The 141,908-nt window shown below is 38.3% G+C and overlaps 14 protein-coding genes, 1 non-coding gene and 3 pseudogenes across 19 annotated transcripts; 7 read left to right on the top strand and 11 right to left on the bottom strand.

Moving 5' to 3' along the window:
- The first annotated feature begins 10,843 nt into the window (after positions 1-10,843).
- On the top strand, positions 10,844-10,985 carry LOC121742779 (annotated as a pseudogene).
- Positions 10,986-12,204: 1,219 nt separating this feature from the next.
- Positions 12,205-15,802, top strand: LOC121742016 (3-oxoacyl-[acyl-carrier-protein] synthase I, chloroplastic-like). The gene is made up of 7 exons (XM_042135026.1): positions 12,205-12,740; positions 13,191-13,622; positions 14,391-14,564; positions 14,918-15,031; positions 15,138-15,239; positions 15,369-15,435; positions 15,545-15,802. The coding sequence occupies exons 1-7, from the start codon at positions 12,303-12,305 to the stop codon at positions 15,610-15,612; spliced, it is 1,395 nt and encodes a 464-aa protein (XP_041990960.1). The 5' UTR covers positions 12,205-12,302; the 3' UTR covers positions 15,613-15,802.
- Positions 15,803-22,014: 6,212 nt separating this feature from the next.
- LOC121811086 (high mobility group B protein 14-like) lies at positions 22,015-24,253 on the top strand. Of its 2 annotated transcripts, XM_042211878.1 has the most exons (7): positions 22,015-22,152; positions 22,251-22,370; positions 23,017-23,074; positions 23,172-23,216; positions 23,599-23,679; positions 23,796-23,873; positions 24,112-24,253. In XM_042211878.1, exons 1-6 carry the CDS (start codon positions 22,100-22,102, stop codon positions 23,856-23,858), a joined length of 420 nt encoding a protein of 139 aa, XP_042067812.1. In that variant the 5' UTR covers positions 22,015-22,099; the 3' UTR covers positions 23,859-23,873; positions 24,112-24,253. The 2 variants fall into 2 exon arrangements, with proteins under 2 accessions (XP_042067812.1, XP_042067811.1); XM_042211877.1 differs by having other exon boundaries at positions 23,796-24,253.
- A 2,727-nt stretch (positions 24,254-26,980) lies between these two features.
- LOC121740792 (agamous-like MADS-box protein AGL29) lies at positions 26,981-28,999 on the bottom strand. Its single transcript, XM_042133423.1, has 3 exons — positions 28,733-28,999; positions 28,517-28,661; positions 26,981-27,701 (listed from the first exon to the last, which is right to left on the bottom strand). The coding sequence occupies exons 2-3, from the start codon at positions 28,520-28,522 to the stop codon at positions 27,096-27,098; spliced, it is 612 nt and encodes a 203-aa protein (XP_041989357.1). The 5' UTR covers positions 28,523-28,661; positions 28,733-28,999; the 3' UTR covers positions 26,981-27,095.
- A 19,401-nt stretch (positions 29,000-48,400) lies between these two features.
- LOC121811695 (chlorophyll a-b binding protein of LHCII type 1-like) lies at positions 48,401-49,337 on the bottom strand. The gene has a single exon (XM_042212601.1). It carries the CDS (start codon positions 49,277-49,279, stop codon positions 48,482-48,484), a length of 798 nt encoding a protein of 265 aa, XP_042068535.1. The 5' UTR covers positions 49,280-49,337; the 3' UTR covers positions 48,401-48,481.
- Positions 49,338-56,511: 7,174 nt separating this feature from the next.
- LOC121742218 (chlorophyll a-b binding protein of LHCII type 1-like) lies at positions 56,512-57,490 on the top strand. Its single transcript, XM_042135299.1, has one exon. The coding sequence runs from the start codon at positions 56,584-56,586 to the stop codon at positions 57,379-57,381; it is 798 nt and encodes a 265-aa protein (XP_041991233.1). The 5' UTR covers positions 56,512-56,583; the 3' UTR covers positions 57,382-57,490.
- Positions 57,491-57,957: 467 nt separating this feature from the next.
- On the bottom strand, positions 57,958-64,488 carry LOC121741357 (annotated as a pseudogene).
- Positions 64,489-64,548: 60 nt separating this feature from the next.
- LOC121741358 (UDP-N-acetylglucosamine transferase subunit ALG14-like) lies at positions 64,549-68,320 on the top strand. Of its 4 annotated transcripts, none has more exons than XM_042134083.1 (7): positions 64,549-64,689; positions 64,851-65,055; positions 65,171-65,310; positions 65,837-65,983; positions 66,065-66,124; positions 66,217-66,420; positions 66,685-66,951. In XM_042134083.1, the coding sequence occupies exons 2-6, from the start codon at positions 64,875-64,877 to the stop codon at positions 66,391-66,393; spliced, it is 705 nt and encodes a 234-aa protein (XP_041990017.1). In that variant the 5' UTR covers positions 64,549-64,689; positions 64,851-64,874; the 3' UTR covers positions 66,394-66,420; positions 66,685-66,951. The 4 variants fall into 4 exon arrangements, with proteins under 4 accessions (XP_041990017.1, XP_041990018.1, XP_041990020.1 ...); XM_042134084.1 differs by lacking the exon at positions 66,685-66,951 and adding an exon at positions 67,099-68,320 and having other exon boundaries at positions 64,551-64,689; positions 64,832-65,055; XM_042134086.1 differs by lacking the exon at positions 66,685-66,951 and adding an exon at positions 67,046-68,320 and having other exon boundaries at positions 64,551-64,689; positions 64,832-65,055.
- On the bottom strand, positions 67,068-68,183 carry LOC121810783 (annotated as a pseudogene).
- A 657-nt stretch (positions 68,321-68,977) lies between the features above and the next one.
- TRNAE-CUC lies at positions 68,978-69,050 on the bottom strand. The gene has a single exon. It is a non-coding gene; the product is annotated as a tRNA-Glu (tRNA).
- A 1,516-nt stretch (positions 69,051-70,566) lies between these two features.
- LOC121742331 (probable purine permease 10) lies at positions 70,567-72,054 on the bottom strand. Its single transcript, XM_042135444.1, has 2 exons — positions 71,871-72,054; positions 70,567-71,775 (listed from the first exon to the last, which is right to left on the bottom strand). The coding sequence occupies exons 1-2, from the start codon at positions 71,896-71,898 to the stop codon at positions 70,637-70,639; spliced, it is 1,167 nt and encodes a 388-aa protein (XP_041991378.1). The 5' UTR covers positions 71,899-72,054; the 3' UTR covers positions 70,567-70,636.
- A 3,236-nt stretch (positions 72,055-75,290) lies between these two features.
- Positions 75,291-76,913, top strand: LOC121810782 (putative nuclease HARBI1). The gene is made up of 4 exons (XM_042211512.1): positions 75,291-75,454; positions 75,538-75,763; positions 75,852-76,262; positions 76,678-76,913. Exons 1-4 carry the CDS (start codon positions 75,320-75,322, stop codon positions 76,911-76,913), a joined length of 1,008 nt encoding a protein of 335 aa, XP_042067446.1. The 5' UTR covers positions 75,291-75,319.
- Positions 76,914-76,975: 62 nt separating this feature from the next.
- Positions 76,976-77,723, top strand: LOC121810781. The gene is made up of 2 exons (XM_042211511.1): positions 76,976-77,059; positions 77,142-77,723. Exons 1-2 carry the CDS (start codon positions 76,976-76,978, stop codon positions 77,721-77,723), a joined length of 666 nt encoding a protein of 221 aa, XP_042067445.1.
- Positions 77,724-79,095: 1,372 nt separating this feature from the next.
- On the bottom strand, positions 79,096-85,209 carry LOC121741933 (protein REDUCED WALL ACETYLATION 3-like). Its single transcript, XM_042134903.1, has 16 exons — positions 84,908-85,209; positions 84,420-84,511; positions 84,155-84,292; positions 84,006-84,062; positions 83,861-83,933; positions 83,077-83,235; positions 82,622-82,771; positions 82,263-82,518; positions 82,019-82,134; positions 81,853-81,939; positions 81,647-81,735; positions 81,427-81,489; positions 81,271-81,327; positions 79,769-79,865; positions 79,530-79,684; positions 79,096-79,346 (listed from the first exon to the last, which is right to left on the bottom strand). Exons 1-16 carry the CDS (start codon positions 84,941-84,943, stop codon positions 79,334-79,336), a joined length of 1,638 nt encoding a protein of 545 aa, XP_041990837.1. The 5' UTR covers positions 84,944-85,209; the 3' UTR covers positions 79,096-79,333.
- A 4,699-nt stretch (positions 85,210-89,908) lies between these two features.
- On the bottom strand, positions 89,909-91,872 carry LOC121811158 (WRKY transcription factor 28-like). Its single transcript, XM_042211957.1, has 3 exons — positions 91,374-91,872; positions 91,156-91,299; positions 89,909-90,499 (listed from the first exon to the last, which is right to left on the bottom strand). Exons 1-3 carry the CDS (start codon positions 91,787-91,789, stop codon positions 90,127-90,129), a joined length of 933 nt encoding a protein of 310 aa, XP_042067891.1. The 5' UTR covers positions 91,790-91,872; the 3' UTR covers positions 89,909-90,126.
- A 20,158-nt stretch (positions 91,873-112,030) lies between these two features.
- LOC121811134 (two-pore potassium channel 3-like) lies at positions 112,031-115,001 on the bottom strand. Its single transcript, XM_042211932.1, has 2 exons — positions 113,619-115,001; positions 112,031-112,637 (listed from the first exon to the last, which is right to left on the bottom strand). Exons 1-2 carry the CDS (start codon positions 114,767-114,769, stop codon positions 112,490-112,492), a joined length of 1,299 nt encoding a protein of 432 aa, XP_042067866.1. The 5' UTR covers positions 114,770-115,001; the 3' UTR covers positions 112,031-112,489.
- Positions 115,002-118,772: 3,771 nt separating this feature from the next.
- On the bottom strand, positions 118,773-121,181 carry LOC121810780 (protein FAR-RED IMPAIRED RESPONSE 1-like). Its single transcript, XM_042211510.1, has 2 exons — positions 118,980-121,181; positions 118,773-118,802 (listed from the first exon to the last, which is right to left on the bottom strand). The coding sequence occupies exons 1-2, from the start codon at positions 121,179-121,181 to the stop codon at positions 118,773-118,775; spliced, it is 2,232 nt and encodes a 743-aa protein (XP_042067444.1).
- A 4,707-nt stretch (positions 121,182-125,888) lies between these two features.
- On the bottom strand, positions 125,889-133,499 carry LOC121741548 (myosin-10-like). The gene is made up of 8 exons (XM_042134375.1): positions 133,264-133,499; positions 133,029-133,164; positions 130,773-132,925; positions 128,677-130,019; positions 128,074-128,204; positions 127,186-127,970; positions 126,879-126,991; positions 125,889-126,559 (listed from the first exon to the last, which is right to left on the bottom strand). The coding sequence occupies exons 1-8, from the start codon at positions 133,318-133,320 to the stop codon at positions 126,208-126,210; spliced, it is 5,070 nt and encodes a 1,689-aa protein (XP_041990309.1). The 5' UTR covers positions 133,321-133,499; the 3' UTR covers positions 125,889-126,207.
- Positions 133,500-141,908: the final 8,409 nt, after the last annotated feature.

Genomic DNA, 141,908 nt, shown 5'->3' with positions numbered 1-141,908 from the left:
CAGTACGATGATCGAGTTCTTTGTGGTAAAAGCTCGGTCCCCGTACAACATCATCTTGGGAAGAGACTGGCTCAACGCAGTTCGGGCCGTTTGCTCTACTTATCACCTCACCATCAAGATTCCCACTAAAGGGGGATAGCGGTCATCCGAGGTGATCAAAAGAGAGCAAAAGAGTGTCTGCAGATTGCGCTTAAAAGTGCCGAGCAATCAGATCGGCATCATCAAGCATAGCAATCACAGCAGCCGGAGTCAGAGGCAAGCGAAATGACCGAAGTCACACCAGAGTCGAACTCAATGACCGTTCAGTTATACGAAGATGATCCATCCAGAACGGTCAAGATCGGTTTCGCGGGAACGCCCCTACTCCGGGAAAAGACCATCCAGCTCCTCAAGGAGTACAAAGATGTCTTTGCATGGTCTCCGTTGGACATGACCGGAGTGCCCCCTGAGGTAATCACTCATCGGTTAAATATTGATCCTTCAGTCCGGCCTATAAAACAGAAGCAAAGACTCTTTGCGGCAGAAAGAAATCAAGTCATCCATGACGAAGTCCGCCAATTACTGAAAGCGGATGTATTATTCGAGGTGAAATATCCTTCTTGGGTGGCCAATCCTGTGATGATCAAGAAAAAAGAAGGAGGATGGCGGATGTGCATAGATTTTACCGATCTAAACAAGCACTGTCCTAAAGATTGCTATCCCCTTCCGAACATAGATAAAAAAGTAGAAGCTTTGATCGGCTTCGAAATTTTCTGTTTTCTTGATTTATACAAAGGCTACCACCAAGTTTTAATGGATGAGAATGATGCTTCAAAAACGGCTTTCATTACTGACTTCGGCATCTTTGCTTATAAAAAGATGCCATTCGGTTTAAAGAATGCCGGAGCCACATATCAAAGGATGGTAGATAAGCTTTTTCGGCATTTGATCGGAAAAGAGGTTGAAGTGTATGTTGACGACATAGTCGTCAAAAGCAGAAGCACTTCGGAGTACGAAGACAACCTCAAATCCACCCTCGACGTGCTCAAAAAAGCCAACCTCAAACTCAATCCCCAAAAATGTACCTTTTTGGTAGATTCGGGAAAGTTTCTGGGTTGTTGGGTTTCAAAGGACGGACTCAAGGCAAATCCCTCAAAAGTTCAAGTTGTTCAGAACATGGCGATGCCGAAGTCCATACATGATGTGCAAAGACTAACTGGATGTCTAGCCGCACTGAATAGATTCCTTTCCCAAGCAGCCGAAAAGCAACTACCGTTCTTCAAAGTATTGAAAAAGGCACCAAAGTTTGAGTGGGGAGCCGAGCAGAAAAAGGCTTTTGACGAGCTCAAAAGTTATTTAGCCAAGCTTCCAATTCTCTCTGCTCCAACAGATGCCGAAGTGATATTCTTATACTTAGCGGCATCAGATCAAACCATTAGCGCGGTGCTTGTACGAGAAGAAGGCCTAAAGCAGCTTCCCATCTACTTTACAAGCCGAGCATTAAGAGGTCCAGAAACAAGGTATCAACCTCTGGAAAAAATTGCTCTGGCATTAGTAAATGCAACAAGGAGACTGCGGCCATACTTCTATGCTCACAAGGTATGCGTCTTAACCGATCTGCCACTTCGGCAAGTTTTGACCAAGCCAGAAGCATCAGCAGAATCGCCAAATGGGGCCATAGAGTTGGGAGAACACTCAATAGGAATATCTACCTCGGAAAGACCATCAAGGGACAAGCCTTGGCAGATTTTCTTGCAGAGGCAAAGTTCGATCAAGCAATCCCTGTTATTGCCGAACAGAAAAATCCTGCCAATGACGAACTAAACACAGCCCCAGAATCCGAAAGTAGAACCGCCGGACTGCTGGAGTGGATTCGTAGATGGAAGCTTCGAATAAGACGGGAAGTGGAGCTGGTATTCTACTTATCGCTCCCGACGGACACGAGGTAACTTATTCACTTCGGTTCTTATTCCCAACTACTAATAACGAAGCCGAATACGAAGCCCTCCTTGCCGGGACTTCACTTAGCGCAAAGTCTATTTGTCAAATCTCTCAAAATCCATTGTGATTCACAAGTCATAGTGAATCACATGCTGGGTACAAGTGAAGCCCGAGATGAGAGGATGAAAAAAATACTTGGACAAAGCGCAAAGCATTAGCCGAAGTTTCTCTTATTTTCGGATAATCCGCATTCCCAGAGCGGAAAACAGCCGAGCAGATACTTTAAGTAAGTTGGCCTCATATCCGAGCTCAAAGGTGGAGGAATTACTACACCGAAGCATTGATGAAGCTGAGGTACATTCAGTAACCAGCTCGCCGAACTGGATTGACGCCGATCTTACAGTATCTAGATCAAGGACAACTGCCCGAGGATAAGAGAGAAGCTCGGAAAATCACATGCCGAAGCACTTCGATATGAACTTCATGAAGGAGTCCTATACAGAAAGTCCTACCTTCAACCGTTATTGCGATGTGTAGGACCAGAAGAGACGGACTACATCCTTAGAGAAGTTCATGAAGGATCTTGCGGTTAGCCACATCGGAGCTAGAGCTTTAGCTAAAAAAGTTCTGAGATGGGGATATTATTGGCCAACTTTGGTACAAGAAGCAGTGCAGCTCGTCAAGACATGTACGAAGTGCCAAATTCATGCAAATATCCCAAGGATGCCGCAGACCGATCTATGTGCTATGCAAAGCCCTTGGCCTTTTATGCAATGGGGCATAGACATAGTAGGACCACTACCACAAGCTCCTCGGCAAATGAAATTCCTTATCGTTGCCGTGGATTACTTCACGAAGTGGGTGGAGGCTGAACCATTAGCTACGATAACGAGCTCGAAGGCATTGGATTTCGTCTGGAAGAACATAGTGTGCCGATTTGGCATACCCCATATCCTCATTTCGGATAATGGGACTCAGTTCACCGACAAGACATTCAAGAATTGGTGTCAAGAGCTGAATATTCAACAGCGGTTCACTTCGGTCTCCCACCCACAAGCAAACGGACAAACGGAGGTAACAAACCGTATCTTGGTGAAAGGGTTAAAAGCTCGGTTAGAACAAGCCAAAGGACAATGGGTAGAAAATCTCCCTCAAGTCCTATGGTCCTACCGAACTACACCCAAAACCTCCAACAGTGAAACTCCGTACAGTCTGGTGTACGGCACTGAAGCCGTGATTCCGATTGAGATCGGCGTACCCAGTCCCCGAACTCTAAATTTCTCCTCAGAAATGAATGATGACGGACTAAGAGCCGAACTAGATCTGGCCGAAGAAAGAAGAGAATTGGCCTGCATAAAAGCAGCCAAGTACAAGGAGCAAGTAGCCCGGTATTATAACCAAAGGGTGAAAAAGCTGCAATTTCAAGTGGGAGATCTCGTCTTGAGAAACAATGAAGTAAGCCGAGCAGAAAAGCTGGGCAAACTCGAACCCACATGGGAAGGTCCATATCGGGTATCAGAAGTCCTCGGCAAAGGGTCTTACAAATTGACTCACATGTCAGGAGAACAAGTACCCCGAACATGGTACATTTCCAACCTCAAGAAGTTCCATTTGTAAGAGACAGTCCGGTCAGTCAGTTTGTGTCTAGTTCGGTCATAGGGGTATGTGCTTTCTTTGTTTTTTTTACTTGTTTTTCATGTTTGTCTATGTGCGTTTTGTTTGTCTATGTGCGTTTCGTCTGTCTATGTGCGTGTCGTCTCTTACAAATGTTACTGAGGTATCTTGTTCTTCAAAGGCTGATCCCCTTTTAGAACATATATAAGCCAACGATTGTGAGTCCAAGCTTCTAAGGAAGATACAAGACCACAATTCAGCTTAAGAAACAAGCAGTTCGTCTGAAACGAACTGCAACAAAGGGAAAGTCCGATCCACGCGATAAAACTCGCCGAATTAGGACAAGGGAAAGTCCGATCCACGCGATAAAACTCGCCGAATTAGGACAAGGGAAAGTCCGATCCACGCGATAAAACTCGCCAAATTAGGACACAAGCTTAGTCCGGTCAAAGAAATTTACTTCATAAGACCAAAGACGAGTCCGGTCAAAGAAGTTTATTTCATAAGACCGAGGACCAAGTTCGGTCAAAGAAGCTTACTTCATAAGACCGAGGACGAGTCCGGTCAAAGAAGTTTACTTCATAAGACCGAGGACGAGCACGATGAAATTTTTTCGCTGAGCTGTAAATACGCAGTGATAGAAGCGAAATGAAGATTTCATTTATTAAATCTTGTTCGGCATACAACTCCGCTGCCCTACGAGAAGGCGTTACGCTATTACAAAAGACTATTCTACTGTCCCTGGTTGCTAAAGTTGAGCCATCTATTCACAAAATCCTCGTGAAGCCGAGTTCGGGCGTTCTCGGCAGCTGAAGAATAAGCAGGTCGACGAGATGCTCTAATCGACCTACCGCCTCTTCCCTGAGCCCGGGAAGCTCTAGCACCTCGGCGGCGAAGGGTCTCTTCACGAAGCATTTGTTGATCTTGCTCACTCATAATCACAGCTCCTCTACGAACTTCAGTCCGTCCTTGTCTTGACGTTTCCGGTTGCTCCTGAGTCCGTTCTCGTCTTGACGTTTCCGGCTGTTCCTGAGTTCGTTGCTGACTTGGAGTAGGGTTTTGAGCAAGTGAATCAGGGGTTTGAGCTGGAGTGCGACCATCTGTTGGCGGGAAATGCCTAAGGAATCTCTCGATTGAGGGACGCCGGGAAAGAATGATGTCGTACCGAGAAGCCCAGCGCCGCAATGATTTCACAACTTGTTGGCAAGCCGAGCTCTCCAGCGCATTGTTCCTCCGGAGTACGTGATATTCCTCCCACAGTTCGTCAACTCGTTCCTGAACTTCAGAGATGGTCATTCCCCCGCGCCTGCAGATGAAATCCTCATACGCAGTCCTCTCAGCGACGGCAGTGTTCAGCTCGGCCTCCAGATCTTTCTTTTCGGACTCTAAGTCCTTATTGTCGGCCTCCAGCTTCACTAAACAAGCCAAGAGTTCGTCATTCTTCATCTGGTCAGCTATGGCTTTTTTCTCAGCTTCGTCTAAAGCGGAAGAGTACAGCCGCTTCCATTGAAGTACCTCCAGCTCCTTAAGAGTTAAGAATACAAAGCAGCCTATGTCAGTTCGGCATTTCAGTTTACTGAGCAGGTAGTAAACCACAACAGGAGTAAAAGAGAATACGAAAAGCTATACGAAGACACAAGTGCAGAAAGAAGAATTTTTTCATTCATAAGAAAAAAATTTTACACGAGGGCTTCAAGGCCATTTTACAACAAGGAAGAAACTAAACTAAGAGAAGGGAGACGAAATCATACTCCGCCAGCTTCGTCTCCGGCTCCTCGGTGAGGTTCAGCTTCCTTCTCCTTGTCTGCCTCAGCTTCAGCCTCGGCCTCCTTGCTCCCCCCAGCCTGCTCGGTGCCCCCATCACCGATCAGCAGCACCTCTTGCTCGGCCTGCCTGTCTCCAGTCTGCTGATCAAGCTGCTCGGTTTCACCCTCTCCGTGGAAAATTGGAGCGGGTGAAACTGGCCCTAAGGAGGCAAAGATAGCCTCCATATTCTCATCCCGGTCAGCTCGGCAACTACGAACTCGGTCAGCAGAAAGCAGGGACCGAGGACGAAGCAAGCTCCTCAAGGAGCGGCAGACTCTGGAGACGAGCTGCTATCTCTCGGCCGTACAGCGGCAGGACGACTTCGGGCCCCTGCTCGGCATTATCGGTCATCAGTTTCAGCAGATCACCGACAAAGGCCGAAAATTGATTGCTCAGAAAGAGTTTCTCCGCGAAAGCACGGAGAACCTCCCCTTGGGCAACCACGGCGGCAGCATCCCTCCGTTTCGTCTGCTCTCGCTGGATGACGAGCTGGTTTTTGGCAAACTGGGCTTCATCCTGGGCCGAGATCCTAGCAGCTCTGGCCTTCTCAAAGTCTGCCTTAGCCTGTTCGGCCTGGTGACGAGCAGCCGCCAACTTCCTCTGCATCTCAGCATAATCGTTGGACGCTTTGGAGAGTTCAACGGCGACGAGCTTGGAGAGCATATCGTTCCTCTGAAAATGGAAAAAGGAAAAAGTCAACCGAGGGGCCACAAAAAATACAGGAAAAAAAGCAAGGCCAGAAAATCAAGAAGAGAATTCACCTCGGCGAAGTCCGTGGGCCATAAAAACGGCTCACAGATATGTTCCGAAGGAGGCGCCAAGACCACATCTTTCTCTGGCGCTCTTGGGGGTTTCTGGGTCTTCCCCTTCCTCTTTGCCGAAGTGGACTCCGGCTCTTTTGGATCCGAAGAAGAGGTCTTCTGCCTCTTCGGATTCTTCTCGGCATCAGACGCCGAGCTGCTGGTTTTCGGCCTCTCCGGTTCCTTAGATTCGGAGGATTTGCGACCGAACTTGTTTAGCAAGTTCACTGCCAAAAAGCAAGAAAACAAGGTTAGTTTTCGTCGTCAAGGCAGTAATGCATAAAAAAGAAATCCTCACCCTCAGCCTCTTCGTCCGAAGACGAGGAGTCGAACAAGAAGTCGCCCTTGACGAGCTCAGACTCCGAGTACTGCTTCCTAATCATGGGAATCTTATTGAGCTCGGCCTCGAGCTCGTCCAACGGTTCTACCCGAGGATGAGGAATAACGGACTTCGGCCCTCTCCAGGAAAAGTCCGAAGCCGAAGTCCTATTATAAAAAAGAAGCGATTTTGCCATTTCGGCCATTTGGTTTTACAAAAGGCTCTAAAGGGCTGTAAAGGGATCAAATAAAACCAAGATCCCTTCCTCTTAAACTGGAAGAAATTAAGGATTGCCCTCAGAGACAGATCCTTGTCTAGCCTACGCAGTTCGGCAGCAAAGGCCGATAAGTGCCTCCAAGAGTTCGGAGTCACCTGACCTAAAGGGAGTTGAAAAAAATCTAGCAGCTCTACAAAGGCAGGGGGAAGAGGGAAACGAAGCCCGCATTCCAAGCCGGCTTCATAACGGTGGCGTAACCCTCCGGCGGCGAGTCAGCCCTATGAAGGTCGTCGGGAATCGCAACCTTCCCCCCAGGAAAAAAATATTTTTCGTGTAGGGATATCACAGCATCCTTACTCAAGATGCTGTGAAAATACTCTACGGTCTTCTCCCCGGATTCTTTCCGGCTAGAAGACCCCTTACCCCCCTTTCCTACCGCTACCTGACTCAGAAGAAGAAGAAGAAGACATGGTTCTTACTCTTTGAAAGTCTGAAGAAATTCTGAAGAAATTCTTGAAAGTAGAAGGAAATTTTTGCGCAAAAGAGAGAGAAGGCAGAAGAAGCAATAGCAAAAGTATTCAAATGATGAAGAAAGGACGTATTTATCAGATTCGGAGAAGATTTCAAAATCATCGCACCGTTTCGAATCCCACCTTTTCAGGATTCAACGGCCGGATTTTACTGTCGCATTTAATGCAGTCACGCGCAAGGCACGTCCCCTGATGTCAGCCTCCCCCATACCTTTATCCAGAATGCCGAAGTGACTCGCTTCGCCGAAGTGATTCCCTTCGCTTTTCGGGGGGGGTAGTGATGGGGTACGTACTAAACAAGCCCAATAGCAGTGACGGCCCATCAGCCCAAAGCCCAAGGAAGAGTATCAGTTCGGCATTACCAAAGAGTTCGGCCCCAGCCTACAGCTCGGTAAAAGCCGACCAATCAGTTCGGCATTACCAAAGAGTTCGGCCCCAGCCTACAACTCGGTAAAAGCCGACCAATCAAGCTCTACTCTCAGATCGGCAAAAGCTGCTCGGTCATAGTTCAGAAGTTCGGTCTCAGTATTCGACCGAACTGGGAGATAGTGGACTCATGCAGAACCTCCACGACCTCCACTACACGATCTATTTAGTGGTGTCAACTCATGCAGGATCTCATGCAGGATAGCGGACCAAACAAAGAGATAGTGGACCCATGCAGGATCTCATGACCTCCACGACATCCACTACCTAGTTAGTGGTGATGCAAGCCACGACCTAGTTAGTGGTGATGCAAGCCACGATCTTAGTTCAATGTATAAATAGAACTTAGATCAGATAGAAAAGAGGCTCTAGACACAAAATATCATATAGCAAGTCTGTATTTGTAAGCTGAAAACCAGATCAAGCAATACAATCTTGCCCTCCTTTCTTCCCGTGGACGTAGATTTACCTCAGTAAATCGAACCACGTAATCCCTTGTATCGTGATCTATATTTTTCACCCGCATTTGTTACCATCAAAAATTCGCCCAACCATCAATATACATAAATAATGTATTATAGAAGTTCATGTTAAGTATTAGACGCCATCATTGAATTTAAGCAATTGTCTGTTTAATGATACAATATGTATTTCGAACATTTATTAATATTTTCGTTAACAAAAATTGCGCGCTTTATTTGTCAAAGAATAACACTATCCATCCCCAAAATAATGTTACATTTTGACATTTATCTGTTAGTGTATCAAAATCTTATTGCTTAAAACAATAAACAAAGTAAGGTAAAATCAATACTGTTACATAACACAAAAATACCTGATAAACTGTTTTGTTCACCTTTTTCCAAAAAGAAAAAGATTTTATTCTCATTTGCAGTTTGAGTTGAAAATTTAAAGCAAACATCTAACAAATCACAAATGGCGCCTCCGGCCATGCAATCCTAAAACCTAATCTTCTCCCACACATTTCTCCTCCTCCTCTTCCTCCTCCTCCTCCGCCGTCTCCACCTTCTCCCTCCCCCTCACACTAAACGACATTGAATCACAAATTCAGCCACCCATGCGGCCTCCACACCTGCACCGTCAAGCACTGGATCGGGTTGTCAACGGGCTCCGCGGCGTCTCCACCCTTGAGGGCATCACACAGCAACACTCTGGCACTCCCCACGGGCTTCTCGAGCCCCAGATGGGAGTCCGCGTATATGTCGACGTTCACCGCCGCCATCACATCCCTCTCCGGCAGCCCCTTGTGGAACCTGACCTTCCGCCGCCCTGCTCGTCCACCCGCGTCCTCGCCACGTGGACGCCCCTCTCCACGTAGACCTCCGCGAACGCCCTCATCTTCCTTATGTGCTTCACGTTCTTCAGATCCTCGGCAGAGTAGATTAGCACCTCAATCTCCCTCAGCTCCTCCTCCTGCGCCGCCGCTCTTCCCCGCATGATGGCTCGCCAATAATTTTGTTTAATGTAATTATGTTTTCTTCTTTGATTATATATTGGCAATGATTCTTTTGAGAAGTGACGATCTGTACAAATTTAATGGAGATCGGTTACACTATGACAAAAACTAAGGGAAATTGCAGTTTCTCAATTCCTTATATGAAATACTAAAAAAAATAAATGAAATATTTATTGATAGATGAATGAAAATGACAAAATAAGACGATTATTGATAAACATAGGGAGTAGTATTTTGTCCATTTTTTTAATTAAAATATGTATCCCACTGTCAAAGCTATTTATGAGGGGCATAGATAATTTGTTTATAAACATTGGTGAAATGAGAAATGTACTTCTATTATATCATTGATGGGAAAGTATAGTACATTCGAGTCAGAATTTGATGTAAATCTAACATTCTCTTGTCACTAATTAGTTTTTCAGTTAGTCTGTGTGTTATGTTTACTCCCCTCTGTACCATAAAAATATTTGCACTTTTCATTTTCGTCTGTATCATAAAAATATGTGCATTCCATGTAGGTACTACTATCCACTAACATTATTTTAACTATCATTCTCCTTCTCTCTCTTACTTTACCGTACCATTCTCCTCATCTCTCTTATTTTACCAATTTTGTCTTAATTTCCGTATCATACCCATTGCCCATATTTTTATGGGACGGAGGGAGTATTTTTTTAGTAGTATTATTTTTGTTAATAAATCTCATTCAATTAATTCATTCAATTCAGATTTTATTATAAAATTAATACTCCATAAATGTAAGAGTACTCACATTTTACTATTATTTTTTTTTCCATTCACTTTTCTTTATATTTTTTAAAATTTGAGTCGAATTAACTCGTGACAATTAATGGCGAAGGGAGGAAATAGTGAACGAGCATAATTGTAGTTTATTCTAGAAAATGAATGTATATTGTTGAAGACTCATATTGAATGCCACGTATAGAGGTTATAATCGATAAAACAAACATAAAATTAAACAAAGAATTCACCTTATAATCTGGGTGCTACTCACATGGGCATCATTATGGTCTGTGGCAATTTTCAATTTAAATAAAACCAACTCATCATAGCAAATTTCTCAAATTAAACCATAGTTTATGCACTTGATCAAGAACAGGCTAAAAATACCTCTGTAAAGCGTATGGCAATGGCTAATTTTTAATATAGTCGACCAACTCCACTACCTCAACATACAGGCTGGTGCTCAAACATAGTGATGCAATTAATTATAATTTCTCACCTCAAAACATGCTATAAATTCCCCACTCCATCACACACATAATCTAACACACACATTGATAAGAAACACACACATTCTTGAATTTTGTGTTGATAAAAATGGAGGGAAGAAAAATGGTTGTTGTGTTGACTGTCTGCATCATGGCTTTTATGGGCTGCGCAAGTTATGTCGGAGCGCAAATGGAAGATTTCGGAGCCCCGGCTCCGGCTCCGGCAGCGCAGAGTGCCGCTGTGGCTCTTTGTGTTCCGGCCGCCGTGGGTGCTGTTGCTTCTCTGGCTGCCGCTGCTTTCTTTTAACTTTTACTACCTTAGTTTAGTTTTTCGGCTAACATTGATTTTATGGAAATGTTTTATTTTGTCTTAAGATATATATGTATGTGACTAATGTGTGAGATGCTAATGGAGTAATTTATTTACCACATCGAATATAAGAAGAAACTGAGCATTAAAATAGGCATATAAAATGTGTAATGAGATAAGTTTGAAATTATCTTTGCGCTTGGGGCAATGACGCAGCTAGTGAGGTTCTAACCGAGGCGCGTCTATTGCTGGTTGAAAACTATTTCCAAACCCCCTCTTCGGCCTGAGCTTGACTTGGGTTGTCGAGAATTTCTGGAAGGGTTCCCTATTTTGGGTAATTCCCTACAAATCTAGTATTTAATTTTTTATACATGTAGTATAATAACTTGTTTATTTTGTCAAATCAATGATTTTCATAATCGGGCATCTCATGTTCACAATGATATGGGTTTCTATGAATTTTGTTTTACCCAAGTAAATAGTAGTATTAGCTTGTGTCTCGTCTCATTGTATTATGCGGGGAGCATGCTATGTTAATTGAATAGTTAGTACAATAACTACTATTGATAACTTCTTTATAAAGTCGCATGTCCTTAAAGTTGTATGAATTAACACCTTTTGTTCCAATGTATAATATCATAATAAGATTAGTATCAAGTTTTCGAACTCTTAAAAACAATTTCTCGATTATTTTGTTAACATTGTTTATTTTTTATTCTTGATGAAATCTATAAAAATGTTCTATTTCATCTCAAGAATAATGACTATTTTGTGTGAAGCAAATAGTAGACATTCGTTACATTCCCACATGAAACACACGAAGAAATCTAGCAAATAGATAGGCATATAAAATATGATGGTGTGATGTAATGGAAATTATCTTCGCGCGGGAGGCAATAACACATCTGGTGAGGTTCTAAACGGGGTGCGTCCAGCAATAACACATCTGGTGAGGTTCTAAACGAGGTGCACGGTTGAAAACTATTTCCAAACCCCTCTTCACCCCAAGCTTAACTTGGGCCATTGCAAAAATATCTGAAAAGGCTCCCTTCTTAGGTAAAGCCCTGCAAATCTAAGTACTACTATTATTTAAAATTTTTTCACTATGCATTTTCATAAAGATATGAGCTTGTACAAATTTTGACTATACATTTTCTAAAAGTTGCATGTGTTTAAAGTTGTATGAACTACTAACACGTTCCAATCTAAGATATCGCAATGTAATTAATTTATCAGGTCTCCAAAATCTGAAAACCAATTTCTCTATTACTTCATATCACATTGATTTTTGATGAAATTTGGGGAATGTTTTCTTTTGTCATATACTCCGTAAGATTTATTAATAAGGTATGTGAAACAAATTGTAGATTTTCGCACATGGACAACTTGACAAAACCAAGTAATGAAATGAGCATATTTCTGGAAGGGCTTCTCTTTAAATTTTACAATTTTGAAATTATAACAATAAATTCCCAAGTTTGTGAAAAGAAAATAAAAAATCACTATTTACAGACGATTAATCCTTCTATTAAAAGAAAAAAGATTGAAGCCAGCCGTCAATATCATAGCTAACAAATCCAACTGCTTCACACTGCTCTCCACACCATCTCATTGATTCCATCGACGCCCAAATCCGCGCCCCTCCGCCATGCAAGCCCTCCAATCCACCTCCCTCCGCCCTTCCCCCCTCGAATCCCTCCGCCTCTCGAGGCCCAGCAACAATGCCAGAGCCCCAGCTAAGAGGCGCCCTTTCGCAATTTCCGCATCCGCCACGGCGCCCAAGCGCGAGACGGACCCCAAGAAGCGCGTGGTCATCACCGGAATGGGGCTCATCTCCGTGTTCGGGAACGACGTCGACGCCTACTACGAGAAGCTGTTGGCCGGTGAGAGCGGCATCACTCTGATTGACCGCTTCGACGCCTCCAAATTCCCCACGCGCTTCGGCGGCCAGATTAGGGGGTTCAAAGCCGATGGATATATTGACGGCAAAAACGATCGGAGATTGGACGATTGTTTGAGGTACTGCATTGTTGCGGGGAAGAAGGCGCTCGAGAGCGCGGATCTCGGCGGCGAGAAGCTTGATAAGGTATTCATGATTTTCGCTGCTCAATTCGGTTTTATTTTGGAGTTTTCTGCTTTTAATTAGGTGTTTTCTGGTTGAATTTTGCTCAGTTATGTTTCGAGCTATTGTTGATTTCTCCATGAGTGGTTGGTTGGCTGGTTGAATGAATGCATGCTGATCAATAAAGATTATAGTTTGGTTTTGCTTTTTAACATCGGTGGTTCTGATAGAATTGTGTGAATTCTCATCTGAAAAAGATTTCTTACCTTCTTAATCGAATCTTTTCCTTCTTGTTCACTGTGTTACACAAACTAGCCTATACTCCAGTTTTATTTTGCTTCCCTATGGAATTTGAGATGGGAAGCTTGAAATTTGATGTTTAGTATTTCATCTTATCATGTGGAAATTATTAGTGTTCTTTTCCCATTAAAGTCACATGATCTGAAAAAATTGTTGTTTTTGTTCTAACTGCAGATTGACAAGGTTCGAGCTGGTGTTCTAGTTGGGACAGGAATGGGAGGTCTTAGTGTATTTTCTGACGGTGTTCAGGCTCTAATTGAGAAGGGTCACAGGAAGATTACTCCTTTTTTCATACCTTATGCCATAACGAACATGGGATCTGCATTGCTAGCAATTGATCTTGGCTTGATGGGGCCAAACTATTCAATTTCAACTGCTTGTGCTACTTCAAATTATTGCTTTTATGCAGCTGCGAATCACATTCGTAGAGGTGAAGCAGATTTGATGGTAGTGGGTGGGACTGAAGCTGCCATTATACCAATTGGACTGGGAGGTTTTGTTGCTTGTAGAGCTCTATCTCAAAGAAATGATGACCCAAAAACTGCTTCTAGGCCTTGGGACCAAGATCGAGATGGCTTTGTGATGGGTGAAGGTGCTGGAGTCTTGGTAAGTTAGCTTCTCAATATGCGTGTGTGTGTGTGTGTGCGCGTGTGAATGAGTTGGAATCATTTACTTACTGTGTGGTGAAGTAGTTGATATTTTGTAGGAGGACTTTAACTCATATGCTGTGATGTGTTCATTGGAACATGTAACTTGCCTTGATCTTATTAAACAACTTCATGTAGGAAGTGATTGGGAATATTTGGGTGTCTTTTTCTCCTCTTGTGTAGAGTGCACTGCATATATATATATGTATTTGTGTACACATTCATATTGGGTTGGTGATATAGCTATTGGGTTGAGTTGGAATAGGACTGGTTGTGTCTGTGTATGAAATCAACTGGTTGTGTTTAGGAGTTATGAGTCATATGAGAGCTACAGGTGTTGCCCCACACATTCAAATACACATAAAATTAATACATGAGTGCCTCATGGAGCACAAAGATCAAGCCTGTATAAGGAGAAGGGACATGGTTTAGTTGAAACACAAACAATGATTTTTTTTTGCCAAAAGTAAAGAAAGGCAGTTAAGAGACTCTAGAACTACTTTTTCTTCAGTTTTTCCCATTCATTTCTTCTTTTCATTACTTTTTAAGTATTGGAAGAATTTCATCATTGTATATTAGTCTCTCAGTATCAATAGATTAATCTTAATCTTCCTGTAAAAGTTTGTGGTAGATGCTGTATGTGTAAACGAGGTTGATGCTGAGCATACTACCAATCTATCTGAATGTCAATTGCTTGACCTTATATTTTTGTCAATTTTTTCGACAGGTTATGGAAAGTTTGGAACATGCAATGAAACGAGATGCGCCAATAATTGCAGAGTATTTGGGTGGTGCTGTAACTTGTGATGCTTATCACATGACTGATCCCAGGGCTGATGGGCTTGGTGTCTCTTCATGCATCCTGGATGCCCTTCAAGATGCTGGTGTTTCTCCTGAGGAGGTGTGCTTTCATCCCAAACAAATCATTTGTGTTTTATGTTTATCTTTCCTGTTTACTCTCATCAGCATATTAATAGTACAGGGAATTTTCCAAGTGTGTGAACTCCACTTTGTTTTATTTTGTTGTTATTTCGTAAGAGTAGACTGTCTAATTTTTTATTAATTACCAACCTTTTCCTCTGTTCCTGAATCTGGAAACTGATACTGCACCCCTCAGAAATTGACTGTCAAATCTGATATTCTGGAAAAGAATTGTTGATGTTAATAGATATCACTGGAGAAAGGTGCAACTCAATATTGGTATACAATTCATTCTTGGGTCATCTAAAATGTTATTGCCTTGAATTCTTTCAGGTTAACTATATAAACGCCCATGCAACCTCCACCATTGTTGGTGATTTAGCAGAGATAAATGCTATTAAGAAGGTATTCAAGGATACTTCAGAAATTAAAATCAACGCAACCAAGGTAAGCCCCCGACTTTAAGCTCTGTATTTTTATTCTATGCTCGTGTTCTTTTCTCGAGCATGTGGCATGGTAATGGCAGACTTCTCACTTTTTCATGTTGTTCCAGTCAATGATAGGGCACTGCCTAGGTGCTGCTGGTGGTTTGGAAGCCATTGCAACAGTGAAAGCCATCACAACAGGCTGGCTTCACCCTTCGATAAATCAATTTGTAAGTCCCCCATGCCAATGCGATTAATATGGGGTTATTTCATATACAGCCACCCTCTTTTATAGATATTTATAACTCCATCTCTCCTCATCAACATTAACAAACAACCGTCTATAATTACTGATACAGAATCCTGAGCCTTCTGTTGAGTTTGACACTGTTGCAAACGAGAAGAAGCAACACGAAGTCAATGTTGGTAAGACGCTTCCCAGCTCTAATTCCCTACGTACATCACTGTTATCTCTCTCGTGTAGAGACATTGCAGACCCGGTCTTTAATTTGTTTGTGATCGTTATCATATGCAGCGATTTCAAATTCATTTGGATTTGGTGGACACAACTCTGTTGTAGCATTTTCTGCATTCAAGCCCTGAGACTGTCTGAAATCTACCATACATATGGGTGATTCGGTAATCTAAAGGAGGGATTTTTGCATTCTTTGGTGTGAGTTTAGCTTTTAGTTCGAGTTCGAGGACTATTGTAATTTATCTATCTGTCTCTCTGCGGCTGTTTTAGATGTTAAAGCGCAACAGTTATCGTTATGAATATAGATACTTTTAAGCATTTTATGCCATCTTATGACATTTCATTATGTTCAAAATACCACTTCCTCCATCCACCAAAAATAGTTCAATTAAGAATTTAGAATTAAACACTCTCATTTTAATTTGACACATTCAATTCATACGAAATATTTCATTATTGTTTCATATAAATATAAAAAACATTCAAAAAGTTTCATTTGTATGTTATTTTAATACATTTTGTCATGAGGAGTGTTATATTGCTAACTCAATATTTGATTACTAACTACAACTAAATAATAACCATTAGATTTTCAAATTAAGGGCCTGGATCATTAGTCTCGGAATGTCAATACGATCAATAAAAAACGTCAAGAAGGGTATTAAGGTCAATTTACAACAAATTAGTTGTAACTAACTTTTGAAAAATATCCCATAACTTTAAAACGCATATAACTTTCTCGATCTAAATTATTTTTTCACACAACATTATATCAAATTAAAGATAATTTCATAAGGATTCTAACGAGATCTCACTTGCATATGTTCCGATGTCAAAATTTGAAAAAGATTTTGAAAATTTTCAATTTTTTTTACAACAACAAATGTCAACATGATATATAAAATATGTCAATATAATACATGTAGAATGTTAATATAAGCAATGTGTTAACATTCTCAAAACATTGTGTTGATATTTTCGAAACACTATATTGACATTTTCATCCAAACCCCTAATTTGGTAGTTTTTTTTTTATCTTTTTCGATTTAATTAATACAAATGAAAATTACACGTGGCAAATTGTAGACCACAAATTTTCTAAAATCCTATGGTCTTAAATTAGTGATAGTTAGCAATTAAAGAGTAAATGCCAAAATTGGTCCTGAACATATAGTCATTTTACGTTTTTGGTCCTAAACATTATCTTTTGGATTTTTTGGTCCTGCACATATGGAAATTTGATCATTTTGGTCCTCCGTCAATATTTCCGTTAAAAACTAACGGTCAACGGATTTAATCACGATTTTGACCAAATTAAACTTTTAATTCAGATTTTTTACTCCCTAATTAATTCCCTAATTATTTTTACATTTCAATTTCATCTTCTTTCTTTCCACTTATCATCATCGCCGACTACACTCCCTACTACACTCCCTACTACACTCCATCGCCGGTTACTCTCCATCGCCGACTACACTCCCTACTCACAGGCACACCGGCCGCCGCCTCTCCTCTCTCTCGATTTCAACACTACTCCAGCCCTTGAGGAGTTCGTCGTCGTCGCCGTTGACAGCCGCCGCCACCGCTATGATTTCCGCGACCACCGCGCTTCCTCAAACGCCGTCCCGGTTTCCGACCAGCATCGCCTCCGTCTCGCCAACGAAATCGAAGTCGCCCTCCTATGCTGTCTCAATCAGCTCGCTCCGTGTGGGAGTCCAAGATGGCAGTTTGAAAGCATGAGTTGGATGCTAAAATGTATGCGTGCATTGCTGTGTGTAAAGTTCGAAATTGGAAGGCATTATACCTCGGTGAATTGAACTTGGTGGTGCTAGAATTTGGGGGAACAGCTATGGTGATTTCTGTCAAAAGAAATTGTTGTTGTTTGATTTCGACAAGTAGTATGAAATTGAGATATGAATTGATGAAAGGATTACCACGTTTGGACTGGAATTAAATGAGGAATTTGGCAGTTCTTCAACCTTCCAACAACCTCAAACCTCGATCCTGATCTCTTCGTCGACGGTGTCCGGGTCGTCCACCCCGATCTCTTCGTCGGATCTAGAATGGCGGTTCACGAAATTGACGGAATTCATATAACTAGGGTTTGAGGGGAAGAGGAAGGAAGAAGATGAAAGATGAGAGGAAGGAAGAAGATGAAATTGAAGTGTAAAAATAATTAGGGAGTAAAAAATCAGAATTAAAAGTTTAATTTGGTCAAAATCGGGCGTTGACTGTTAGTTTTTAACGGAAATGTTGACGGAGGACCAAAATGATCAAATTTCCATATGTGCAGGACCAAAAAATCCAAAAAATAATGTTTATGACCAAAAACATAAAATGACTATATGTTCAGGACCAATTTTGGCATTTACTCGCAATTAAATGATGAGTTAGCAATTGATCACTCCTCTTTTGTCACGTGTATAGACATCAGAAAATTTTCCTATCTAATGCATAAAACGTGAAACAATGATAAAAATTTTTGTATCGAAGTGAAATTAAGATGAGATTTTTTGTACCAAACATTTTATATTTTAGATTGGCAAAAAAGTTGACGTGTAAATATAGTTGACAAAATGTATTAAAATGAGATGATACTTTTTAAACTATTACTAGTTTCAACCCACGTGCGATGCACGACGAAATATTTTTTTATCATACGATTTTAAATTGTTAATTGAATAACATAAGATCAAGTTTTGATTCCGAAAACAAATTGGTAGTATTGCAAGTTTTAAAATTGGACGATAGCTTTTCAAACCTCAAAACGGTTTTAAAATTGTATTTTGAAGTATAAATGCGCCGACGCAGAATAATTTTGTCACAAAATTGTGTGTAATCTTTTTTGTATTCTGTATCCATTTAAATTAGTATTATACTTTATCATAGTCGAGCTTCATTATATTTCAATATAGTGACCCTAATACGCTAAAAACTCAAACCTTAAAACTTAAATCCTAAACCCTTAACGTTAAAATATACTCATCATGACCAACAAATGAGCCAAATATAAATAAAATCCTCCCTCCGTCCCAGTTCAATTTTACTTTGTTAATCACTTTAAAACAAACTTTAATAATAGAAAAAAAATAAAAAGAATACCATAACTTCATGTTAAACAATATGAAGAGTAATGGAAAATATGGAGGGAGTGAAAAACGTGATGAAAAAAAATATGTAAGTGGATAAATTACCAAATGTCATATATTTATAGTCCAAAAAATAGAAGATAACTCCTCAAAACTTTTTTCACTTTCTTCACCAATTATTAAAAAATTTAAAACCTTTTAATTTCTCAAAAATTAAAAACTAACTAAACTATGTATTCCCATATGATAATATCTATTTTTTCAAACCAACAGGTTGTGGATTTATATCTTGGTGCAGAATTGTTACTTTTGAAACTTTCTCAAGGCAAAAGTATACCTGCAAAAAACCCTAATTATTTGAAAGCGCCCAAAACTCGGCTTTTATATGTATTGAAACCTTTTATGTGCATTTAACTCATAATTAAGAATAACCAATTTGAAACTGATACACACACAATAACGAATTAGAAACTGATACATTTAATTTTGTGAAAATATGAATTAACCTTTTTGCATTTAAAATTGAAAAATGAATCATTTAGATTCTCTATATATATTACTCCATTTTTCAAGAAAAACTGTTGTTTTTAGTTTAAGTTTTAATATGACCCGCTTAGTAAAAACAAATGAAGGAAGTTAGGATTCAACTAAAATATAGATACGTGAAAAATAATACTGTACATTAATTTTGGAAAATGGAAAAATGACTCGGACCGTGAGACTAAAAAATAAAGGAAATTTACATCACACAACAAAAAAACCTAAAGAATGTATAATTATCACTTCTCCTAATGAGATTTAAGATATTGTTTATCAAAAGCTAACATAATTTAAGATTGCACTATGAAACACTTCCTAGTCGAGCTTCATTTCATTGCAATATAGTGACCCTATACACTAAAAACCTAAACCTTGAAACTTAAATCTTAAACCCTTAACTTTAAAATATATTCATCACGACCAACAAATGAGCCAAACATCAATAAAATTCTCCCTCCGTCTCAGTTTAATTTTACTTTATTGATCACTTATTATATTTTGGGGGGTAAAAATAATTTAATAAATTTGTGAAGAAACTAAATACTATTAATGAATCAAATACATTAAGTTAATAAATCATTAAATGAGTTAACTATTGGATAAATCCAATAACTTTAAACAAATAAATAATTAAATTAATCAATTAAAATAATTAAAATAATCAATTAAAATAAAATAAACTAAACAATTGAAACTAATGTACGATGGCTTATTTATCATAGAAAAATTAGTTTAGTAAAAGAAAATGTACGATGACTTATTTATCTTCTTTCTCCCCTGCGCAAAGAGTTCTTCGCGTTTGTTCAAAGTTAAATATTTCTTATCTTTCCCTTTTCTCTAAAGCCGAAATTTGATAACAATATGGCGACGAACGGACGGCTGGCCTAGTACTTCTCGAAAGCCATCTCGTGGATTTATCTCGTTGAAGCACATCAATTAGGAAGAGTCTTTGCGAACTGTCGGATGATTGGCCGTGCAAGTAAATGGATGACAGACTTTTTAGTTGAAACCTTATAAAAGTGGACAAAGATTTGTTTTGCAAATTCATTCAGACCAGCTTCACGAAAAGCTTCTGAACTTCAAGCAAGACTATTACTTGGTTCGGGTGTGCCTCCACTTGGATTATGGTATTGGTACTCATATGTCATATATTTATAGTTCAACCAAAATGTCATGACCATCATTAGAACCTCTTCATTTCCTCTGTTTTATAACCTTTTGACTTTCTCTAATAAATCATTCATTGCATTGCTTAACCGTAATTTAATGTGATGTAACGTGATTAATTGTAATAATTCACAGTTAATCTCTACTGTGAGTATCTTATTTAAAATGGCATTTCCATAAATACCCCCAAAACTATGCACAGACTAAGATATTTTCCAAAGATGAATCATCCACAATGAGCTATAATAGGGAAAATATTGTGCGTACACATAAATATAATAGTATACTCCACATATTGAATTTTAAAATAACCCGATTGTAGCTACATTCCGTAATATAATAGTATACTCCATATATTGAATTTTAAAATAACACGATTGTAGCTAAATTCCGTAATATAATAGTATACTCCATACATTGAATTTTAAATTAACACGATTGTAGCTAATTCCGCATACATATGCACAAGCAATCCTTACAAGTATTACACATGCCGAGGCCTAGAATCTTAATAACGATATACATATACAGATACAAACTCGTCATCACGTGATCTTCCTTACATATTATTTCTACCTCATATTACTCTCACCTTGTTTCCAAGGGCTCTCTCCACCATCAACCAGTTACCAGTCCATCCATCGTCGGCGGCTCTCCCTCATCTCACTTTCTTCGCAGGCATGGCCACGCCCTGAACACATCTCACGGATCCCAATAATGTACCGCCACTGTTTTCTCCAAAAAAGAAGTTCTAACTTGTTAGAAGAAACACTATCTGAAAATAATGGAGGATAACATACCTCTAAAATAAATATATATAGGTGAATAGACTGATGAATGCATGATCGAAACATTGGCCTTGTCTATGTATGTCGAAGCACATAAGCCAAAAACTTGAAAAAAAAATCACTATTTTTGTGTAAAAGGGAATTTGTACATTATTTTCGATTTAGTGAGTGAGTGAGTGAGTGAGTTCACGTCAATTGCTATTTATAGAGTTTTGTTGAAATGAGTAATTAATTTGGCTTACAAAACCGTTTCATTTCCAAATCTTTTTCACTTCTATTTTTTAAGTTATCTTGAATTTTAAAAAAAAATATTTAGTTTTCACCTCATGAGTTTTCCATTGTGTAGAATTTTGAAATTCAAATAAAGTAATTTTGATATAGTTACGATCCACGATGCGAACGTGTATGAAAGGTTTTGTGAGATAATTAGATGCCATTAATAATCTTTTAAATAATTTAGTAGCCCAACGTTTTGAGTGCTTTTAGAATTCAAGAATTATACTCCTTGTGAGAGTAACGGCAGCATAGCCTTTAAAGTATGATGATGATAATCACTCACATATTGCATATATCAACCACATTTTTATTTAAATACCTTTGCACGTCCACATTTATATTACATTAATAGTTATTACATTCATCACAAATATATAAAGATGTGTATTAGCAATTAGCTTTAGTTTTCTAAAACTTTTTCTCTTCCATACTCCCTTCAATTATCATAAAATCGATAAAAGAAACTGTTCAATTTATAATATTATTAAATTATTTATAATGACATTTTTGTTAATATCTCCCTTAAATATCAATATTGCGTTTTTTTTAAACTGCCGGCTAATCTAATAGTAATGTCATTAAAGCTAAATAATAACAAATAAAACTTGCTTCCAAAAATTTAAATTCCCAAAATGCCCCCAAAACTCAACTTTTATACATGTATAGATTACTACTATTAAGCACCATTACTCCACAAATTCCCTGATCTGTCGCTGCAAAACCCTCCACCGCAATCAAGCGGCGTCGCCGCCGAGATGGTCAAAATCAAAACTAGAAGTTCTTCAACTTCCTCAGCTTCGGCTTCTAGGTAAAACGAGTTACAGATAGTTTTAGTTTTTCACTCATATTTTCAGTTTCCACTGTCCGCCCTAAATGTTCTGATACAACTTTTTTCTTCCCCCAAAGGAAAATTGGTTTGGCAGGAGATACCAAGAAGATTGCAAGGAAGAAGACGGCGCGAAAAAAGGTATCAAAAATTGACGCCATGAAGCCCAAGAAACCTCCCACGGCTTTCTTCTATTTCATGTACGCCTTTCCTTTGAATATGATTGTCAGTTTCATGTACAATTTTTTTCATTGGAAATTATGTATGTTTCAATTTTGTTTGATAGAAATGGCTCATGGAATGAATTGATAGTGCGTTTGGTTTCTACCTCAATATATGATTCATAGTGTGTTTACCTTTATTTTGAAGTATTTTAGAGTGCAATAAGTAGGTTATACTATTTGAAATGCTTTGGAGCAGAGAAGGTGTGGTATTCTTGAATGTCTGTTTTTTTATATGGCGAATGAATCATAAACACTTGAAAGATTATGATTTTTTTTCAATATTAGTTTCTCAAGTTGAATTCAGTTCAAGTTCCATGTGCAGAAAAAAGTTGTTACTTTTGTCGATGTGTTATATTTGGTTGGTCTTGCTTGCTTAGGTTAATGGTAAACTTGGTTGATGCACGAGGGTGCTAAACTTTTATCGTTGCATCTGCTTAATGGAGTATATGATACAACTTGTTATGGTTGAATAGTTTTTCAGAGATTTTAAGCAAAACACACTTTATTTTCTCCTTTTAGTACAAAAATGGGTGTGTCCAAATTTACTAATTCTTGAGATGATACTGGAAACTTGTAGTGATACACATTAACACCTCTCCTACATGAACTTTTAATGTTCCAGGGAGGATTTTCGTAAGGAATACCGAGACGCTAATCCTGATATCAAGTCAATGCGCGATGTATGTACTGAAGGGACCTGATAATCTTGTAGATCGATCATTTGTTGTTCTTTTTGTTTCTGGATTAGTTTCAGTCATGGTTACTCTGATTTTGCAGATTGGGAAAGCATGTGGGGAGAAGTGGAAAACAATGACATATGAGGTTTATGCTCTAACTTTTACTGAATCATGGATTCATGCTGATAACTAGTTACTAATTTTGTGATTTGAGGATAATTATGCTCTCTTGAAATTTTATTCTATAGACAAATTGGAAAATATATAAGAGAAATAGGCACTTTTCCTTCAACTTTATTTAGATGAGGCAGTGGATCTCATTTTGGTGCAAAATCAGAATATGGGTGACGCCTACATGATTCATTTCCTCTTTCGTGTCTTGTCATGTCCTCATCCTATAACTTGGTTGCTATAAGCATAATTTGAAGGTGTTCACTTAAGATGAAAGTTTGAGCATTCACTTGAAGTGAATAAGGTGGGTGAAGCACTGTTGCCATTTCTGATGCTTTATGGTTTCTGATCTGTAGGAAAAGGTAAAGTACTATGATATTGCCACTGAAAAACGAGCAGAGTTTGATATAGCTATGACAAACTTCACTAAGAAAAAGGTAAAACATAGACATTTCCACGTTCGTTGCCTGTCCTATATTCCTCCATGATAGAGGGACTAAAAAAAAAGGTAATTATTGGTAGACATATTCTTAACATGATAAACAATTTGCAGGAAAGTGGGGAATTTGATGAAGACGATTCGCAACTTGATGACGACTCAGATTTTGATGGATGAAACTGTTACGATAGGGTACGACTCTCAACTGTCGATGCCACTTCTCTGAACTCTGAATTATGTATCCGTATCTGTATAATGTCTTGTGCAGTAAACTCAAGTAGTTTTAGGGATATCACAGTCTCGAGTATTTAATTAAATTTAATTGGTCTTCTTACCCTAAATGTACAAGTGTGATCACGACTGCAGAAGTGTTCGAAACCTTGCTGTCTCTTGTTAAATCTTCTCCTTTTCATGATTTGCACTTTTGCAGTGATTCAAGTGCTGGGAGTTGCCTTTTTGTAAATTGATGGTTTGAAGTTTGAACTGTATCTTAAGCATCAATTAAGATTACACACAAACACACTTTGTATTTTGTATATTTTGGGTTAATGAAATCAAGAATTAGTGCTTCAGTACATCCTTTTAGGTATAGATGATTAATGCACCAAAATTGTTACTGTTACACTATTGAAAATATAGATGATTAATGTGACAGTATACAAAAGTAACAAAACTCCAAGCTATGTATAAACTTTAGACTAAAGTCCCAAAATGATCCTTAACATATGTCGTTTTATTGATTTTGGTCCAAAACATTATCTTTTGAATTATTCGGTCCCTCACATTTGAAATCGGACCATATTTAGTCCAAAATTGACGGAATAGTTAAAATGTGACAGTCAACGGAATTTAAATCAATTTTGATCGGATTAAGAGTTATAACTATGTTTTATTAAGGGCTAATATCTAATTAACTAATTAACCTAAAACTTAAAAATGTAAAATAATTTAAAATATAAAACTTGAAAACAAAAAATCCGGCACCAAATTTTCTGCATCGGATTCACTGCTTGTTTGTGAAAGAGAGAAACCTTCACAGCCGCTTCCGCTAGTGGTGACGTTCAATTGCATCGAGGAGGAATGCCTAGGCGGCGTCGCGGATCGAATCGGTTCGCTCTCGTTCCTCCCACGCACTGCGCAGGCAGGATTTTCTGCCTCAGATCGTCCTACCAAGCTGTCGACTCGGCGCTGGCTTAGGGTGTGGATGTCAGCCAAGCTGAGGAGGTGGGGCTGCTAAGGCGTACGCATCTGCTCTCCAGGCAAGCGCTACCGACGTTCGGATGGCTCGGCTCGGTGCAAGTGCTCTGCCGTGGAATGCGGCGGTGTTGCGAATTTTATTGACAAATCCGGCGAGAAATCATTCCTCTAATCCAATATCTTCTGCCATAAACTCACTCAACGCACATTACATTGACTATTTCCATTTGTCTTTAGTGGAGTTTTATTCTCTCCGTCCTTCAACAGGTGGGTTTTGTGTTTTGTGGAAGGTTGGTGGTGTTTGGAAGACTTACGGCGAAGACTCTTGGAGTAGTTGCAGGTCAAGCGTAGCAGTCGGCGGAGCTCCACCAAATTTTTGGAGGTTGAGTTCAAGTTCATCGGAGACTTGGTTGGGTACACCTTCAAAACAGGGTTTATTATTTTCAAAAATATTAAAAATTCTAATCCTAATCTTTAATCCGGTCAAAATAGCTTAAATAAACGTTGACTGTTAGATTTGAACAGAACAATTCAAAAAGGACTAATTATGGTCTGTTTTCAAATGTCTAGCACCGAATAATTCAAAAGATAATATTTTGGACCAAAATCACAAAATCGTCATATGTTAAGGATCATTTTGGGACTTTAGTCTAAACTTTATCCGTTCATTTTTCAAAGAATTTGAGTGCTACTATAATTTCTTGAAATCCGGCCAGATAAAAGGGGTAATGGTAATGAGTGAGAAAAGCCATGTGAGCGTGGAAATGGATAGGGAGAGACAAGTACAAATTTAGAAACACAGCTGCTGATAGCGGTAACTGATGATGCAGATTGAACCTAGTAATAATCTGTCTCTTGTCAATTTTGAACCAATCAGCATTCAGCAGATAGATTCTAATGATTTTACATAAGATGCTCTTGCTGCAAGCTTCTACTGCTATTCCCGCCGTCCATATTCTCCACACAAATTTTAAGAAATATACTCCCTCCCATTAAAAATGACTAATTCATTTTTAATTTATTCTAACCAAGATGACCAATTACTAAAAATGGAAATATCTTTTATCTCTACTTTATCTCTCTCTTAATTACTTTTTCCACTTAACACACAAAATAAAACTGTATAAAATCTCATGTCGCCCCAAGGAAGAAGTCATCTTTCTTGGGACGGAAGGAGTAATAAAAAGTGAGTTGAAAAAGTTAGTGACATGTGAGTCCTACTTTTATGGAGTATTAGATTTATAATAAAATGTAAATGAGAATGAGTAAATTGAATGTGTGGTCCACTATAAAAAAAATAGTATGTGAGAAATTTTTAGAGAGGGACGAAAATGGAAATAAGTGATAAATTTTTGGAGACGAATGGAGTAGTATTTTATGATATGCACGTGGTCATAATGAGAGAATTGCCTGGAGAATTTATGATATCTTGCCACAATTATGCTTACTGCCTTAGTGTTTGGATTATTCAATATTCTTCTTATGTATGGATTCTTATTCGACAGTGTGCATTTGTTTATTTAATAAGTACTATTTGTGAACATTAAATTTAATAATAATAATAATAATGCATATATACAATTATGGGATAATAGGCAATCTAAATAATGAATTCATTTTAAATTCTAATAATTCTCATAAAGTCTGAAAATAAAATACTGTATTAAATATTATATTTGTCAATTCTAGCACTTCTCACCAAATATTGTTTCATTTCATTTTTTTTCTTTTCTTATTTTAATGAAACAATATTGTTTTGAGGATTGTCGTACATCATTCTATACATATGTGACATTGAGAAAAACAGAAATTTCATGATTTAAAATTTCATTTTCAAAATTTATAGATTGACTGAACTTTGTGATTTAAATGAATATTTATTAACCAAATTCCATAAACCATTAAAAAAGAGTAAAATGAGCAAATTATCATAATTATATTCTCAACTTTTATAATGAAACACTTATTACTTATTAGGGCACAAGGGAAAAAATCTAAATATAGCAGTTACTTAAAATCACAACTCAAAAGCTTATAAATATCATAAATCTTTGGAAATCACCGGAAAAGAAAAAGGAGCATCTGCTAAATTAAAAAAGTACTGAAATCATAAAACAGGGGATTATGCAATAATGAAAAACCACAAAGTAACCCTCACAAAATCAACCTTTAATAGTTCAATTTCATACTACTAACCAACAGCCAATGATAAAAATATCAGAGTTTCAGCCAATCAGATGGAATCATAGAAGCACCTCGACTTTTTGCAACTTCTGCTAGATTGAGCACTGGCACTGGCAGCATTGGTGGAACATCGGCTACGCCATAGGCATTGGCAAGACGACGCATCTCGTCTCTCATCTTCACCAACTTCTCTCTCAGTTGACGCAGTTGTTCAAAATCAAGCCCATCCAACTCCTCATCCGAGGTATGAAATGACGAGCTTTCCAAGGCCTCTTCGATCTCTTTTCCTCTCTTTTTCTTCGTCTCCAGTTCTTTGCTCTTTCCATCAAACTGCTCCTTGATCTCCTGCAGCATGGCGGTGCGATACCTTGAGGAGCTAGAAGACTCTGGCGCTGTTGCTGTTGGATTTGTGTTAAAGAAACGACCAATGATGGATTCCACATCAGGGTGGCCGAATGAATAGGCCCTACCACCAAGAGAGAAAATTATGAGGGCGATCTGAGTCCCACATAGAACAGAAAGCTCTGTCGCTTTCTTGAACAGCCCGGCTCTTCTTTTGGAGAACGTCACAGTTCTGGCATTTTCATCCTCTATCAACTTCATTTCGATCTTTCTTCGCCCCTGTGACTTCTTCTTTCCCTGCGGAGGAGCCATGAATGAAAACGAAAGAAAGAGAGTTAGCAAAAGTTGTGGTATTGTACGAGTCCGGAAACCTTGGTTTAATAGGAGTTTAGCGCATTAAATATAGGGTCAAATTGCAACCGCATTCCTCGTTGGATTACTATAACATGATTAAAATGTTTAGGAAATCGGGTAACAATGAATGCGGTGACTTTTTACAAATTAGTACAGCACAAAAAAATTCCGGTCTGTGGTAATAACAAGTGGCCTATCTCTTTGGCTAATTACCAATGGGGGTTGCCCTCTAAGGAATAACATCATCAAATCAGATAAGAACAATATTTGAGGTTTTTTAGAACCAGGAAAAACAGTTACACTCTCAGAAAACCTATATAGGGAGGAATGCCTATGTCTCTAAATTGTGGAATGAAATTAAATTTCTTTAGCTAAGAAAATGATGTTTCTTATTATGGTACCAAAGTGCACTACAGTTATTGTTCACTGTTAGCTACTAGTTCTATATTTACCAAAAACATGAAAATTTTTCTAGCTGGTTTAATTGGATTACTCTAAATCAATTCAACCTAGTCCATTTTATATTCGCCACATACCAAAATCTAATTTCTTTTACTATGAATTGCAAAATCTAGCTCTTCAGGTTGGTAGAATATAAGGTAACCAATAATTGACAACTAAGCTAGCAGCAGCCAATAATTTGATATAATGGTATATGTGATGTAAGTGTATACCAAAAATACAAAAATTCCTTGCCCTAAAGGGAGGTGTAATATAGTATCTTGAAAAGATAACTCAGTGCCTCAGTGGCGACTAACCTGCATCAGAATCCCCAAAAATCACAACTTTTGGGTATTCTACAAAGTAGAAACCATAGTAGCTAAAAAGATGTGATCCATCACCATACAGTCCTCTCATTGGCCTCTTAGGCATTTCGTCGAACATCTTCAGGGTACTCTAACCCTACGAGATCAAAACATAAAAAATCACTAAGATTAGGACGAATTTCACGATTGACATTAGACAGCGTCTACCTTCAATTTCAAATGCAGAGGCATCCGCAAAGTTTGTTTCCTGCGACGATCGTGAATTGTCGTCGTCGCCAATCCGGCGAAAAATAAATCAATTGAAGTTTATGTTAAAATAAAAAAAAATAATGCTCCATGGACTAAATAAGTCCAATGCTTTTGGAGTTAAATTAAATATTTAAAATAACATAAACGATAATAACTTGGACTAAATAAGACTAATGCTCGTGAAAATGCTCTAAAAGTATGTAACATAAAATTTTTAAAATAATCCACAATGAATAAGAAAATTAAGTCATGATTCATTCATATTTCAATATAAAAAAATACGTTATTAGTTAAGATTTTCGTCCAAATTTATCGGAGGAGGGTTAGAATAGCCTTATTTAATAGTAGTAGTCGTAATTATTTTGTTGTTAGAAAAGTGATTTGTGACAATACACTATGCTATCAAAGTATCAAACATACCGTTTCCATTGTTCATTAGGATTTGAAATGTGTTTGCATTGCTTGTGATCTTTTCAATTTAATAAAAGTTTATGAAATTAGCCAAAGTTGAGCTGCCTTATTCATTACTTTTCACCTAAGTCGTTCACCATATCAAAATTACCTACTTTAATTATACTTTACTTTTCACCAAATTTGGTAAAGTTTGTTTATTATCACCATATAGCTAAAACCCTAAAATACATAACATCGGTGATTTAATGAAGACGCCTATATAACTTTTCTAGTATTTTTTAGAAAGCAAAATGTAGTCACTTGTATTTGCATTTTTCTAGCAAATTAATCTCCCACCATTAATATTAATACTCCTATGTATCTCCTTCGGTTATTAAATAAGTCGACGCTCTCCTAATACACTAAACCAAATTGGACATTTAGACAAATTCAATTAGAAATACTAATTTCGTTGACCGAAAACACTAGCTAGATTAAAGAACCACAATATATTTTTGTAATTATTGAAGGCTCTTTCTCTGTCTTGGGTGGTAAGGCATCGACAATTAGTCAATAAATATAGAATTAGAAAAAATGATTATTCAACTTTCAGCCACAACGGAATTATTACAACGGAATGTTTTGTATGTACGGTACAAATTTCATTGCTAAAGTTTTTAGTCAATAATTTCAATGAAGAGATTAATGTTTATGGAATTAGTATGATTTACTATTATTCAATATTTAGAATTGGCAAATCAAATTTATGACTTTCCAAAGTTGGAATGAGAGTACAAAATTAGAATGATTGCTAAAATAATGAATTTTAGATCAATTCTGATTTGTCCAATGACTTGAATTTTGAATGACAATACACAAAGTTTTGTTATTACTACTACATCCTTCTTTTAAAAATAGAAAGTATATGTCCCTAAAATTAAAAACTTTCTACTGTGGGAAAAAAATTTCTAATGAGTTGAGACTCATTTTTCATTAACAATACTATTGCAATAACTTTTACTTTTTATTTTTCTCTTACTTTACCAATTATACATTAAACCCGTGACGTTTCAAAAAAAATTATTTTTAAAGGACGAATGTTTTATTATTATTATTATTATTATTATTATTATTATTATTTTCAAAAATAGAAATTTGTCGTTTATTTGGGACAAAATAAAAAAATGTGGCTTAAGCGGATAAGAGAGAAGTATAATTTACTACTATGATTCAACATTTAGAATTGACAAATCAAATTTATGACTCTCTAAATTAAATGATACACAATTAGAATGTTTGCTAAAATAATGAATTTTTAGGTCAATTCTGACTTGTCACATGGCTTTTAATTTTGAATGACAGTACATAAACTTATTATTATTATTATTATTATTATTATTATTATTATTATTATTATTATTATTATTATTATTATTATTATTATTATTATTATTACTACTACTACTACTACTGTTCTTATTATAAATTTAGTCTATGGATAATTGGGTTCAAACGTACTGATATTTGGACAATTTTATTAGCACCGTTAATCCTTGATATCATATTCCCTCCGTCCCATAAAAATATGAACATTTGCAAAGGCACAAGAATTAATGCACAATTGATAAAGTAAGAAAGATGAGGAGAATGATAGTTAAAGTAGTGTTAATGAATAGTGAGATCAACATTATTGTTAGTGTTTAATGAGTTGTAATGGCGAGTCATAATTTTATAATAAGTTGTAAATAAATTGGTACACTATATGGGTAATGAGTTGGGAAAAACTTTCCATAAATTGAAATGCTCATATTTTTATAGGACAGAAAGAAATAGAAAATGCATATATTTTTATAGGACGGATGAAGTATATATTATAATCAAGTAGGAAGGTTTGTGTGCACTATTCCTTGATACTTTTATCCTTTTAGCTATTATTATAATCAAGTAGGAAGGTTTGTGTGCACTATTCCTTAATACTTTTATCCTTTTAGCTATTTTTTGAGCAGATGGGCAAAATTATATGTTGACTACATATCCACTAGAGTGAACTACATAAATGATACATGATCTTTCACTTTCACACATAAATGGTATCTGATCTTTATTTTATATCGTTTTTGGTACCATAAATCACATTTTTGGTACCTGATGCAATTTTTACCCCAAAATACCCTCTAAACAAATTCAGTTTTCCATTTATGTCATAAAGGATATTTTGGGCATTGACAAAACTAGTACCAAAAGTGATATTATAATATCTTCTCTCATTCTCCTCACTCTTTATACTATTATTATTAATTAATATTAATATTATTATTTTGATATTATAAATTAATTTATTTTTTAATATCATTTATATATACTTAATCATAATTATAGTTATAATTATATTTAATTATTATAATAATATTATTGTTATAATAGTAAAAACTAGTAGTAATCAATAAAAAAATAATTATTATTTTATATTAAACTAATAACTAATCAATATAGTCTTAATCAAAATTTAAAATTGTGAATTGTATTCATAATGATAAAGAGTTGAATATTTTTAGTTAGGTGTTTCAACCCTAAAATGAGAATATATAATTTAATTAAAAATATTTAATTAATTTAATTATGTATTTTTTATTGATTTATATTATGAATACAATTAGATGTATGTATAAAACACTAAAAAGAAAGAAGAAAAAGACGAGAAAAGAAAAAAAGAGGAAACATAAACTAAGGAGAAAAAAGAAAGGAAGATAAAATACTAAAAAGAAAGAAGAATAAACTAAAGAAGAAAAAAAGAAGGGTTATTTGCATGTAAATACACGAACTTTCAACATTTTCTGTTTTTCCCCCTAAACTTTATTTTTTGAATATAAATGCATGAACTTTAAATTTTTCTGATTTTTCCCCTAAATTAAAAATCAAAGCTGATGTGGGATATTAAAACTTACATAGCAATTGAAACTATATTATTTTTATTTTACTAATTGAAAAAAATGAAATTAAAATTTCATATCACCACATGATTCACATCCTCTCTCCCATTCTTGTCTCCTGATCTTCTCTCATCTTTTCTTGCCATCTTTCTTCCCAAACATTTACCATATCCAAATCCTTCATTTACTCAAATGGATTTAAAATGAAAACCAAAATAAGAATAAAAAGCTACTCCAGATGCTCTTTGCATAATTCATCTGTTTTCTCCATCGGTTTCCACAATGGCACCGAGAGTCCGAGACCCTTAATATTTTCTTCAACTCCAGCCTTTCTTGCTTCTCAAAGCCTCACAAACAAGCTTGGAAATTGTGATAGAAATATTGTTTCTTTTCAACTGGAATTGCTATAAAATCATTTTCATTTATTGAAATTTGAAATGAAATTCGGGAAGAACGAAGTGAGAGAGATAAATGAGATGGCACAATGATGATATGGAAGTTTAATTTCAACTTTTTTAATTAATAGAATAAAAATAATATAGTTGTAATATGCCACATAAGTTTTAATATGCCACATCAGCTTTGATTTTTAATTTAGAGGAAAAATCAGAAAAGTTTAAAGTTCATGCATTTGTATTCAAAAAATAAAGTTTAAGGGAAAAAATAGAAAATGTTGAAAGTTCGTGTATTTTACAAGCAAATAACCCAAAAAGAAATAAGAAAGGAAGAAAAAAAATCACATATTTGGTTCTATTTAATTTAAATTTCCAAAAATATCCTCCATAACAAAAAAATCGCATGTTTGGTACCTAGGGTTATTTTTGTCATGGGTACCAAAAACGATATAAAATAAAGATCAGGTATCATTTACGTGCGAATGTGAAATATCAGGTACCATTTATGTAGTTCACTCTATCCCACTAATACCATTTGGTATTTGAAACGATATTAAATACCTTACATGGTACCTTCTTTGTAATTTTGGTTTTAATCTTCATTTTCACTTTTTTTTATTATTATTCTCAAAATATAAGTTTGAAATTAATCCATTTAAGCAAATTCAATTATTGATAAATAGAATTTAAAAAGATGACTAATAAATAAGTGAATCGACAACTAATTAATTCATGCTCTTGTATTTTTGATGTATAGATTTTAATTGAGTTAATAAATACTTTTATATATTCACTATTAATAGGATATTATTGTTAATAATATAATTATTTTTTAGATATTTTATTGATATATTGAAGTTCAAGACATTTTTGGTACAAATTAAATAGTGTAAGATTTAGTCCGATAATCACTAGTATATTTAAAATATTAGATTTATAGGTATATAAAATAATAATACAATCATAATACCACTATTGATATTTTATGATAATTAAATTTAATTTGATTTCAAATTCATATTTATAGAATAAAAAATAAGAAGGAAAAAAAATAAGAAAAAAGAAGAAACAAAAAAGAAACAAAAGTAAAATGAAAATGGACTACAATATAAATCACAAATAAGGTACCGATGAAGTATTTAATATCATTTCAGGTACCCTTTCAGTAATATAATCAATGAAATATTTTACACTCAATGCAAAAATACCTAAAAGGGTAAAAATATCCACAAATTGTGCAAAGGTTCAGGAACCGTTGGTTACTATTCGAAACCGCCAGTTCCGATTCCGAAAAATCTTGAATTGGAACCAAACCTTGAGCGTATATCACGGATACGGTTATGGTTTAAAAATCGTTGGTTCTCATTTCGGTACCGAACCACCGGTTTTCTAATGATTTTTCGCGGTTTCAGTTCGGTTTCACGATTTTCCGGCGGTTTTTGGCAGTCCCGGTTCGAAACGGGCAGTTCCATCATGGTTTCGGTTCCAGAGTTTTTGAACCTGAACCGATCCGCGGTTCAAAATGACACAGTTCCAGTTCCAGTTCCATTTGAATTTTGCGGTTCCAATTTGGAACCGTAACAACCAATTCCGATTTCACAATTAACTACCGGTTCACTAAACCTTGAGCGTCTCTAGATTCTACCCTTTTATCCAGGGACTAATGGTGCTAATAAAATTATCTAGTAACCAAAAATGTTAGAACCCAATTGTCCAAATTATTATTATTATTATTATTATTATTATTATTATTATTATTATTATTATTATTATTATTATTATTATTATTATTATTATTATTATTATTATTATTATTATTATTATTATTTTCCTTGCGAAACCAATTTCACACACAAACACACATCTATTCATCTCAAATCCTCTCTATATCCACTCCAATTTCCATCTTAAATCAACTCAAACTAATGGATCCTTTTGAGCAAATGCGTCAAATAATGGAACAATCACTTGAAGAAGATCGACGCCGAGAGGCGGAGGAAGCCATGCCGCCCCCACGACGCTCCCGGACTTACATCCATCGCAACCGGGAGGAAGCCGCCGCAAGGTTAGTACGCGACTACTTCTGCGATAACCCGATTTGGGGAGAAACCTACTTCCGTCGCCGTTTCCGCATGAGTAAACCGCTATTTCTCCACATCGCGAATACTTTGGCGGCCCGGGAAGAGTTCTTCCGAGAAGGGTTCGACGCGGTCGGTCGTCCCAGCCACACGACGCTGCAGAAATGTACTGCAGCAATCCGTCAGCTTGCGACTGGACAAATGGCCGACATGTTCGACGAATACCTCCACATCGGAGACACCACTGGGCGCATGTGCTTGCTCAAATTCTGCAAAGGCGTCCGGGCAGCCTTTACCGATGAATTTCTTCGGAGAGCAAGCACGACCGATTGTCAGTTCCTCCTCGACCTGCACGAACAAGTGCACGGATTCCCCGGGATGCTTGGCAGTGTCGATTGCATGCACTGACAATGGAAGAATTGCCCGGTGGCTTGGAGGGGGTCCTACACGAGCGGCCACACAGGCACCCACCCAACCGTTGTACTCGAGGCCGTTGCCGACTACCGGCTTTGGATCTGGCACGCGTACTTCGGGGTCCCTGGGTCGAACAACGACGTAAACGTGCTCCACCAGTCCGACCTCTTTACCGAAGTTTTGGATGGTAAAGCGTCGGCCATCAACTTCGTCGCCAACAACCGACTGTATAAAATGGGGTACTACCTCGCCGACGGCATCTACCCGAGTGGCCGACCTTCGTGAAGACGTGCAGCAGGCCTGCGAACCCAAAGCAAGCTCTTTTTGCGCAGAAGCAGGAGGCTGCTCGTAAGGATGTGGAGAGGGCGTTCGGGGTTCTCCGGGCGCGCTTCAACATCATCAAAGCCCCGGCTCGTTCGTGGTTCATGGAGAGCATGGTCGACATCATGTATACGTGCATAATCTTGCACAACATGATTGTCCAAGACGAAGGACCCGAGGCGGGAAATTGGTTCGACCCCGAATCCTCCGGAAGCTCAACCGCAAGTAGTCCGCCGCGAAGTGGAGCGCATCCATCAATACAAGAACGGTTGTCTATTCGGGCAAGGACACGCGACTTTAGCGCCCACGCCCAACTCCAAGAGAATCTAATTGAGCACATTTGGGAAAACTTTGGCGGAGAAAATTAAATTATGTCATTTTTATTTTTTTAGGATTTTAATTATGTCTTTTATCTATTTTTTTGAATTTTAATGTTGTTTTAATTTTAATGAAGTTTGTTTTTTTAATTGAATTTGTTGAAAAAAAAAATATAAAACTGAAATTGAATGAATAGTAATTTAAGGGACGGAGCGTTGCAGGTTCCGTCCCTTAGTTAAGGAATGAAGGGATAAAGTACAGTGGGGCTCTCAAATAGTAGTTTAAGGGACGGTGGGGGGACAGCTTAATGGATGCTCTTATCTTCACATCTTGCACATTAAAACTTTTCAAATTACACTAAAACTAACATTTAATATTCTAATATTAACATATGCTATGTTCAAGTCTTTTTCCAGTATTAAAGTAATATTTAGTTACAAAAAATAATGTGAAACCTTACAATAAATTTATAATTACATATCTAAATAAAATTAGATGAGATTTAGTGTCTAATGAATTTGATATGCAATCTTTTTAGAAAAATCTCAATCATGTCTCTTAATTGAAATTAATGTTTTTACTACCCTTTATTTTTCCCAATCTCCTCACATTTTTGTGTCTTAAAAGAAATATTTACTTTTTTTCTTTATTGAAAATTAATAATTTACTCAAATTTATTTGGAATGTTGAATCATATTCCAATTTTAATTTAGTTGGACAAAAAATGCCTTCTCTCTCACGTACAGTACAGTAATCCTGCAACCATAACAAATGAACTAGGGCATTCGTGCTTGCATGTCCTCATTTCTACACGTAGTGATCAATCAATATTAATTCAGTGCTATAATTAGGGATTGTTCGATTTGTAAGATTATATTTCGAGATTTTTATATTTAGTTTGTGAGATTAAATCTCACGACTTAATTGTAGATGATAGTCAATCTCTCTAACTAAAATAATCTATCATAGATGTATTATCTCATGATACTTGAAAATAATCTCATAATTTAATCGTAAATGGATTATTTGATGATAATTAAAAATTATCTCATAATAATTTAATAGTAGTTGAATTAATTAAAAATAATTTCAACTTCTACTCCTACTATAACATTACTTTAAAAAATTACTAGTTAAAACAAATGACAATGATACGTAGTTGAGACTTGAAATTGAATATATTCGCCAGAAATATCTTTTTAGAGAAAGACAAATATATTAATCCCTGAAATTACAAAAATAAAAAAGAAAACCAAAAGTATTTCTCATGACAGCGGTGTTTGATATTGATCGAAAAGTGCACGACAAGTTTTTTAGATTTATCTCACTCTCACGAACACAAGTAGAATTTAGAAAATGAAAAATCAATCAGCTAATTTATAGCTGTATTAGAGAATCAAGATCATACATCCACAATCAGAAGTTTCACAACGGAGATTGAATTTCAGCAGAAATCTTACTATATGTTGGAAGAATATATCAGCTGATGTTAGCCATCATACACATATCATATCTATAGGGAGAAGAGAAGAGAAAGAGGAAAACGAAAAGAAAAAAAAACACAGAATCATCAGCAATAATCATCATCAACATCATGATGAAACTCATTTTTTTGAACAGAACGCAGCAAATACTTGAGTCAGTTAACAGTACTGAAAATTCATCTCCAACACCATGTGCGTGTGCGTCGATTTGATTTGATTTGATTTGATTTGATTACCAGCGAGAAGAAGAAAATAGTACTACGAAATTGAAATCAGAAATGGCATCCGCAGCAGAGGAAGAAGAAACAGAGCGCGGAGACCAAACACACTGCTTCGAAGGCGGAAACGACTTTGAAAAGGACATCATCTATAAACCAGAGGTGCAAATTGAACCTCTTCTTCCACCTCAATCCCGCGGAGGTCTTCAACTTCCACCGCCACGCACTGCCGCTCCCGCTCGCCTTCTTGAAGAAAATCGAGAAACTCGAAGTAGAACTCGCCTTTTTCTCCATGGCTCCGCCGATCTGAGTGAACGGAAGGGACACTGGGGACAGGTTGATGGCCGGAGTTTTGGTTGTTTTTAATTTGGTTTTGAAGGATTCTTTCTGAGAAGTGAGAATTTATACAGAAAATAGAATAACGGGCGTTAGTGGGGGCTATATTAGGAATTTCATCGTGGTTTATGTGGGGAGTGGGCCCCGAGGTAACCGTTCCGCGTTTGAGAAGAAAAAAGAATTCTACTGTGACCAAGCTGTTTTCGCTTCTTCCAATCCAACATGTTCTTTTTACTCCCTCCGTCGTACTATAGTATGAGTCACATTTGATTTAAACACATGTTTTAAGAAACGTAAAGAATAACTGGTTAGAAAAGTTAGTGAAATATGAGGTTTATTTTTTTTATATTGATCTTATAATAGAATATGAGTGAAATGAGTTAATAGAATATGAGATTTACTTACTATTTTTTATAAAAGTAAAATGTGACTCTTATTATGGAACATATCAAAATGATAAAATATGGCTCTTATTGTGGGTGTGAGACGGACACATTAATCCGCATCCTTTCGTTTTGGAGTTTGATTGTGTTTTTAATGCAGAAATACACAATACAAAGAAAAACAGATTTTTCAGTAATTAAATTTGTTATTCTCCTGGTCTTATAAAAGAAATATAGAGATTGTGACAGGGATACTTTACTTAACACGAACCCAAATAAAACAATGTGAATTTAGAGTGTGTGGGTTTTTTTGCAATTGATAATATCGTACTGCCTTTCCATAAATATCTTCAATGAAATGGGTCCAATTTCAATAACCACTAACTCGATTTATTTTAAATTTACGTACGATTGTAACTTGGTGTACATTTAGAAATACTAATAATAAGACCATACATGTAGTCTCTACCTCTAAGCTGATTTCATTCGAGAATTCCAGAATAAAAATTAATAATCACACTTTTTCTTCTTTTTAAATTATGAAATGTATGCTGAGCAGAATCTTACTTCTGTCGTGAAAGAAAAGCACTTTTGAAATATTCAATGGAAATTGAGTAAAAGTGCCAAATAAATGATGAAAAAGATTACGAATATTTTTGAACCGATATTCCTTCAAAGCTGGAGCACCTCGATGCTTCTTTTTTCGTTATATTTTCCGTTTTATTGCTGGCCATACGAATTATTCCGGTAAGCTTATTTAATTTTAATACGGAGTACTATTTTTTTTATTGCCATACTTCTTATATTTTCAATGGTATGCTATATTTTTAGTTAAGTCAATTTTTTTTGAGACCATGTATAGAAAATTAAGAGTACAAGAAGCACATCTTTCCTATCTAAAAACTACCCTAAGACCAGCACTAACCATACACCAAAACCGATTTATGGTGTAAAAATCATCTCCAATCATACATTAAACTCAAACCCATTTTTGGTGTTTACTATGAATTTACACCAAATATGGAGTACAACACCAAATTTGGTGTTACTGCAAAAATTTATGAGATATTGCAAACCAGACCATTATTATTTAATTATGTGAATTAAAACATGAGAAAGAAATTACAATAACAAATGAGATGTTTGATTTCAAAAGTATTTGACTTGATATGATGCAATAAGAAATAAAATGCTCCGTTGGACTTGTGCTAGTTGATTAGTTGGAGGAACAAACAAAAATCTCATGAGTCTCGGATTTTTTTCAATTTTATATGTATATTGTGGTATGTTTTTCTACAATGGTGATATTTTAAATATGTTTTAATTTACATATATTAATTTTATCATATAATGCGAAGCGTATATTAATTTTCAAGTTAGCTTATTTTTTAATATAAAGTACATTTAAGTATATAATAAGAAAATTTATTAAATTACTTAATTTAATTTAAATTATTGATATAATGTTGTGGTATTAATGTGCAATTTAAATAAGCATGTAGGTTAATTGAAAAGGTATAAAAAGTAAATGAACATGGAATATTCTTTTGGATTTGAGATTGGTGTAAATGATTGGAGTAAAAGTACTTTTGGTGTTAACATATACCCAAAAATGGATTTGAGTTTGGTATAAATTATTGGAGATGACCTAACTCCCATCTGTCACCAATATTTAAAGGTTTTTTTTTATCTTTTTAATTTCAGTCCTTGGATCTTTTACAACATACTCCTTCCGTTCCATGTTAATTGAGTCATTTTTTTATTTTGAAAAGTTCCAACATAATTGAGTTATTTCTAATTTTGGCAAAAAGTAAACCTTTCACTTACTTTGTTCTCTCTTCATCTCTCTTACTTTATTCACCATCCACTTAACACACTATTATTAAACTTCGTACCGAAAAGAAATGACTCTATTAACAAGGAACGGAAGAATACTATTTATTAATTTTTTAAAAATTATTGGGCCCTAAGAAGAAGTGTTGGGCTCGAAATCAATAATGAAGAAAATGATCCAATGGATTGAGTTGGGCTTACACCATGGCATATGAAATTAACGGGCCCATCTATTGCATATGATGGATTTTGAAATGGATTAGCGAAATGCAATTAATCATTTGGTTAATAAAATGCAACTAATCAATCTTCGGTTAATAGTAACATAAGTCGGATTCTATTCTACATATTTGTACGGTATAACTTATTTATAATATACTCCTATAATTTATTACTAGTAATTGTGCCACGAAAATAATTTACATATATAATTAAATTAATAGGATTGCAGGTTTGGCATATACCACAAGGGGAAAAATTGTGTGGTTTGATCTTCCAATTTTCCTTATGTGACCTCAAAAATTGGTCTACATCCATACTAGCTAGCATTGAGCCGCGGCCAACTGTTTTTTTTTTCTTTTTTTTTTCTAGAAGTAAGTATCATTTCTGTCCATAAAATATTGTCCAAATTTGACTCGACATGGATTTTAAGAAATTTAGAGAAAAATGAGTTGAAAATGTTAATGGAATGAGAGTCTCACATTTATATATTAGTTTTATAATAGAATGTGAGTGTAAAGAGTTAGTGTAATGTAGGTTCATTTACCAAAAATAGAAAAAAATAAAGTGGCTAACTTTTCACGGACAAACCAATATAGCAAAAGTGGACAACATTTCACGGACGGATGGAATAATTTTTTATGTAATTTTCTTTCTCAATTAATATGATTGATTTATTTTTCAATTTCAAATTTACATACACTTTAAAATGAGCAAAATATTTCGTATTCTTAATTGTTTAATAAGTAAAAAACAAATTTTACAAACTATAGTAAGTGACATTCCAATTCTATGAAGCCACGGATTGCACAGGCATCAATTTCTAAAAATGTTCCCATTTTGGATTTAAGGGTTCATATTTAATTTGCACGTGCAATATAAATACAGTACTAAAAAAACACATTTTGTTGATTTTTAAATTAATTTTAATCAAGTCAATTTCAATGACTTACCTTATTACTATTAGAGCATCCCCATCCGTGCTCTTACGGGTCCAGAGCACGGATGTGGGTCCGGAGCCACTTTTATTACTTTTTTACTCCCTACTCTTAGGTAAAAGCACAACACCTACATCCGTACTATTACGCAAGGACAAGCTCAAGGGTCTCACCATTCTATTATTCAATTTAAATAAAACATTTGCACAAAATTAAAATGCATTAAAAATACCCGGAATAATATTACAAATTAAAAAAAATTAAAAATTACATAATTAAAATTCTAAAAATTAAAAATTACATAATTAAAATCCTAAAAATAAAAATTTCATAATTAAACACCTAAAAAATAAAAATTACATAATTAAACTCCTAAAAAATAAAAATTACATAATTAAAGGCTAAAATACCCCCGTAGAAGACTATTCATCCAGCTCTACCCCCAATGTTCTTTGTAGACCCCGTATCATTGCCACATGCGATCGAAGTTGCTCGGGGGGTCATATTTGACCTATCAGCCAAATTGAGTTGGGCCAAAACCCCCGCAACGAGTTGGTAGGGGGTTGAGGTGGCACAAAGGGAGCGGGAGCGGGGGCGGATGGAGTCGCGGCGCGACGGCGGTTGGCCGTCGACTTCTTCCTTCCTTGCGGTCGGCATTGAGAACTACTCGGGCCGGTGTCGGGGCTACCCAAGTTAGCTCTGGCGAACTGGGTGGACACCTCATCGTAGCCGGCGTCGGATAGGGATACCGACCTCGACCGTTTGCCGGAGGAGCTAGAGGAGGATGCTACGCCTCCCCTATACTTCGCATGCCCACCCACCTCCTGCCAAATATTGAGGTACTTGAACGGTTTGTAGTGTTGGGATCGGTAGGTCGCCAACGCGGCACTGATGATGTCGATCTCGCTTCGGCCGCTCCCCGCCGACCGCTCTTCCTGGATGTAATACCCCTGGAACTTTTGGATTTCTTCGTTTGCTCTGTATATGGCATTGCGCACCATACTCTCGTTGCGCTCGATTGTTCCAGCCGGCCGGTTTTCATTGTACCGGTTACAGATGTGCCACCAAAAATGATCTCCGGATTGGTTCGTGTCAATCTCCGGATCTTCGGAGATAGACAAAAACGCTTTGAATAATTGTTCTATTTCCCCCGGAGTGTACGGGGTGCGGACACCACGAGTAGGAAGAGTAGGAGTTTGAGAGCCGCCGCTCCCTCCCGCTCTAGGTACGGGTGGTTCAGGTGCCCACCCGTATTGCACATTGGGGGCATCTTGGTCGTCGACCGGGTATAGAGATGCCCACCGGTTCCGGTTCCGAACCGGAACCGTGTCAATTTTTTCAAATCGGAACCGTCGCATTTGGAACCGCGGTCCGGTTCCGGTTCAAGATTTTTCGAACCGGAACCGTCACCGAACCGCCGGTTCAGGACGGTTCGGAACCGCCGGTTAACCGGCGGTTTCACGGTTCTGGTGAGATAACCGAGGCGGCAGCGGGGGCAGCTTTTTCAGCCGGTTTTGTCGGCCAAAACCGGTGGTTTTTGGACCGAAAACCGGTGGTTAACCGCGAAAACCGGTGGTTAATCGAGAAATCGTCGGTTTTCGGTTCCGGTGCGGAACACGAGGCAGACGGTTTGTTGACCAACCGGTGGTTTTGGCGGTGAAACCAGCGGTTCCGCCGGTTTCACCGCCATAACCGCCGGTTTTCCGAAATTCAAATTTTTTTAAATTTTGATTTTGAATTCAAATTCATCCATTATCCCCCCATTTCATGTTTTTTTATTTACGTTCCGACGACACATGTAAATTATACTCCCTCCGTCCCGCACTACTCGCACTTATTTCCTTTTTGGGTGTCCCAAGTTACTTGCACTCTTTCCATTTTTAGTAAAAAATTTCACCTACAGCCGTCATTTTTGACTTTCCTATACACTCATTTCTTAATCTCCGAGCCGAAAAGGAAATGAGCGAGTAGCCCGGGACGGAGGGAGTATTACATTGTTGTATGTTGTATACTTGTATATGTCATTTTGTAGGAATAAGGTTGGGTTTCTGAATTGAAATGGCAACTTTTTCATTTGAATTAACCAGGAATTTTCATCCATTGTTGTTTTGGTAATATGTTAAATCGTTAATTCTTTTCACCTAATTCATGATTTTGATGTCCATACCATGTTTGGAATTTCTATCAATGGGTGAAACATTGAAATACTAGGACCTTGATCATGGCTGGATTTGTCAAACCATTGTTATCTATACTGTGTTATTGGTGAAGATTGTATGTCTAAAATCTGTAGTTTAGCGGTGTGTTAATGGCATGATACCTGCTAAAACTTGCTTGAAGAACATTTGCATAGCTGTCAAACATTTACACAGCGAGTGCTGCCGCATCCTGTCTTTTAGTGGCATGTTTTGGGCGTAATATCTTACCAAATAGCCCGAGGAATATTTAGATAGCTATCATTGTCAAGGGACCTTCAGGATTTCCTCGTGGGTGCTTAGTTGCTCGTAAAGCATTAGTACCAACTACCAACGCAACAGATGCAATCACGCAATGTTAGCCACCCTTGCAATGTGGTGTTTGTGGTTGAGTGCCAGCTTCACTACTAAACTTGTCATCTGTGTCATCTGTTTTGGTCCTACCTTTTGTTACACTTTTTGAGGACGACGGTTGTACCTGGAGCGCATCGCCGAGCGCTACAATGCTGCGAAGCCGCCGAGCGCGTACAAGCGCCAACGGGAGCAGCTCCGCAAGCACTGAGACCAGGTGAAGAGGCAAATCAACCGGTTCTCGTCGGAGTACGAGAAGTGCGCGAGGGCGCAGGGGAGCGGCGAGAGCTTGTGCGACGTGCGCGCTGTTGTCGTACCAGTCCCTGTACGATGAATTCAAGCACGAGGCCATCTGGGCGCTCTTGAGGGACAAGCAGAAGTTCCAAGGCGGGATTCTGCACACCGGGGCGACAAAGAGGACGAAGACCACCGAAGCTGGTGGTTACACGAGCAGCGAAAGCGGAACTCGTCCGGTGGACCTCAACCGGACGTACGAGGACATTGAAAGTTCCGGCACACCGATGTCCTCCCTGCGTCCCATAGGCGTCTAGGCTGCGAAGGCCAAGGGGAAGGCGGCGGCGACATCATCCTCGACCGCCGCCGCGCCATCGCCGATCCCGGCCCCGAGCGCGACGGCCGCCACGTATGAGTCGTTGGCAGCAGCCTCGATGGCGAAGACGTTGTTGCAGACGCACAAGACCCTCAAGAAGTGTACGGACCCCGCCGAAGCAGAAATTCTCTGGGGGGTTGATCGATGAGTTGCGCCGGAAGTTGGGAATTGCGTAGATTAGCCAACTTGAATCGTGTAACTTTGTGTAATTATTAATGCAATATTCGCCGGTTTTTGGTTACTCGTTGTGTTTTTAAATTAGTTTGCATTATATATTTGAAAACATTTAAATTAATTACCAGAACAATATTAAAACATATAGGGCGCGCTTTAAGGCGCACCATTACAGGTGGGAGGGTAGGAGGATAAAACTGCTGAGGTGGCGGGCCTTAGGGAGTCCCATTGTTGATGCTCTTATTATTTTTCTCACTAGTGTTTTCATTTTTGTAAAGGGAGTTTTAATTCCGAAATAAATTGGCATAATTTTCTTTTTCCATGTATCCATAATTAATATTTTTGCTTTTTTACTATAGTATTTTTTATAATAAACCTTATTCATTAACTTATTTCTTAATATTTTATTATTACTATAATTCATAAAATAGAACCAGCATTTCACTAACATTTCATAAAATGGAACCCTAATGGGGCGGACGATAGGCCGCCCGATGCCTCGGGCGCGCCATCGTCCGCCACTATGGGTGTGCGGACGATGCCCGATGCATCGTCCGCGCCCTATAGATCGTCCGCGGATGATACGCGGACGATAGGGCATCGTCCGCCCACTGTGGACTACGCGGACGGTGCAACGCGTTTCTATTATTTTTTTAATTCGATTTTTTTTATATAAATACCCCCTACCCCACATTCTTTTTTAACATTTTCATTCACTTTTCCACCCTCAAATTACACTATAAAATGGATTCCGGTGAATACTCAAGTCCGAATAGTCCGATGTTTGGGGGTGGTGCACGTTGGCCGGGTACAGACCCTGACGAATATCGGCCATTCGAATCCAACACGCAGTTCGATCCCGAATTCAGTACGGATTCGTACTGTCTGTCCGAATTAACAAAACAATAGTGAAACCTATAGGGAGGCCTTTAGGGCGCCTCACTGCAGGTGGAATTGTAGGAGAATAAAATGATGATGTGGCGGTGCATAGGGCGCGCTATAGGGCATCCAGTTGGGAACCCCATTGCTAATGCCCTTATAACATCATGCGCTGAGTTAATTCGCGGAATGGATCACCTAAAACAAACCCTAAAAGAAATATTAAAACACATGATTTTCCACTATATTTTAGGTGATCCCTTCCGATTCATTTGTAGTACCGATTAAACACGAGGGAGTAGCATTTTTTAGATAATAGTGACAACTGTGGTAGGAATGTAGGATTGATATACGATTGAAAGATAATTATTTCAATTTTGAGATATTAACTAGTCATTCAATTTGGAAGAGTTAGTTGGATCTTCTAATATTAGAGCATCCATATCCGTGCTCTTGCCAACAAGCACGGATGTGAACCCGGACCCACTTTTACTTCCTGCTCTTAGGCAAGAGCACAACACTCACATCCGTGATCTTCCGCAAGGACAAGCTCAAAGGTTCCACCATTCTATTATTCAATTTAAATAAAAACATTTTTACAAAATTAAAATGCATTAAAAATACCCGAATAATATTACAAATTACAAAAAAAACTAAAAATTACATAATTAAAATACTAAAAATTAAAAAATAAATAATTAAAATCCTAAAAATTAAAAATCACATAATTAAACACCTAAAAAATAAAAATTACATAATTAAACTCCTAAAAAATAAAAATTACATAATTAAAGGCTAAAATTAGCCCCGTGGATGACTATTCATCCGGCTCTACCCCCAATGTTCTTTGGAGACCCCGTATCATTGCCATATGCGATCGAAGTTGCTCGGGGGTCATAGTTGACCTATCGGCCAAATTGAGTTGGGCTAAAATCCCCCACAACGAGTTGGTGGGGGGGTTGAGGTGGCACATAGGGAGCGGGGGCGGATGGAATCGCGGCGCGACGGTGGTTGGCCGCCGCCTTCTTCCTTCCTTGCGGCCGACGTTGGGAATTGCTCTGGCCAGCGTCGGGGCTACCCAAATTAGCTCTGGCAAGTTGGCTAGCCACATCCTCGGAGCCGGCGTCGGATAGGGATACCGACCTCGACCGTTTGGAGGAGGAGTTAGAGGAGGATGATACGCCTCCCTTATACTTCGGATGCGCCCGCGTCTCCTGCCAAATGTTGAGGTACTTGAACGGCTTGTAGTTCATGGATTGGTAGGTCGCCAAGGCGGAACTGATGATGTCAAGCTCTCTCCGGCCGCTCCTCGCCGACCGCTCTTCCTGGAGGTAATACCTTGGAACTTTTGGATTTCTTCATTGCCTCTGTATATGGCATTGCGCACCATACTCTCGTTGCGCCTAGCCGGCCGGTTTTGATTGTACCGGCGTCAGATGCGCCACCAATAATGGTCACCGGATTGGTTCGTGCCAACCTCCGGATCTTTGAAAATTGACAAGTACGCTTTGAATAATTGCTCCATCTCCCCCGGAGTGTACAAGGTGCGGACACCACGAGTAGGAAGATGAGAAGTTTGAGAATGGCCGCTCCCTCTCGCTCTAGGTACGGGTGGTTCGGGTGTCCACCCGTATTGCCCTTTGGGGGCATCTTGGTCGTCGATCGGGTAAGGCCGGTAGCCACTCAGAACTTGCGAACCTTGGGTTTGAGGAGGGGCCGAATATTTCGTTTCCGGACTAGGAAATGGTTGTGAACCGAACCAATCGGGGTTACAACCGTGGGAGCCGGAGAGGTGATCGCCGGAGCCGGACATTTTTTTGTTGTGAGTAAAAGAAAGATTGAGAATTGTAAGAATAGAAATGAGAGAATTTAGATGAGAATTGTGTAGTGTTGTGTGAATTTTTTGGTGTGGAAGTGGGGGTATTTATAGATGAAAATGTGTATTTTTGGGGAAAAAATTAAAAAATAAATTCAAAGTGGGTAGAAAACGGATATAATTTTTTGGGAAGTGGGAAAATATTATTTTTTTATTTAATAGGATTTTTTAATTAAAATCTAATTTTTTATAAAAAAAAACAAATTGCCAACGGCATTGCCGTTGGCCAATCACAGGCTGACACGTAGGCTGCTCGCTGGCACGGACGTGTTCGATGCATCGAGCAGCGCCGTGGCAGCTGCAAGAGCGCAGCGACGAGCAGAGGTTGCCGCGCCGCTGGCACGGACGGACGGACGACGAATTTCAACCGCTGTGGATGCTCTTAGTAAGTTGATTGTTTCGCTCTGATATCTTTTTTTAAAAAAAAATTGTTTGATTTTTTTCTCAATTCAAAATAGAGTATGTATTTGTGGGTTTCTTAGATGAAATGGAATAGAGATCTTAAATGGAATAAAAAGGGAATAGAATGGAGATGAGAATGAAATTACAATTCCATTCCGTTCTTGTGTTTGGTAAACACAAGGAATATAAAGAAAATGGAATTGTTATTCCTTGATTGATTTCTTTCTTATGCTTGGTAGCTATGAGAATGGAATGAAATACTCCTTCCGTTTTTTAAAAATAGGGACATTTGAAGTATCTGATCGAGGAGCAATACAATCTGGCTTTATGCACGGCTGCCTTCGCCATGGATGCCACTCTCTCCATTCCCAACTCTCTCTCTCTCTACTCTGAAGTATCTGACCAATGAAAATGAATGTAAAAATTGCACTGATGAATAATGACCGTCTGCCATTGTGCTTGCCAGAACTGTGTTAGCTAGCTTAGCCATCATACTGTGCTTGTTCAAAACAATTCAACAAATTTGCTTATCTAATAATATATTATCTCTATCATATTAAAAATAAAACATTTTCATTTTTAAATTATTCCATTAAAAATAAAACATTTTCTAAATTAGAAATAACTAGCTCAAATCCCACCCTTAAACCCCAAACTATTGGTGTTGTAGTAAAAAAGTTTATGCATTCATTCTAATTTTAATTTTTAATTAAAAGATTTAATTTTCCACTTGCAATTATACCGATTTTAAAAGTTTTCACAATTTCTTTCAATTTGCTCTATCTAATAATTATCATTACTTCGTCTCATGTATTTCCCATATAATCCAGATCATTCTTCAAAACCAAACTCCATTGTCAAAATCAACACACATCACAATTCACACAAACACATGAAATGTTCATTAATTAATCAGCCCAACACATTTACATCATAAACTCATCACTAATATTCTTCTCCTCACTTTCCGGGAACAAAGTTGGTGGCAAAGGCCCAGGCATTGTTGTTAACCGGGTCAGCAAGGTGGTCAGCAAGGTTCTCCAAGGGGCCCTTTCCGGTGACGATCGCCTGAACAAAGAATCCGAACATGGAAAACATGGCGAGCCTCCCGTTCTTGAGCTCCTTCACCTTAAGCTCGGCGAAGGCCTCAGGGTCATCAGCCAAGCCCAAGGGGTCAAAGCTCCCACCAGGGTAGATGGGGTCAGTGACCTCACCGAGGGGCCCACCGGCAATGCGGTAGCCCTCAACGGCTCCCATGAGGACCACTTGGGAAGCCCAGATGGCCAAGATGCTCTGAGCATGGACCAAGCTGGGGTTTCCCAAGTAGTCCAGGCCGCCCTCGCTGAAGATCTGAGCGCCGGCCTTGAACCACACGGCTTCCCCGAACTTGACGCCGTTGCGGGAGAGGAGCTCGGGGAAGACGCAGCCGAGGGCGCCGAGCATGGCCCACCTCGAGTGGATCACCTCCAGCTCTCTGTTCTTGGCGAAGGTCTCTGGGTCGGCGGAGAGCCCTGCGGTGTCCCAGCCGTAGTCGCTGGGGAACTCGCCGGTGAGGTAGCTGGGGGCCTCGCCGGAGAAGGGGCCCAGGTACTTGACGCGGTCGGGGCCGTACCAGGGGCTGCCGGAGGAGACGGACTTGGAGGTGGCTTTGCGCATGGAGACGCGGCCGCCGTTGCTGGCGGAGAGCTGGGGGGTGGTGGTCTTGACCGCCTGACCGGCGAAGGATGGGGAGGAGAGAGCCATTGTGGAGGCGGCCATTGCTGTGACTGTGTGTGTTTTTTTTAACTTGAAGAGGTGGTGAGTGATGAAGTGGAAGGGGGAAATGTGTGTGTTTTTATAAGGTATTTGGAGTTGGGGGGTCCTTATCTTTGAGTATCATTTTATGTGTTCTTATTGGTTGGTGATATTTAAGGGTAGATAATAGCATTAATTTTATGTATTGATATTTGGTAGATATGAGGATGGAAGTGTCTCAACTCTCGTGCAATGGTGTGATATTGCTTAGGTTTTGAGCCTATAAGGTGTTGCCAAGTGTGCGGATGGATATTGCAGTACAACAAACTTGATTTATTAGCCATATCAATCAACAACTATAGGCCATAGGAGCAACTTCATGCATGAAGCATTGGACAAAATATGACTTGAAAGCATATAGCTCTTCTTATTCGCATCAAGTAGTCTAATTAAACAAATATAATGATCTTGTAATTAACTAGTAAATCTACGTAAGTGGAGTAGTTGAATTTTGCAATAAGAGAGGGGAACTATTGCTATTGTTATATATTGATTCATCAAAAATAGACCATGACAACAAAAATTGTTAAGAGTACGAGGGGATCGAGTGTGTGTTTGTGTGTGTATTGGAGGAGAGGGGATTGAGAATTGAAAGAAAATCTTATTCAATTAAATTGAGAGAAACGAACTACAACAATCTATCTAACTGTACTAACTAAACTTCAACAAACTATTTATACAATTTCAATCCCAACGATCATAAGCAATCAACGGTTGAGATTAAAACATCTCTGGATCAGAGATTGATCCAACGGTCCCTGAAGCTCATCATATGAAATGATCCCTCGATATTCCTTTCATTCATTTATGCAGCTAATCCATCAATACTCTCACAAACTCCACCTTGATGGTTCAGCTGCCAACCAACTCATCTCTATGAAGTTTCACCAAACTCATGCACAACTCAAGTTTTGCCTTTGGTATAGGCTTTGTTAGCATGTCTGCCGGATTCTCAGCAGTATCAACTCTGAAGACTTTTATCTCACCTTCTTCTATTTTTTTCCTTAATGAAGTGTAAGCGCACATCAATATGCTTAGTTCGCTCATGGTATACTTGGTGCTTAGCCAGACACAATGCACTATTATTGTCGCAGCCAATGCTCACAGAATCTTGAATTACCCCGAAGTCCTTCAATATCCCCTTGAGCCAAGAACTCTCCTTTACTGCTGATGTTAGTGACATGAACTCAGCCTCAGTAGTAGATAAAGCAACTACTCCTTGAAGACTACTCTTCCAACTTATCACTGAACCATAGAGTGTGAATAAGTAGCCTGATTGTGACCTTCTGGTATCTAGGTTCCCAGCAAAGTCAGAATCACTCCATCCCTTCAGTGCATCACCCTCATGTTCACTATTTCCATCAAACAGAATACCAACATTTGTGGCTCCCCGCATATACCTCACAAGCCACTTTAATGCAGATCAATGTTCATTTCCATAACTAGTCATATACCTGCTAGTTATTGATATCAGGTCGTGTACTAATCATAGCATACATTAGGCTACCAATAATATTTGTATATGGTATGTTCTGCTTTTCTCTTTCCTCAACTTCATTATTTGGCTTTTGATCTGCAGTTAACTTGTAATGTTGGCCCATAGGAACAGAAACCTCTTTCACATTTTCCATCTTGAACTTCTTGAGCAATCTTGCTACATAATCAGCTTGTGTCAGCCATATCTTCCTCTTCCCTCTCTTTCTTATTATAGACATGCCAAGAATTCTTCTAGCTGGCCCCAGATCTTTCATCTCAAAAGCAGCTCTAAGGTCTCCTTTCACTTTCTGAATTTCCTCCAAATCAGCCCCTGCTAATAGCATATCATCTACATATAGAAGTAGATAAGCTACAACAACTCCACCTACACTCTTTATGTAAACACATTCATCATAAGAAGACCTCAGGAATCCACTTTTGATCATATGAGTATTAAATTTCATGTGCCACTGACGGCTAGCTTGCTTTAAACCATAGATGCTTTGCTTCAACAAACAAACATTGCCTTCATTCCCAGGCTTCACAAAACCCTTTGGCTGGGCCATATAAATGGTTTCTTTCAGATCACCATGCAGAAAAGCAGTCTTGACATCTAACTGCTCAAGTTCCCAATCCTTTCTTGCCACTATTGCCAACAGAATTCTTATTGAAGTATGTTTCACCACAGGGGAAAATACTTCATCATAGTCAATCTCATTCTCTTGTGTGAAACCTCTAGCCACTATTCTGGCTTTGTATCTGACCTTATCTCCATCAGCAGTTTCTATCTTTTTCTTAAAGATCCATTTACAACTCACTATCCTTCTTATATTTGGCTTCTCCACCAGCACCCATGTACCATTTTTCAATAGTGAGTCAATTTCATCTATCATAGCCTGCATCCATTTTTCCCAATCTTTGCTCTGAACTGCTTCCTCATAGTTGCTAGGCTCTGAGTATTCAACCTCCTCTGCTACCATCAGGCAGAAGAACAAGAACCAAGCATCAGAATATCTAGAAGAAGTCGTGTTTCTTCTAGCTCTGTCCTTGGCTAATTTCCAGCTGTTTTGAGCTGATGGGCTTGGTTGTTGTGGCTGATGTGGTGACTGTGGGACATCAGAGACCTTAGATTCTTGATTCTGCTGAGTCTCTTCTGCTGGAACTATCGCAGCGGAAGACACGGAAAACAAACAGGTCATTACGGATCTATTTAGGTGATTATGCATTCGATTCCAATTTCATGCAAATAAACTAGATCTATAGATTAACACATCAAATAAACACATACCTCACTGGGCACGCGAATTCCATGAAATAATATTCAAATACCTTCATGTTATTCAATTACTACCACCCAAGATATCATGTTTGAGTTACGTACACACTCTCCCAAATTGATAAGTCAAAGTGGCGTATGACTGAATAAACAATATTGATATTAATAACATAGACTAGAAAATACTAAACTTTCTAAAATATATATTCTTTCAGTAGATGACAATAAATAATACATTTCGTATTAGATCCTTTCAATGCTTTACCACACCGGTGTTACTAATCTCTTCTTAGGCAAGATAGAATTATCACAAACACCGCAACCATACCAATAGGTAGCCAAGGCCTATCTAGGTTGGGAACTCATTTTTCTTCTTACTAGATCTGGTCAAGTCCCCTAATGGTGAACACATAAAAGTCATCGTATTCTCATACTTTAACCTTCTTAGTAAGAAGCCTTAGACTTGTTTATTATATTTCAATAATAAACCATTATATTATATTATTTATTCTCATAATTAGGTAAACAAGTGGATGTGGCGTTTCTTGTATACATGCATGAGCTGACTGTACAAAGGCATGTACGCTCGAAGCATTTTTTAATATACAAACCCCAACATCTTCATGCTCCACCTCAATCTCAGAAATGTTCATATTCTCAGTTTCCTTATTAGCTTCTGCAGCTGCCTTCTTTTTGAAAGGCAGCTCCTGCTTCCAGAAAATGACATCTCTACTGATGATAACCTTTCCATTCCCAGACTCGATGCACCAAAGCCTGTAGCCGTTTACTCCTGGATGATACCCTATCATGCTGCATTTAATAGCTCTTGCTTCCAGTTTCCCTTGTTTGATGTGTGCAAAAGCTTTGCAGCCAAAAGTTCTCAAATTCTCATAGTTGTTGTTCCTACCAAACCACTTATTGTCTGGTATATCCCCATTCAAACTAGGTGCGGGGCATTTGTTCATCAATTTCACAGCAGTAGATACTGCTTCTGCCTAGAACCTCTTCTCCAAACCAGCTGCCAGCAGCATACACCTGGTTCTTTCCAAGGTGGTACGGTTTGCCCTCTCTGCCGTACCATTTTGTTGTGGATTCATGGGAATTGTTCTATGTCTCTTGATGCCTCTAGACTTGCAAAACTCATCAAATTCTCTGGACAAATACTCCAAACCATTGTCTGTTCTCAAGCATCCCAGACTTGTGCATTTTTCTACCTCCATCTCAATGCATCATTCCTTGAACTTCATGAAAGCCTCTGACTTCTCCTTAAGTATGTAAATCCATATTTTCCTGGAGAAATCATGAACGATGCTCATGTAATATCTTCCACCTCCAATGCACTTCACCTGAGCAGATCCCCATAAGTCACTATGTGCATAGTCAAGTGGCTTTGTTGATGTGTGTATGGCCTTCGGGTAACTCAGCTTCTTTGCCTTGCCCAATACACACCCCTTCACTGAATCACTATCAACATCATCACAGTGCACAAGCCTCTTTTAATCAGCTCCTTCACAGTTCCAATGGCTGGATGACCAAGCCTAGAATGCCACACTTTCAAACTTTCTGCGACAAGAGCACAAGCCACTTCTGAATCTGATTTTAACACAGTGGCTATCATGTAGTACAAACTACCTTTTCTTTCTGCTTTCATCAATATTCTCCCTGATTTGCTGACAGTAATCACCCCAGCTTCAGATACAAACTTACACCCATTTCTCTCAAGTGAGCCCAATGAGATCAAATTTCTTTTAACTTCTGGGATGTATCTGACTGAATTGAGCATAATACTACATCCATTCTCAACTCTTAGCCTGATAGTGCTAACACCTTTTATTGAACATATCTGATTGTTCCCTAGAATAACAGATCCAAATATTTCTTTTATGTCTTCAAACTAAGATAGATTGTGACTCATATGTAAACTGCAGCCAGAGTCCATAATCCACGACCCATTCTCCTTCCTATCCATTACATTCAAGGCTACTGGAACCTCATCCTCTTCAACCTCCTCGGTTGAATTCACCACCTTACCACCACTTTCTTGTTGTTTCCTCTTCCAGGCATAACAATCATTTTTTAAATGGCCTGGCTTCTTGCACCAATGGCAAGAACGAGTCTCCTTTTGATCATTGGAGGTATTCTTGGAGGGCTCATTGAACTTCTTGTACAACTTCTTCCCCTTGGACTTCTTCACATTCAAGCTCTCAGACATTGAGCTACCTGACTTCACCTCCATATTCTGCAGCTCCTTTGATCTCAAGGCAAACTGCACCTCAAGGAATGTCACGGTCTTCTCTTGGCCATACAAGATCGCATCACCAAGCTGATCATAATTTGATGGGAGGGCATTCATAACAGAATTGCCTTGTCCTCATCACCAATCGACACATCAATATTCTCTAGATCATCGACGGTTTTATTAAAATCCTCCAACTGTTCTAATACCCCATTTCCTTCCAAAAACTTATAGGAATACAGTCGTTGTTTCATAATCAACCTATTTGCAAGTGATTTAGTAAGGTACAAATCTTCCAGTAACCATTATACCTGCAACGGTCGTTTCTCTCGCTACTTCCCGCAGAACTTTATCACCAAGGCAGAGAATGATCGTGCTAAAAGCCTTCGCCTCAATATCTGCACGTTGTTGAGCACTCTTCTCACCAAGATCCACAGATTCAGTTTCCTTCCCCTTAATCGACAAAGCAGTAGCTAGACCTTGTTGAGTAAGCATCGCACGCTTCTTCATCTTCCAAAGTGCGAAATCGTTTTTGCCTGTAAATATCTCCGCTTCAAATCTTGATGCCATCGCTGTCGCAGATCCGTCTCCTCCAGAAAAGATTTATCCCCAAATTGATTTTCCCATCGGTCGGCGCCAATTGTTAGAGTATGAGGGGATCGAGTGTGTGTTTGTGTGTGTATCGGAGGAGAGGCGATTGAGAATTGAAAGGAAATCTTATTCAATCAAATTGAGAGAAACGAGCTACAACAATCTATCTAACTGTACTAACTAAACTTCAACAAACTATTTATACAATTTCAATCCCAACGGTCATAAGCAATCAACGACTGAGATGAAAACATCTCTGGATCAGAGATTGATCCGACGGTCCATAAAGCTCATCATATGAAATGATCCCTCGATATTCCTTTCATTCATTTATGCAGCTGATCCATCGATACTCTCACAAAAATGATATGGTATGAAAGTAGAAAATAAACATATTCTTAGTAAAAATTAGTATAAATAGAAAAACAAAAATATTACTTTAATTTAAATACGTGTGAGGTTAGAAAATAAAATATTCCGAAAAGATAAAAATATAATATCAACTATTTTAATGGTTACCATCACAGCTCGCTAAACAAGTTTTCCTTGACTTAGCATGCTGGGCCTTATTAGCATTCGGGCCGGGCTTGGCTGGATTGATACAAGCCCTAGCAGGTTCGGGCCAGAAAATTTGTTATTTTAATTTTTAAATATAATACTTGAGCTGAGCATCGAGTATCGAGCATTCCAGCATTAGTTCCACTTAATTAATTAAATATAATCCTCAAACATATTTTGGTCGAGCATAATTGAGCACTAATTCAATTTCAGTCGTGCAAATCCCGTCAAGTATTCATATTCATTGCATGTTTCATGTGTACAATATATATAGAGATCACATATATATATATATATATATATATATATATATATATATATATATATCCTTGTTGAATTTCTTTCGATCATCCACAAATGTTTCAAGCGTTTAGCATAGACAAGCAATTGATAATAAAAAAAACGTAGAATCTATAAGTGAACACACACTAAAAAAACATATTCGTATTAGTGAGCATATTTTGCGAAAAAGGAGCTCGTGTTTCATTGTGGGAGTATGCAGTTTCGATTGGCATCTTTGACAGTGAAGAGGACGTCGGCCATTGTTGTGTTGTGAAAATTGTAGATGTCTACGAAACAGTGAAAATATAATACTAGTTACTTGACTATTAACGGAAGAATGAAAATATAAACTCCTATACTATTTTTAATTTATTAATTTCCCTACATATATAGTCTAGTAGTATTTGTTAGTACAATGAGATTATCTCATTGATAATTTCATTTTTTTACACTTAGATTATTACCACTCATGCAAATTAACAATAAAATGTAAATTCCCTCACAAAAACTGATGGACCAACCCAACCTTAACCAAAACTATATCTGAAAGCTCTATCTTTTGAAATCTCAACCAATCAACGCCTATATTTCATATTTTGGTGAGTCATAAATATCCATCTCTCATCTATGCCCACTAAAACAAAAAATCTAAATTCCCTCACAAAAACTGATGGTCCAAAACCAACAGAATCTTGAAACCCAATGAGAACACAGATAGAGATATGAACAAGATAAGAACTCCAACCACTTCCCACCTATAAGTTAATCCCAACCGCCACCTCCATTTCTCATCCTCAAACAATCACCCTTAATAACATCAAACAACCGCCACCACATCTCCACTCTCCAATGGCCGCCTCCACAATGGCTCTCTCCTCCCCATCCTTCGCCGGTCAGGCGGTCAAGACCACCACCCCCCAGCTCTCCGCCAGCAACGGCGGCCGCGTCTCCATGCGCAAAGCCACCTCCAAGTCCGTCTCCTCCGGCAGCCCCTGGTACGGCCCCGACCGCGTCAAGTACCTGGGCCCCTTCTCCGGCGAGGCCCCCAGCTACCTCACCGGCGAGTTCCCCGGCGACTACGGCTGGGACACCGCAGGGCTCTCCGCCGACCCAGAGACCTTCGCCAAGAACAGAGAGCTGGAGGTGATCCACTCGAGGTGGGCCATGCTCGGCGCCCTCGGCTGCGTCTTCCCCGAGCTCCTCTCCCGCAACGGCGTCAAGTTCGGGGAAGCCGTGTGGTTCAAGGCCGGCGCTCAGATCTTCAGCGAGGGCGGCCTGGACTACTTGGGAAACCCCAGCTTGGTCCATGCTCAGAGCATCTTGGCCATCTGGGCTTCCCAAGTGGTCCTCATGGGAGCCGTTGAGGGCTACCGCATTGCCGGTGGGCCCCTCGGTGAGGTCACTGACCCCATCTACCCTGGTGGGAGCTTTGACCCCTTGGGCTTGGCTGATGACCCTGAGGCCTTCGCCGAGCTTAAGGTGAAGGAGCTCAAGAACGGGAGGCTCGCCATGTTTTCCATGTTCGGATTCTTTGTTCAGGCGATCGTCACCGGAAAGGGCCCCTTGGAGAACCTTGCTGACCACCTTGCTGACCCGGTTAACAACAATGCCTGGGCCTTTGCCACCAACTTTGTTCCCGGAAAGTGAGGAGAAGAATGAGAGTTTGAGATTGAGATTGAGATTGTTGCTTTAGTTTGGTCACTTGTAAAGTTTCATGTGGATTGTTGGAATATAAATGCCATATCTTGAGGTTCAATGTGTTTTTCTCAATTGAAATTCTTGAAATTGAATTCCTCCTAATTTATTTTGTTACATGAGAAAGAATGTTCAGATTTATTGGGTATTGCCGTATTGTTACTAGATTAAATATTCTTGTTTAATTCATCAAACATATTTTGTGACAGAAAATGGCACAAGGAATTTATCTGTAAGTTAAACATCACAACGTTGATTAAGACTACTTTGATCTGTAAACGTTTGCAATTGTAACATAATTTCTTATTCCTTTTTTATTGCAACATTCCTATGTTTTTACTCGTGAAACTACTTTGATCGGAAATAACAGCATTTTCCAATATTAATGAGTAACTATTAGTTAAGTTATTTAGGGGTGTTTTTTTTTTAAAGTTTCATTTTTTAATCAGTATTATTAATATTTATTTGGATGCATTTAATCAAAGGAATGATATAATAGTAGAACACATAAAATGAAATACTAACAAGTAATCCGAACTAATTATAAAATAGCCTTAATATTAAGTGCATATATTTACAAGTAAAAATATAATGGTGTTAATTAAGAGTATAAATGAAAGAATTGGAGCCGAGCACAAACGCTGCCCTCTGGATCAGCTCCACAAGCACACAAGTAACACGAACGTCAACATCCGTGGCTTAACTCTACCAATATACAAATGTAGACGACCTCAATGGTCGCCTTGCATCAGTCTCTGCTCCTCGCTCTGGCGATAGACGTGTGATAATGTTCTTCATACAATGGTGCTGAAGAGTCCCAACTGAAATCCAAGTTCATCACCTTTTGTACAAGCTGTTTCCAACTATCAGCATCGTTCATATAATGGTTAAATGCCCGTTTCAATACATTGTTGAAACCCTGTATACATTCAAACAAAAAAAAAACAAATGTTGGTTATGAAAATGCACTCTTTAGAGAAATATATACTATTCATAATTCATCTCATTTACAATTCTGAGTTACCTTCTCGTTAGCGTTCAAGAATGTATATCCATTTCTGTGATGTGCAGGTATGGTATCGTCGTCAAAATAAAAAACACTGCAATGTTATTTACAACCGTGACTGTATGAACCGAGTATGTAGGTAAGTGCAAAACAAACAAATATGCAGTGCCACTGTGATTCAAAAAGTCATATGCATATGATTTTAACCTGTCATTTAGTCCTCCAGTCTTCCTTACGATGGGAACTGACCCGTATCTCATAGCAATCATCTGCACATGTGTGATTTTGAATAAGATTCAATCATGCGAATGCCTGAAGCTTATGATGCCGTGTGTACAGGATACCTGAGTAAGGCCACAAGGCTCGAAGATGGATGGGATGATCAACATGTCTGAGGCAGCATAGACCAAGTGTGAAAGAGCCTCGTCATATTTCAGTATCAATCGAGCATGTTCATGAGTCTTAAAATGATCACAGATTTCTTTAAACTCCCTCTGGAAAATGGGAACGCCCATTATCAGTATGGGTTAATAAAGAACATTCCACTTCTGAAGCCACACAGCTAACATCATAATCGACTGTGGGGGGCGGGGGGGTAATTTTTGCCTCCAATAAACACAATGAATACAATATAAGCACATATATACAGTAATAATATTAAGTACTGTAAATGGGAAAACTTTAAATATCTCAATGTAATAAGAAACACCAACTTCTCAAAATAACATTTGAAATTGAGAAACCCGAACTTACCTGAATCTCAGGGACGGGACTTGAACCAAGAAGAACGAACTGACCACCTAACTCCAATGTCCGGTATATTGCATGCTTTATAAGATGTACACCCTTTTGAGGTACCAATCTAGTTATGCAAGCAATCTGCACATGACGTTTTGTATCACAAGAAAGCAGTATCCCAGCAGGTGAGCAAGACATTAGCATGAACAGAAAGGAATTCTCTCATATTTTATAGATGTAGTGTGTATCTATCTCCCTTTAAAGCAATCGGTAGGATCAACCAAAAATCTAATCAGGCCAATAAATAAACAACATTATGATTACATTAGCACTAGTAATGAAATTTAAACAAGAAGAAGCTCCAGAACAGTTCCCGTGGTAATTAATGGTATGAGTGGCAAAATTGTGAGTTTTGAGCAGTTATCGGGCTGGCAAAGGCTCAGAACAAATTGTCATCAATTTCAAACTATACTTACCAATGGCTGTCTGCTGTTGGTTGATGACAATTTTAGATATCTCCTTAAAGCTTCTTTGTTTTCTGCTTTGCCATCAATGTCATTGGAATGGTACTGAACCTTCAAAAAGGGGTCAGTTGCTGGATTCCATGCATCAGTATCAATTCCATTTAAAATTCCGACAAACTTCTTTGAATACGTATTAATCGTGTCCTGCAGGCCTCGCCCACCCTGAACATCATGAGAAGAAGATAGGATAAAAAAATCTGATAACTCAACCAATCATGTGAATGCTTTTGATTAATGGCTCCATGGTTGCTTAGACAATGATACGTAAGAAATGAGCTGCAGAATACAAAAGAAAGAGATTGGGAATACAAGTACAGCTGGTGCGAAAGCATATTTATTCATACCTCTGAACCTCGCACCTCTTGGGCATAGGTTGGTGAAACTGTTGTCACAATATTAGAGAACACCACAGCACCCTGATAAGCGACAAGGACATGCCAAATGAAAGAACAATAGAAACCGTGAAGTTGAAACTGGTCCAAATATGTCATGATGAAAATGAAGAGTCAACGTTTAAGCACTAACCTACTACAAACCAATTACTATAAGTAGATAAAGAGGTTCTCTGCCACAGAATGATGTCTCTCTTTACAGTGCAGACCTAAAAGCTTTTTACTCTTGGGTGGTAATCATGGTACACAGGGGAGATCTTGTTACCTTAACGGGGTTGACCATGTCATTTGCTGAGTGATCTTGCATCCTATCAGGTCTGTTGAGTTGGCGAACATCAAGACCACAAGATGCTAGCTCAGAAGCTGGAGCTGATCCTTGATACTCAAAATTGTGACATGTAAAACATATTCTGGCTGAATCCAATCCTTTTGGTACGTATAGATCCCAATAAAGGGGTGCCTGCCACATTTAACAAGAAGGAAAATGTAAAAAAGAATGCCAGGGAGGCACAGAAGAAAGGTTAAAATTTAGTATTCATACAACGAAAGCTGTTTGCCAATCATGACTATGGATTATGTCCGGTTTCTTCCCAGCTTGAAGAATTAACTCAAGTGCTGCCCTGCTAAAGTATGAAAACCTCCTAAAATCATCACTCTCTCCATAAAATTGATTCCTCCAGAAGAATTTACTTGGATGAAGAGGTTCGATGAAATAAACAGGAATCCCTAGATATGGTCAAAATTACAGCCAACTAAAGTATTAGGACACAACAAAGAAGCAAAAATATTTTCACTTTGGAACTGAAATAATTCTAGACCTTCAACAGTGCCAACCCAGATTTTGTTTTTGAACAGTTGACGATCAAAATATGACTCCACAGGCATATCCAGAACCTGCATCAACAAAAGAAGATCCAGGTTAGAGAGTATTATTAAAATAAAAGAGCACCTCCATCAAACGCCATTTACCTTTAAATCCTGTATGGTCTCATACTGCATGCAATCATATTTTGGTAGAACAATTTCCACAAGGTGCCCCTTCCTCTGAAGCGCTTTACTAAAACCAGTCACTACATCTCCCAATCCACCCACCTTACATACATTTTAGCAGATAAGAAAGAAACAAAATGTGCATACAAAGCAAACATAAAACAAGAACAAATGGTACTTAAACACGCCAACAGTTTACACGATGTGCAAAATACTTATGGAGATTAAGAAAATAGAATTGCTTACTTTCATGCAAGACCTAGATGAATACTAAGACAAACTTTCCCCATACACTCAAACTTCCTTACATTATATTCATCAATATATATGCAACTTACATTCTATGAGTTTATACTCAGAACAGACAACCATAGATGTTCATATAGACATTTGCAACACAAAAGCAGTACCCTCCAGAAGTTTATATCAAGCACACCTTAGCCACAGGTGCCATCTCTGCCGCAATATGTATGATATGTAACCTTTCACTATACAATGACAACAAATTTGAGTCAATATATGTCAGATCATGTATGAAAAAACATTTTGAATCATTGCCTTTTATGCTTACCCTGTCGTTGGTGACGTTAATCCGAGAAATGTCGAAATAATTTCCCTCTCACTCTTTCCTTGCATTGACACATAAGAATCAGATATGCTCCTCTCCCTCTTCCATATCATTTCTCTTAACCACTTCACTTGATCCACTGAAATCTTCTTTTCAAGAAACCATCCATCCACCAAAAGCAATAAAATGGACCAAAACTCAGAAGGCCTGTCATGCACAGCTCCATATTCTTGCCTTTTCTTGCTTTCTTCTTTCAATGCATTAAGTGTGTCCTGGAACGCCTTCATAGAATCTTGACACAATTTAATATAGTAATGTGTCGCTTCATCAGAATTTTGTAGGCGGTTATCCAATAGTTCTATATTTTGCTGCATTAGTTCAGTATGTTGCTGCATTTTCTCTGATGACAGTTTATAGTCGCTGGTCTTACTGATAGATTCTTCAAGATAATCAACCTTCTTAAGGAGTTCTTGGTTTAGCTTCAGAGCTTCAATCACTTGTTCTGCCTGCTCTGTTGCCTTATCTAAGAGTGTCTGTATATCCTCTACTTTCTCATATAAACTCTTGCGTTCAGATTTCAAGCTAGAGATTTTTGAAACATCTTCATGAGAAGCTGCAAGTTTACACTCCAACTCTGTGAAAGAGGACTGCAACAATGACCGTTCATCCTCCAATGTTTGAACACGCTGCTCAGTTCCTGTAATATGACTAAGCTCTGCCTTAAGAGCCTGTAGCTCATCATGCAAGGCCATATTCTCTGACCTTAATGAATCTAATTCCTGGCTAAAAGAATTGATAATGTCAAATTGCGAAGAAGAAACAACATTATTCAAGTCCAGTTCAAGTTCTCTTCAAGGAGTTCCACGTGTATCTTCTCTTCTGTAGCCACTTTCAGACGTGCAACAGTTTCAGCCAGTTTCATCTCCAAATTGTTAATTTCTCCCTGCAATGACTTTTTTTCGCTGAGAAATTTTTCAAGATCCTCAAGAGCACGTATACGAGCCTCATTAAGAAGATTTATATCTGTAATGCAATAAGCAGCAGATACAAAAAGTTCAGCTAGCAGAAAAGCAAGACTACATTTTTAGATTTTCAGCTAGAAAAAATGTTGAGCTCTCATAAATCACATCCACATTCTGCGCATAACAATTCCTGCGATTCTACTGATCAAAGATAGTGCAAGTAAGAGACCACACTAATATAAATGGATCAAGTTGAGTCATGACTTACTCATTTCAGCACTTCGTATCATTCTAATTAAATCTTGAAGATGAATGCTTGAGCGTTGCCGTCCTCCATTTCCAGTGGACTGTTTTCAAAGATATGATTATCAAATGCTTACTCTATCAACAGAACAACCTAGAGAAAAGAAACTGTAGATTTCAAACCCCTTAACAATTATCAAAACCGATATGATTGGCAAGAGTTACCTATGAATGTCCTAATACGTTGGAAATTGATAAGATATACAAAATCATGCAATTGACGTGCACCTGAGTTCTTTTCAGTGATAAATTGTAGGCATGAACCCTGTGATACTACATAAACAGCAACATATATGAAAGCACATCTCATGTTTCAAAAGTAACATTTGAAAATATATTGTGTTTAGCTATGTCATTAGAAACTTTTTTGCTCTCCCATAAATATGTGTACGAAGCTGAAATCATAAAAAAAAAGGCCAAATGAAGAATGAACCAGGGGGTACATACTGGAATGTCATTTGACAGAAAAGAACTGCTCGTGTTTTCACCGTTTAAGTGCACTGATCCCTCTGAATAGCCAATAGTGTCAATGTGCAAAGACCTAACTTCATGTGGTTGAGAAGAACTGATGTAACCCCCTCCTTCCAAGTATTCATATTCTATTACAGGAACATTATTGTTGGAATCTGTTTCTTGATCTGAACCTGAATTGCTACCTTTGGGCAAGCTGCTACCAATATTTGTCTCAAAACTTGTATTTATTGGTAAAGCGTCGCCTTTGCGCGTGTGGCTTGTATCAATTTTGCTATCATCAATAGGCTTAAAACTTGTATTTGTTGGGAGATTAATTTTCTTTGCTTGCTGTCTCTTATTTTGCAAACTGCAGAAGAGGCATCCAATATACATCATGTTGCAAAGGTAGGGGGAAAATAATTAGCACCCGAAGTAGATCTTTTCAATGGCATCATGATAGCTAGAGTATGCAAACAACAAACAAAGTGAACTGGCAAGTTTCTCGATTGCAGTTGTAACTATAACTCCGTTTATCATAATTTGAAAATATTTACTTGTGGCCACCTTTAAAAAAAAACTCTTGCCAGATAAAGAGTAATCATGTAAAAACAGTGTCATTGGTAATGAAGCACAAATTACAAATCGAGCTATATTTACGTCAGCATCACTGATTGACAAACAAATCAATTTCCCACCATTAAAAATGGCTAATAAGCAAGGAATGAATCAACAATTTCAAAGGCATCTAACACTTGGACGAATCCAAGAGGTAAAACCAGCAAGAAAAAGCAACGAAATCGGATAGTATTAAAAAACAAAAAAAGGGAAACCTGAAGTGACGCTGGCTTATTTTACAAGACGTTGGGTACCAACGCTGCCAAGAGGAAGAAAAGAGTCTGACTCGAGGAGACTTGAGTCCGGCGCCAACCAATCCGCGACGGAGAAAGCACGTCGACGGCGCCGACTCCATCAGGCGATCATCACTTTGTGTGTATGTAAGAGAAAATAAACGGTTGTTTAGAACCAACGACTGCTTAGCTTTAATTTGGAGCTTCGCTTTTGTCTTCTTCCTCATCTCGCACTTTTTAAGTACAAATGCGGCGATACTTATTTTATTCATCATATATTTATCGAAAATTATATTATCTGTTCAAAATTTCTATTTTAGTCCTAAATTGAGTTGGGGCAAAATAGGAAGTATGGAGCTTGAGTAATATTGGGGCGTCCCCTGCCTCTCCCACGGCAACGGCTGCCGCCGCTGCATGCCGCTCTGAATCTGCGGTTTCTGATCTCTTTCGCGACATTTACGATACACAATTATTAGGTAAATTCTTCCGTTCTTTTGAATCGTAAAGAAGTTAGATACTGTTATTGAAATCATAGATGATTACAATGTTCCTTCAGAAACCTCTAGTTTGTTTGATTTTGGTAAGTTGTTGATCTCCGTTGGATAATTTATACCACAGGTGTGATTTGTTGTTGCAGCTGCGATACGGCATAATTCCTGCGATGGAGAACGGAAGCAGTTGTTTCATTCCCAATGTGGGATTGCTAAACTTTGCGATTTTGCTGATAATTGCTTCCTCTACCTTGCTTTTGTTCCGGATTCTGTATGTTATATACCGAAGCAGCAAACAATTACACAATAGACCTCCAGGACCTCTGAGTACATTGATAGTTCTAGGTTCAGGTACCAAATTCTTTCCTTTCTTGTCTTGATTTCCATATGGCAGGACGCATATGTAAAATTGTTGTGTTTTATTCAGAGTCTGGTTTTGATTTTTACCCTTTTGATCCAAATCTAGGTGGTCACACTGCAGAGATGCTGAACCTGTTAGCTGTTATGCAGATGGAGAGATTTAAACCTAGATGCTATATCGCTGCTGCCACTGATAACATGAGCCTTCAGAAAGCTCGTGTGATGGAGGACACCTTGAAGAACAAGGTAAAATGATATTCTTTAGCTATTCCTCATAGTATATGATATTCTTCCTATTATATTATGGTTATGCTGGTATTTGTATGTTTAGTTTACATGTAAATGAAACATCAGTCAGATTTTGAGATTGAAATTATGCTTATTTTCATTCTATTTTATATGTGGGATAGAAATGTGGACGTGGTTTGTACTTGACTTTGGAATAGAACTGTGATGTTGTGAGATACATGGGATATAGTATATGAACAATTGGACATGTAAAGGGGGCATTTACTTTGACCGGTATGATAGATTAATAAAACATAGATTGAATATTTGAAAGATAAGATGCAAAACAGCTCAAAAGTAAATGGCCATTTGCTTTGATGTATTGATTAAATTTGAGCTTGTTTTGGCCTTTGGGTTGAATGATCATTGGTGAACATGTATGTGGGCAGAAAGTAAGTTGTTTGGTTTTGAAGATAATTGAACACTACTACTTTTCCTCCTTATTTCTCCTATTAAATGCTCTGACATATATTTGATGTGCTAGGCAGAAGCTGAGACAGTAGGCACTTCAGATTTTATGCAAATTTACCGAAGTCGCGAGGTTGGCCAGTCTTACATAACTTCAGTTGGCACAACTTTAGCTGCTTTAGCCCATGCATTATGGCTAATGATCAAAATCAGACCTCAAGTGGTATTGTGATTTCTTAATACGCTTAACTATGATAAGCATTGTGTACTTTTATTTGCTCTACTCAATATTTTCAATTTGCAGATTTTGTGCAATGGGCCTGGGACTTGTATACCACTATGTGCCATTGCTTTTGTTTTCAAGGTTTGCATAACTTTTTTTTGGCAATTTATGCCCTGTTAATTAGGGGTTTATTTTCTGAAAATTTGAGAACATTGTTAAACTGCAACGTTCAGGTTTTTGGGATTAGGTGGTCGTCCATTTTCTATGTTGAGAGTATTGCTAGAGTCAGAAGGCTATCTTTGAGCGGGTTGCTCCTTTACAAACTACGGATGGCTGATCAAATATTTGTGCAGTGGCCACAGCTGAAGAGCAAATACCCTCGAGCTAATTATGTTGGTCGTCTCATGTAACATGACTCTTGTTCTTGCTCCTTTTAGGTACTTCTAGTTTCCCGAATTATACTCTAGCTTTATTTCCTTTTGCTTTGGTCCATATGTAAACCTTGTTGTGACATTGGTCGAACCAGAGTAAGCAGGTATATATAGGGTTAGTTTGCCGTTCTTTTACATATGTGCATGAGTTGCAAGGAAACATATGGCAAGAGCTACTATATTTCATCCCATTTTGATAGTAGATGAAGCAATCTATTAGTCTTTATTCATCTAAAGGCTGAGAAAAATTGTGGGATTGTTTATTTGCAGGATTAATCCAATTAGCAACCAAACCGTGCACTTCTGGAAAAAAAGTTGTGGGATATCTTAAGCAGAAATGTATTCTAAGACGTTTATTCACAAAAACATGGGATTTTTCACATCTGGCTTTGAAAAAATACAGATATCTGACATTAACTTGGTGCATACAGGTTTAACTATACGAATTATATACACTGCAATCACATATTTGTAGAATCTTGGTGCTCTTGAAATGTAAAACTAGTTGACTTCATATGATGCAGCATTTTGGATCAATTAATCTTTGTTTGCCTGTAAATTTTTTTTATATGAGCATCCTCGATCGTTGAGCACTACATTATTTATGTGTTTTCGAACATTATCTACATAGGATAAGTTGAGCACTCGACCTATCAGCGTGACTCAGAATCGGCGGTGGTACAGGTTTCCGGTGGTGGATCCACATGTCCTTTTTGGGTGGGATGATGATGAACAAGAAAATGGTGATAAACATAAGACAGCGAACCCCACAGAGCCAACAACAAAGCCACAACCTTGACACCACTCATCTCATCCTTGAAAACCACAACTGCAACAACCGGCACGACGCCCACACCCACTGCGCTCACCACATTCCCGAACACAGCCGAGATCTTAATAATCAAAGCCACCATCCCCACCCCAAACACCTGCCACGCCACTGCCGAACCCACCACCACCGCCGCGTACCCCGCCTTCCCCATCTCAAACCCCTCAACCTCCCCCTTCAGCTGCCGCCACTCCCCGCTCCCGAAAAGTCCGGACACGAGCACCAGACTCGCCGCCATCGGCTCATAGAAAATCACGTCCATGATCTCCTTCACCGTCTGTCGCCTCAGCACTTTCCCGTACGCCAGCTGCTCGGACGACTGCACCAGCGTGTACCCTGCTGCGCCGCCCAGCGTGCACGCGAACCCCGCTGCATACTTGCCCCTGGGTGCCGCCTCTGTGGCGGCGCCCGGCTGCAGGGCGAGGAGGACGGAGGAGAGAGTGAGGAGGAAAACGGAGTTGAGCGCTGTGGGGCTGAGTTTCTGAGCGTTGATGAGGTTAGAGAAGAGGGCGTTGAATCCGAGCTGGGTGGCGCAGATGAGAGAGAAAGTGGAAAGAGGGAGATACATGAGGCCGACGGAATATAGCATGCAAATGAATGCAAGAAATGTGCCGAAACATGCGTATAAAACGAGGAGCGCTAGAGTGTGATCGGAGGAATGATCCGAGAAGGTTTGTTTGTTTCTTGATTTGATGATGAAGATGAAAGGGACAAGTAGCGGGAAGCCGGCGGTCTACACCAGCGCCGCCATGTATTTGGATTTGCCGCCTTTTTCGTAGTATAATCTGCCGAGAAGCGTCACTGCTGACTGGCCGGTGAGGACGAGGAGTGAATAGACCGCCGTTTCCGACCATTTTTTGTATTGCAACATATTGTTCTTGTTGGAATTGGCATTGTTATCTGTGGAGTTGGAGTCCATTTCTTGAATCGGAATATCCATGGAGAAAGTAGAAATCAAGAAGCTTTGTGTTTTTATAGGATTTTTGGCATTGGGACAAATTAAATAGGAAGTGTACGATGTTTGCTTTGAATTTGTTCGATTTTATTGATTGGTATTCAGAATTATACTCCCACGTAGATTTGTGATTCTTGAACATGCACATTCATAGTGTGAGTTCTATGCGCAATAAACGTGACTTTCATAGTTCACTATAAAAAAGGGGAATTTACCGAGCATACATCATCAAGCTCTCGAACAATCAACTAAAATATTGAGCACTTTTCAAATATGAAAAGAATAGTATGAAACATCGGGGAAACGATCATAGTAGTGTAGCGAGTAAGTTTCCGAGCATGGTCAAAGTTCTCGGAACATTTTGGCAGAAGAGTTTGCGGGAGACATTTTCACGGACATCATGAAATATTCTTAGCACAGAAGTATGCTTTTATCCAACCAAGACACATGTTCTTGGAAGTTATGAGATGACGAAATTTTTATAATTCAAGCAAGACACATGTTTTTGGAAGTTAATACGAAATATGCTTAGCATAACTGTGCACCGAAAGTTGTCACTGTCCGAGTACTTACATCTCTGTCTCTAAAATTGCCACCAGAAATTGACCAATCCATTTAAGTTATAATCTATCTTGCTCTCCAATTTGTATGGTTTATTTTTGGCATCCTTACTACTGAAATGTAATAAGATTAAATTTATTCATAACTAAATATGGCGTCAAATTATTTCAGCATCTGTGTTCTATCAGATTATTCAAAATCAAACAATAAAAAAATAGTTCCGTTGCCGGGACTTGAACCCGGGTCTCTCGGGTGAGAGCCGAGTATCCTAACCAACTAGACTACAACGGATTGCTGATGGATCTTCTACTGTTAATTATCTAGTTATCATAAATTTATTATCAATTGAAGCTCTAGTGTATATAAGAGCATCTCCAATGGCGGACGTCCGATCGGACATCCGCGACGGGCGACCGGGACGTCCGCCATTGTGGCGTGGAAGGTAGGATACGGACGTCCCGTAAGGACGTCGGATGTCCTCGGACGTGCGGGCGACGGGAGGGCGGACGTCCGCCATTGTGGTGTGGGTCGGACGTCCGGTATTAAAATTATTTTTAAAAAAACTCTATATATACGGCTCGTTGCACTTCATACGGACGACGAGGAGTGAGCCGAGTCAAAAATTTTATTATGTAATTTTTTCTTTTTTATTATGTAATTTTTTTTCTTTTTTTATGTAATTTTTTTAATGAAGCATTTGCAATTTTCCCGTATTCCGTGTCAAAATTATAATTCCGTTACGTATATTTGTGAATTTGTGATTTTTTTATTGCGGGAAGCCCTAGTGGGAAGGGCGATGGGAAGGGCGGATTGTGAAGGGGATGTCCTAGTGACGTGGCAGTGGGATGGGAAGTCCTAGTGACGTGGTAGGATGTGTTTTTGAGAAGTACTAGTGGATGTCCGAGTGGGATATCCGCCCACTGGAGATGCTCTAAGCAGCAGAATTTTGGACTTTTCAGTCCATCAAAATTAATAAATGCAGTTGTCTTGTCACACATGAGTATTTATTTATTGGGTCCTAGATGGTGTAGGACTAGATTCGGAATCTTGGATATTTATTGCATGTTGAGGGGCAAATAAAATGTTCACTAATTTAAACCTTAACTCACCTCAATGGAATTCAATGAAAATATCTTAAATTTTGGGACATGGTCTCATTATAGGCTTTATAGCTCCAATGGTGATGCTTGGTAGCGTAATTAAGTGCTTTACTAGTCTTCCACAAATGTTGGCATACTCCACTTTGCCTAGAAAAAAGGAAAATTAAACATCATCCAAACTATTACAGCCGTTGAACTGGAATTTCATTGTGTAAGTATACTTTTTATATTGATTTGACCTCACTCAAGAAGTGGTCCTAGTTGTTGATCTTCTCCAAGAGCTACTAGTGATTTTGCCAATTGCATCTTCTTTTTATGTCAAATGACTCTAGTATGCTTCCGTCCATCAAACCTTTTGTCCAGTGACGGTCATTTGCACACGTAAAATCGGTGGCAACTCTAAATGCCGAATTTAATAGAATTTTCCGTCCTTTACGGGTTGACTATAAAGTCATGGCCACACCCTACTTAGATCCACCATTGCTTATGTTCCTTAAAATTGTGATGACAAAGTAGACCACATTTGAAAATTTTTGTGGTAAAAATTTGTGGGAACAGAGCTCCCTAATCAATTCATGAGTTCACTCCAAGATCCCTTTCTCACAATTCATAACATAGATGGAACAGCTTAGTTTGCAATGTGTTCCTTTCAACTAATAGGTCGAAAGTTCGAGTTATCGGGTAATAGAGTTATCAGGGTAACAGAATAAATGATAAACCGCAGTTCAATTGATAATCAAGAATTCTGCAAATAAGCAGAAAAATGAAAATAAAAGTCTAAGATGGACGAGCAGATGCTCTTTCATCAACAAGAGGAAGCTCCACACCAGCATCATTTCCTGATCTCTCCAACTCCTTCCTCTTCAAATCATCAAGATAATGCTGGTAGATGTAGGAGACGAACCCCCACACCGCCAGCAGCATCGACACCGCCTTCAGCCCGGTCAGCCTCTCCCCGATAAAAATCACCGCCAGCACCGGCGCCGCCGGCAGCCCCAAAATACTAATCACATTCGAAAACAACGACGAAACCTTGAAGATCAGCCCAATACACCCCACCCCAAACACCTGCCACGAAACCGCCGTCCAAAACAGATTCATCAAATACGAAACCCTCCCCGTCTTGAACCCCTCCATCTCCGCCTCCAGGCGCCGCCAGTCTCCGGCTGCGAACAGCCCGACGACGATCACGACGGTGGCCACCAGATTCTGGTAGATCGTCATGTCGACGATCGCGCGTGTGGTTTCCTTCTTGATCAGATGTTGAAACGCCAGCTGCGTGAGCGACAGCATGATCGCGTAGCCGGCGGAGGCCGCGAGGGTGCACACGAATCCGATGACGTATTTCCGCTTGGAGATTTTGGTGGGGCCGCCGGCGGCGGTGTCGGGCTCGAAGACGAGGAGGGCGGAGGAGACGGTGAGGAGGAAGAGGGAGTTAATGATGAAAGGGGTGAAGCGCTGGCGGTTGAGGAATAGGGAGAAGACGGCGTTGAAGCCGAGCTGGCTGGCGCAGAGGAGGGTGTAGGTGGTGACGGGGAGGTACTGGAGCCCGATGGAGTAGAGCATGCAGTCGACTGCGAGGAAGATGCCGATGGCGACGTAGAACGTTGCCAGGTGGAGTTTCTGGCGGCGTGTGTTGTTGTCGTTAAAGTTGTTTTTATTGGTGGTGGTGAAGAATTGGAAGGGGATGAGGACGGGGAAGCCGATGACTTGGACTAGTGTGGCCATCCAGTTGCTCTTGCCGCCGTTGTCGTAGTAGACTCGGCCGAGGATGGTTCCGACGGACTGGCCGGCGAGGACGAAGAAGGAGTAGAGGAGCATTTTCAGCCACCATTTGTACCTTTTTGTCACAGGTTTCGTGGTGATTTCTTCTGGTGAGGTCTCAGCTGCTGCTGCTGATGCTTCTGGTTTCAGACCTAAAGAGAGAGGGGGAGAAAGGCTGTTTAATTAGCGTAATAATAATAAAAGGAGATTAAAGAGTAATTGATTAAGGAGAAGAATTGAGTCACACCATTGATGTGTGGGTGAGCTTCGGCCATGGTGATTGAGGAATGATTATGGTTTGGATTGTAAATGGGAGGAGCTCTGGTTTTGTTTTAGTAAGGATTTGTCTGCCAACAGCTGTCAGTTCATAGCTATCGTTGTGTTAATATGTTAGCTAGACAGTGTGAAACGAAAAGGGTTAGCGAGAAGTAAATGATGATCAGTGCAGAATCGTTTCGCACTTGCTAACTACGCCCCTACTGTGAAGTGGACTTCTAAATGAATCTAATCCGTTTATTTCTGTCCTATCTAACTAATATTTGGTATAATAGTCAGCACTATGCAATAATATCATTATTAAGAGAGATTTTTTTTTTAAAAAAATGGTGATTGAAAGAAATTCATTTAAAATTACATAATGTAAGTTTGGTGGCCACACAAGCTGATCCCCCCCACACACACACAATAAGCTCGGGTGCACAGGTGCGTGCACATGATACCCTGCTGCAGGTGATCCAAGCTAAGATGAGTTAGTTGTAACCAATTGGCTGTTGAGAGTGAGATAAAAAGTATCAGCTCTCTTGTGTGAAGAAGCCAGAGAGTCTTCGTTCGATTATCAAAGAGAGAAAAGAGGGAAGATCAATCTGAAACTAGAGCTAGTTTTCTTGAGATTAGATTGTAGCTAATGTTAGTTTGATTCTTTGTTGTTAAGCTTTGTAATCGTTGAGTGAGCGTGTGTGATATTCAATCAAGATCCAAACACTTTCCTGTGGAGGTAGGCTTACGCCGAACCACGTAAGCTCTCGGTGTGCTGTGCTCATTCATTCATCACGATCCAAGATCCCAACACATAAATATTGAATTCGGTCGTTTATTCATGACAAAATTAGAAAACGGGATTATAATTTATAGGATGAATGATAATAATAATAATAATAATAATAATAATAATAATAATAATAATAATAATAATAATAATAATAATAATAATAATAAAAAAAAAGATGGTAATAGTTGGGTATGGGAAGACAAAGATAGTAGGGCGGTTGAACTGCCGAATCCAAATGAAAGGGGCAAAATGTTGAATTTAAGACAAAACCGACAACGATTGGAATAAGATTACTAAGTTCAAATGGTTACTATCTGTTATTTTGCGAGAGTCAAGCTTGGTGGCGGTTGATGACAGTTCATGCTCATCATTTATTATTTTTCATCTCCGATATACATTTACTCTATTATATTTAATAAAACTACAGATTTAGATAATGAATTATGCACTAATATTAAATGCGTCTGAAATATTTTTAAAGGTAAGTAATCGCATTCAATATTACTCCACTACATAGTTGAAAGACTAAATTTGTAATTCTTTCTTAATTTTTTATACCACCGATAGTTAAGATATTAATAATTAAACATAGAAATTAGATCAATTAAAGCTTGTCACAGTTTATGGAGAAAAAACTAGCATAAGCATTTATTTTCTCAATAATATTTCATTTTATATTAGTGCTAGCCATTTGATTCAGGTGTGTCAACATACTCGAATCTCCAAAGTACTATCATTTCAACAACTAAACAAGTGGCTAAACAGTGATAAAGGATTGTGATATCCACGTAATAACAGGATTTTAAAAAGTTGAGCTTAAAATTTTTAGTAATAGGAGTATATACTTTTCCAATATTTTTGCTAAAAAGTCATAATTTTTCACGTGAAAAATGTATGCAGAGCTCACTTGATTAAATAAATGCTAATTTATCTAAATTTAGTATGGCAATTCTAGCATGTTTTTTTTATTTCTTTTATTTTATTTGTGGGTGTAGCATTAGACAGTAGCAAAAGTGAAATGTGACAATACACAGACACAGACTAGTGTTTTATCACTTTAAATTCTTTAATCGCATACTAGTATAGAAATGGAATTTATTCGTTCTCAACATATTATATGATGATGAAAACAGTTTAATTGGTAAAATATTTCCTCTCCAGTCAATAAATTTAGGGTTCAAGTTATAATTAAGTAAATGAAGAATCTTTATTGATAGTCTTAAAAAAAAATCAAGCCTACTCACACACAATCAATTATTGGAGCTATAACAAAAATGAAAAATCGCAAAGATAGTGAACGGGCTGAATCATCTATTTTAGAGAGATTATTTTTCCAAGACTTATTTTGGAATTCTATACATATCTTCTTTGGGGTAATATAATCAGCTCAACTATTTTACAGAAAATAACAAGACTTCAAGTAGCAAGTGGTCCACTTTGATAGATACATGGTGTGGAAATTGATTGTATGGAATTATAGGCTTCAGAAATATAACCACTATCTATATCTAAGTGGGGAAGAAAATCTCTGCCAATGAAGGCTAGAATTATTGGGTTGTGGTAACATAGGATAACTTTTTTTAGTATGTAGGTAATGAAGTAGATCCAAAATAAAGTGAAATTTTTTGACTTCTACATCTATTTTGTGCCCGTTCGGTTGGCCATACTAAATCCCAAAATTAGATTCATCTCATGTTCGGTTGGGGATACTATATCTTTGACTTAATCCTGGATTAAGTCTAGGATGAATAGTCATAGGATTAGTCATCTGGACCTCCCCCCACTGACTAAATTAATCGGCATGCACAATTACTTAACTTTCCATATTTACCCTTACTAATTCAGCAAATTATTACCGATATCCTCCATTTTACAAGACTGATTGAGTTTGAGAAGAGAGAGAATCTGATTTGGGAAGAGGGAGAGAGGAAAAAGACGATCAGATTTGGGAAGAGGGAGAGAGGAAAAAAGGCGATCGAAATCGTGCGAAGGTAAATTCAAATTATGTGATTAACGATTTCAACAAGGATTTCTAAATTCTACTCCGTAATTTTTTATATATGATGATTTGGGTAACTGTTTTGTAGAAATTAGGGTTTTAGTTGACTGGTATGTGAAGTATTGATATAATTGTGATGATTCCATGAATCAACAACTTATTTCAAATATAAGTGCATTACTGATATACTTCAAGCTCACATTCTTTACTTGACCATGATGTTTCAAATATGTGTAGGGTGTGGACTTGACAGTAGTCACATATGGACCAACACAAGAAAGTATTTGGACTCTTGTTTTTGCACCATTTAATAGGGCAAAATTCATTCTTCTTCATGATATTGCTTGCTTATTATTTATATGGAGAAGAAGCTTTTGTACTTAGTCAAGAAAAAACTCAAATTAGGTATAGCTTAATAAAGCGAATGTCTGCCCAAAAGATATTTTTGCACAACCTAATTGAAACTAGTGATGTTGTATGCATCAATATGCTTCGTATGGACCGTCGTTGTTTTAGTAGATTGTGTAAGTTACTTCAAACTCATGGTGGACTTCGTTCTTCCAAATATGTTTCCATTCAAGAACTAGTAGCTATATTTCTAAATGTTATAGCTCATCATACTAAGATTAGAGTAATAGGTTTTCATTACATGAGGTCATACGACACGATAAGTAAATACATTAAAAATGTCTTGTGGGCTGTCATGATTGTGCATCGGTATATGTTAGTCACACCCCAAGCAGTTGAGGAAGGTTCAACAGATAGTACATGGAAATATTTTCAGGTAAGACTATCGAGCCTTTTGTAGATAGAATTAAGTTTTTCTTCTAGGATGTTTGAAAAGATTAATTGGTATTCCTTTTCTAGGGTTGCCTAGGTGCACTTGATGGCACATACATCCACTTACAAGTCCCGACAGTAGATAAGCCTAGATATCGCTCAAGAAAAGGTCATATTGCAACAAATGTATTGGCCGTATGTGATAGAAATGAGCGGTTTGTGTACGTTTTAACTGGATGGGAAGGGTCTGCAGCTGATGGGCGTGTGTTGAAAGATGCAATTAGCAGAGAGAATGGTTTAAAAGTCCCAATTGGTAAGTAGGTTAGACTAGAAAATAATTATCTGTCCTATACATAGTACAAGTTTAGAAAGTAATTTCAGTCATTATTGGCTTTATGTAGGTTCCTATTATTTGTGTGATGCTGGTTACACAAATTGTGAAGGATTTCTAGCCCCGTATCGTGGATTTAGATACCATATTCGAGAATGGGAGGCTGGTCAAAGAGTAGCTCAAAATTATAAAGAGTATTTCAACACGAAACATGCTAAGGCGAGGAACGTTATTGAGCGCGTGTTTGGACAACTAAAAAGCCGATGGGCCATTTTACGTAGTAATTCATATTATCCAGTTGAGACCCACAACATGATAATCATGGCTTGCACATACTTGCATAATTTTATCAAGGATAACATGGAGTATGATCCTGTTTTGGGTGATGAGGAATACATCGTTCAGCTTGAGCAAATAATGGCAGCTAATGATGGTGAACATGAAGAATATATTGAAGTTGTTGAATCATCACAAGCTTGGAGTGCTTTTAGGGAACAACTCGCTCAACAAATGTGGCTAGAACGCTAGAATTATGTGTTAAATTTTGTTGATAGTTTGTACTATTTCTTTTTTTAATCAATGTCAAATGGAACTGAGAGTTTTCATATGCCTTGATGAATGAAGATAGTGAGTTGGTCTGTTTTTATTGTGTGTTTTGGGAATGAATTAGATTGTGTGTTGTGATATGTAGTATATATTAATAAGCAACTGTATTTACATAAAAGTTATGCTAAGAAGCACTCTCTGGTATGTATATTAACTTGTATCCAGATTATTCAAGAAGTTGGTCAAAGAGCAAAAGTACCTCAGATTGATTCTTCTGGTTTGGAATTGAATTATTATTATTATTGTACTTTGTAACAGTTGTAATAACTTGGTTGTCTTGATACAAGCAGGAGTTATGAGTTCCTCACATAACAACAACTTTCCAAGACCCCCTGATCTTCCAATGGTGCCCTCTCATGCCCCGAATAAGGAAAGAAGAATTTGGACGATTGATGAAGAATCTGCCCTAATTGCAATTATGAAAAAATTAGTTGCAAAAGGTTACCGCCAGGATAATGCATTCCGATCAGGTTATCTTGAAATGATTGAGAAAGAGTTGAAAGTTTGGTTTCCTGGAACTGATTGAATTTTACTAATGCGAATTCTAAGTTGACGGTATGGAAAAGACAATACTCTCTTGTGGTGAAAATGATCAACACTAGTGGATTTGGTTGGAATGACTCTAGTAACATGATTACAGTTGAGGATGACGTATGGAAGCAATATGTCAAGGTAAAATTTAACATAATGCATTAATATATTTCTTTGGCTTTCAAGGATGTTAACTATGAATTTCCTATATCCTATTGAACAGACACATCCACAAGTTAAAACATTTCGATACAAGTCATACCAGTATTTCCAAGACTGGATTGAGATTTTTGGAAAGGATCGCGCATCTGGAAGAAGTTCACAGGGCACAATAGACCTTGAAAAAGTGGCAAGGAAACAACAGGCCTTGAATGATTTTGCTAAAGTGGCAAGCCAACAGCCATATCTACCTGACTCTGATATGAATGAGTTCTCTATCGGCCTCAATGTACACACTCAAGATGACTCTTTCTCCAATACTAATGAAAACGTCGACCATGAGTTCTCCTACAGCTCTGTACCTCTAGAGGAGGAGGCCTCAGATACTCGTTTTCCGGGTGAAAGCAACTCGGTCAATTCCACCAAAAGGGATGGTGATAAGAAAACTCAATCCAAAAGAAAGCGCAAGCAGCAAGAATCTGCAACCTCCAAGGACTCGGTTATTGTTGATCTCATGGATAAGTTCTTCAAACAACAAATGAATCCATTGGTATCTTCGTCGACAAACTTGATAAACAGAGTGAACAATCGACGAGCAGCAAATCTGAAGTTGTTGACAAGACAAAGCTTATTCTTGAAGCTTTGAGAAAAATTGCTACACTTCCTGAGGAGACTCGGCTGAGCTTTGCATACAAAATTACAATTGATGCACGGGTCACAGATTTATTCCTCAATCTCTCGGAAGGCGAACGTATTACATTCGTGAATATGATGATGGCGAAGAAGGTATTGCCATAGAACTTACCAAACTTTTATGCCACGCATATCACCAAACATTGGGGTGTTATTTTTGATGACATGTTAACAGCTATAGTTTACTGCTTTTAAACAATCTATGTAGGTAGTATTAGTTGGTGATGTTGGCTGTTTTTTATGAACATATATATGCAGCTAGATATGACTTGATGATATTGGCAACTTTTGATATTTCATATGCTCATATACTTTGTAATTTGATTGAATTTCTTTGTGGTAAACTTCAATTTTTGTTTGCTGTTTTGGGTAATAATGTGTTTGAATTTGTTAGAGATAGTTTACAGGAAGAGGGAGAGAGGGAGGGAAGGACCGGAAAAAAAAGTTGTCAATTGTCTTTCTTCGATTTCATTTTTATTTGTAACTTTTTCCATTTTCCATTTTGTGTTATTTAAAATTGGTGTTTTTATTTAATTTTGTCAATAGTCTGTGCAATGTAGTTATTGATTTGTAATTTTTTATTTAATTTTGTCAATAGGTGGAATGTGATCATCCAACCTATTTCCTATAATATTTGTGAATCGATATGGTCATAATTTTCTTATAATATTTTATAAAAAATATGTATTTTTATCATATATTAATATATTATGCAATATACCTAATTTTTAAAAAATGACAGTTATAATAAGACTTCTATTATTGAAGTGCAAGAATAATTATGGATTTGATACAATCATAGAAATTTGTATTTGAAGTTTTGAAAATTTAATATTGAAACATAAAAATAATAACGTCCTTGCCATTTCATTACTTGAAAATGGAATTTAACGTATTTTTGCTTATTTGGAGCAAATTCATACAGGAACGTAAAATATTAGACTCAATAAGTGGGAGAAGTATTAGAAGGGTATCATAGTAAATATACATTATCTTGGCACTATATAATATTTCAAACCAAACATGCTTTAAGGAGGATTAAAATTGACATTCCAACCAAACATCTTTTTTTAGTCTAAGATTGAGTCATGGTTTATCCTGGATTATATCTTGGTACTATTTAGTCTTGCAAACCGAACACCACCTTTGTGGATTAATAATTAGCAGCCTAAAGCAATAATCTCACCTTTTCTATATCTATTGACTTTCTTGGAACAACTAATTAAAAAATAACACTTAATTTAAGATGCTTATGTACCAAGTACATAAACGTGCGACACACCATCGTTATCCAACTATATTTCACTACCAAAACAGGGGAATAATGCGGTGAGATATGAGAATATAGATATGAGAAACTGCAGAAACAGAGATATAAACATTCTTACAAAATGTGTTCCACTTTCTCTTCTTTTTATGATTAAACTTCCTGATGAAAACTGGGAAGATGATTGATCAATATATGCCTAAAATTCTTGGGTATACTTAGCCCCCTTGCACCATCTGTTTCCCGTCCTAATGGGATACAACACAACAGAATGTATATCTCGCTGCTGCAATCTTTTACAAGCCCGTGCTGCACGAGTGAAATAATCTATGATTCATCAGAGCCACAATGACTAAATAGGCAAAAGTCTATAGTCAAATAATAAGTACTAGTGCATCATAAGGGTGTATTAAATGGAGTAAACATGCTCGAGGCTAGGTTTAACGTGATTGGAACGATCATAAAATTATCAGTGGATGATAAAGAACTTACTATTGAGGGATCTGAAGAAGAATAAAGGAAATGATATATAAACACGCAGCAATGGCAGCTCCAGCAATACAATTTTGAAATAGCTTCTGGCTGTCTTTTGTTGGAATAAAAGCAATCTTGAGTGTATTTGTCAACTCAAAAAGTCGATATGATATCTGCAGCAGTAAATTAGTAATCCATGAAAAATCTGTTCAATAACTTTACAAACCTTATTTAGAGCTTCAGAATGGGTCACTCACCAAAATATAAATAGAAGTTGTCAGCAAGAAGTTCAGCAAAGGATTATCCGGGATGAAAGAGAGTAGCCATTTTGGCTGTCCATTGGGCATATTGGTCCTGCAGATATGCCAATAGATACTTTATAAGGCCTCATGGTTCAGATTAAAGTTGGCTTTAACTAAATTTTGTTATGGTTCAAAATGTAATGATGTTCCAGAAAGTTACATCTCGCAAATGCCCAGCATACTTATGTGATTTAGTCTAGAAGCAACCTTAGAAACTCAGCTGACAAAACTAATAGAACTAAATTTTAAGAAAGTCTCTGGAGTACCATCAGTTTAGTTTTAAGAGTGAACTACATAAATGGTACCTGATCTTTCACTTTCGCACATAAATGGTACCTGATCTTTATTTTATATCGTTTTTGGTACCCCATGACAAAAATAATCATAGGGACCAAACATGTGATTTTTTTGTTATGGGGGATATTTTTGGAAATTTCAATTAAATAGAACCAAATATGCGAATTTTTTTTTCTTTTCTTATTTCTTTTCTTCTTCTTTAGTTTATTCTTCTTTCTTTTTTCTTCATTTTCTTCTTTCTTTTTAATATTTTATCTTCCTTTCTTCTTTCCTTTTTCTCCTTAGTTTATGTTTCCTCTTTTTTCTTTTCTCTTCTTTCTTTTTAGTGTTTTATACATACATCTAATTGCAATCATAATATAAATCAATAACAAACACCTAATTAAATTAATTATTTAAAGTAATTAAATCAATTGAATATTTTTAATTAAATTATTTATACTCATTTTAGGGTTGAAACACCTAACTAAAAATATTCAACTCTTTATCATTATGAATACAATTCACAATTTTAAATTTGATTAAGACTATATTGATTAGTTATTAATTTAATGTAAAATAATAATTATTATTTATTAATTACTACTAGTTTTTACTATTATAACAATAATATTATTATAATAATTAAATATAATTATAACTATAATTATGATTAAGTAATTTTAAATGATATTAAAAAATAAATTAATTATTAATTTATAACATCAAATTAATAATATTAATATTGATTAATAATAATAATAGTATAAAGAGTGAGGAGAATGAGAGAAGATATTATAATATCACTTTTGGTACTAGTTTTGTCAATGCCCAAAATATCCTTTATGACACAAATGGAAAAATGAATTTGTTTAGAGGGTATTTTGGGGTGAAAATTGCATCAGGCACCAAAAATGTGATTTATAGGTACCAAAAACGATATAAAATAAAGATCAGGTACCATTTATGTGCAAAAGTGAAAGATCAAGTACCATTTATGTAGTTCACTCTAGTTTTAAAGAAAGTTGAGAAGAAATCATATCATAATCGCCTACTGAAAGGCCAAATTCCAGAAACTTAGCAGTCAAAAGCGATTGACATGATACAAATGCTAGATGTTGTACATCAGTTATTGAAATATATAAACAAGTATGAAGTGCACAATAAGTTGGACAACATACCTCAGCCATATATGAAACTGGGAGATGTAAGTTTCCAATGTAATTTTTCCAAGCCACCTGGTACATTAGAACAATTTATAGTATCGATTAACTGGTAATATTAATTCAAATTGAGTACCATTAAGCTAGGGGAAATTAGGAAACAAGAGCACTTACGCAAAAAGGGTCAAAGAAAAATTCCGAAGATGCTGACTGAAATTTCTTAAGCAAATATAGACACTGGAACAAAATCAAAGGAAGCAAATGAGAAAACAGGAAAAAAATACCCACAGTTGACACTAGCTAGATGCTAGGTGCCTACAAACTTGCAATATATTCTTGTAAAAGATGAAATTGTGCTAAAAAAGAAATGAATAGGGGTTTTTTCAGTACATACGTTATAGGAATCCATGACGTGTAAGGATGGAGCTTGTTGTACGAAATCCTATCCAGCTTGTATATGTATTCATACCACGAGTAGCCAACCTATGCCAGAAAATCAAGAAGAAAGCAGATAAAGATTTCTAACAATGAAACCTGAACACAAAATCATTAACAGGAATCATCTAAAACACAAGAACATGAAAGATTCATGTAACTTACAATTAAAGAAACAGTAACAATGAATGTTTTTATTAAGCGTCTCCGCTTGGTCTCAGACTCCTCTAGTTTTTCCATCCACTTCTCGACCTGCAACAAGAAAAAGTACACAATTTTAAGCTCATGAAAGGAAGGAATGATGGAAAAATCTAAACTTTTGGAGGATTACATTTGGGTGAAAATAGGCATATATCATTCCAATGATCCATATATATCGATCAAGCCCAGATCTAAAATGCCACTCATGTAGTCGTGGGAGATCTGGTTTCGCTGGATCACTATATCCTGTCATTTAGAAAAAATAAGATAAATATTATTCTGATATTAGTTTCACTCCAGGTGGACATTATTCTTGAATTACAGATTCAATCAAGTAGCTCAAAGGAGATTCAAAAGCTATGATATCCACTAACCTAATAGAAAAGTAAGAGGGCTCCACAAAATGTCAAAAACTCCTGGGATCTCCCACACCAAGATAACCACAACAAAGCACATAAAAAACTTCAGAGCCATCACTGATCTTATCTCATTATAGTTGTAGCCGATACCAAGGGCTCCATATACCATAAGAGTAAACAGGGTATGCATAGGGCAGATATAATATAGCATGTAGTCATTGTTGAGAACAATACAACAAAAGCCCACGAAAAAGTTCAGTCTCCACATCATCTGCATAGAGAATATAATCTAACTTAAGCTGAGAAAAGCAAAGAACAAGTTGTAATAGACTAATAGGTCAAAGGAAGATAATTTGACTCAGGGTATATTTAACCTGAGCGAATCGAGCAATGCTAAAATCTTTTCTGATGTAATAGTAAGAGAAGTTTCCAAAACCAGTCATCCAAACATATGCAGCAATAAAAACACGAATTGCATTGTAGATCTCTGATGCAGCAAAGTAATGGTACATCAGAAAGAGGACCTGTCAGAAACAAGGAGAAAAAGGATAGAATTAGGATTTTTGTGGGGAGAAGTGTTTTTGCAGCTACAGACAATATGAATATTGATTACTGAAAGGAAAGTGCAAAAAGGAATAGTACTGTTATTTTCCATTTGCCAGAACAATCATGAATACATATTTGAGAACATAAATTGCACATCAAGACTAATTAATGCCTTCATACCTTCTGGCATCATATCAATTTAAAAGCTGGCCAGAAATAGTGAGACCATAAACTATGCGAAATAGTTCAGAAAAGTTAAAGATAAGGTTGAGGATCTCCTTGCCTGCATATATCCTTTCCACTCTTCTGTTTGATGGCGGTTAAGATAAAGGATGGATTTCCCAGATATTGGAGACTTGTCATTATGTTTCTTCAATGTAGTCATTGCTGAAGCTATGACAAGAAGCAAATACAGGAAAACAAACAGGTCGCGGTTGTAACTCTGTCCAGCAAGGAAAACAAAATAAGAAATGCCATTAGTTCTACATTAATTGAAATGTTTTAATAAAATACAGTGTAGTTTAAGAACGACCTACAAGCTTACAGTAAACGAGAAAAAAATAGTGATTACTGTTACAATTTAAAAGGACTACTTGATTTGCTATTTTCCACTAGTATGATGCCATTTATATTATTATCAATCAAACAATTAAATGGAGCCTAATTATGGCACGCCTTACATAGAACAAGCAGCAGGAAGGATAACCTGGGGTCTATAACTTCTTTTCTAACTAGTCCTCTAGCACTTCATTTAGCTAGATATACAAAGTAATCAAATAATCAACTTCGGTATCCATCTCCTATACCAACATTTTTTCTCTTAATATGTGTCAGTGTCAGTCGTGAATAAGAGCTAAAAAACAGCCATGGTGGTATAAGTAAGATTATTTAAAACACTGTCTGGTATGAGTAAACCTACTTAAAATACCGATGGCCAATTATCCATGCCATGCTGTCCAGACTTTGCTAGTTAAGGAATGTGAACTATATTCACAGAATCCACTCTGCTCTACTTAATTGTAAAAACACAAATCTGATTAATGAAGTAAACTAATTAGAAAACGCACCTTGGTTGAATCTGCAAAGAAGTTTGTGCGGTCACACAAGTAGAAATAGAACAAAATGCCCCCAAATTCAGCCCTGCATAAGATTGAAATATCATTGAAAAAAGATAGAAATATAAAGTGAAATCAAATTGATCAAAAAACTTACATTGCCCTCAAAACTTGTCGATTTTCCAGCAAGAATAAATCATCCATCAACAGAAACCTAGAGAGTGAAGCCCAATAAATGGTATCATAAATTTGAAAGAGAAAGCAACCTAGAAAAGTAATACGCTCACAATATTTACAGTGACTCACCGAATTAGGTTTGTCTTAATAGATGGAGTGGACAACTTTGTGGATGATGATTTTGTTATACCACCTTCTATCAAGACAGCTCGATCATCTTCCTTGACTATTTGACTTTCTAACGTGGCCAAATTATAATCTGAATGGCTGCTACCAGGGAAAAATTATACGAGCAGATATTAGTAATGTTCTCATTTTGTATAGACTTAATCGGTTCGGCTAACAAACATGTATGCCCATAAGGAGCTGATATGGAAACAGGAAAGGTGCTCACACTTTGGGAAAGGGAAATGACTTCTTATATTCCAACCATTCTGAATACATCCATGCTGCAATGACTGGAATAACTCCAAGCAGAAATGACACCTGGGCCATCATAAGAATAGTTTCATCACATCCAATGGCAAATAGATTCTAAATTGCAGAAATCATATCAGGCAGCAGCAAGCAAGCACTCCATATAGTAATCAAGGTATACAAAAAACTTAGCCTACATATGCAATTGATGCAAAATTAGATGCAACTTAACAGCACATTCATACAAAGATCAAGTAAACTGTAATCGATTTAATCCTAAATAACCAGTCTCACTAATCAAATCATCAACTTTCACTTTCAAGGATAACGTAAAGATTGTGTGAAATCAGTTCGACTAAGCTAAAACCTCCGACTAAGAAGATGATCACCAAAGTTTGCGCTCCACTAATGAAACAAACTTCTCAAAACATAAAAATGAAACAGCTTTAGATACCAAATCCGCACCTGTCCAGGCGTCAGGGGTCCAGAATCCACAGCCATTCGCTTTGCCCGACGTGAATTAAACCTATTCGCGAAATCAATCGATCAAATCTACACAATTTCCATCAATGGATAGAATGTGCAACGATGAAGTGCGTAGACACGCAGGTGAGGCAGCAGCACTGTGTACACAAACACAATCAATAAAGAGAAGAGAAGAAAAGAGCAGAAGATATATGGAATCGGAGATCTGAGGCAACAAGGAGTAGAAGGAAGCAGTGAGTGACGTGCAACGTCGTCGTTTGCTTCAACGATAGATAATTAATTTCGTCGGTTTGGATGTCACTCTTATTTTCAAGCCAACTGTCACTGTCGGTTTGCCGTATTTACCGTATGTATTTCTATTTTCCCATAACATCACTAATTATAAATTTTACCAATAAGAGAACAAAATTGTTTTATTGTCGGATTTGTTCCCCATTTATGTGTTAACATTAATACTCTTCTCCGTAGTGAAAATATTTCTTTTCAACACGAAAATTAAAAAAATATATGTAATATAATATTAAATAAAAAGATAATAAAGTAGAAAGAATAAGAGCATTAATTATGGGAGCCCTTCCAACCGCCTTGCGGGATGGGGTCGGGAAGGCTCCAATTGCAACTGCCGAGCCGTCCCGTAGAGAGAGAAAACACCGAGAGCACGAGCATGCCCGAGCCGGGACGGCGCCTATTGCGTGCCGACCGCTGAGTTGTCCTGATTTTTATTTATTTTTTTATTTTTATTCTATATATACAACTCATTGCACTTCATTTTTTTAATATTTGATAAATATCAACAATTAAAATATATTAAATTGGAGGGTTGTGATGATGTAGCAAGAGGAATTTTTGGGAAGGCTGTGGGAGGGCTCTTCCTATTTTTTCTGAATGCTCTAAGTAAGAGAGCGAGAAAAGTACGATTGAGAAAATGTGTTACTCTTTACTAAAAAAGGGAATGACTCTACTACTATGAAGTGCCTAAAATGAAAAAATGACTCTAATATATAGAACAGAGGGAGTAAGATTTTGTGTTTTAATTGCATAATTAATTTTTATCTTTTAGTATTTTATTATACTAGAACACTTGGGAATCTGGACATTCCTTAATACTAATAGCTATATTAATGATAGAGAGTTATAGCTTAATCATGATTATAGTTACTTAATGTCAACCTGCATAACATAAATATGATTAGTGTGATGCGGATGTATAATAGTTAAAGTTTGTCAATTTTTAGGGAGTTTCTTTATAAGTAAATAATACTAGTATGATTTGCTTTCAATGCATTTATATATGTGTGTAATTATTAGTATATGTTTCTTTTCTTGATGAGGGAAATAGATTTATCATTTTAAATATGATGGAAGGGTTTTGCTAATTCAGTATGCATAGGTAAATATAAGCAATGGCGGATCTAGGGGGCAGAGGGGGCGGTCGCCCCCTCCGTGCGACTATTTTTCCCTTATCGGGATGTAAATTTACCATGTCCGCCCCCTCCGTTTGCCTCCGGCGTCGCCCCGAACAATAAAAAAAATAGCCATGTCCGCACTAAACCAAGCTAATACTATATATTCCGCCCCCTCCATTTCCGGATCCTGGATCCGCCACTGAATATAAGGATGGAGGGGGTTTGATAACTAAATATCCATAGAGAAAATACTCCGACAGTGTACTGAACACTTGTCTATAAATAATGCTTGAATGTTAGAATATTTAATCTGGGGAAAAATTCATAACATATATGCTGCGTTAGGTATTAATTTTGCATGGAGTAAATTGTAAACATGATGAGAAACCAGTCACGAACTGGCTTCCTAAAATCCCAAAATTTTATTATTGAACTTACATCAGTTATTTTATGATTCATACGTACCCATCGTTACATATCTCGTCTCATTTCTCAACTAATTAAATAATAAAATTAAATTAAACAAAAAAAAAGCTACGTACAGTGGTAGAAATGGTACCTAGTAGCCCATATTTTTCGTTTTATAACATATAATTGTGTTAACAAAATTTCACTGGATTTATCTTGTGCAATCAGCCAATCACTACTATCAAGCGTAAATTAATTTTTTGAGTATTAATTGGATTACTGGAAGTTGGTTAGTTTAGTTGGAGATTGTTTGGTATCAGAAAACAGCACTTTGTGTGGATCACGCTTTTGTTAATTTCTTCTAGAAAAATAATAGGAGTTCTCAACTTCTCATATCTCTGCCACGATTGTGAATTTGTGATATTATAAAATTAATGAAATGATAGTATCTCAAACGTGTTTTCACTTTTTCATTAAGGAATACTCCGTATATATCTTTTGTTTTTTAGTTCTATATTTAAGGTATATCTAAAATTCTAAATATATAGTGTATTTCAGATTTTAGTACTATTTGGAAATCTAGGTTTGAAATCACATGCTACCTTCATCCATAAAAAATAATCTTAATAGTGGCAACACGGGTTATAATGTAAAATTGATAAAAATAAAATTAAACTAAAAAGACAAAAAGTTATTGACGTATTATTAATAATGAAAAATAGGATCCACCTAAAACCTTATCATAAATAAAGAGAGACTAATTTTGATAAACAAACTAAATAAATATGAAAATGAAATTATGTGATTGACATAATTAAAATACATATATTTTTATGGGACGAAGAAAGTACTTGATACAAATGAGTTGCCGATTGTTGCACATCAGTGTCCTATTGGTGCTTTTCGGACAGCAGCTCATGAGCTCATTGAAGACGTTGTTCATCGTTAATCTGTCAACAATTTTATTGAATGTTAAAAAATCAAATCTGTTGATAAAGTTAAGTGCCAACTAATTTTCAAGATTTATTAATTGATAATCTCCATTTTAAGCAGGGAATTAATTGCTCGTTTTAATTAATAAGCTAAATCTCTAGCGTATCTCCTGTATAAACTCTTTTGCTTACATTTTGTGATTCCTGTACACGAATTCATTGACGTTATCAACTAACGAACATTGCGTTAGCCATGACGAAATGCCGGAGACGAGGTCTCAAATTGATTGCATGGGACAATTGATTTATCAATTTAATTTATAAATTTTGAATTAAGAGGGAGTACATATATATAAAAAAACATTTATTGGATTGATATGGCTGAGGAATGCAGTTTGACGAGACTCTAGAATTTATGACATGCGAAATAAAATGGTTAACTTTGATTTATGGGTTGGGCATTAAAATTTGCAACAAGACTTGCCAATTAGCTTTTCTCCAGTTTTATAGGGAATACTAATTTTAGGAAACGGAGTTTTGTTAGTTAAAAATTACTTTTTCGCATTTAATGCATTAAAAAGATACGCACAATAGCTAAATTAGGAGGAGACCGATCATAAGAGGAAAAAGAAATGGAAAACAACTCTATGGTGCAAATAAGTCGTATAGAAAAAGTCATTAAATTTAAGTGCTTAATTAATTGAGTTTTGGAAGAACCGATATGGACTATTTGACCACTGCCTCAAACATAGATAAATGAGTGGAAATAATTGATGAGCTATTTGACCCTCTCCCTTCTATTTAGTTAAATACTTTCTCGGTTTCAATCATATAGATTGATTAAGGTTTTCACAGGGAGTAAGAAAAGGTACTAGAAAGGAAATTATATAGTAATGAAGTTTCTAATTTGCCCATATTAAAAAATTAATCAAACAATTAAAAATTACTAGTATGTATATAAGTAAATTAGTTAAATTAAAGTATTTTTTATGGAAGCAGACCTATGGGATTGTTATATTGCTAACTCAATACTTAATTACTAACTACAACTAAATAATAGCCATTAGATATTCAAATTAAGGGCCTAGATCATTAGCCCCGGAATGTCAACACGATCAACGAAAAACGTCAATAAGGGTATTAAGGTCAATTTACAATAAATTGGTTGTTACTAACTTTTGAAAAATATCCCAAAACTTTAAAACGCATATAACTTTCTCGATTAAAATTATTTTTTCGCACAACATATATCAAATTAAAGATAATTTCATAAGGATTTTAACGAGATCTCATTTGCATATGTTCCCATGTCAAAATTTGAAAAAAAAATAAAAAATTTTCAAATTTTTCGTACAACAACAAATGTCAATATAATACATGAAAATGTCAATATAAGCAATGTGTTAACATTCTCAAAACATTGTGTTGACATTCTCAAAGTATTGTGTTGGTATTTTCGAAACACTATATTGACATTTTCATCCAAAACCCTAATTTGGTAGTTTTTTTTATCTTTTTTGATTTAATTAATAAAAACAAAAATTGCACGTGGCAAATTGTAGACCACAAATTTTCTAAAATCCCATGGTCTTAAATTAGTTGTAGTCAGTAATTAAATGATGAGTTAGCAATTGATCACTCCCCAGCAAACCTATATATATGGGGCATGCAGTTGAAAAATGAAAACAAGCATATATAATTGGGACTGAGAAAATATGCAATATGTTATGCAAATATATTCTTGACTTCCAAATTTGGAAAGAAGACCAATTTGGTCATTAGCTAATCCAATGTCCAATACAACCAGACGAATCTCGATCAATATTCGTTTTTTCCAAATTTGAATTCAATACACATAGCAATATATACATTACACCTATTTTGATATTTTAATAAGCATTAAAAAAGAAAATATGGTTCAAATTAAAGTCTTGAGCAATAGTATATTTCCTCGTAGAAAATGAACAAGATGAGTCTTGAAAACACGTATGCCACAAAAATCTAGCTACTACTTTTGAATTAGTTGACCAGAAATCTCAAATTAATTCATGTGAGAAATCCTGCCAAACCCTCACCTTTGCGTGTGAATCATTCATATATACATGTCACAAGAAGATCAGAATGGCCTAATTTGTTATACTTAATTTGAAAAAGTAATTAGGTATACTAATCATACATACCATTGGTAATTATACATGAACATACAATAGAACAGCATCGATGGAAAACATAAATTCATGAAATGTACTAATACATTATATATATGTGGCTATAGATACAACACCATCGTTGGGAGAGAATTGGAGAGATGAGAGTGAGAAAATGAAGAAGAGAGATAATGTTACATTAGCTAGGCCATGTCTGTATCCAGACAAGCGATCAGTCAGCAAAATAACTAAATATCAGCATATAAATAAATAAATAAACTTTCAAGATCTCTGTGATCTCTCTCTCATGGCTCCGCTTTAGGGAAAGCAGAAGGAATTATATCCTGCAGAAGTCCATAGTCAACAAACTGGTGGAACTGCTGTTGCTGGCTGCTAATATTCTGCTGATGAAACACGTTGCTTGTGCCGCCGCTGCCGCCGTAGAGGTGAGGCATCTGAAGCAAGAGTTCTTGAGCGAATCCCTGGCTTTCTGATGGGATCAGTGGCGGAGCTAGCATTGAGGGGGCAAACATCGCGGCCGCATTTCCACGGAGGGTTGCAGGCACATGGTGGTTGTGCTGCCCTTCGTAGGTCGTGATAACGATCGAAGGGTCCTCGTACGACCTCTCCACGCGCTTCTTCACGGGACATTTTTGTGTCGTGCACCGATAGTAACTTCTGCAAATGGATTTTTATCGTTAAATAATACTCCTTCTGTCCATAACTAATAGTCCTATTTTTTTCATTTTGATAGTCGTATTCCATTCTCTATAAAATGAATCTCATTTTCAACTAAGACTCAGTATCGTCTACTACCAAGACTACTGGTAATGCACGGATAGAGTAAGAAACTAAACAAATAAAATAAGACTGATTTTATGAGTCAATGAGAAAAGGTACAAAGTTGGAAACTTATAAGTTAAGAGAGTGAAAACATATTGGTGTTTAATTACAAGTTGCTAGCTAGGTTACTTCGGTTTGAAGCCAAAAATCGTAATTTCATGGAAATAGAACAATATTTTTAATAGTGATAAGAATGTTTCAAGATTCGAGTGGGAACATCCATACATGATTCTTGACAATTTGCTTTTGATTAAACAAATTCAAACAACCATTTGAGATCAAAACTGGAGAAATTTTGGATGAAGAGAGTGTTCATACTAGGGTTGCGTTCAAACTATAAAATATAATCAAGAAAAATTAACTTAGGGGTTTTCATATGAAATACACAAGTGAAGTAGATGCATAAAGAGTAGATTTCTTTTAAAGATTGTGTTCATATATATGAAGTAGATAATTTTATTTGAACAAAGAAATGAATGAGAAAATAAAACCTTGGATATGGGCTATTTTTGACTGCTTTCTGTCCATATTTTCTCCATCTATACCCATCTTCTAGATGATCCACTTCGCTCTTGGTCATGAAAGCAAATCGTGGCTGCCTTTGCTTCTTCTCCCCTTTCTTCTTCGCCTTCGACCTTAATTAAACATTTCAAAACAAGTTATAAGTATTAATTTATGATTTTTTCAGGTTTGATCTAAAAATCCTTACTCTTTCTTTGAGGCGTCATCATCTGCATCTTCAAGGGTTTCCTTCGCTTCTTTGTTACCCTTATTTGACTCTTCCTCGGCCGCGGCTGCTTCGGCCGAGGAAGATGAAATCGAGGAGTTTGGCGTGGCTGGCGTGGCCTCGCCGGCTCCTCTGGCAGCCTCCGCCGCCGGCGCCTGCTGATCCTCTACGGGGACGGGCGACAAGGCGAAGGCGGCGGAGAATGGGCTGTGGTCGTTGGATCCAGCAAAGCAGCTGGCGTAAGTAGGATCGAACATTTGCAGATTGTTGTGGGAATGATCGGCCGAGAAGGTGCTCGAGAGATCGTTGTATGTGAAGGCGGCGGCTGTGGTGGTGCTCCGCCGCTGATCATCTTGAAACGGCTGCCGGTAGTAGAAATCTGTGAAATCTTCAGACATGATGAGGAGAGAGATTGAGGGAGTGGAGGGAGGTGAGAGTAGACTGGTGGAGAAAGGAGAAGAATGTGAGCTTAGGTTTGACAAGAGCTTGGATTTCTATTATGTATAGGGAGTACTAGTAATAATTTATTAAAAGCTAGCTTTGACGAGGAATATAAACGTTTTGATTTAATTAAATTTGGTGGGGAAACAAGTGAAAAGGTCATCCCCACATTTCTAGACGCATAACCTAAGTTCACATAAAATCGACGTCTTCTATTGTCTTTAAATTAGTACTGCTATTCTTTTATGTTACCAATATATGCTACACGTATAGTATGTCTATATAGCTAGTACATGAATTTTGTCGAATTATATAGTCACAAATCTTTAATTGTCGATGCAGTTTTCTATATTACGGACTAGTTAATCTTATATAGAAATATTATCCGATCACAAGACTCGTGAAATATTTAGAAGAATATTAAAAAAAAAAAAACTCTTTTATACTCCATAATTTATATGGAGTATAAAAAAAATGACACATGACGCCAGCTTTGTTCAAGTAATTGCGGACATGATTCCTGTTTTTTATGCATAATATAGTGCTCGTGTTATTCTCTTCTTCTAAATTGACTATGACTTGGGAACAATCGAAAATAGTTAATTCCACATTTTATTCTTGTTTACAAATTTGGATAGTCGAATGGGTCTTTTAGTTATTTTATTCATTTTCAGGGGAGGTTGGAATTTATTTCAAAGGAAAAAATAATAGGAAAATGAAAATATTAAGTAATTTAGCTACAAAACAAAGGCAATATGAATCACGGTTATGTAGTCGGGTCAAAGTTGTATGTAATGCCGTAAAGGTTGTGAGTCGGGTCGGGGCAAGCTGTGGGCGGGTTGATGTCGACACGTGTCCCCACAGGCGCACCGGCATTTTGACCGTAGCCGACACATGACAGGCACGTGGACGATCCTCTTTTTCCAATTTGCCAGAAATTTCAATTTGTTTTCATTATTACATACAAGTACTAGTAGCATTTATTGAAATTAGTTTTGGCTCAGTTCAACTGCATGAAAAAGAGAGGGCAAAAAAAAAAGAAGTATTGCATTTTAAATCAAAGTGAATAGTGGATACTTTTTGAGATGGACTTTTGCATTTTGCTTTGAATGGATAAAACTGTCTTATATAAGACCAACTTTGAATGAAGAACTTTTGCTTTCTAATCTTAGGGCATCAGTAGTGGGGCACCCTAAGGCGCGCCATAAAGCCCGCCCTATGCATCGTCACGTCAGTATTTTATTCTCCTACCCTTTCACCTACAGTGGGGCGCCCTACAAGCCGTCCTAAGGGGCGTCCTAAGCATTTTCTTTTATTTGAATATTTAAATAAATACAAAAATTGGAAAAAACCTTCATTTCATTTATAAAATTAATACATTACAATACGAATTAAAAAAAAAACGCAAACTCAGCGACGACTGTTACGAGCCCACACTTCTTCAATCATGTCTTTCATGAGCTGAGCATGGTCTTGTTGGTTGCGCATTGAAGCCTGTCTAGATAGAACCTCATTGAAGCCCGTCGGTAATCCTCGAGCGGGGGGCGCGGTCACCTTGCTAGAGGAGCTAAATGCACCTTCATCATCGGTCCAATCGGTGATGCTCCCACCTTCATGTTCGACTATCATGTTGTGCAAGATAATGCACGCATACATGACATCGGCGAGGACTTCCTTGAACCAGAGACGCGCTGGCCCTTCACTATTGTCCACCGTGATCGGAGCACACCAAATGCCTGCTCCACATCCTTCTGCACCGCCTCCTGCTTATGTGCAAATAAAACTCTCTTCTCACCGATTGGGCAGCTGATCGTCTTCAGGAAAACAGGCCACCTTGGGTATATGCCATCGGCCAAGTAGTACCCCATGTGGTATTGGTGTCTATTGGCAATGAACTCGATGGCCGGGCCGTTGCCATTGCATTGCTCGGTGAAGAGGGTGGATGAGTTGAGGACGTTGATGTCGTTGTTCGACCCGGCTACACCGAAGTACGCATGCCAGATCTAGAGCCGATGGTCAGCGACGGCTTCGAGGATCATCGTCGGGTGGCTGCCCTTGTATCCACTAGTAAATTGGCCTCTTGAAAGGTGTCTCTGGAGACCGTGTGTGCTTTAATGCTAGGTCGAGCTTCTCGAACCAGAGAATCCGCTAGATCACAAGGTCTAGGAACTCTGAGGATCTCATAAGTCTCAGTCGTTGGACACACAGATTCCGCATTCAAAAACCCTCAACCCGCTATACTATGGATTAGCACAGGGAAGCAGGGATCGATCCCACGAAGATGGACGCGTAAGAAAGCGTTTAGAAGAGACTCTGGAAAGGTGTATGGCTGCAGCCACGCAAATTTGGGTTGAGGTGTAACTATCACTAGACTTAGGAACAAAATATGACTCTAGACCTAGGTAACTGAAAACATAATACTAACATCGAACATCCCCATAACTACAAGATATTAAACTAACTTCCTAGACTGGGTGAACAACTTCCTAATTTAGCTAGACAGAAAGCGAGTAAACAGTGGGGACCATGTTCTAGAAATAGCAAGTACGGAATAAAAGCTGCAAATAACAAACTACAACTTTAAATAACAACAGCGAGCATCTTATCACCTGAATCAAATGCGAACATGAAGAAAACAGAGCACAAATCCAAATTCAAGCAAAATATAAAAGTTCAGACGTCGGAAACTTGCAATTAGCTGAAAATAAAACAGATCTACATAAGCGAGACAGAATGAAACGAAAACACGAAACTCAGGCATCGACCACAACTAACTCTGTTCTGATCCAGATGTCGGATGCTTAATCCACTCCAGATCCAAGCATTCCGAACCCAACAACCCATAAAATCAACTCCATAACTCTCGATTCAACATATCTGCCACGATCGACACAAGCTTCCAACAATTCCACTCAAACTCAGTAATCCAACGCAAAATCAAACATCCACTTCAATAACTACGTCAAATTCAAAACCAATCGCATCCGTGATTGAAAGCTATAACAACAAAGTACTTCGGAAACAGAAAATGCATAGATAACGAGAATCCAACAGAAAACAAAGCCGAGCTTCGAACGACGAAGTTTGGTAAAATTCACGACTGCAAAATAAATAGAAAGCAAATAATTGTATCTTCGCCCTCCGTGAGGACGGTGTTACCCAACTACTTTAGCAAAATGAAACCCGAAACCCCCTCAAGTTCCCGATAAATCAAGTGTGTAGAGTGTGCGAGTGAGCTAAGAGAGCTAAAAGTTCCGAGAGACCATCCTTCTAAAAAAGTCCTTGCTCTCCTCTTTATATAGGTGCGGGGTTGATCTTCTGGAAGCCTTCACAGAAATCTCTATTCTGCCCTTCAGCATCCGTGATCTTCCTCCGTCTAGTCATTTTTCCACAACGCTCACTTTATCGCCATTTCCCATCACCATGCCAATCTTCCTCCTTCCTAGGCCTGGCGAAACTCTCTACACACCTGGCTTAAAAGATGTGTTAGACCCCGTAAATAATGAATTTAACCCCTTAATCAATGCATGAAATTAGTCTTATCACCTCTCCACGCCGTCGGACAATTCTTCCACTCCCAACGCATACAGTCGATGCTCCCTAGCATCCCAGGAAGGTCGTGTGTCGTCTCGTGCATCTTCATCAGGCCCTGACAATCTACAACAGTCGGCTTTCGCAAATATGTGTCGCTGTAAGCCTCCACAACTCCCCTACAAAATCTCTTCAGGCACTCGCGGCCTGTTGTCTCTCCGACGTGGAGGTACTCGTCGAACATGTCCGAAGTGGTGCCGTAGGCCAACTGACGGAGTGCAATCATGCACTTCTGCAACGGCATAAGTCCGGGTCTGCCGATGCCATCTTCCCTATACTAGAAGTATTCATCACGTGACTCCAACGTATGGACAATGCAGAGAAAAATGTAACGAGGAATTCTAAACCGGCGGCAGAAAACAGTCGGGCCCCACCGTGGTTGCTCGGAAAAATAGTCTGCATCTAGACGTTCGTGAGCTGCGGCGTGTTCGCAGAGGACAAACGTCCGACGTCGAATAGGCCTGGGGATCTGCCCCGCCGCCTCCTCGCGCTGCATTTCGGCTAAGCATTTCGCCATTGCATCTTGAACGGCTGCATTTAATGCTTGAGTCAAGGTCAGACTACCGCCCTCCGAGGAACTCCGGTCGTCGTCGTGGTTCATTTTGGTTTGTGAGAGATGGAGAAATGTGAGAGATGAGAGAAATGTTCGTATGAAAAATAGAATGAGAAACGAGGTTTAATAAATTGATAAAATTTGAAAAAAAAAAACAAAAACGCGTTGCATCGTCTGCGCCATCGTCTGCGTCGCCCACAGTGGGCGGACAATGACATATCGTCCGTGCTTCCTCCGCGGATTATCTGTCGGGCGAGGACGACACATCGTCCGCGCACCCACAGTGGCGGACGATGGCGCGCTCGAGGCATCGAGCGGCCTATCGTCCGCCCCACTGTGGGTGCCCTTACATTAGAGCACCCACAATGGGGCGCCCGATGGCTCCATTGTGGGTGCCCGCCCGATGGCACGCCCTACGCCCACGCCCTAAGCTTCGGGTGCGGAAGAAGCGCGGGCGATGGCCTTTCGTCCGCGCCATCGGGCGCCATTGTGGGCTCCGCGGATGATGGCACGCGTTTTTGATTTTTTTTTAAATGCTAAATTCTAAAAATTTGTATAAATACCCCCTACCCCGGCTTCATTTGTAACATTTCATTTCACAATTCCACTCTCGAAACTCACATTTACTACGAAACGGATTCAAGTCCCGATAGTCTGATGTTTAGTGGTAACACGCAGTACGATCCCGAATTCGGTACAGATTCGCATGGTTTGTCTGACATGGAGCCGTCTCCAAACTGACCCGCCGCCGCCGCCTCCGCCGCCGCCACCCCATCCGCCCCCGCCAAAAAGAAGCGGATCTGGCACCGCGCGAACAAGTTGCCACCTCCGGCAATGAATGAAGAGTAATCCCCCGGCCGTACGAAGCACCAGCCGGATGAAACCCTCGTCTTGGCGAGGTGTTGGGTGGATATATCGGAGGACCCGATATTCGCCAACAACCAGAAGCAACTCGCGTACTGGGAGCGCATCGCCGAGCGCTATAATGAGGCGAAGCCACCGAGCGCGTACAAGCGCCAACGGGAGCAGCTCCGCAAGCACTGGGATCAGGTGAAGAATCAAGTCAACCTGTTCGCGTCGGAGTACGGGAAGTGCGCGAGGGAGCAGGGGAGCGGTGAGATCTTGAGCGACGTGCGCGATAGAGCGTTGTTGTCGTACCAGTCCCTGTACGGCGACTTCAAACATTTGGGCATCTGGGCGCTCTTGAGGGACTAGCAGAAGTTCCAAGGCGGGATTCTGCACACCGGTGCGACAAAGAGGACGAAGACCACCGCCGCTGGTGGTTACACGATCAGCGAAAGCGGAACTCGTCTAGTGGACCTCAACCGGACGTACACGGAGGAGGAGAGTTCCGGCACACCGATGTCCTCCTGGCGTCCCATAGGTGCGAAGAACAAGGGGAAGGCGACGGCGACATCATCCTCGACCGCCGCCACCCCATTGCCACTCCTGGTCCCGACCCCGACCCCGAGCCCGACGGCCGCCGCGTAAGTGGGGTTGTCAAGAGCCTCGATGGCGCGGACGTTGTTGCAGACGCACAAGGCCCTCGAGAAGTGTACGGACCCCTCCAAAGCCGAATACCTCCAGGGGTTGATCGATGAGCTGCGCCGGGAGTTGGGAATTGCGTAGATTAGCCAACTTGAATCGTGTAACTTTTGTTAATCAATGCAGTCTTCGCCGGTTTTTAGCTACTCGTTGTGTTTTTTAATTAGTTTGCATTATATATTTGAAAACATTTAAATTAATTAACTAAATAATAGTAAAACATATAGGGCGCGCCTTAGGGCGTCTCTTAGGGCACCCCACTGCAAGTGGGATGGTAGGAGAATAAAAATGATGACGTGGCGATGCATAGGGCGCGCCTTAGGGTGCCCCATTGCTAATGCTCTTAGATTCACATATACATACACGAATAACATTAGGATTAAGTTGTGAAATTATTTTAGTTGAATAATATTGACTATAACAAATTATCATATGATTAAATTGTGAGATTCAATTTCATGAACCAAACACACTAGATATTTAATCTTGAGATACAATCTTATAAACCGAACAACTCCATAATATACGGTATGGTTTTAGAAACTAGTGATCATAATATAGATATAAGTAGCATTCGAATTAATCATCATCCTTTAGGTCACGAAATCGTTCGACCAACCAAATGAAATCTGATTTCAAATATTAAATGAAGTTCACATTATATAATGTTGCATCTCATTTAAAACTCTGAGTGTTGAGGCTACTCGTATATATAATTGTGGAAGCATAAATGTTTGACTATGTTACCCATAAAGACAAATAATGTGGCTAAGGTTAGGCAACCTCTTTAATGTATAATAACAAAAAGGTGGTGAGTCAGATCATTTGTTCACGTAGTAGTCTTCATCTTGACTTTACTGTGACAAAATATTTGAATGCTTTTCACACTAAAAAAATTAAATAAAATTAACGAATAATGGCATATAAGAAACTAGTATATCTATTTTATTTTGTTAATTAGTTTATAAAATTAATTATGAAATAGGAAAATGTAACAGATGTTAAAAAATGGTATGAATCTCCTACAAGCTAAAAAATGAATAGTTAGGCACGAGGTAAATAAAATATACTACTAGCGTGCTTAAATTTTACAGGAACAATGTGAAATTAGGGGGAAATGTTATTAATAGTGAAATTAGATATAGATTAAAAATTACTAAAATTCCTTAATTTATTAATAAATCAAATCATGTGGCTAATAATATTAACCCGATAGTTGCAAGTTAAAATTGCATTTTACTAACATTACCGGTGAGCATCAAATAAAATCAATTAGAATTTTCCGTTAACATGTGATTAACTAATGTAATATCAATTCGATCAATAACGCCACAATAAACAAGAGACCACTGCACAAAGTGAGAAATATACTACTACAACTCAACACTTCCAACTATAAACAGATTTGTGCTGCCTTAAGCTTAATCTTCCACTTGATATATAGACACATTTTCTATAACTACACTTAGCAATTAGGCCTAAAATTACCAATAAAATATGTTTGCTTGGAGGAATTGTACGTGAAGTACAGCAATTGGCAACTACCAAATTTAGCTAACTTGTCACAATTATACATAATACTACTATATAAATTTGCTGTGCCATTTATTGACTAAATTATTGCACTACTTTTTCTTCATAACACACTTTTCGGCACCTAAAAACGATAGTTGGCGGTAAGGAAACAACTATTCTTCTTTTACTTGGATGGGGGACCATATATTTGGTTCAATTTAATTTCTCAAAATTTCACAATCTGATGCATATGAAAGACAAGTTTTATTGCACTCGTGTTTATAACAATCGCCCACCTTAAAGATACATTTTTTCTTGTATGAGTTTTTGTAACAATTGACTTGCATAATCGATCCCTATTAAAAGCCAATATATGTTACTTTACACGATCGATGAGTGTCTGTAACAATTGACTTGCATAATCGATCCCTATTAAAAGCCAATATATGTTACCTTACACGATCGACGTGAGACAAGTTTTCTTATACTGGAGTTTGTAACAAATTAATTGATTATTGAAAAAATTACTAAACAATTGATTAATAATAAGATACTTTCTTTGTTTACTATTTGCAGTCGTTGCTAGTGTATGCTTAGATTGCTTCTCTGAATAGAATGCGATGTCTTTTCGTGTATGTGTAAGGAATATGTAAGATAACGTTTTGAAATATTTATAATAATTGGATCATAATCTATTATTTATTTTTACTGGAATAGAAGAATTATTGGTTCAAATCATTGCAAACAAGCCGATAATACTGGGCAGCGTGAGTGGTGAGATTTTTTTGGGTGTAAATAATACTAATGAAATAGCATGAAATTATTGACCTATACATTGTGTCAATTATACGTGTCATAATATAATATATTGTTAAGGAAAAGATCGTCAATGCGTAAGAGGGGGCAGGTTATTCGTTAGGTATGTAAAAAATAAAATTAATTATTATAAGGAATCTTTAGATATTGACACATCCCAACCTTATAAAACCTCAAACTACATAACCTCATCAGTTTTTTTTTGTTGTATTTTATTTCAATTTTTGTTAACAATATATAACCTTCATCTCTACATGCACACTACATATATACATATACATATATGAATATATAAGGGGCGACTAAAATAAAATTCACCTTTAAAATATAAATAATAAAAATGAAGCATGAAATTGAAATAATGATATAAAGTAGATGATATAATATGATAAAGGAAATTACAATTGAATGGGGGAAAAACAAGGAGTGACCTTTCCAAATTTCATTATAATGTTGGACTTCCTGCTTGAAAATAATGTCCATACTAAGACTAATTTATATGTTGAACAATTTTATAAAGTCAGCTTTTGACCAGTTCAAAACCCAACTTATATAATCTTGGAGTTTTGCTCTAAATCCTCCTTGATTTGTAGTATATATAGTATTATTCTACTGACATATTTACAAATTAATTGATTTCATTTTCAAGTATTACATTTAAGTTGTAAAAAACCATTTATAGAGATGGCCAACTCATCACTTGCTTACTCTAAAACTCTAAGTACACTCATGTTGCATATGAGATCTTATAATATATTTCATCATATCTTAACTTTAGTATCTCTTGATGATGAGTCCGCGAATTGTTGATGTTAGTAAATGCAGGAAAATACAGATCACGACACAGAGAATTTTACGTGGTTCGATTTACTGAGGTAAATCTACGTCCACGGGGAGAAATGGGGGCAGGTTTGTATTGCTTGATCTGGAATTACAGCTTACAACACAGACTTGCTATATGGTATTTTTCTCTAGAGAGCTTCTAACCCCTTTCTATCAGATCTAAGTTCTATTTATACATTGAACTAAGATCGTGGCTTACATCATCACTCTAGGTCGTGGAGGTCGTGTAGGTCATGGCCTAAGATCGTGGCCTGAGTTGACGCCACGTGGTAGTGGGTATGTTGGAAGTCGTGGAAATCCTGCATGGGTCCACTAACTCCTTGTTCGGTCGAAAACTGAGACCGAACTGCTTTGGTTGCCGATCTGAGAGTAGAGCTTGATGCCGACCTAAGAGCAGAGCTTGATTGGTTGGCTTTTGCCGAGCTGTAGGCTGAGGCCGAACTCTTACTGAGACCGAACTGCTTTGGTTGCCGATCTGAGAGCTTGGTGCCGACTTGAGAGCAGAGCTTGATTGGTTGGCTTTTACCGAGCTGTAGGCTGAGGCCGAACTCTTTGGTAATGCCGAACTCATACTCTTCCTTGGGCTTTGGGCTGATGGGCCGTCACTGCTGTTGGGCTTGTTTAGTCCGTACCCCATCACTACCCCCCCCGAAAGACGAAGTGAATCACTTCGGCGAAGCGAGTCACTTCGGCATTCTGGATAAAGGTACGGGGGAGGCTGACGTCAGGGGACGTGCCGTGCACGTGACTGCATTAAATGCGACAGTAAAATCCGGCCGTTGAATCCTGAAAAGGTGGGATTCGAAACGGTGTGACGATTTTGAAATCTTCGCCGAATCTGATAAATACCTCCCTTCTTCATCGTTTGAACACCTTTGCTATTGGCTTCTTCTGCACTCTCTATCTTTTGCGTGAAAGATTTTCTTCCGCTTTCAAAAATTTCCTCAGATTTTGCAAAGAGTAAGGACCATGTCTGCTTCTTCTTCGTCTGAGTCTGGTAGCGGTGGTGAAGGGGGTAAGGGGTCTTCTAGCCGGAAAGAATCCGGGGAGAAGACCGTAGAGTATTTTCACAGTATCTTGAGTAAGGATACTGTGATATCCCTTCACGAAAAATACTCTTTTCCTGGGGGGAAGGTTGCGATTCCTGACGACCTTTATAGGGCGGACTCGCCGCCGGAAGGTTACGCCACCGTCTACGAAGCCAGCTTAGAATGCGGGCTTCGTTTCCCCCTTCCCCTTGCCTTTGTAGAGTTGCTAGATTTTTTTCAACTCCCTTTAGGTCAGGTGACTCCGAACTCTTGGAGGCACTTATCGGCTTTTGCTGCCGAACTGCGTAGGCTAGATAAGGATCTGTCTCTGAGGGCAATCCTTAATTTTTTCCAGTTTAAAAGGAAGGGATCTTGGTTTTACTTGGTCCCTTTACAGCCTTTTAGGGCCTTTTGTAAAACCAAATGGCCGAAATGGCAAAATCGCTTCTTTTTTTATAATAGGACTGCGGCTCCTAGTTTTCCCTGGAGAGGGCCGAAGTCCGTTATCCGTCATCCTCGGCCTGAACCGTTGGACGAGCTCGATGGCGAGCTCAACAAGATTCCCATAGTTAGGAAACAATACACGGAGTCTGAGCTCGTCAAGGGCGACGTCGTGTTCGACATCTCGTCTTCGGACGAAGAGGCCGAGGGTGAGGATTTCTCTTTATCTTTATGCTCTACTGCTTTAACGAAGAAAACTAACCTTGCTTTCTTGCTTTTTGGCAGTGTACATGCTGAACAAGGCTACCCGAAAATCTTCGGAGTCCAAGGAGCCGGAGAGAGAGAAGGCTACCAGCTCGGCGCCTGATGCCGAGAAGAATCCGAAGAGGCAAAAGACTTCTTCGGGTCCAAAGAAGCCGGAGTCGACTTCGGCAAGTAGGAAGGGGAAGACCCAGAAACCCCCGAGAGCGCCAGAGAAAGACATGGTCTTGGCGCCTCCTTCGGAGCATATCTGTGAGCCATTTTTATGGCCCACGGACTTTGCCGAGGTGAATTGTCTTCTTGATTCTTTGGCTTTGCTTCTGTCCTGTATTTTTGGTGCCCTCTGTTGACTTTTTTCTTTATCCATTTTCAGAGGAACGACATGCTCTCCAAGCTCGTCGCCGTCGAACTCTCCAAAGCGTCCAACGACTATGCTGAGATGCAGAGGAAATTGGCGGCTGCTTGTCACCGGGCCGAGCAGGCTGAGGCAAACTTTGAGAAAGCCAGAGCTGCTAGGATTTCAGCCCAGGATGAAGCTCAGTTTGCCAAAAACCAGCTCGTCATCCAGCGAGAGCAGACGAAACGGAGTGGTGCTGCCGCCGTGGTTGCCCAGGGGGAGGCTCTCCGTGTTTACACGGAGAAACTCTTTTTGAGCAGCCAGTTCTCGGCTTTTGTCGGTAGTCTGGTAAGGCTAATTGCCGATAAGGGCGAGCAGGGGGCCGACGTCGTGCTGCCTCTGTACAGCCGAGAGATAGCAGCTCGGCTTCAGAATCTGCCGCTCCTTGAGGAGCTCGCTTCATCCTCGGTCCTGCTTTCTGCAGACCGAGTCCGGAGTTGTCGAGCTGATCGGGACGAGAACCTGGAGGCTATCTTTGCCTCCGTGGGACCCGTTTCACCCGCTTCGACTTACAACGGAGAGGGTGAGGCCGAGCCGCTGGAGCTGGAGGCCGGCGATAAGCAGGCCGATCAGGAGGCGCAGCAGATCGGCTACGGTGGCGCCGAACAGGCTGGGGAGAGCAAGGAGGCAGAGGCTGAAGCTGAAGCAGATAAGGAGAAGGAAGCTGAACCTCACCGAGAAGGCGGAGACGAGGCTAGCGAAGTATGATTTCGTCTCCCTTCTCTTAGTTTAGTTTCTTCCTTTATGTAAAATGGCCTTGAAGCCCTCCTTGTATAGAAAAATTTTTTTCTTATGAATGAAAAAATTCTTCTTTCTGCTCTTGTGTCTTCGTTTAGCCTTTCGTACTCTCTTACTCCTGTTGTGGTTTACTACCTGCTCGGTAAGCTGAAATGCCGAACTGACGTAGCTGCTTTGTACTCAAGGAGATGGAGATACTTCACTGGAAACGGCTGTACTCTTCGGCTTTAGACGAAGCTGAGAAAAGAGCTATAGCCGATCAGACGAAGAATGACGAGCTTCTGGCTCGTTTAGTGAAGCTGGAGGCCGATAATAAGGACTTAGAGTCCGATAAGAATGATCTGGAGGCCGAGCTGAACACGACCATTGCTGAGAGGACTGCGTACGAGGATTACATCCGTGTGCGCGGGGGAATGACCATATCAGATGTTCAGAGTCGAGTTGACGAACTGTGGGAGGAATATAATGTACTCCGGAGGAACAATGCGCTGGAGAGCTCGGCTTGCCAACAAGTCGTGACATCATTGCGGCGCTGGGCCTCTCGGTACGACATAGTTCTTGCCCGGCGTCCCTCAATTGAGAGATTCCTCCGGCATTTCCCGCCAACAGATGCTAGTACTCCAGCTCAAACCTCTGATTCACTTGCTCAAAACCCTACTCCAAGTCAGCAACGAACTCAGGGACAACCGGAGACGTCAAGTCAAGGACGGGCTGAAGTTCGCAGAAGAGCTGTGGTTATGAGTGAGCAAGATCGGCAAATGCTTCGTGAAGAGACTCTTCGTCGCCGAGGTGCTAGGGCTTCCCGGGCTCAGAGAAGAGGTGGCAGGTCGATTAGAGCATCTCGTCGACCTGCTTATTCTGCGGCTGCCTGGAACGCCCGAACTCAGCTTCACGAGGATTTTGTGAATAGATGGCTCAACTTTAGCAACCCTGGACAGTAGAATAGTCCTTTGTAATAGCGTAACGCCATCTCGTAGGGTAGCGGAGTTGTGTGCCGAACAAGATTTGAAAAATGAAATTTTGTTTTCGCTTCTAACACTGTATTTACAGCTTAGCGAAAAATTTCATCGTACTTGTCCTCGGTCTTATGAAGTAAACTTCTTTGACCGGACTTGGTCCTTGATCTGATGAAATAAACATCTTTGACCGGACTCGTCTTTGGTCTGATGAAATAAACATCTTTGACCGGACTCGTCTTGGGTCTGATGAAATAAACATCTTTGACCGGACTCGTCTTTGGTCTGATGAAATAAACATCTTTGACCGGACTCGTCTTTGGTCTGATGAAATAAACATCTTTGACCGGACTCGTCTTTGGTCTGATGAAATAAACATCTTTGACCGGACTCGTCTTTGGTCTGATGAAATAAACATCTTTGACCGGACTCGTCTTTGGTCTGATGACATAAACATCTTTGACCGGACTTGGTTTGTGTTCTAATTTGGCGATTTTTGTCGCCGGGATCGAACTTTCCCTTGTCCTAATTCGGCGAGTTTTATCGCGTGGATCGGACTTTCCCAGTTAACCGAAGTGGTCTTATGCAGTAAACCTCTTTGACTAGACATGGTCGTCCTTGGTCTTATGAGGTAAACTTCTTTGACCGAACTTGGTCGTCCTAATTCGGCGAGGTTTATCGCGTGGATCGGACTTTCCCTTGTCCTAATTCAGGCAAGTTTTATCGCGAGAATCGGACTTTCGTTGCAGTTCGTTTCAGACGAAGTGCTTGATTTTTAAGCCGAATTGTGGTCTTGTATCCTCTTTAGAAGCTTGGACTTCACAATCGTTGGCTTATTGCAGCTCGTTTCAGACGAACTGCTTGTTTAAGCTGAATTGTGGTCTTGTATCTTCTTTAGAAGCTTGGACTTCACAATCGTTGGCTTATTGCAGCTCGTTTCAGACGAACTGCTTGTTTAAGCTGAATTGTGGTCTTGTATCTTCTGTAGAGGCTTTGACTCACAATCGTTGGCTTATATATGTTCTAAGAAGGGGATCAGCCTTCGAAGAACAAGATACCTCAGTAACATTTGTAAGAGACGACACGCACCGAAACAGACAAAACACACAGACAAAACGCACAGAGACAAATAAAGACCAAGCAAACCAAAGAAAGCACATTGACCGGACTGTCTCTTACAAATGGAACTTTTTGAGGTTGGAAACGTACCATGTTCGGGGTACTTGTGCTCTTGACACGTGAGTCAATTTGTAAGACCCTTTGCCGAGGACTTCTGACACCCGATATGGACCTTCCCATGTGGGTTCGAGTTCGCCCAGCTTTTCTGCTCGGCTTACTTCGTTGTTTCTCAAGACGAGATCTCCCACTTGAAATTGCAGCTTCTTCACCCTTTGGTTGTAATACCGGGCTACTTGCTCCTTGTACTTGGCTGCTTTTATGCAGGCCAATTCTCTTCTTTCTTCGGCAAGATCTAGTTCGGCTCTCAGTCCGTCACCATTCATTTCTGAGGAGAAATTGAGTTCGGGGACTGGGTATGCCAATCTAAACCGGAATCACAGCTTCAGTGCCGTACACCATTGAGTTCGGCTCCGGTGTGACTTCGGTCATTTCGCCTGCCTCTGACTCCGGCTGCTGTGATTGCTATGCTTGATGGTGCCGAACTGATTGCTCGGCACTTTTAAGCGCAATCTGCGAACACACTTGCTCTTTTTCGATCACCTCGGATGACCGCTATCCCTCCTTTGGTGGGGAAGGTGTTCGGCGAGGAAGCCTCTGATCGTTATGATCGGGCGTCTTTTCGTCTCCTCTAGATGAGCTGTCTAAAGACCGTTTTCGACGGTCTGCCTCATCGGCTCGGGAGAACTGGTCCGCAATGTCCCACATCTCTTGAGCTGTTTGCGGACTGCATTCCACGAGCTTTCTGTAGAGAGCTCCGGGCAGGATTCCATTTTGGAATGCCGAAATGACAAGTAGATCATTGAGATTATCTACCTGTAGGCATTCCTTATGGAATCTCGTCAGGAAGTCGCTGATCTTTTCGTCGCGACCTTGACGTATAGAAAGCAGCTGAGCCGAAGTATTTCGGGCTTCCGCTTTCTGAAAGAACCTCCTGTGGAAAGCATCCATCAGATCTCGGTAGGATCTAATGCTGCCTTGAGGAAGGCTGTCGAACCACCTTCTGGCGTTCCCGATGAGCAGCTCGGGGAACAGCTTGCACATATGGACCTCATTGAGACCTTGGTTCGCCATATTATACTGATAGCGTCCCAGGAAGTCATGAGGATCCACGAGTCCGTCATAGGTTATCGACGGAGTTCGGTAGTTCTGTGGAAGGGGAGTTCGGGTGATATCATCCGAGAACGGAGTCTTCAATGCTCCGTACATGGCGAACCCGACATCTCTTCGGTATGGATGAGATGGAGATCTCCTGTGATTCCGGTACCGAGGAGGAACAGGAATGTGTCGGGGTTGAGGATTCTTCTTCCTGGAAGACACGGCACTACTGCGGTAGTGACTTTCATGTCTGGATGAGGAAGGAGAATCCACCGTTTTCGTCTTCGGCTCTTGGCTCTTTTGCAGGAAGGCTAAGAACTCATCCTGCTTCTCAGCCAAGAACAGCTTGACAGCCTCATTCAAATCAGGCTGCTGGGAAGACTCAGTGGGACGATTTTTGGAGCGACTTGTTCCTTCGCCATGAGAACTGGTGGTGGATTTATCCCTAGGCTGTTTTCCAGACCTATGGGATGGATTGGCTTCCTCCTGGTTCTCACGGGCAGGAATACGGGTACTCTGCGATCTGGTATGCATTTTTTGGGTGGAAAAAATGGATCAAAAATTCGCTTTATCACAAATTTGGTTCTCTGTTTCCCACAGACGGCGCCAGTGATGAGTCCGCGAATTGTTGATGTTAGTAAATGCAGGAAAATACAGATCACGACACAGAGAATTTTACGTGGTTCGATTTACTGAGGTAAATCTACGTCCACGGGGAGAAATGGGGGCAGGTTTGTATTGCTTGATCTGGAATTACAGCTTACAACACAGACTTGCTATATGGTATTTTTCTCTAGAGAGCTTCTAACCCCTTTCTATCAGATCTAAGTTCTATTTATACATTGAACTAAGATCGTGGCTTACATCATCACTCTAGGTCGTGGAGGTCGTGTAGGTCATGGCCTAAGATCGTGGCCTGAGTTGACGCCACGTGGTAGTGGGTATGTTGGAAGTCGTGGAAATCCTGCATGGGTCCACTAACTCCTTGTTCGGTCGAAAACTGAGACCGAACTGCTTTGGTTGCCGATCTGAGAGTAGAGCTTGATGCCGACCTAAGAGCAGAGCTTGATTGGTTGGCTTTTGCCGAGCTGTAGGCTGAGGCCGAACTCTTACTGAGACCGAACTGCTTTGGTTGCCGATCTGAGAGCTTGGTGCCGACTTGAGAGCAGAGCTTGATTGGTTGGCTTTTACCGAGCTGTAGGCTGAGGCCGAACTCTTTGGTAATGCCGAACTCATACTCTTCCTTGGGCTTTGGGCTGATGGGCCGTCACTGCTGTTGGGCTTGTTTAGTCCGTACCCCATCACTTGACTATGTGACGTTACACAGTGCATTAGAAAGAGCAAAAAAGAATAATAAAACTTGAATACAATTACAAAAGTAAAAGTATATAAACTGCTCGTGGGCTTTCTTTTCCTTCACCAATAAAGACCTCGCAAGTCAATATTCCTAATCATTAATAGCTATCTACTCCACTTGGAGTCATTTGAATTGGTCAAAATTTAACTATTTAAATTATAAACACATCAATTTGATTATAAGAAATAATATCATGGAGTATTTAAACATATATATACAATACTTTCTATATTTAAACTAAGACCAAATATTTAGCTAATTATAATATGGATAACTAGATTTAATTTGTTGTAATATAGCATTCGAATTTGATAAATCCTAATCCCTAGAGATCATTATCAATTAATACAACAATCAGCTCTAGTAAATTTTTTGTTCTCGCAAGATTTGACATAATTCATGTAATTTGACATATAATGATGTACATTTCATTTTACTATAATGTTTTAAATTCAATGTTTATAATAAAATATACTCCGTATTCAATACTTATAATGCTGCAGATTTTTGAATAATGTAATTATACATGTCATTTTCAATTATAGTTGACAATTTTAAAATATCTCAAAAACTGTTAAGTTTTGTATGATCTCTAGATTTAAATTATTTTTAACAAACTATATTCTATATTAAATGTAACTACATGAGAATTCTAATTAAATCTTAGTTATATATGTTCATATGAGAATTCTACGATAATCACCATATGTATTTCTAGTTTTGTTTTTCATTCTTTAATTCATTTTCTCACATAATTCATCTCCCTGCAGCTTCCACTATGAATGTCATAACTGCTTTCAGTAATGCACAGAAAACTTAGTCCTCAATATTAAAATCTTGTCTTGTATACCAACTTGCATATTAGGAGGTTCATTATTGCAATATTACAACAAAATAAGTTCAATATATATGATTGTATAGGGCTGGCAATTTTTGATACGACACGATAACACGACACGAACCGGCAGGAAAATAATGGGTTTGGGTCAGAGCTTATTGGGTTCGTGTCCTTATCGGGTCGACCCATTAAGGACACGAAAATTTCGTGTCGTGTTCGTGTCGGGTTCGTGTTATCCGTTAACAATACGTGTTCGTGTCGTGTTCGTGTTATCCGTTAACAAATAATATTTTAATATTATTAATTCTTATTATTTTCATTTTTAATAGGTTTAACTGTTATCAGGTCGTGTTGTTATCGAGTCGTTATCGTGTGATCTCGTGTACGTGTTGTTATCGTGTCGTGTTGACCCGAATTGGTTCGTGTCGTTAATGGGTTCGTGTCGTGTTCGTGTCGTGTTCGTGTCTGAGGGTTTCGTGTCGTGTTCGTGTTCGTGTTTGAGGTTTTCTTAACGGGTCGTGTTCGTGTTTGTTGTTATCGTGTTCGTGTCGTTATCGTGTCACGATAACGACCCGACACGCACGATTTGCCACCCCTGTCAGATTGTATAAGCCTTATACTGCTGAAGTAATATGTGTCAATTATACTACTATCGTTTCAACCTAATTCAATTATATAGTTGAACTAAGCATTTTAGCTTCTTCAAATGTGAAAGGTCTTGTGGTTTGGATTCCACCACGATTCCCAATATTATTGTCCAAACATTTGATGTGCTCTATTTGACTCAACCCATGACTACTTACTTGGATTGAAAAAAATCGAATATTTTAATAGTGGGCCAATAATATATGCAAATTATTACTATATGCATAATATAGAATATAATGCAAAAAAGATTGCAACAATTGATTAAAAAGTTAGAGGGTTGACGGGGTCGTGCCGTAATTTTCTATTCTCCAACTTTTCATTTATTCTATCCATACTTTGAAATAATTTTTTAAAATTATTGTATACTCCCTTCGTCCCACGTTACTAGAGGCGTTTCCATTCTGCACGGAATTTAAGAAAGTTGTATTTAGTGAGTTAAATAAAGTAGAAGAAAGAATAAAACAAGAGAGAAAGGGGAGGAGAAAGTAAAAGAATGAATAAAGTAAGTATGATTAGATGTTTTATTTTTAGCCAAAAAGAGAAATGACTCAAGTAACTTGTGACAACCCAAAATGAAATACGACTCAAGTAACTTGGGACGGAGGGAGTATTTTTTTTCCTTCGGTGGTGTTTGTTCACTAGTCAAGGTCTCGAAAATAGTCCTATTTCAGTTTCATCCTTTTATAATATTCTTATTTTTATATACAACCTCCGACCATGTAATATTGAGATGTTGACTAGTGAAATTGTGAAAATAAAATAGGACTATTTTTCGAGATTCAGCCTCAAAACCATTGTTTACTAAATAAAATATTGAGATGTTATTTGATATTTCGACAAAAAAATGTGAAAAATAAATATTTTACTAGTAGGTTTAGTTGTTTATCTTCATTTTCTTTTTATAGTTTAGAGTAAAGACCAAAATTGGTCCTGAACATATGCCCATTTTATCATTTTGATCATAAACTTTATCTTTTGAATTTTTTGGTCCTGGACATTTCAAATCGGATCACAATTGGTCCTCCGTCAACAATTCCGTTAATATTTAACGGTCAATGATTTTAATCACAATTTTGACCAACTTAAACAATTTTTAATTATTTAATCATCAAAATTATTTTTTAAATAAAATCATAAATTATTTATTAGAAATAATTAAATAATTTTTAAATAATTAAATTATTTATTCCAACTTAAACAATTCTAAATAACAAAATTATTTATTATTTTATTTAAAAAATAATTTTGATGATTAAATAATTTAAAATTATTTAAGTTGGTCAAAATTGTGTTTATCATAAAAAAAATCATAAATTATTTATTACAACTTAAACAATTTTTAAATAATTAAATTATTTATGATGTTATTTAAAAATAATAATTTTGATGATTAAATACTTAAAATTTATTTAAGTTGGTCAAAATTGTGTTTATCATCAAAAAATCATAAATTATTTATTACAACTTAAACAATTTTTAAATAATCAAATTATTTATGATTTTATTTAAAAAAATATTTTTGATGATTAAATAATTAAAAATTGTTTAAGTTGGTCAAAATTGTGATTAAAATCGTTGACCGTTAAATATTAACGAAATTGTTAACGGAGGACCAATTGTGATCCGATTTGAAATGTCCAGGACCAAAAAATTCAAAAAATAATGTTTAGGACCAAAATGATAAAATGGGCATATGTTCAGGACCAATTTTGGTCTTTACTCTATAGTTTAAGTTGCAAAAATTTTTTGCAACCAATATCATGATTTTGGATAGAGGCTAAGGTTGGGCCTGATTGTGTCAAGAACAAGCAGCATACGATCCAGTAAAGGCCCATTTAAAAATTAATGGTTCAGTAAGAAACATTTTGCATCATCTACTCGAATTAAGTTGAATTATGATACATTAACCTCCAATTATGATTTATTGATCCTTCATGACTTGATAATCACTAGTGGAATTTGTTTGCGATGGATTTACTGAACTGTTCTTCAACTATTCACTACAAGATATTAAAAAAAATTATCGATTGCATAGATTTTAGTTTTATGAAACTATTAGAAAGCACAAACAAAAATAAATAAAGGGTAATATTTTTTCCATTTATGATAATTCAGAGACTTACGATGACATTTTTTAAGTTCAGAGATCTAAAAAAGTGCAAAGACCTAAAAAGTTCACTCCAAATAAAATAAGAATAATAAAAAGGGCTAAAACTTGTAAGCCTTGGACATTTGAATCAGTATCTAATAAGCCTAATTTTCCATAGACTTTTGATTCAAAAAACTACAAATATTTGATTCAAAAGTCTGTAGAAACTAATAAATTTTTATTCAAAACCATATTTCATACACTTTTGAATCAAACATTTTTAGTTTGTACAAGTAGGCTAATGCAAGTTATATTAAAATAATTATTATAAAATTGATTCCTTTTGTTTATAAATCAATAACTATCTCAAAACCAATATGTATATACTAGCATTTACATTTTCCACTTCCAATCAAATGGCAAGCTTTAGAGCCAAAGGGGGGAGCATTATACACCTTAGATCATAACCCAAAATTTTGTATGGTTCAACTTAACTTAGTCGAGCTGAGGCGAGCCACAACCATAAGCGAACAAATCCCCACATATATTCGAAGATAGAGCTGAAACTTTACCTGTTATAGAACTAGCAGAGGCTCGGCCTATCACTACGATGAGCAAAGGTGCCATTGTTGTATATTCGAGCATCTAACTGCGCCCCGTCTCATCTTGGTAAGAAGATGCAATTTCATGGCCCCATGACTGAATTAGGAAGAAAGCATTGCCCCAAAGATGAATGAGGGAGAGAGAAGTTCATCTTGTGGTTTGTATCAATGGTGACTTTCCATAAGATCTGCGAGAGTTATCTTCCCACAGTTTCCTGCATCGAGCCGTTCAAACTGATTGCATATCTCCCAAATGTCTTTCTCTGTTACCTTGCCCATCTCCTTGAGCTTGTATACTACAAATTCGGATTTACTGCAAGAATCATGTGAATAGAAAAACATTAGCAAATTTGAAAGGTAAAGGAAGGCCTAGTTTCTTTCAAATTTATTCACCTCTATGCAGGTGCCATACAAGCCTGATCAATTAGATATGCGATAATCATAAAATCTTCGTGTTATAAAGAGTGCAACCATGTATTAAGGGTAAGCAGACGGAAATCTCAACTCGAGGCTATAAGAATATGTAATGCACCATTGGTTTATGACAAGCTACAAAAAACTTTAGCAGACTTTCAATGGCTACAAGCTTGAAAAGTTCTAGGGAATAAACAAAGGCATGACATCGCTTCAACGCTCTACTCAGAGCAACATTTATCAAGAAAAGCTTCAAACTACTTAAATAGACCGCCCTATGATTTTGAAAGAACAAGATTTCACTTTGTTCCAAACTCTAGCCTGCAGAAGGGTACACTGGCATACAAACATTTATTTTCTGAATCTGTCGGGGCAACAAGAAAACCAAGTACCTAAACATAACATTCTTTGTCATTGGGGTATCATCACCCACAATTTCTAACACACCCTCCACAAAGTTAATCATTCAAAACAGAGACGACACGAAAAGAGAAAAGGAACCTCATTTTTGGGCGAACAACCGTGTCACCAAAGACACTACTATAGCTTACAAGTTGGTTGCGAGGTTATGTCCTAATACCTTAACACACTTACTTATACAATACGTATATATAAAGAAAAAAACCTATATAACCACTAATCTCTTTTGGAACAGCCTTGTTCTAAAATACATAATAGTAATAAAATTCTACAAAAAAAAGTCATGTTATCGATTTCTTTTGAGCTCTATTATATCTTCACAAAATTTACCTACATGACCTCTAAGCTAAAACATTATCTACAAAACTATCTCAAGCTATAATCATCAAGGCATCATAACGACAAAGATAAGCATCTAGCTATAATATAACTGCATTAACACAAGCAAAGAGACACTCACGTAACAAAGCCATTGTTATCAATATCTGCAGCAAGAAACTGTGCGACAGTCATATCTTGTCCTAGCACCCACTGTGCCATCCTCCTGTGCCGCTTATCAACCCTCAGCTCAGTCAAGTAGAGGAAGGCTCTAGCAACAGCAAGAGTCGACACAAGCAACCAAACGGACGCAAAAAGCCTCCCGGGCAAAGACTTAAATGCCCTATCCCCATATCCAACAGTGGTGACAGACATAACAGACAGATAGAATGAATCCAACAAATCAAGCCTCTCCACATAATGCATAACTGCAACCCCTACTCCAATGCAAATAACCACAACGCCCAGCGCCAACGCAACCTTCATCCGTATCCTCATCCTCCCCTTCTTCACATCGATGATGTAGGAGTGAGGATCGTGAGCACCCTTCTTCTTAATAGTCTTTAGAAGATAATTCTCTTGCAAATCAAGCATGTAACTAACCATCCCACTCAGCAAGATATCGATGAAACCGAATCCCACAAGCACAAAAGTGATGGAAAACAGTTTGGTGGCAGTGCTATCAGGAGTTATATCGCCATAACCAATTGTACACATAGTCACAATGCAGAAATACAAAGCATCTACAACGGGGTGGGTTCGAGTTGCGTTGAAAGAATCCATATTTAAAGAATATATAATCACACCAAAGCTCAAGTAAACGATCAAGAGAATCACACCCTGCTTTACGATAGAGGGCGTGCCAAACTGCGGAGGCTTCTCATGCGAGCAATGATCAATTTCATTGATTGTCGCCATAGCCGGGGCAGTTTTGGAGCGGTGGAGATTGCTCTTTGAGGCAGGATAATCGGGGTCAATCAGCCACGACTGTAGGCTTTCTGGGTCATTGCTGGAATTCTTTTGTTTATCGTTATTATTATCAAGATTCAACCTTTCGGTGTCGATGTTCCCTATCTTATTGGGAGAGGCGAGAGATGCGTGCAACGCATCGCGGAAAATTGAGTTAGAATCTTTGAAACCTGAGGAGGAGGAAGAGGGCGAGCCGAAAATGAGAATGTCTTTGATTTCTCTGGATACCGGGGTGATGGGCGCCGGAATGCAGATTTCGTTGTTTTCCGGCAGAGGGCGGAGCGGCCTGCCGGTGTTAATGTTGAAGAGGAGCGGTTCATCCATGTGAAAAAGGAAGGTTGGAGGAATGTTTCGATTTCAGCCGTTGTTTCTGATGCTGCAGTTGGCGGTCGGCGGCGGAAATTCCGAAAGTGCGGGAGGTGGTGGTGGTGGTGGCGGCGTCAGTTGAAAAGCTGTGGAGAAACGGAAAAGTTGTGAAACGACAGAATGCAGATGAAAGAAATTTTTAATCCGCCATTTTTTATTGGGATTTGATCAGCAGAAAAGAATAAGGGACTGTTTGGCTGTTTTGGTAGGGACAATTATGAGTCTCGTTTTCATTCTAGGAAAAATAAAATAAGAAAAGTAAACATACGCTACATCCGTTCTTAAAAAAATAAATAAATTTATAAATGATACAAATTTTAATATATAATTAATAAAATAAAATAAATAAGAAAAAGTTAAAAAAAGATAATAGGAGGAGTGTTAATGAATATTTTTTATTATTTATTGAAAACTTTTTATATTTAGACTTGGTTTAATTTTGGACGGCAATAAAATTGGTAAGCTAGTCTATTTTTTAAGAAATGAGGGAGTATTAAAGTAAGGGAAATTATTGAATTCCATTGTCGCATTCGATTGTATATAGATTTTGTAGAATTGTTATTTTATTTCCAGATTCGCAGTTGAAATTAGATTTGTTTTGCTAATTTGGGGAAAAAACGGAAATTTTGAATTAATAGAGACAAAAGAAAGTACATCCAACGAATTTCCTTGTGTACATATATTTATTTATTAATTATAGTAGATTATAATAGATTATATAGTATGGTGCAAACGAAAACAAAAAGGATAAAATCGACAAAAATGAACAATCCAGCATATGCTAGAAAATTATGAGTATCACCTTCTGTCCCATAAAAAAATATAAATGATATTTAACAGAATTCTTGTCGAGGAAAAATACAAATCAATATAAAAATAAATTAACCTATGCCACATGTTCATTTCTTTTTATCAAATTAAGTAATTTTCCATTTCGGTTTTTTTAGGGCCAAACACGTAATTGGCCTTTCCTATATTTAATAGGGAGTTTTTGCTATATTTCTTATGAGTAATAATTGAAAGTATGAAAGGAAGAGATTCATAAGTCATAATAACCATCTGAATTAGATGATGGATAACGCCCTTCAAACGTTTTTATACTCTCCAATAATTAAAAATTTAATAGTCAAGACTCAAGTCGAGATATATCATTTTCCAAGTTAAACACAATAATTTGTGAAGTTTCGCGAAATTTTTAAATTTGTAAAAATTAGTTTAAATCGTCGTAAAAATTGTTCAGAGTAACATTTTTAAAGGTTTCTGAATAAAATATGAAGCAATAAATAAGAACACAATGAAACAAGAGGCGATATCTTAACTAATTTATTAAGACAGTAAAAACAATTGTTAGTCACGAAATTTAAAATTACTACTACTACATACTCCTACTACTATACTTGATTTTAACTTAAGAAACATAACTCATAGTATTCGGCTTTTTTCTTTACTGCAAATTGTCGTAATGAATCATAAAATTTGAATATATTTGCATTTATCTCATTGCAAAAAGAAATTGCAAATTTGTATTTGCAAATCATTTCTGTGTAAAATGATGTTATATATTCAATAATAAAACGATGTCATTTGATTGAAAAATATCAGCAACATATAAAAATATTTTTTTATATTTAAGAATTACTTGCTTAGGAAAGTTGTGTGCATTTATATGGATGACATAATTTAAGCAAATCTATACTCTAATCATAGTAAAAAGTGATCCTTTAATTTTGGGGCTTCTCTGAATTTGATTCGGTTGACCTTTTTATTTTTTACATTTTACTATCAACATTGATGATTAGATTAAGCAAAAAGTATAGTGTCACATATACGTACACTATGTAATTTACATATACTTAATCAAAAAGTAATCCTTAATAAAAAATGTTAAATGTTAAGGAGCCCAAAAGTAAAAGTAATCGTTTTAATTTTTTACTTTTTATACTCTATACTCTAATCATAGTACTTAATTAACTAAATCAAATTACGCAAACCTCACAAGATTAGATTATATCAGCCTTTAGTTTCATTACCATGTAATTGTGAATCTATGATTAATATGCATCAACTTCTAGAAACGTTTATACAAAATAAACATAGTATAATTATTTTGTAATTCGCTTTCATATTTTATTATAAACTTTTCACTTCTTAATATTCATGTCTCGAAATGTAGGCATGTTCTAATGAGACGATCGAAGAGAGTAAAACTATATAAGTGTTACTTTTATCGAACTTTGTTTCTCAAGCAATACTAATAAAATAATTTGACGCAAATGACTATTATCCTTTCATTAGATGGTACAAGTAGAAATTAAGTATATGAAATATGTACACTAGTGGAGTACTATTTTACAATTTAGAATTTTAAACATTATTATAGAAGAAGAAAAAAGGTTGACGTGAGTGACTATTACTATTTCGTTGAACGATGCCACTGAGAAATTAAGTATGTATATGCATGCCATCATTTTTATGATTCAAAATTTTAGTAACTATTTAATACTAATAAAATAATTTGACGCAAATGACTATTATCCTTTCATTAGATGGTACAAATAGAAATTAAGTAAATGAAATATGTACACTAGTGGAGTACTATTTTACAATTTAGAATTTTAAACATTATTATAAAAGAAGAAGAAGAAGAACAAGAAGAAGAAAAAGTTGATGTGAGGTACTATTACTATTTCGTTGAACGATGACACTAAGAAAATAAGTATGTATATGCATGCCATCATTTTTACGATTCAGAATTTTAGTAACTATTTGATACTAATAAAATAATTTGACGCAAATGGCTATTATCCTTTCATTAGATGGTACAAGTAGAAATTAAGTATATGAAATATGTACACTAGTGGAGTACTATTTTACAATTTAGAATTTTAAACATTATTATAGAAGAAGAAAAAAGGTTGACGTGAGTGACTATTACTATTTCGTTGAACGATGACACTGAGAAATTAAGTATGTATATGCATGCCATCATTTTTATGATTCAAAATTTTAGTAACTATTTAATACTAATAAAATAATTTGACGCAAATGACTATTATCCTTTCATTAGATGGTACAAATAGAAATTAAGTATATGAAATATGTACACTAGTGGAGTACTATTTTACAATTTAGAATTTTAAACATTATTATAAAAGAAGAAGAAGAAGAACAAGAAGAAGAAAAAGTTGATGTGAGTGACTATTACTATTTCGTTGAACGATGACACTAAGAAAATAAGTATGTATATGCATGCCATCATTTTTACGATTCAGAATTTTAGTAACTGTTTATGATTCTAAAATTTAAATTTGTTTAAATTTTTTTATTTTTAGAACGTTACAATTAAAATATAAACTAACTAGTGGTATATAAAAAGTATAAAAAATAGAAAGAAAATCAAACTCCACGTTTTAGATGATTGAATTCAAATGTTTTTATATAATTCAAATTTTGTAGAAAGTCAATTTTTGATATGGAGTATCTTACTAAATTATAGGCTAGCGCTTAGAATCAGAAAATATATACAATTGCAAAATTAGAGCATTGATTTGAAATATTCATATCTTTACAATACTAGTGAATTAATTTGGCAAATGCATTAGTTTGAAAAGTTTAAATCTTACCATCCGAAAATGGTGAATAAAATCATAGACCTTTTTAAATCTTTACAAGAATTTTGCAAAATTTCTTACAAGTCAAGTTCTAAGTTTTAAAAGGTTAGGCAAATCCTAAGATTAAGGGATAAAATCATAATAAAAAATCAAATGCCAGTAATTTTAATTGGCCTACTATGAAATGCTCGAAATTTTTTGCTAGGTGATGTCCCTTTTTACGGTGCATATAAGAAGTACTACTAAAAGCAGATCAAAAAGAAAAAATACAAACTAAAGCGTTTCAAAAATGAAAAGAACGATCATATGTATCAAAAATCCATCAATTAAAGGGAAAGATAAAAACCATCTCAATTCCCAGACATCAAAACAGACATCAACTGAATAAAAACAGAATCATCACAATGAAAAAAAACTCAAGCAACTCCTTGACCATGATTCGAACGTCGTCCACGAGAACCTGTTTGTCCTCGACCACGCCTATTATGAGTTGTGTTAATTTCAAAATTTGATCGAAGCCTCGTGTCTGCTCTCGGCCGTCCGCGAGGAATACTCACCGGCGGATCTAGTATAGCAGGCGGATCAGTAGAAATGCGTGCACTCTCACCATTGGGACTTGGATTCGAAATTAACCCACCACGATTAATATTCATTATATCCACCAATAACTTTTCGTGAGTTTCTTTCACCATCTTTATTGCACGTGGGTCAGTTATAGCTGCATCTGCACATTTTACAAAGCTTCTTTCCATATCTTGAAACGCTTTGAACTCTTCGGTCATGTGAGGATAACCACCTGCAAAAACAATACTAGAATGCGGTCTATACTCTCTTGCCCGCCATCTTTTCATGATGTAACGATCGTGTACATGATTAATATCTTTGTACACCAAGACTTTGAAGATATGGACGCAAAATATGCCTTTAAATTCATACCTACGGCAGTTGCAGCTTATATATTCCCCAAAAGGACGATACTCGACAGTGTAAGTGTATTCCTTGTGAAAAACATTTTGCACTAATCGCATCTCCTTTATCTTGCAACGATGCACACCATCTTCACCAATTGCGACATCTTCCACATTACAATTGCTAATTTTCTTGATTTCCACTTGCAACAAGAGGCCGATGTTATGAGTGTATTCACTGAGCAATTGTTTCTCCCATTGAAAAGTTGACACCGGTTTCAACATCACGCACTTGGACTGGTAATCAGCGTTCATCTCCTTTTGAATTTTGTTTTGCATAGCGATCTCGTATTGTTCCACAAATAGTTTCAACGTGCTCTTCGAGTTCACAAAACCATCAAAGAATGCGTGCATAGATTCACTTCGTTGTGTCGATACCATGCCAGCCCAAAAAATATGATTCAAATAGATGGGTGCCCAATTCTCCTTTTCATCAAACAAATCTTTCAGCCACCTGTTGTTATGAAGACTGTGTTTAGATAGAAAATCTGTCCACCTTGACTCGAATTCCGCAATACTGAGACTATTATATATTGTTGAGTAGAAATCAGACGAACAACTATGAAAATCAGCCACACCTTTGAACTTCTGTGGAATTTTGCTGGCAATATGCCATAGACAAAGTCTATGTATAGTCATTGGAAAAACTGCCTTCACGGCAATCTTTATACTCTCACATTGATCTGTCAGCATTGCTGTAGGTTGAACACCTTTCATGGCCATTAACCAGTTGCTAAAGAACCATTTAAATGATTCCGACTGCTCGTGACTCAATAAACCACATCCCAATAATATTGATTGGTTATGTTGGTTAACTCCGACAACCGTCGCCAACGGCATCTTGTATTTGTTTACAAGGTAAGTTGTATCAAAACTCACAACATCGTGGAAATCTTCGTACGCAGCTATACTACGAGAATGTACCCACATCACATTACGCAGGCGTCCTTCATCGTCAACATCCATAATGTGAAAAAAGTTTTTATCTTGCAGTTGCATTCTCAAAAACAGCCCGTGTATAGCTTTGGCATCCCCCTCTCCAAGTCTCAACCTTCTCCTTTTATCTATGAAGTTCCTACAGACTCGCTCAGTGACACCTAGATTTTGAGGACCTCCGGCCATAACTTCTAGAGTCCTCACGTTTTTACAAGTCCTAAAGCCTGCAATATCTCGACTTTCCAGCAGGCGTTTCATGTGCAAACTTAACTCTCGGTTACCCGGCATAAACATTGACAATTGCGGTTCAAGACTGTGATTGTGATTCAACTCAACATTCGACACAATCACTTTACCATTAGTCTTCACAATACAATTAACACGAGCCGGACATTGCGTTTGTCTGGTAAACTTCGTAATTACATCCTTAGGCTTTCGCCCTTTGAAGCAAGCAAGCACGTAATACTTAGACGACGAGCTACGTATTGCAACAGAAAAGCCTTGCAACTTCGCATAATCTTGATAGGCTATCATAAGGCTCTCTTTTGAATCATATTCCATTCCCTTCACTGGAGCCATATTGGCTATAAGATCTTCACCCGAAAAATCATCATCATTGTCGCCGTCTACACCATTAGAATCTAGGATCACAGTAGCTTCTTCTTCTCTGTTGTTATTTGCGTCATCTTCTTCTATCACATCATCTCCTTCTTCTATCACATCATCTTCTTCTTCGTCATTGTTGTTACCTTCCTCTTCCACTGTCACATCATATTCTTCTTCACCGTTGTTGTTATCCTCTTCCGATAACTCATGATTGTCGCCAAAAATTTTCTCATATATCTCGTTCATCATGCCTGAACACAAGAGGATAAGTGATTGAACATGATGTGAGGAGAAATGCTTGAACAAGTGTTCTGGAAATGAAAATCAGTAGTATTATGTGCTCCTACTAAGCAATAAAACTAGTAAGTACTACTATTAAAACTAGTAAGTACTACTATTAAACCATCAAACGAGTTATTCTAGCTAATATTTGATACTCAATTTTTTAGTATCAAACTATTCCCTAATTGCATCAATCTATTCCGGGAGGATTATTGTGAGTTAAACTATTCCCTAATTATTAGTATCTAACTATCAAATTATTCCTACGAATTAGTCGAGTAATATTTGATACTCATTTTTTAGTATCAAACTATTCCTGGAGGATTATTGTGAGTTAAACTATTCCCTAATTATTAGTATCAAACTATCAAAATATTGCTACGAATTAGTCGAGTAATATTTGATACTCATTTTTTAGTATCAAACTATTCCCTAATTGCATCAATCTATTCCTGGAGGATTATTGTGAGTTAAACTATTCCCTAATTATTAGTATCAAACTATCAAATTATTCCTACGAGTTAATCTAGCTAATATTTGATAGGAAAAATTCTACACGCTTTTCCTTGTTTAACAATACAAAATTAATTAATGGATCCTGATTATTAGTATCAAACTATCAAATTATTCCTACGAGTTATGCTCGACGAAATAACACCTCAAACACCCATACACCAAATGTTTGATAAAATGCCACAATGAAATGCAAATAACTTGGGGAAGAATACTCTCGGCATTATTGATAACTGAATGGGAAAGAACAAAGATAAACACAAATCCTCACAAAGGAGGCCTACTATATGAATCGTCCTTCTCTGATCTCTCAAGATGATCTTTCTATATGAAAAACCCTTAGGATATTCTGGTGCTAAATGACTGTACGTAGTGAAAACAAGTTTTCAAGAGGATAAGTGATTGAACACATTGATGTGAGGAGAAATGCTTGACCATGAACATGAATACGAAGCCTAAAACACATATAAATAAGAGCAAAGGGGTGGTACCTTTGATGTTTTCTTATATCGTGCCACCAATGATTTGGGTGAACAAGCCTGAAGATGCCGCAACCTACGACGCAGAGGGCCGGACGGTGGAGGCTGGTCGACGGAGACGGTGGAGGTCGACGGATGGAGGAGTGAAGATAGGGGGGTTGTATATCTTAATTTGTGATTTAGTTTATTAGTTAAAGAATGTAATTTGATATAAGTTGACTTTTGATAATAATTTGATTGATGTATATTTAGATAAAAGATAGTAATTTGATATGAATGGCCTTTCCATTTATGATTAATTGATATATATTTATTTATTTAATTATTATTTAATTCAAAATAAGGGTATATTAGTCTACATAATAATTTGGCTTATGTCAAATTGACATAAGGGTATTATGTCTTGGAGACATTATGTCTCTAAATCATCACCCATTTATTTATTAATTATAGTAGATTATAATATATTATATATTATGGTGCAAACGAAAACAAAAGGGATAAAATCGACAAAAATGAACAATCCAGCTTAAGCTAGAAAATTATGAGTCTCACCTTCTGTCCCATAAAAAAATTATAAATGATATTTAACAGAATTCTTGTCGAGGAAAAATACAAATCGATATAAAAATAAATTAACCTATGCCACATGTTCATTTCTTTTTATCAAATTAAGTAATTTTCCATTTCGGTTTTTTTTAGGGCCAAACACGTAATTGGCCTTTCCTATATTTAATAGGGAGTTTTTGCTATATTTCTTATGAGTAATAATTGAAAGTATGAAAGGAAGAGATTCATAAGTCATAATAACCATCTTAATTAGATGATGGATAACGCCCTTCAAACGTTTTTATACTCTCCAATAATTAAAAATTTAATAGTCAAGACTCAAGTCGAGATATATCATTTTCCAAGGTAAACACAATAATTTGTGAAGTTTCGCGAAATTTTTAAATTTGTAAAAATTAGTTTAAATCGTCGTAAAAATTGTTCAGAGTAACATTTTTAAAGGTTTCTGAATAAAATATGAAGCAATAAATAAGAACACAATGAAACAAGAGGCGATATCTTAACTAATTTATTAAGACAGTAAAAAACAATTGTTAGTCACGAAATTTAAAATTACTACTACTACATACTCCTACTACTATACTTGATTTTAACTTAAGAAACATAACTCATAGTATTCGGCTTTTTTCTTTACTGCAAATTGTCGTAATGAATCATAAAATTTGAATATATTTGCATTTATCTCATTGCAAAAAGAAATTGCAAATTTGTATTTGCAAATCATTTCTGTGTAAAATGATGTTATATATTCAATAATAAAACGATGTCATTTGATTGAAAAATATCAGCAACATATATATACATACGAACAGACTTTTTCCAATGTGTATAATTGCAAACAAATCTAAACTTCATGGTTTTTGAAATGATTTTAAAATTTCGAAACGGTCCCTGAATCTGACCAAATTGCAAGATTTTTCTAACAATTTATCCTACTTTCTATAATTCCTTCATTTATCTTCAAAATTATACTATTTCCAGCAAAAGGATTTACTTCCCCTCGTCTCATAACAATATATACATATTTATGAGACGAAGGAAATATACGTGATTGTACCACACACCCATAAAACTATCGTGAGAAATCCTCAATAATAGTTTTCGAATTTCCATTAAACTCTACAGAATAAAGATTATTAGGCCAACAAATTTTGTGCTAACGGGTCAGAACGAAAAATTGTCTTGATGGTGTGTTTAGACTATAGATAAAATTAGTAAATTAAAAAAAGAGAGACAAGATAAAATTTTGTTAAGGTATCATTAATCGAACATGAGACTTGCCTCATCATAGAGATAAGCATATCATATATAAATTGAGACTAATTTTAGTAGAACTAAATTAGAAAAATTAGATTAATTTTCCATGAACAAATGGAATAATTATTTATTATTTTTAACAAAAAAATTGACTTATTTAAAATGAAATCATTGTTTACGAACCAAAAATTTATAGATTGAGACTTATTTTAACAAAAAAATATGTGAAATGACCAATCCAAAATACATGGATGAGCTTGATCTCACATATTTTAAAGGCTCGTATGGGTCCACTGACTTTAAAATTGTCGATATATTTTAATATCGTGAAAGAAACATGATCTCTACTTTTGTACGACCATTATTTCAGTACGAATCAAAAGGCTTTACGCCGTCAGAATCTGACGATTATATGCCTAGTGAAATTATCCAACAGCACCTTCAGAACCATAATTAATTTACTACTGAGCAATGATTAAATAATTATACTATAGCTTGATAGGTCAAAAATCAAAAACTTATCCTTCAGAACCATATTGAAATTATACTATAGCTTGATAGGTCAAAAATCAAATAATTAATTTACTACTTAGCAATGATTGGTTAGCGAACACCACTACTACTACTTCTACTACTATTATTCTCTATATTTCTGAAAGATGTGAAAAATGAATTAAAAATAGTAGTTCCGATACGTAATAAGCCTCGTCTTCAATTTGTCTTATAAAATATAGTCCACAACTTCAATATGTAAGACTCTAACAAATACGAATAAACAAATAGGGTAAATTGCCTAAAAAGTCACCAACTTTGGAGAAAGTTTGATTTTTCCCACAAACTATAAGGACATGTTTAGTGTTTTTTATATAGGTTCAGTAGATATAATTCTAAATTAGAATTGAGGAGGTTGGGCCCACCAAATGTGAGTTTGCTTATTCTGTTCAGTGTTTTTGGAATGAGATGACATTTACCTAAATGGAGTAGCATTAATTTAATCTTAATCATGGAAAGATAGAAACGCCCCTTACCTTTTTGCATAATCCAGAGAGAGAAAGAGGGGGGAAAGTGGGAAATGAAAAATGAAAGGGGTAATGGAGGAAAAGTAATTTCATTTCTGGGTGTGCTTCCCAATGTAGTTTCAAATATCACCTAAAGCATTAGATTTGATTTCAACCCAAAACCAAGTGGAATAGTGCGGGCCTATTATTAGTCTAGGGCTCTCCAAAATATATACTTGAACACTGAATGCTCATAAATGCATGGAAAGGAGCTCATTTCTGTCTATTTCTAAAACACTAAACAGGCCCTAAAAGTTGCGCCTAAAGTCACGAACTTTATCGGATTGTGCAAATTTCTCAAACTACTCGACCCAACGACATATTTCCCGTTAAAAACTTATCCCACGTGGCATGCCGGAGGCGTGACTTGGCAAAATTTCTAAACTCAGGTAATATAACCTCTTTTTGGCTGATTTCGAAAGCGCAACCCCGATTAAATCGACGGAAAACGTAATCGACAAGAGTGAAATCGTCGACAAACGGTTTAGGGATGAAATCGACTACGTGTAAAGAAGATTCAATAAAAAAGCATAAAGCGACGTCGTTTTGTACCCAGTCAGAAATTTTGCCACGTCACGCCTCCGAGATGCCACGTGGAATGAGTTTTTAACGAAAATATGTCGTTAGGTTGGGTAGTTTGGGAAATTTGCACATCCGATAAAGTTTGTGACTTTAGGCGCAACTTTTATAGTTTACTGGAAAAACCAAACTTTCCTCAAAATTTGTGATTTTTTCGGGCAATTTGCCCAAACAAATAATAGCAACTTGTTGAGCTATGTGTTTTGTGCAAGGATAAGTCAACAAAGAATGAAGGAGACGTTTAATAATGTCACATTCACACAGTGACACAGTTTCAAGATTATTGATGTTCTCCAATTTTAATTTCAGAAAAACAAGGGACTCGGTTTACTTGGTTCAGCTCAAAATAACGAAATCTTGACCGAGTCAATGTCGAACAAAATTCTGAAATATTCAGCTCATTTTAACTCGAGAATAATTGGAGGAGAGAAGACCTTTGGACTTTGCTTCTTTGAAGCCTCCACTGCTGTACACAAAATTCTTCAAGAAGAATGGGACTAGAACTCAATTTGAACGTACAAAATCCTTTCTTTTCGCCTATGTCTGAACTAAAACACCGTCGCAGGGATTAAAACCGAGCTGCTGGTTGCCCTCACTTGCGGATAAATGAATCCTCACGAGTGACTGTTGCTCGTGACTCAAGGAAGAAAACCACTCCCTTATAAATCTGTAGGGAATGGACTGACTACTCACGGCTGCTAGAGTTTCAGTTTTACCTTCAGCGATCTCTTCAAATTTGATAGGAGTGACACCAAGCAAAGATGTTATAAAGGCAGCCTGGACAAAAATACTCAATCTCTTGAATGTGATTTCCTGAGCATATTTTGAGAACCAGTCTCTTAATTTCTTAACACCAGGATCCTCGTATCCAGCAGCACCAGCTCCAATCCTGCACGACAGATGTAGGAGTTAGATGCTTCGGATCATGAAAAGGAAAAGGAAAAGGAAAAGGAAAAGGAAAAGGAAAAGGAAAAGGATATAGATGGTCAACACAATTGAAAATGATTGTACAGATATGAAAAGGGGAAGGTTCATGGAGTATTTTTTCACTTTTGCACAACTGTGGAATCTTAAAATATGTATCACGAGGCCATATATTCTGGCTAATATTATTTAGTAAAGAAAAATGAGGGACTATGCCACAGCAGGCATTAATCATAATTTTACTGATGCATGCATACAGAATTACAGATTGTTTCGGACCATACCTCCCAAGTTGGCCAAGAAGCATGATGATAGCAGCAGAGAATCCCTCCGTTATATGCAACTCCAAATATTCACAAATCTGCCCTACGAGGTGATCAGATGTCCAATCCCAGTTCTGCATGTCAAGAGATATTGAAGGTAGTGAGGCATACAAAAATAAAACAAAAAATGCTGAATCGGAGAGAATCAGAAACGGAAGTGGTACCAAGCAAAGCCAGTGCATAATAAATAACTTTACCAATTAAAACAGATAAGCAGACTAGTCATAAACCAAAGAAAGCATCAGAAAGATATAGACAAGATTCGTACCATGACTGAAGCTAGAAGCTCAACCAAAGAAATAATATCGAGGAAGTTGTATGAATTCTCATCACATGCCAAACTCGACAAGGCAGCCTCTCCAGAGCCTGAAACTTCTTTGCCTCCCTCCTCATGGAGAGGTAGTGTAGGAAACAGCAAACTGACCAAGGAAAGTGAATCTTGTGGCAATAACCCACAATGACACTGCTTTTGGAGGTTCTCTAACAGCATCACTGCAGCATCTTTCACAGAAACTGCACCAGCTGAGAATGGACAATGTGTGCATACCAACATGCTAGGTAGGTTTCTAACATCTGACTGGGAAAAGGATATAGAATTGGCTGACTCAGTTTGCTCCTCAAGAAACGTAACCACGGATTTTACAATAGACATAACTACAGAGTACTGCTGAAGGGTAAAGTATTTTGAGCCACATATGAGAGCAAAAACATGAAGAATAGCCAACATTACTGGACGGTCAAGCTTCTGCATTCTAATAATGCTACATGATGTCTCACAAATATAACCAATATAATCAACAGCTGAGCACAATGATGCTAACAGACTACCCCCTGCAACCAGCAGATGAGCTGAAGCAGCCACTTCCAACAACATTATGTGATTGTCATTTAAAATGAGGTTCAGTTTGGAAGAAACATGGGACTCTGACTCAGCAGATGCACCACAGTAAACAAAAACTTTACTCTGCAGAAGAAAATCTTCAATGATAGCAAGCATTTCAATAAAACCACACGACTCCATAGCCATCCTTCTCAAAGATGGATCAGATAGTGCTGCGCAGAAAGAAGGAATTCCTTAGAAACACTAAAATAATAATGGAAGAAAAGAAACTGCAACGTACAACAATGAAATTTTTAAGTCTGTTATAGAAAATACCTGAGTTGAAGAGTATGCTCACTGAACCAAGAGCCTGGACAAAATTACCACCTAACCCATTTGTCAAGTTCTTCAGTCCGAGCTCAGAAATTTCAGGCAGTATTAGCGACAAGAACACGCATGCTTTTTCCCTGCAACCACCAGCATAATGTAAAGAACTATTAATTAGCAAATCTGGGCCGATTTTTTTTTTCATTCTTCAAACTTTTTATTTTTAATATTAGAAATATGATGACACCTATCAAGTGTGGCAAAGCATGGTATCGTTTCGGGTCTTTCATGTACCAGAACAGAACTTAGAAGTCAGCATGGATATTTAAACCATGGGAAGTGTGCAGAACACAAATATTACACAAGTCTGGTCCTTGTGGTCAACGGACCTATAATATTAAGTACTATCTCTATTCAAAATTCTTAAGATGCCTGTCAGTATTGTATCTGGAGGGCCAAACAGTTAAGGGGGTGAAATGACTCATAACTCATAAGCATCCTACAATCTATCTTCTGGCAGTTCCAAACAAATTGTAGTGACAGTTAACTCCTAGAACAAATTGATAATAAAACAACTAAAGTAAGGAACCACTACCAAATAAACTAACTCACCTAGTTGAGAGATCTTTAGCTTTAGAAAGGATGTGTATAACGTTTTGAATGAACATCTCCATTGAATGATCAAACGAACATTGCGGCATGCAACTGCATGTTGTCTGAAGGATCCTAAAAATGCTAGAAATGTCTTTGTTGTCTGAGGATACAATTAAAAACTTTGGAGTCTCACCACAACTAGATGCACTTCCGTTTTCACATGATTCAATAGTTTTGTTTCCAGAACCAGTAAGATAGGGCATTCCCAACTTCCAACTTGAAACATGGATTTCTTGACAATGAGTATCACTTGCTGCTAGTGGGGTTGTATCTTTCGGAAAGTGGTCAGAATTATGCTCCATTTGCAACAGTGATGGAACAGAGCCGCCGTTAGATACAAAACTAGTGAGATTCTTTTCCGTTTCAATAACGGTATAACTACTCACATTTGGCAACCCCTCTTGGGAACTCTCACGTACCAGCATCTCAGAGCTAACTACTTCAACCCCAGGTAGAGTAGGAGATAGGGGCCTGGCAATCGCTCTACAATAGGATTCTTCATCAGCAGTATTGTCCATCTCTAGCAACTTCATATAGTCACCAGTGACCATCTGGTCAAAATCTGGAGTGGACAGGTTGTGTCCAGAAATATTATTTGTTCCATCCCTCAAGACCAAATCAGATCTGACTGCATCAGACCCTGGTGATGAAGCAGGTATACAAGCATCTGAGTTATTGATATCAGAATCAGGGATGCCTTTTGACTGCCCAGAGTCTTGCGGATGGTGAATAATTACCATTCCTTCTGAAGAGGTTTTCCTCTTCTTGAGTGGTCTGAAAAGCTCTGTCGAAGTTCCTTTCAGACTCTCTTCTCGAGGTTCATCCATTTGACCATTGAGAATATCATGCAGTAAGGGTAGTTTTTCAGACACCTGTTGTTGCAACTTCTCACCCGTAACATACAAATTTTCTACGGGCTTTGCTGCACCAAGAATCCTCTTCTTCTCACGCAAGACAACTCTTCTTTTACTAGGACTGTCTTTCAATGGAGTCCTAGATCTGTTATCAGCTTTAGAAACATTTAGCTTGTTTTGCATCTTACCAGAGATCTTTGGAGTGAAGTTTGACACATCCTCCCCCAGGTTAGCTGATGTCATAAAAGATAATGTGTCTCTTTCCTGTGATCCCACCAAGGGTCGATCAGAAAAAGATGCCGAACTGGAATATAAGGCAGAACCCTGTAAGATTTTTCGGTTGGAACCTCGATATGGAGGGTCCATCCTAGAATCTATACCTGACATGAGTAGCCTATGATCCCCATCGATGCCTAATATTTCCATTTCGGTGGTCTGACCGCTAATCTGAAAGTAACATAAACGAGCCAATTAGCACCAGTCCACACATGAGGGCACGAATTAGGACTATAAATATGGAGTCGTATGTGTACAATTGACACTAACAAAAGTCAGGGTACTATTTCTCAAGCACTTTAAAAGACTAAATAATACTTAGACAGGTCTTTAACCTATACATTCACACTGCCATACAATTGTTTATTGCCAAATAAATAAGTCCTGGAGAGAGTTGAGACTCGACACGTGAGATGTTGGAATGCTTTATATAGTACATCAACCAATATAAAAATCTATCATCAACATAAATATTATCATCACCATATCATGCATGCAAAGATAAAAGTCTACTTTATTAGACACTAGAAATCAGCTGTCATTTGCATATCTTATCTTATATTTCATAGATTCACACACAAGCCCAGTGAAACATAATACTGCTAAACTAAAAACAACAATAAAGGACCACCAAAGTTCAAACCAATGCACAAATAGAGCTACAGTAGTGATTACATGAACAGAGCAGTAGAAGTAACTAGCCATGATGGCTTTATTTCACAATTTTATGAGCAAAAAGTAAAGCTAGTGATAATGATGTAGATTGCTACAATCAATTATCTCAACTACAAGAAATGGACAAAAAGAAAAACACAAATATGCAAGAACTCTTTCTATAAATTAAGAAACAAGATATACAGACTACACATTCCTGATTAATAATGAATATGAAAGCGTTTAACGATTATGAGTGAGAAAACTAACCCTTTTCAACTGATCTATGCCTCCAGAGCCATGCGACAAACTTTTATCTAGCTTATTCAAGTGTTGTTGGAATTGGTGACTCTCCTGCTTTAGGCGACATAACTCTTGTTCTAGTACCTTGTTACGAAAAGCTTCTATCTTTGTTGCTTGCTTGGCATGTTTTGCAAGCAACTTTTCTAGCTCCAATTGTTTCTTTAGAAATTCAACTGAATCAGTTTCAAAATTGATATCATTGTTTGTTATGGGAGAAATACCAGTATAATTTCTCCGTGAAATGAACTCCTGCATTTCCTTCTGCAACCCTTCTAACCTGAGCTTGTAATTCTCTAACTGCTCAGATAGTTGATCGGCCCGGTGTTTTTGTTCCATGGACATCTTTTTGTGTTCCTCTGCAACTTTTGTCTGTTTCTTTGCTTTCTTTTTTGCTGAATCTGCCCGCCTTTTCTCCCTAATAATAGTATGGTCTTTCTCCAAAAGCATTTTTTCCACCCACTTAGAGAATTGGGTGTCATGCTTTAGCATTTCAGTACGTGCATCAGTGGCTAGAACTGCATTCCTGCTGGGACTGGATTTATCAACCCTATTCTTAGCCTCTTCCAATTTCTGATTCAAATCATCTGCTCGAGTTTTCTCAGACATAGCCCTCTTCATATTCATTTCAGACAGTTTCTGTTGCTCTTTAGATTTGTCCGCCACCAACTTTGCCCTTTTCCTTTCTTCAGTGGCTTTCTGTTTCTCCACCTCCACTTTTTTCTGAGCAGCTTCAGATTTAGATTTCTCCAATGCCAACATTAACTTTAAATCATCAGTTTCCTTCTTAAACTTCTCCAACAAAAGCCTATCTTCAGATTTTTCAGAGCATTTATGTTTAAGCAACTCACCCTCTAATTGCTCAACCCTATTTCTAGCTTGTTCCAACTTCTGATTTAAATCACCCGCTCGAGTTTTCTCGGACATGGCCCTCTTCAGCTTCGTTTCAGCCAGTTTGTTTAGCTCTTTAGATTTGTCCACCGCCAACTTTGCCCTCTTTCTTTCTTCAGTGGCTTTCTGTTTCTCCTCCTCCACTTTCTTCTGCGCAGCTTCAGATTTAGATTTCTCCAAAGCCAACATTGACTTTAAATCATCAGTTTCCTTCTTAAACTTCTCCAACAAAAGCTTATCTTCAGATTTTTCAGAGCATTTATGTTTAAGCAACTCAACCTCTAATTGTTCAACCCTATTCCTAGCTTGTTCCAACTTCTGATTCAAATCATCTGCTCGAGTTTTCTCAGACGTGGCCTTCTTCAAATTCATTTCAGCCAGTTTGTTTTGCTCTTTAGATTTGTCCACCGCCAACTTTGCCCGTTTTCTTTCTTCAGTGGCTTTCTGTTTCTCCACCTCCACTTTCTTCTGAGCAGCTTCAGATTTAGATTTCTCCAAAGCCAACATTGAATTTAAATCATCGGTTTCCTTTTTAAACTTCTCCAACAAAAGCTTATCTTCAGATTTTTCAGAGCATTTATGTTTAAGCCACTCACCCTCTAACTGTTCAACCCTATTCTTAGCTTGTTCCAACTTCTGATTTAACTCATCTGCTCGATCCTTCTCCAAACTTGTTTCAGTAAGTTTTTGCAACTCTTCAGATTTAGCCACTGCCAAGTCAGCCTTTTTTCTTTCACTAATGGATTTCTGTTTCTCTGCCTCCAATTTCTTCTCAACATCTTCTGATCTAGATTTTTCCAAAGCCAACATTGACTTCATATCATCAGTTTCTTTTTGCAACTTCTCCCACATAAGTTTATATTCCTCAGCATTTTTCCTATATACAATAGCAGCCTTCTGCAACTCACAAATCTGATTTCTTCCCTTCTCTAACTTCTTCAAAGCTTCATCAGCTTTCTTCTTCTCCAACTCTGCGCTCTTCTTTTCGGAAGCTGCCTTCCCCCTCTCTTGGTCCAGAAGCTTGTTCAATTGCTTAATTTCTGCTTCAGACTGAGCAATGCGTTCTTGAAGCTGTTCATCTTCTTGGTGAGAAGCAGAGCCGCTGCTTTGCTTCAGCAATTGAATCTCATCTTGAAGAGCCGAAACCTCATCCTCAAGATCAGTACACCTACCATCCACTTTATCTTTCTCATCTTTCCAAAAATCAACCTGCAATTTGAGTTCCTCCAATTCTGGACGAAAGAAAATTAAAAGATCATAAGAAGGAATAACAATGATTAACATAATAATAACAATAATAGATACAAAAAAATAATAGAGAGGTACGCAAATCACCTTTCCTCAGACTCTTATTAGCTTTCTCGACCTCGTCATATTCCTTCTGCAACCCTTTCGCGCAGTCGCGAAACTGGTTCTTCAACAAATCAATCTTCGCAAACCTCTCCGACAGCTTTGAGTACTTCTTTTGCAACTGCAAGAATCCACGGAAATTTAAAACCACTAAAAATAACTCTGCAAATAAAACTCCCATCACAAAACCACAAACCGGGGAAAATAAAACTAAGATTACCGTGGCACAGCAGGCACCGGAAGGCTTGTCTTCCTGCACCACCACATCCTGCGGCATTCCTTCAGAAGCGTTAAATGACACCCTTAATTTCTAGAAAAATTAAAATCCACGCGGGGATTGTATCCCACCGATTGGAAGCGGAATCTAGCATTGTAAGAGAGAATGAAGCGGCCATTGGCTTAATAAACCCATGAAAGCGACGCCGTTTAATGCGCGTCAATGGAAGAGATGAAGCAAGTGAGGATTGATGGTTTGGCGAATTTTTGATGGTGATGAATGCAGGAAAATACAGATTACGACACAGAGATTTACGTGGTTCGATTTACTGAGGTAAATCTACGTCCACGGGAAGGAAAGAGGGCAGAGTTGTATTGCTTGATCTGTTTTCTACAGCTTACAATACAAACTTGCTATATGATCTATTATGTCTAGAGAGCTTCTTTAGAACTTAACCCTTTTCTATCTGATCTAAGTTCTATTTATACATTGAACTAAGATCGTGGCTTGCATCACCACTAATGATGGTTGTGGATGTCGTGGAGGTCATGGAGATCCTGCATGGGTCCACTATCTTGCATGAGATCCTGCATGAGTCCACTATCTCTGTACTTGGTCCACTATCCTGCATGTGATCCTGCATGAGTTGACTATCTTCCAGTTCGGTCGAATACTGAGACCGAACTGCTGAACTATTGCCGAGCAGCTTTAGCCGATCTGAGAGTAGAGCTTGACTGGTCGGCTTTTACCGAGCTGTAGGCTGGGGCCGAACTCTTTGGTAATGCCGAACTGATACTCTTCCTTGGGCTTTGGGCTGATGGGCTGTCACTGCTATTGGGCTTGTTTAGTCCGTACTCCATCACTACCCCCCCCGAAAAGCGAAGTGAATCACTTCGGCGAAGCGAGTCACTTCGGCATTCTGGATAAAGGTACGGGGGAGGCTGACGTTAGAGGACGTGCCTTGCGCGTGACTGCATTAAATGCGACAGTAAAATCCGGCCGTTGAATCCTGAAAAGGTGGGATTCGAAACGGTGCGATGATTTTGAAATCTTCTCCGAATCTGATAAATACGCCCTTTCTTCATCCTTTGAATACTTTTGCTATTGCTTCTTCTGCACTCTGTCTCTTTTGCGTAAAAATTTCCTTCCGCTTTCAAGAATTTCTTCAGAATTTCTTCAGATTTTGCAAAGAGTAAGAACCATGTCTTCTTCTTCTTCTTCTGAGTCAGGTAGCGGTAGGAAAGGGGGTAAGGGGTCTTCTAGCCGGAAAGAATCCGGGGAGAAGACTGTAGAATACTTTCACAGCGTCTTGAGTAAGGACACCGTGATATCTCTACACGAAAAATATCTTCTTCCCGGGGGGAAGGCGGTGGTTCCCGACGATGATCATAGGGCTAACGACCCGCCGGAGGGTTATGCCACCGTTTACGAAGCCTGCTTAGAATGCGGGCTTCGTTTCCCTCTTCCCCCACCTTTTGTAGAGCTTCTTGATTTTTTTCAACTCCCTTTAGGTCAGGTGACTCCGAATTCTTGGAGGCACTTGTCGGCTTTTGCTGCCGAACTCCATAGGCTAGATAAGGATCTGTCTCTGCGGGCAATCCTTAATTTTTTCCAGTTTAAAAGGAAGGGATCTTGGTTTTACTTGATCCCCTTACAGCCTTTTAGGGCCTTCTGCAAAACCAAGTGGCCGAAATGGCAAAACCGTTTCTTTTTTTATAATAGGACTTCGGCTCCGGGCTTTCCTTGGAGAGGGCCGAAGTCCGTGATTCCCCATCCTCGGTTAGAACCGTTGGCCGAGCTCGAGGGCGAGCTCAATAAGATTCCTATGATTAGGAAACAATACTCGGAAACTGAGCTCGTCAAGGGCGACCTCGTGTTCAATATCTCGTCTTCGGACGAAGAAACTGAGGGTGAGGATTTCTTTTTTATGCTTTACTGCTTTAGCGGCGAAAACTAACCTTGTTTCCTTGTTTTTCGGTAGTGAACATATTGAATAAGCTGAGAGCTGCTAGGATTTCGGCCCAAGATGAAGCTCAGTTTGCCAAAAACCAGCTCGTCATCCAGCGAGAGCAGACGAAACGGAGGGATGCTGCCGCCGTGGTTGCCCAAGGGGAGGTTCTCCGTGCTTTCGCGGAGAAACTCTTTCTGAGCAACCAATTTTCGGCCTTTGTCGGTGATCTGCTGAAACTGATGACCGATAAAGCCGAGCAGGGTCCCGAAGTCATCCTGCCGTTGTACGGCCGAGAGATAGCAGCTCGGCTCCAGAGTCTGCCGGTGCTTGAGGAGCTTGCTTCGTCCTCGGTCCTGCTTTCTGCAGACCAAGTTCGTAGTTGCCGAGCTGACCGCGATGAGAATATGGAGGCTATCTTTGCCTCCATAGGGTCAGTTTCACCCGCTCCAATTTTCCACGGAGAGGGTGAGACCGAGCAGCTTGAGCAGCTGGTCGGTGATGAGCAGGCCGAGCAGGAGGCGCAGCAGATCGGCTATGGGGGCGCCGAGCAGGCTGGGGGGAGCAAGGAGGCCGAGGCTGAAGCTGAGGCAGACAAGGAGAAGGAAGCTGAACCTCACCGAGGAGCCGGAGACGAAGCTGGCGGAGTATGATTTCGTCTCCCTTCTCCTAGTTTAGTTTCTTCCTTCTTGTAAGATGGCCTTGAAGCCCTCCTTGTGTAAAAAATTTTTTCCTTATGTATGAAAAAATTCTTCTGTCTACCCTTGTGTCTTCGTAAAGCTTTTCGTACTCTCTTACTCCTGTTGTGGTTTACTACCTGCTCGGTAATGCTGAAATGCCGAACTGACGTAGCTGCTTTGTATTCTTAACTCTCAAGGAGCTGGAGGTACTTCACTGGAAGCGGCTGTACTCTTCGGCTTTAGACGAAGCTGAGAAAAGAGCTATAGCTGACCAGATGAAGAATGACGAACTCTTGGATCGTTCAATGAAGCTGGAGGCCGATAATAAGGACTTAGAGTCCGAAAAGAAGGATCTGGAGGCCGAGCTGAACACTGCCGTCGCTGAGAGGACTGCGTATGAGGATTTCATCTGCAGGCGTGGGGGAATGACCATCTCTGAAGTTCAGGAACGAGTTGACGAACTGTGGGAGGAATATCATGTACTCCGGAGGAACAATGCGCTGGAGAGCTCGGCTTGCCAACAAGTCGTGAAATCGTTGCGGCGCTGGGCTTCTCGGTACGACATAGTTCTTTCCCGGCGTCCCTCAATTGAGAGATTCCTCAGGCATTTCCCGCCAACAGATGCTAGTACTCCAGCTCAAACCTCTGATTCACTTGCTCAAAACCCTACTCCAAGTCAGCAACGAACTCAGGGACAACCAGAGACGTCAAGTCGAGGACGGACTGAAGTTCGCAGAGGAGCTGTGGTTATGAGTGAGCAAGATCGGCAAATGCTTCGTGAAGAGACTCTTCGCCGCCGAGGTGCTAGGGCTTCCCGGGCTCAGAGAAGAGGTGGCAGGTCGATTAGAGCATCTCGTCGACCTGCTTATTCTGCAGCTGCCCGGAACGCCCGAACTCAGCTTCACGAGGATTTTGTGAATAGATGGCTCAACTTTAGCAACCCTGGACAGTAGAATAGTCCTTTGTAATAGCGTAACGCCATCTCGTAGGGTAGCGGAGTTGTGTGCCGAACAAGATTTGAAAAATGAAATTTTGTTTTCGCTTCTAACACTGTGTATTTACAGCTTAGCGAAAAAATTTCATCGTACTTGTCCTCGGTCTTATGAAGTAAACTTCTTTGACCGGACTTGGTCCTTGGTCTTATGAAATAAACTTCTTTGACCGGACTCGTCTTTGGTCTGATGAAATAAACATCTTTGACCGGACTCGTCTTTGGTCTGATGAAATAAACATCTTTGACCGGACTCGTCTTTGGTCTGATGAAATAAACATCTTTGACCGGACTAAGCTTGTGTCCTAATTTGGCGAGTTTTATCGCTTGGATCGGACTTTCCCTTGTCCTAATTCGGCGAGTTTTATCGCGTGGATCGGACTTTCCCTTGTCCTAATTCGGCGAGTTTCATCGCGTGGATCGGACTTTCCCTTTGTTGCAGTTCGTTTCAGACGAACTGCTTGTTTCTTAAGCCGAATTGTGGTCTTGTATCCTCTTTAGAAGCTTGGACTCACAATCGTTGGCTTATTGTTGCAGTTCGTTTCAGACGAACTGCTTATTTTTTAAGCTGAATTGTGGTCTTGTATCCTCGCTTAGAAGCTTGGACTCACAATCGTTGGCTTATATATGTTCTAAAAAGGGGATCAGCCTTTGAAGAACAAGATACCTCAGTAACATTTGTAAGAGACGACACGCACATAGACAAAACACACCTAGTCAAATAAAAAGCACATAGAGACAAAAACGCACATAGCCTTAGGACCGAACTAGACACAAGACTGATTGACCGGACTGTCTCTTACAAATGGAACTTTTTGAGGTTGGAAACGTACCATGTTCGGGGTACTTGTGCTCCTGACACGAGTCAATTTGTAAGACCCTTTGCCGAGGATTTCTGACACCCGATATGGACCTTCCCATGTGGGTTCGAGTTCGCCCAGCTTTTCTGCTCGGCTTACTTCGTTGTTTCTCAAGACGAGATCTCCCACTTGAAATTGCAGCTTTTTCACCCTTTGGTTATAATACCGGGCTACTTGCTCCTTGTACCTGGCTGCTTTTATGCTGGCCAATTCTCTTCTTTCTTCGGCCAGATCTAGTTCGGCTCTCAGTCCGTCATCATTCATTTCTGAGGAGAAATTTAGAGTTCGGGGACTGGGTATGCCGATCTCAACCGGAATCACGGCTTCAGTCCGTTTGCTTGTGGGTGGGAGACCGAGCTTTTAAACCTCTGCTCTATGACTTCAGAGACGATTTAGTCTTCCCGGCAGGGAGAGCGTCAATAGTTAGGATTACTCCATCATATTGCGGCTCGTTATCGTCTTCGGGATCCTGTTGCCTTTTCGGATCCTGAGGAGCGCAGTTCGCACCTCCCTGCTTTTTGTTCTTTTTCGGCTGCTTGCTTTGGTATTTTTTTAACGTCCCTGCTTTCACAAGGGCATCAATACCTGCAGCCAAATGTCGGCACTCCTCGGTATCGTGACCGTAGTCTTGATGGAAGGAGCAATATTGATCCTGAGGTCGGCGAGCGGCCGATTTCGTCATCCGCCTTGGCTTTTCGAACATATCGGAATGCAGTTCGAAAATTTCCGCTCTTGACTTGTTCAATGGTACGAACTGAGCGGGCGGCTTCTCAGGATTGAGACGTGGCCCCAATCGGTCTTGCACCGGAGTCCTTTGAATCCTTTCAAAAGGAGTTCGGCGAGGATGTCCCTGATCGCCAAAAGGAGTTCGGCGAGGATGTCCCTGATCGCTATGATCGGGCTTCCTCCTGTCTCCTCGGGATGAGCTGTCTAAAGACCGTTTGCGACGGTCTGCCTCATCGGCACGGGAGAACTGGTCCGCAATGTCCCACATCTCTTGAGCTGTTTGCGGACTGCATTCCACGAGCTTTCTGTAGAGAGCTCCGGGCAGGATTCCATTTTGGAATGCCGAAATGACAAGTAGATCGTTGAGATCATCTACTTGTAGGCATTCCTTGTGGAATCTCGTCATGAAGTCGCTGATCTTTTCGTCGCAACCTTGACGTATAGAAAGCAGCTGAGCCGAAGTGATCCGGGCTTCCGCTTTCTGAAAGAACCTCCTGTGGAAAGCATCCATTAGATCTCGGTAAGATCTAATGCTGCCTTGGGGGAGGCTATCGAACCACCTTCTTGCGTTCCCGATCAGCAGCTCGGGGAACAGCTTGCACATATGGACCTCATTGAGTCCCTGGTTCGCCATATTATACTGATAGCGTCCCAGGAAATCATGAGGATCCACCAACCCGTCATAAGTCATCGACGGAGTTCGGTAATTCTGTGGCAACGGAGTTCTGGTGATATCATCCGAAAATGGAGTCTTCAATGCTCCGTACATGGCGAACCCGACATCTCTTCGGTATGGAGGAGATGGAGATCTCCTGTGATTTCGGCACCGAGGAGGGACAGGAACATGTCGGGGTGGAGGATTCTTCTTCCTGGAAGACACGGCACTACTGCGGTAGTGACTTTCATGTCTGGAGGAGGAGGGAGAATCCACCGTTTTCGTCTTCGGCTGTTGGCTCTTTTGCAGGAAGGCTAAGAACTCATCCTGCTTCTCAGCCAAGAACAGCTTGACAGCCTCATTCAAATCAGGCTGCTGGGAAGACTCGGTGTGTGGACCTTTTGAGCGGCTTGTTCCTTCATCGTGAAAACTGGAAGTAGCTGTCTCTCGAGGCTGTTTTCCGGACCTGCGGGCTGGACTAGCTTCCTCATGGTTTTCACGAACGGTATTACGGGTAGTGTGTGATCTGGTATGCATTTTTTTGGGGTGGAAAAAGGGTCAAAAATTCGCTTTATCACAAATTTGGTTCTCTGTTTCCCACAGACGGCGCCAGTGATGGTTTGGCGAATTTTTGATGGTGATGAATGCAGGAAAATACAGATTACGACACAGAGATTTACGTGGTTCGATTTACTGAGGTAAATCTACGTCCACGGGAAGGAAAGAGGGCAGAGTTGTATTGCTTGATCTGTTTTCTACAGCTTACAATACAAACTTGCTATATGATCTATTATGTCTAGAGAGCTTCTTTAGAACTTAACCCTTTTCTATCTGATCTAAGTTCTATTTATACATTGAACTAAGATCGTGGCTTGCATCACCACTAATGATGGTTGTGGATGTCGTGGAGGTCATGGAGATCCTGCATGGGTCCACTATCTTGCATGAGATCCTGCATGAGTCCACTATCTCTGTACTTGGTCCACTATCCTGCATGTGATCCTGCATGAGTTGACTATCTTCCAGTTCGGTCGAATACTGAGACCGAACTGCTGAACTATTGCCGAGCAGCTTTAGCCGATCTGAGAGTAGAGCTTGACTGGTCGGCTTTTACCGAGCTGTAGGCTGGGGCCGAACTCTTTGGTAATGCCGAACTGATACTCTTCCTTGGGCTTTGGGCTGATGGGCTGTCACTGCTATTGGGCTTGTTTAGTCCGTACTCCATCAAGGATCGATGATTTCGTAACAGTCAAAATATTACCCTTTCTTGCTCCCAAAACCCCCCAATATATTCTGCTGTTTCAGATAAACCCTAGAATCAGATATAGAGTAGTAGTAACAAATTGTATTTTAAAATAAACAAAAAAATAGAACTTAAATATGCCCTTTTAAGAGCATCCACGCTATTGCGGTAGCCTAGCCGAGAGGACGAAAAAACAACGCCGTAGAGCTAGGGCGTGGATGAGTGCGGCTAGCCGCTTGCTAGTCCACTAATGCGCGGATGAGCAATCGGCTAGCCGATCTTTTTTCAAAAAGTTCTATGAAATACCCTATTCTTATTTCTCTTTTTTTCTGTGTTTTATTTTTTCCAACTCATTTCGTTATTGTTGTTGTTTATTGTGTTTTTTTCTCGAGAGGGCTAGGGCATTGACTGTATATTGCTAGGTTGTTGTTTGACTAAGGCATTACCTAGATTGTGGGAAGGGCATAATATGGGTCATGAGGAGTTTTTGATTGGGCTATTGCTAGGACGTGGCTAAGGTGCGATTATTGTGGATAATCTTTAAACGGTTTAGATCTAAAATTTTATCGGTCGTAATTTAACATTTTCCATTTACCATTTTAACACTCCCAAATTTAGGGGTTATGAGTCTAAATGTGCTTTTATTAATTTTAATTTGTAATAGTATATTTCACTAAGTACTTTTCTGTATAAATACTTATTGCATTCATTAAAGACTCTTAACAACCGTTATTTCCGCCCAATTGAAGCCACCGACTTACCGATTTGAATTGACTCTGAAACTGAAGATGAAAACCCATTTTGCCCCGGAACCTTATTTTGTTATTTTGTTTGATTCTACTATTATCATAAGTCACGAATGTGATCAAATGTAAACTCTAAATATTGTACAAACTTCAAACTATGATCTGGACAGTTAGAAAATATAAATAGATGATAAAATAACAGCAAAAAAAAGTGGCAACACAATGTCAACGGTTGATGTTGTGTTGACATCAAAATCTTGAAATTTTACACTATGGTGGTATTTGGTTTGCAAGATAAAATAATGTCAATATACAATCTATAATTGAGTTGTGATATTATTTTAGTCATAAGGGGTTAGGTATGACTAATTATCTCATGATTATCCATCTAGGATTGAGTTTTGGGTTGAATCTCATTAACCAAACACACAACAAATTTAGTCTCGGATACAATCTTGCAAACCAAACACTCATTGTGTTGACGTTGTGTTGATACTATATTGAAATGTTTGAAGTTTGTATAATATATGAGTTTGTATTTTATCACTACCCTCATAAGTCATAACAATCTAAAATTTTTGTTTTTATAATTTTGCATTCTTCAATTAAAAGGTTATAGAATTGTAACACATGTATCCTTCGTTGCAAATTTATTAACTCAATCACAACAAATAAGTTACATTTATGTTTCATTTATTATCATTAAGGAATCAACAGCTAAGCATTACATGATTTTCGTATTTATGAAAAAAAATTAAAAATATGTTGTATGTCACCTACAAATTGGACGACGGAACTC

Source organism: Salvia splendens, chromosome 7 (assembly GCF_004379255.2).
Source record: "Salvia splendens isolate huo1 chromosome 7, SspV2, whole genome shotgun sequence".
In the NCBI taxonomy this organism is placed as follows: Eukaryota; Viridiplantae; Streptophyta; class Magnoliopsida; order Lamiales; family Lamiaceae; genus Salvia; species Salvia splendens.
The sequence above is the reverse complement of the archived record's forward strand: the minus strand, read 5'-3'. Positions and strand labels throughout refer to the sequence as shown.

What these genes read in the sequence shown, in the direction of transcription:
- LOC121810781 (XM_042211511.1), top strand. Translation starts at nt 76,976, where the DNA reads ATGATCAACACTAGTGGATTTGGTTGGAATGACTCTAGTAACATGATT. An exon ending in TATGGAAGCAATATGTCAAG is followed by an intron (nt 77,060 to 77,141) that starts GTAAAATTTAAC and finishes CCTATTGAACAG; the next exon opens with ACACATCCACAAGTTAAAAC.
- LOC121742331 (XM_042135444.1), bottom strand. Translation starts at nt 71,898, where the DNA reads ATGGCCGAAGCTCACCCACACATCAATG. An exon ending in AGCTCACCCACACATCAATG is followed by an intron (nt 71,776 to 71,870) that starts GTGTGACTCAAT and finishes CTCTCTCTTTAG; the next exon opens with GTCTGAAACCAGAAGCATCA.
- LOC121810780 (XM_042211510.1), bottom strand. Translation starts at nt 121,181, where the DNA reads ATGATGAACGAGATATATGAGAAAATTTTTGGCGACAATCATGAGTTA. An exon ending in CTGCTATACTAGATCCGCCG is followed by an intron (nt 118,803 to 118,979) that starts GTGAGTATTCCT and finishes GTTTTTATTCAG; the next exon opens with TTGATGTCTGTTTTGATGTC.
- LOC121742218 (XM_042135299.1), top strand. Translation starts at nt 56,584, where the DNA reads ATGGCCGCCTCCACAATGGCTCTCTCCTCCCCATCCTTCGCCGGTCAG.
- LOC121742016 (XM_042135026.1), top strand. Translation starts at nt 12,303, where the DNA reads ATGCAAGCCCTCCAATCCACCTCCCTCCGCCCTTCCCCCCTCGAATCC. An exon ending in CTGGTGTTTCTCCTGAGGAG is followed by an intron (nt 14,565 to 14,917) that starts GTGTGCTTTCAT and finishes GAATTCTTTCAG; the next exon opens with GTTAACTATATAAACGCCCA. An exon ending in GCAACACGAAGTCAATGTTG is followed by an intron (nt 15,436 to 15,544) that starts GTAAGACGCTTC and finishes TATCATATGCAG; the next exon opens with CGATTTCAAATTCATTTGGA.
- LOC121811695 (XM_042212601.1), bottom strand. Translation starts at nt 49,279, where the DNA reads ATGGCCGCCTCCACAATGGCTCTCTCCTCCCCATCCTTCGCCGGTCAG.
- LOC121741358 (XM_042134084.1), top strand. Translation starts at nt 64,875, where the DNA reads ATGGAGAACGGAAGCAGTTGTTTCATTCCCAATGTGGGATTGCTAAAC. An exon ending in ATTGATAGTTCTAGGTTCAG is followed by an intron (nt 65,056 to 65,170) that starts GTACCAAATTCT and finishes ATCCAAATCTAG; the next exon opens with GTGGTCACACTGCAGAGATG. An exon ending in CCATTGCTTTTGTTTTCAAG is followed by an intron (nt 66,125 to 66,216) that starts GTTTGCATAACT and finishes TGCAACGTTCAG; the next exon opens with GTTTTTGGGATTAGGTGGTC.
- LOC121741548 (XM_042134375.1), bottom strand. Translation starts at nt 133,320, where the DNA reads ATGCCGCAGGATGTGGTGGTGCAGGAAGACAAGCCTTCCGGTGCCTGC. An exon ending in CCGGTGCCTGCTGTGCCACG is followed by an intron (nt 133,165 to 133,263) that starts GTAATCTTAGTT and finishes GGATTCTTGCAG; the next exon opens with TTGCAAAAGAAGTACTCAAA. An exon ending in GCATAGATCAGTTGAAAAGG is followed by an intron (nt 130,020 to 130,772) that starts GTTAGTTTTCTC and finishes TGTTACTTTCAG; the next exon opens with ATTAGCGGTCAGACCACCGA.
- LOC121811086 (XM_042211878.1), top strand. Translation starts at nt 22,100, where the DNA reads ATGGTCAAAATCAAAACTAGAAGTTCTTCAACTTCCTCAGCTTCGGCT. An exon ending in TCCTCAGCTTCGGCTTCTAG is followed by an intron (nt 22,153 to 22,250) that starts GTAAAACGAGTT and finishes CTTCCCCCAAAG; the next exon opens with GAAAATTGGTTTGGCAGGAG. An exon ending in ATATCAAGTCAATGCGCGAT is followed by an intron (nt 23,075 to 23,171) that starts GTATGTACTGAA and finishes CTGATTTTGCAG; the next exon opens with ATTGGGAAAGCATGTGGGGA.
- LOC121811134 (XM_042211932.1), bottom strand. Translation starts at nt 114,769, where the DNA reads ATGGATGAACCGCTCCTCTTCAACATTAACACCGGCAGGCCGCTCCGC. An exon ending in GATAACAATGGCTTTGTTAC is followed by an intron (nt 112,638 to 113,618) that starts GTGAGTGTCTCT and finishes TGATTCTTGCAG; the next exon opens with TAAATCCGAATTTGTAGTAT.
- LOC121810782 (XM_042211512.1), top strand. Translation starts at nt 75,320, where the DNA reads ATGAGGTCATACGACACGATAAGTAAATACATTAAAAATGTCTTGTGG. An exon ending in TGGTTTAAAAGTCCCAATTG is followed by an intron (nt 75,764 to 75,851) that starts GTAAGTAGGTTA and finishes GGCTTTATGTAG; the next exon opens with GTTCCTATTATTTGTGTGAT. An exon ending in TGAATCATCACAAGCTTGGA is followed by an intron (nt 76,263 to 76,677) that starts GTGCTTTTAGGG and finishes TGATACAAGCAG; the next exon opens with GAGTTATGAGTTCCTCACAT.
- LOC121741933 (XM_042134903.1), bottom strand. Translation starts at nt 84,943, where the DNA reads ATGGCTGTGGATTCTGGACCCCTGACGCCTGGACAG. An exon ending in CGACAAGTTTTGAGGGCAAT is followed by an intron (nt 83,934 to 84,005) that starts GTAAGTTTTTTG and finishes AATCTTATGCAG; the next exon opens with GGCTGAATTTGGGGGCATTT. An exon ending in AGTGGAAAGGATATATGCAG is followed by an intron (nt 82,772 to 83,076) that starts GCAAGGAGATCC and finishes TGTTTCTGACAG; the next exon opens with GTCCTCTTTCTGATGTACCA.
- LOC121811158 (XM_042211957.1), bottom strand. Translation starts at nt 91,789, where the DNA reads ATGTCTGAAGATTTCACAGATTTCTACTACCGGCAGCCGTTTCAAGAT. An exon ending in GATGACGCCTCAAAGAAAGA is followed by an intron (nt 91,300 to 91,373) that starts GTAAGGATTTTT and finishes TGTTTAATTAAG; the next exon opens with GTCGAAGGCGAAGAAGAAAG. An exon ending in AAAAATAGCCCATATCCAAG is followed by an intron (nt 90,500 to 91,155) that starts GTTTTATTTTCT and finishes ATCCATTTGCAG; the next exon opens with AAGTTACTATCGGTGCACGA.